Source organism: Xyrauchen texanus, chromosome 5, assembly GCF_025860055.1.
Source record: "Xyrauchen texanus isolate HMW12.3.18 chromosome 5, RBS_HiC_50CHRs, whole genome shotgun sequence".
Lineage (NCBI taxonomy): Eukaryota > Metazoa > Chordata > Actinopteri > Cypriniformes > Catostomidae > Xyrauchen > Xyrauchen texanus.
In genome coordinates, this window is record NC_068280.1 from 31159573 (window position 1) to 31283732 (window position 124160).

Genomic DNA, 124160 nt, shown 5'->3' on the forward strand with positions numbered 1-124160 from the left:
GTGTGTGAAGAGTTGAGCGCGCGTGTGTTTGAAGAGTTGAGCGCGCGTGTCAAGTGTTGAGCGCGCGCGTGTGTGTCAAGAGTGAGATGAGCGCGCACAGAATTAAGAGGTTGAGCGAGAGAGAGAGAGAGAGAGGGACTTGACAGAGCGCAGAGAATAAATTTGTGAGAGCACCCGAGTAAACTGCGTGAGAGGGTTATTATTGCACGTTAATATGGATAATAGCAAATACATTTATTGAGCACGGAATCGTTTTTTCTTTGCTCAAACGATTTTTTTATTTGCGATTGTTAATTTCTGTTCAAAATATAATGCAATGTGCTTGCAAAATATAGTTCTCTGTGCTCAAAACTTACAATTACTCGCTCAGGAATGAGGCACATATATAACGCCATACATTCCCTGATAGAGGGAACGAGACGTTGTGTCGATTGTAGTGACACAAGGGAGCCTCGGATACCACTGAATATGAAAAAGGCCAATGCCAAATTGGCAAACGGATTTGCATGTCCCGCCCCCGGACATACGGGTTTAAAAGGTGGGGATCTGTTCAGTCAGGTTCTGCACTGAGGAGCCGAGAATAAGGTTCGGCCATTACAGTGGCTTGGTACAGTGTTGTGGCAAGGGGGACACAACGTCTCATTCCCTCCATCAGGGAATGGGGGTTACACTAGAAACCTAAACGTTCCCCTTCTGTCACTCACTCGACGTTGTGTCGATTGTAGTGACACAAGGTGTCCCTATTCAATAGCGCCACCTACACTGAACCAAGTTACGTGATCTGCTGATGCTAGTGCAACAAGCTGTAGCGTGTCAAAAAAGCATGGGCATCAGACTGCACGTAACGCCCCACTAAGACATCATATTGTTTTTCTTAGGTTCCTGGCATCCGACCAAGGATTTACCCCGCCAGCCGCAGCCTTTTCCTCTCTATGTTTCTCCTCACAGAGTGTTAGATTCAGCTGGGGCCAACTAGCTATAACACGCATCGGGGAAGGCGTTCTTTTCCAGTCCTATTCTTTCAGGGGGAAAAGACCCCGCGGAGACCACATCCTGCCCTTGCTAGGGGGAGGTGAAAATGTGGCAAATACGTCACATGGGTTTTCAGGCCACATGTGAAAGTGGTGCGAGGGAGGAGTTGCAACAAACACGGCAACCGGGGGGCAGAGGGGACTGCCCAAGGGAGACACGGGTCCACTGGCAGGGGGACCGTACTGCGGAAAATAATACACATTGGGATTAATCCATGATGGCCAAACCCTGTGGAGCACATATTCCATTACAGAGTAGTTCGTACCTGTAGTGGGTCTGTTCAGGAACTCTTCCTCTGAATTCGCGGACCAGAGGGCTAGGGAGGAAAGACATCCAGGGAGCGTGAGTTTATTGGACTCATCTGGGAGAAAAATAGCACGTGTTCACCTCAGTGGAGGGGAATGGTGCTAGCGCAAGTGGTACACTCTGTCAGTCATTCTACATGCTCGCACCTGACAATACACAGGACGAAACCGACTCAACCTGGAGATTGAAGAATCTCGCAAAGTGAAGACTACAGATGTCTGCTAGAGAGGTGCCATTGGCCAGTGCCTACGAGCATGTCACACTTCTTGTAGAGTGTGCTCGAACTCGCAAGGGGGATTGGCCTGGGTCTGATAGGCCAATACCCAGTGGGCAAGCCTCTGTTTGGAGACAGCGTTCCCTTTCCACTGTCCGCCAAAGCAAACAAAGAGCTCTAATCAGAGAGTCTAAAGCTCTGTGTGTGGTCCAAATATGTATGCAAATGCCACAGGATATGAGTGGCATGCAGCAACCTCAGTCGGTGCTGTCTCTAAAGGAGGAGATGGCGGGCGAGTTGTGATATATGACGAGAGCGCACGCCGCCTAGGTGATTTATGTACGCTACCGTCGCGGTGCTGTCTGAACGGATCAAGACGCGCTTGCCTCGGATCAGCAGGAGAAACCTCCGCAGGGCAAGAATTACAGACAGCAACTCTAGGCAGTTGATGTGCCAACACAGCCGCGGGCCCAACCAGGAACCGGCAGCTGCGTGCCCTTTGCACACGGTGCCCCAACCCTGTTTGGAGGCATCTGTGATCATGATTCATCTGGACACCTGCTGCAGGGGGACTCCTGTCCACAGAAAACAGAGGTCTGTCAAGGGGTTGAATAACTGACGGCAGAGGGTACTGAAGATCACACGATACGTGCCGTGGCGCCATGCTCATTTTGCGACTCAAGTCTGAAGCCAGTGCTGGAGCAGTCTCATATGCATCAACCCTAGCGGCACGGCTGAGGATGCCATATGCCCCAGGAGCCTCTGGAACTGTTTTAGAGGAACCGCAGTGCCTCTTTTGAACGACGAAAATTCAGCACTGACTGTGTGCGCTCGTTTGTGAGGCGCGATCATTGAGACGAAGTCTAAATCCATGCTGAGAAAAGAGATGCTCTGAACCGGAGAGAGCTTGCTCTTTTCCCAGTTGACCTGAAGCCCTAGACGGCTGAGATGCCTGAGCATCTGGTCCCTGTGGGTGCGCAGTGCCTCTCAAGAGTGAGCTAGGATCAGCCAGTCGTCAAGGTAGTTGAGTATGCAGATGCTCACTTCCCATAGCGGGGCAAGGACGGCCTCTGCGACCTTCATGAAGACGTGTGGGGACAGGCCGAAGGGGAGGACCTTGTACTGGTATGTTCGGCCCTCGAACTCAAACCATAGAAAGGGTCTTTGTCGGGGCAAAATGAAGACGTGAAAGTACGCGTCATTCAGGAGCCCGGTTGAGAACTCGCAGAGCTCGCAAACTCCTAGATTGCGGTCAACCCACCTCCTTTTTTGGGGGAGTAACCCAAAGAAGTACCCTTCTCCATCTCGGCTGGAGGGACAGGCTCTATAGCATCCTTTTGCAAAAGGGTAGCTATTTCCACGTGCAGGGTGCTGGCTTTTTTGGCGTGCACCGTGGTGGGGTGGATGCCACTGAAACAGGGTTGATGCCTGGTGAACTGAATCACGTAGCAGAAGTGGGTGCGGCAGATGAAAAAACAGAAACCAAGGATTCTCCTCCCGGCCCTCCACCAGGGGAAGGAGTGGTCTGGCTACCTGCTCCTGCGTGAACATCTCGTCCCCTGGGTGGTCTGTCTCAGGAACACTTGGGAGCCTTCCGGGTTCTTTAAGAGGTTTGTGAGATGGGGGGCATCTGCTTCCTGCGGGTAGCTCTATGCTGGGGCTGAGAGCTGGGCCATGTTTGAGGCGGAGCTACCTGCTGGCTTCTTGCTGCCGCAGGTTTGCAGGAGGGCCGTGGCATGCAGAGTGTAAGTGGGCCGTCTGGTGGCGCTGTAGGCTTTGGACGCCAGGGATGCCGTCGTCCTACAGGCCTCGGAGGGGAGTACTGGGCGATCCACCAGGTGGCCGCGTTTTGCGGGCGCAGGCACACCGCAACCACTTTGTCCAGTTGGGGGACCTCCATGTACCCGTGGGCCGCCCCACCTTCGAGGATAGTGAGAGCGGACGAGCGAGGAGGCCGGTTTTGGGCAGTAAAAGTTGCCCTCCAAGACTTCGTCTGCTCGTCATGCACTTCCTGAGAGAAAGAAACTGAGGGGGGGGGGCGTGGCTGTGAGCGGCACCCTGACCTGAGGAACCAGTCATCTAACCATGAGGCAAGCATCTCGGACATCTGAAGAAGACATCGAACTGGCCGAACTGGCCGTTGGGCGAGCAGGTCTCACATCAAGCCTGGATGGAAGCAAATGAGCGTACAGGGGGGCGGGTGGTCCGCAGGGATTTATGTGGCAAAACCGTGCCTGCCAAACTCCCCAAATCGCCTCCGTCACCAGCAGAGTCGGCCTCAATTCTGTGTGAAGGTGCGACATGGGGGGTTGCTGGATTGGCGTTTCCTTTAAGGAAGGAAAGCCTCGACCGCAACGTTGCCATGGTCACGCTCCCGCAATGAGAACATGAACCATTCATAAATGCTGCCTCAGTGTGATCGCAGCCCATACACGTGAGGCAGCATATATGACCGTCAGAAGCTGAGAGATATCTACCGCATCCAGGAACTACACAAATGCGGAAAGGCATCTTGAAAAAGATGCGTCTTTAATAAGATTTTAAAATTCTTTTAGAGGAAATTTACTCTTTTAGGAAACACTGTCGAAGCGCCCAGGGGCATGAACTGCACTGGCGTGTAGAGAAGGGAGAAAGCAGCTGGTAATGTGCCATAGGATCCAACAGCAATGCTCTTAGAGGTGAGTGGAACAGTAGAGAGTGTCTCAGCTCGCTGATCACACAATCGCTCGGTTCCGAAGAAAGAATCTGACTGAACAGATGCACAATCCCCACCTTTTAAACCCTTATGTCTGGGGCGGGACATGCTAAAACTGTTTGCCAATTTAGCATTGGCCTTTTTCATATTCAGTGATATCCAAGGCTCCCGAAAGAAGCCCCTTGTGTCAATACAATCGACACAACATCAAGTGAGACTAACTTCTAAAAATAATTAGCAACATATTAATTATTTAATAAAAATGTCACTTCAAATATCGGTTGGTACTGTGAGAAAAATATATTGCAATACTTTGTAAGATAGAAAAAAATCATTAAAACCAGGGATATAATCACATCTTTTGCTTAGAATGTGTGGCTGTGTATCCATTTCAGGTGGAGGAGCGTGGACAGAGAGCTGAAATAGAGTACACTGAGCGCATAGCTATGTTAACCCAAGAGACAGCAGATCTGCGAAGAGACTACAATAATCTGCAAACAGAGAGAGACAACCAACACAAATTACTGCAACAAACACAGGATGAAAACAAACGACTAGAGAATGAGTTCCAAGAGCAACGCAGAGCCAGAGATGTAGAGAGCCACAGAGAGGAGGAGGAGAAGATGCATAGAGTGGAAGAGGAGAGAAAAAGAGAAGAGGAGGACAGGAAGAGGGAGGCAGAAGAAAGAAACAGGTTAAAGGAGGAGTGTGAAAACAGGTTGAAAACATTGACACAGAAGCTTAAAGATCTGAGTGAGGAGAAAGTGAGATCAGAGAAGGAATGGAAGAGGGAGGTGGAGGACTGGAAGAAGAGAATGAAGGAGATGGAAGAGGAGAGGAGGGAGGAGCAGGAAGCAGCCAAGAAGACACTGCAACAGAGCCTCAATGAACACATCAGTCAGTGGCACCAGAGAGAGCAAGAAAACTGCAATTCCCAGAATGCAACACTTCAGCAGAGGCTGAGAAAAGCAGAGGCAGAGTTGGATGTCCAAGAACAGAGGCTAAATGAGAGCAACAGACATTGCAGCAAACTTCAAGAGAGAGTAGAGGTACACATGTGCACATGCATATTTACACACATCAATGACAGCAGGTGCTTCTCAGAAGAGGAGAAGTGTACACAATGCTGGTTTTATTATTTTCGTATCTCCAATTTTGCTTCTAAAAGCAGCAAAGCTGCTAGCTTTACAGTGAACTTATCTGATGAAATATGTGTGACCAAACTTAGAACTGTTCATTTACAATATTAGCAATTGCCATAAGCAGCGACTACAATGATTCATGGAATGAAAACAAAAAAATTGTTTGCAGAACATAACCAAAACCATGAACAAAGTCCCTTTCAATTGTTCCGGAGTGATTTTTTTTGTGATTAACAAACATTGATTCATATATTAAACAAATAAAAACAAAACATATATGCACAGAATCAATGTTTAACCTCCACTATTGAGAATATATATTTTCCCCGTCTGTCGCTCACTTCGACGTTGTGTCGAAGAAGCGACACTAGGGGTCTCTCTTGAGCGCCGAATATGCCTCTGATCTATGAAAAAGGCCAATGGGAATTAGGCAGACAGTATTTGCATACACCGCCCCGGACATACGGGTATAAAAGCGGGCAAATATGTTGAGTTCATTCAGAAATTTTCTTTGGAGCCGATGGTCATGTTGCAGTCAGCTGCGAGTCACACACCTGTTCCTGTTTTCCTCTGACGCTTGCCTGTTGGATTCGACGGTGCATTACATTGGCTTTCTCCATTTTTTCCATTCTGCAGTTTGCCCCTGGGCGCTTCGACAGCGCAAGAAACTTAAAGAGTTCCATAAAAGAGTGATTTCTCTAAAAGAGTTATTTTCTCTAAAAGAGCAATACGCAGCTGACATTGAACGTCCTTTTCAGGACGCGTCTTTATAAAGATACCCTTCCCCTGCTTAGTTCCTGGATGCGGTAGAGTGCTCTCCGCTTCAGACGGCCACAGGCGTTGTCTTTTGTGTCTGGGTTGCGATCACACTGAGGCAGCGTTTGTGGATGGTTCATGTTCTCACTGCGAGAGCATGACCATGGCAACGTTGCGGTCGCGGCTTGCTGACAACAGAAAGCCTCTCGCATTGCTCCTTCCCACAGGATTGAGGATGGTGCGACTGGCAATGGAGGCCATCTGGGGATGCCCCCTCAGACCACCTGCCCCCCGGCATGCTCGTTGACTCCCATCCGTGCTCGAGGCAACAGCGGCTCGCCTCACAGCCAGCCTGCCTGTCCTCTAGAGCTCGAGGTGGATGAGCTCACCGCTACATCAGAGAGCGCGGCATCTGACACTGAGGACTCCCCTGGGCTGCCGCCTTCGGGCCTATGCCTATATGCTTGCCCAGGCCGTCGCCGGTGTCGGGCTGGACTGGAACCCTCCGTCCTCCCCACAGCCATCGCGGTTGGATGACTGGTTTCTGGGGGCTCCGCGTGTTTTTCCCGGAAGTGCATGATGAGCTGACGTCTGCATTGAGGGCACCCCTCTCCACACGTCACAAAGCCATTCGCTCATCCGCTCTCGCTACCCTCGATGGCGGAGCGGCCCACGGGTACACGGCGATTCCCCAGGTGGATTGGGCTGTTGCGCTCCACCTATGCCCTGAAAACCCTACCACCTGGCGGAGTCGCCCTGTGCTCCCCTCCAAGGCCTGTAGGACAACGTCGTCACTGATGGCCAAAGCCTACAGCGCCACCGGACACGCCGCTTCCGCCCTGCATGCCATGGCCCTCCTGCAAGTCCACCAGGTCAAGGCACTCAAAGATCTGCACAGGGGTAGCCCTGATCCCGACGTGCTGCAGGAACTGCGCTCAGCGACTGATCTCGCCCTCTGAGCCACGAAGGTCACAGCGCAGTCACTCGGGCAGGCGATGGCCACACTCGTGGTCCAGGAACGTCATCTGTGGCTGAACTTGGTCGAGGTGCGTGAGGCAAAATGCGCTTCCTCAATGCCCCTGTCTCCCAGTTCGGCCTCTTCGGTGACACCGTCGAGGACTTCACCCAGCAGTTCTCCGCGGTGAGGAAACAGACGGAGGCTCTCTCACATATTCATGCCCCGTCTGCTCGCTGAGGGCGTCCTCCTGCAGCGAAGAAACGCCCTGCTCCGCCTCAACCTGGGCCCAGCTCTCAGCCCACGCGTCGAGCACCCCACAGGAAGTCGACACCCCCTGCCTCACGGACACTCTCAAGGACCTATAAGGCTCCCAGGCGCTCCTGAGGCGATCGACCCAGGGACCAAGAAGTTAGCTCCGGAGCAGTAAGCAGACTGCTCCGTCCCCCGGTGGAGGGCCGGGAGGAGAATTTTTGTTAAATTTATTTCATTTGCCACATAGCAAATTAAATAAATTTGCTCTTTTCTCAATAAAAGAGCTATTTCCTTTGTCTCTGGGTCACCTGGCCCGCAAATGCCGTTCTCACTGCACTCTGCCGCCACACCTCAACGCTGGACGCGGACCCTCCGGACCCTCCGCCCCCACGACTGTTCCCCGGCCGGCCGGTTCTGACGAGTTCAGAGGACGCCGCTACAGGACCTCCTCCTCAATCATGAACCCGCCCCCTGCCGGGAGTGCGGAGCAAGGTAAGTGCTTTGAGTCTTTTCTCTTCACTACAGCCTTGGGACGCGGCCGTGCCTCCCGACGCCATAATACCTGCTCCGCCCGCCAGGGTACGTTAAAAATAATCGTCCCGTTGGTGCACCTAGCACGGAGCTTGGATGCGTGGCTTTCACTTCCCAACCCGTCACGCTGGCTGGCCCAGACCATCCGACTCGGTTACGCAATTCAGTTTGCCAGGCCCCCGCCCCCGCCCACTTCACGGGCGTCTGCTTCTCCACAGTACACGGAGAACATGCCAAATCCCTGCACGCGGAAATCGCTACTCTTCTACTGAAAGACGCGATAGAGCCTGTCCCTCCAACCGAGTAGAAGAAGGGTTTCTACAGCCCTTCATCGTACCCAAGAAAGGCGGCGGCTTACGACCGATCTTGGACTTGCGAGTTTTCAACCGGGCCTTATACAAACTCCCGTTCAAAATGCTCACGCAAAAACACATCTTAACTTGCGTCCGCCATCTAGACTGGTTCGCAGCGGTATACCTGAAGGACGCGTACTTTCACGTCTCAATTCTGCCTCGACACCGACCCTTCCTACGGTTCACATTTGACGGCCAGGTGTATCAATACAAAGTCCTCCCCTTCTGCATGTCTCTGTCCCCTCGTGTCTTCACGAAAGTCGCAGAGGCATCTCTTGCCCCGCTCCGAGGAGCCTGCATCCGCATACTCAATTACCTCGATGACTGGCTCATACTGGCCCACTCCCGAGAGTTACTATGCACTCACAGAGACCAGGTGCCCAGGCACCTCAGCCGCTTGGGGCTTCAGGTTAACCGAGAAAAGAGCAAACTCACCCCGGTTCAGAGTATCTCTTTTCTCTGCGTGGAGTTAGACTCAGTGCTGGATTGCCTCGCCACCTTCAGGCCAGGCACAACGGTCCCTTTAAAACTGTTCCAGAGGCTCCTGGGGCATATGGCATCCTCCGCGGCGGTCGCGCCGCTGGGGTTGATGCATATGAGACCGCTTCAGCACTGACTTCAGACTCGAGTCCCGAGACGAGCATGGCACCACGGCACGCACCGGGTAACAATCACCCCCGCCTGCCGCCAAACATTCAAACCCTGGACAGACCTCTGCTTTTTACGGGCAGGAGTGCCCCTGCAGCAGGTGTCCCGGCGCGTCTTGGTCACTAACGACGCCTCCAGATCGGGTTGGGACGCCGTGTGCAATGGGCATGCAGCCGCAGGCCGTTGGAATCGGGCCCCACTGTGCTGGCACATCAACTGTCTAGAGTTGCTGACTGTATTCTTTGCCCAGTGGAAGTTTCTCCCGTTAGTTCGAAACAAACATGTCCTAGTCAAGTCAGACAGCACCACCGCGGTAGCGTACATAAATCGCCATGGCAGTGTATGCTCCCACCACATGTCGCAAATTGGTGTTCTTCCCGGGCTGAAGACCCGCAGAGGTGCGCAGTTAGGTCAGTGCTCCTATTCCTGCTGGAGGGGAGGCTGTCCCCGTCCACCTAGAAGGTGTGTGTTGCTGCTATTGTGCCCCACCGCAACGCAGTAGACAGCAAGTCTTTGGGTAAGCATGACTTAATCATCAGATTCATAAGAGGCGCCCGGAGGTTAAATCCTTACCGGCCAAGCTTGTTCTCCTCCTGGGATCTCTCAGTGGTCCTCACGGGCCTTCAGAGACCCCCCTTCGAGCCGCTAGAATCAGTTGGACTCAGGACCCTCTCTCTAATAACTGCCCTGCTGATCGCACTCGCCTCCATCAAGAGGGTCGGGGACCTGCAAGCGTTAGCGACACTTGCCTGTAGTTTGGTCCGGCAGACACCCATGTGATCCTAAGACCACGACCGGGCTATGTGCCCAAGGTTCCTACCATGTCCTTCAGAGACCAGGTAGTGAACCTGCAAGTGCTGCCCCAGGAGGAGGCAGACCCTGCCCCTTCGTTGCTGTGTCCGGTACATGCTTTGCGTACCTACTTGGATCGCACGCAGAGCTTTAGACGTTCTAAGCAGCTCTTTGTCTGCTTTGGTGGACAGCGGAAAGGGAACGCTGTCTCCAAACAGAGGCTCTCCCACTGGGTAGTGGATGCCATTTCATTGGCCTATCATACCCAGGCCGTGCCCCCCCCCCCCTTGCGGGTCCGAGCACACTCAACAAAGAGTGTTGCGTCCTCGTGGGCACTGGCCAGGGGCACCTCCCTGGCAGACATAGGTAGAGCAGCGGGTTAGGCAACACCTAATACCTTTGCGAGATTTTGCAATCTCAGGGTTGAGTCAGTATCGTCTCGTGTCTTCTCAGGTCCAAGCCGGTAGAACTCGGTAACACACTGATGAACTGACCGGGTGAGTTGCACCTAGCGCCCTTTCCCTCGGTCGAGGTAAAACTGTGCGCTTTCTCTCCCAGGAGATTCCAATATTCGGATCCCTGGATGACTCCTCCCTAGCCCTATGTGTCCACAATTCGGCACAGGAATTCGCTGACCCAATCCACTACAGGTACTCAATCTACCTGTACTGGAATAGGTGCTCCACAGGTGCGGACTCATGCTTGGACTCCTCCTATGCGTAATTTCCACGGTACGGTCCCCTTGCGAGTCGACCCGCATCTCCCTTAGGCAGTTCCATCTGCCCACCAGTCATTGTGCTGTAGCAACTCCCCCCTCCTTGAGGCTGGATCTACCACCTCGCCATTTTTTCCACATGTGACCTGAGGGGCCCATGTGATGTATCTTGCACTTTACCTCCCCATTCCTGGGCAGGGTTCCCTCCATCAGGGAACGGAGGTTACATCCGTAACCTAGACGATATATAGAATATTCACACACATTAACAACTACACCTCTCTCCCCACTGCCCCTCCCTGAGAGCCCTCCAAAAACGCCAGATATTTTCCCCATTTCCCCACAAACGAGTCCAAATTCCCCAGTCTTCTAGATGACCCTTCTTCAAAAACTGCCACCCTCCCCATCTCCGAGCATCACTCCTGAAATAGGGGAACTCCAGCCGAATTCCATCCCCTTAAAACTATTTGTCTGGCGATCATGACACTGGTTAGGACCAAATTTTTTATGTGCTTATTCTCTATATTATCTTCTGATTGGCATCACTAGCAGGTGGGTGTGTCTTTAAGACCAAGCCTATACAATCTAGAGGGGGTTCAATAGAATCGATGTAAAATCTTGAACTGCATAAGGCAATTCAAGATGCATCTTGGATCTCTAGATGCAGACTTGACGTTTTTTAGAATCCTAGCCCACACACCTCCTCCAATACCAAGTTGAAATCTTTCTCCCATACAAAGGCGTTTCCAGCATTGAAGGACATCCGGGGCTTAGCCCAGACCATTTTATGCAAATACAGGGATCACTCAAAGATCTTTTTCTCTCTCCTTCCACCAGAAAGCTACCAGAGAGACAAAAGTTGTTTAATCTTAACATTAGTTTAACATTATGTACACACACATACACACACACTCTCTCTCAACACACACACACACACACACACACATTGGTCTACCTATCATTATGAGGACTTTCCATAGACATAATGACTTTTATACTGTACAAACTATAGATTCTATCCTCTAAACCTAACACAACCCCTAAACCTAACCCTCACAGAAAACCTTCTGCATTTTTACATTTTCAATAAAACATTGTTTAGTATGATTTTTAAGCGATTTGAATTATGGGGACACTAGAAATGTCCTCATAAATCACATTTATAGCATAATACCCTTGTAATTACTAATTTGTAACTTACAAAATTGTCCTCAGTAAATCACAAAACACGTACACACACACACACACACACACACACACACACACACACACACACACACACACACACACACACACACACACACACACACACACACACACACAACATGCACTATTCACCTTGTGCTGTCTATCTGGTGTCCTTCTCATTACTTGTTGTTATATTTCACTCTCTCATCACTTGCTGTTGTTTCTCTCTCTCCCTCATCACTTGCTGTTGTCTCTCATCACTTGCTGTTGTGTCTCTCATCACCTAATGTTGTCTCTCTCATCACTTAATGTTGTCTCTCTCATCACTTGCTGTTGTGTCTCTCATCACTTAATGTTGTCTCTCTCATCACTTGCTGTTGTCCATGGTGTGTCTAAGTTAATTGACACACCATGGCATCGCACTGTATATAATGCTCAATGTTCATCTGTCAAAATCCTTTCATTAGGATCATTAGGAGCATAGGGATAAACAATGTTTCACTTTTAACTTTCTTTAAAGTAAAGTGACTGATTAATTGTCACCAGTTTCCATGCCTGATTATTGTACAGCTGCTGCTGCTGCTGCTGGCTCCTCAGTCTGTAGCTCATCTTTGCTACCCTCTTACAAAACCATTTAATCAAATCAAAGTGTATATTTACTACAAACTAATATCACAAAACAAGTCACACATACATTTTATGTTAATGCTTATTGGTTATCCTTAGAGAAAACAACACCTGATAAACAAGGAAAGTATTCAGTGCAGTGGGATAAAACTAGTGTTTCTGGCTACCTGCAGCATGAACAATAGCAAGGTTATGTAGCCTACACCTTTCTAGAAATGGGCACACTTATCTTGAAATGTGTAGCCATTGTTTATCTTAAAATGCGATGATAAGCATGCTGGTCCAAGTGCTAACGTAGCCTATGGTAATAACTAGCCTACTGTGGGTGAAAGCCAGCCAGATGATGATCTTCAGACTTTAAGGACCACAAAAAAACTTGAATTCTTACCCACTGACTTCTTTCGGAAAAATCCCCAAAGCCTCATTTGCTTCATTTTTGCTGTCTTTCCTGCTAACTGCTGTTAACTCATCACTAAGTAACGTTAGTTGATGTCAACGACTGTGCTAGCTCCTCCCCTACCTGCTGCATATTCAACAGAGAGGAAGAAACGGAGTAGCCCATAGGCTACCGACTGCAAAGAAACTTATTCTATAGGCTAGATTATTTTTAAGACCTATGTCTATATTTACAGGCTGCATGCAGTATGAGCAAAGCCAGAGCACAATGAAATAAGGCAACTTATGATTTCGGGGGTTTACATAGGCTATTGTCCGGTTTCATATTTGTCAGTCAACTTTTCAAAATACATTCGGGGCTACACTCAAAACAACGCTGTGTCTGCTCCCATAATCTCTTAATAGAAGATAAAGCTCGGTCCCCCAGACTCTGAATTAGCAGGGAGTAATACACTGATGCCTCATGACCTTTTATCAAAGACAACTCTCAGAGTGTCTGCTGTTTAGGGGGGTGTATGCTACTCCCCAAAACAATACAGAGCAGGTGTTTCAGCTGTAAATACCTAAAAATTGAGATCTGGGAATCCCAAAATGTTGAACCAAATTTTCAAAGGACTCCACTCTCATATAGGTCACCATTTGTAGTAACTCCCTCACAATCCACTCTGACCAGCAGAAAGGGGACTTATGAACACATCATTTTGGGTTCAGCCATATGCTCGAGGCAACATTTAAATAAATGTCTGAATTAAACACTCTGGACACTTTTGTCCATACCGAGTGCAAATGCGAGATAAAGGGGTGCAATTTAACTTCTCTAGTTATTTTGATAGAAATGCTTTGCAATGGCAAAATAGGGGCAAGAATTTCCTGTTCAGTACAAAACCAGGGAGGGGGCTCTCTCAGGTGGAGACCGAATGCATAATAATAAAACAAAATCTTGGGTAGGCCTAGCCCACCTTTGTCAATCGGCCTATGCAGCTTACTGAAATGTAATCTGGGACGTTTACCATTCCAAATGAAGGACTTCGCTATGCTATCAAATTGCTTGAAATAAGCGATGGGGACATCTATAGGGAGAGATTGTAGCAGGTAGTTCAATTTTGGAATACAATTCATTTTAATAACATTAATCTTCCCAGTCATAGATAAATGTAATGAAGCCCACATCGCTCGAAAAACTTTTTATTAAAGGGTTCAAATTAACTCCTTCCTGGGAATAAAATGCCCAAATACTTAATGCCCTGTTTGGGCCACTGGAAGGCACCCAGCTGAAAAGCCGTTACCGGGCAGAACGGTGTCAGAGCCAAAGCTTTGGATTTAGACCAATTAACTCTGTATCCAGAGAACTTGAGGAATTAATAATTCTGTGGAGGCAAGGCATAGATCTAGTAGGGGTTCACTCTTTTTAGTAGAACATGTTAAGCATGTGCTTTGATTCTGAAAGAAACTGCTGCACCACACATTTCTGGTTTACATGACTATGAAGTTCTAGTTCTTGACTGCATAATGGATCCATATTACTTTGGTAAGTTATTTCAGTTATTTAAATGAGTCGTACAGGCTACCACAGCAAAATACCCAATTAAAACCAAGATCTTAGTTAAGTAAATCAGATAAGAATGACAAACAATGTCTATAATATCCTACATTTATTAAAATTTTTGTCAAAAAGCAGTCTCTCTCTCTTTCGCTCTCACCTACACTCATAAACACTGACACACTTTCTTATGCACACACATACACATAGCGACTACAGTCGCGACCAACAAATAGAGCCTCTGTGTCAACAGTTTCTATATTATCTGAAATAACTTTTAATATATGCATGCGTTTCAATGTATTTCCCTCTAATCAGCCTCCCATAGTGGAAAGCACACTCGCACTTCCCTCCCACTCTCTTTCACTCTCACACATGGACACACACACATACTCGGGAGCAAAGTCAGCGCACCCCTGCTAATTATTGTGGTTGTAGACAGTTGTACATAAAGCTGTATAGACTGATCAGAGTATATATATACACTCTATATACTATATAATCCGCTGTAAGTTGTTGCCACATTACCACCTTGTGGTGTGCATTATTTTTCAATAATTCAATGGTCCTTTGTCAATTCTTCCTTACATATACATGCACGATTAATCCAGATGCAAGGAAAATTTGTAGGTAAAAAGTACATTTCACCGTTGTTAACAATTCTTGTAAGATATGTGGCATTAACACAGATTTGATGCTGCAGGGGTTTGACTAAGGAGCAGATCTGTAATAAAAAATATTTTAAATAAAATAATGAAACAATTATTAAATAATTTAAAAAAATTAATTTGGCCTGCATAAGATGACCTTTAGTCCAAACACAGTGTGTGCATGTATGCAGGAGAAAGAGATTTAGCCTATTAATTGATTTTAGATGGCCAAAGGTTGAAATGTTTTGGAACATATTTATTGAAAATATTTTATTTTATATAGGCTACTGTAACGCATGAGCAACGAGGCAGACGAGGAGATGCGGATCCAAACGCAGTTTAAACTTTATTTAATTAATAAACAGGTAAACACAAAGGAACGACCCACAATGGGGAAATCAAACATAAAAACTGTTAACTAAACACGATGTAAACAAACATAGGACTAGGGAAGGAAACACACACCAGGCTGACATCAAACAACGATAGACAAGGACTGAACAAAGAAACAGGGTATAAATACATAAACATGGGAAAAAGGGGCCAATGAACGAACAGAACTCAAACAAGATAACAAGGTGATTAACAGAAGCAAAAGGCAAACTAATGAGGGCAGGTGAAAACAATGACAGAAAACACGAACGCTAACAAGGGGACTATGGAGTTACATAAGGGACTAAAGTGAAAACTAAGAAATGCAAAAGTGACAAATGGCAAACAAAAGGGCAACAGTGAAACAAGACAGGGTATACATAACAGAGCCCCCCCTCAAAGGATCGGATTCCAGACGATCCTAGAAGACAAAGACAAAAGACCCACAAAAACAACATGAGGGCATCAGGGGCAAACAGACAGTCCAAGTGGGCACATGGGCAGACAGACAGACCAGGGGGGCACAGAGGGCAAGACAGGCAGGTCATGGAGGTGCAAGGGGCAGACAGGAAGTCCAAAGGGGAAATGAGACAGTCCACGAGGGCACAAGTGGAGATGAGACAGTCCACGGGGCCCATTAGGCAGTCCCTGGGGGCACAAAGGGACAGGGTTAGGGGGCCAGGGAGGTATCGACCGGGCAGGGACAGGTTTCGATGGTCTGGGAGCTGGCCACCGGGCAAGGGTAGGTGCAGGAGGCCTGGTAGGCTCGAGAGGCGGAGCCCTGGAAGGCTCGGGAGGCGCTGGCTCTAGGACGGGCATGACCACTGGCGCTGGCTCTGGGACGGTCCTGGCTACAGGCGCTGGCTCAGGGACGGTCGAGGCTACAGGCGCTGGCTCAGGGACGGTCGAGGCTACAGGCGCTGGCTCAGGGACGGTCGAGGCTACAGGCGCTGGCTCAGGGACGGTCGAGGCTACAGGCGCTGGCACACTGACGTCTGAGGCTACAGGCTCTGGCTGGGTTACCGTGGTATGTGCCGGCTTGGGTTCGCCGGGCGCTGAGGGCAGAGCCAAGGGGGGTTTAGGGCATGGGGCTGTGGCAGGCGGAGGCTGGAGTGCAGAGACCTCTCCCTTTCTCCTCTTCCTCCGGGCTGATGCAACTGGCGAAGTTGGGATGCTGTTCCTGGTCAGCGTGGCTTCAGGCTCGCTGGCCGTGGCTGGCGAGGGCTCAGGCTCGCTGACCGTGGTTGACGAGGACTCAGGCTCGCTGACGGTAGAGGCCGTAGGCGCTGGCTCGCTCACTGTGACAAGCGTGGCCGCTGGCTCGCTCACTGTGACACGCGTGGCCGTGGGCTCTGGCTCGCAGACCGGGGAAGGCGTGGGCTCTGGCTCGCAGACCGGGGCAGGCGTGGGCTCTGGCTCGCAGACCGGGGCAGGCGTGGGCCGGGAGGCGGAAGCCTGTCTTCTCCTCCTCCTACGGGTTGACGAATTTGGCTGTGCAGGTTCAAGGGAAGCCATTGGTGTGGGGGGGTTGTTCGCTGACAGAAGGGGCTGGTTTGATTGGGAGCGCTAGGGACGACTGGCGAGTCACCACCGTGGGTGGAGAGGTAGGGTCCTCCTCAACGACGCCCATGGTGAGCTGTGAGCCGCAAACTAGTAGGGTCGCCTCCAGGAAGTCGCAGAGCGTCCCGCCGTGCGTTGCCTGTGGCAACCGCTCCCTCAGCTCCGTGTTCAAATTGCCCCTAAAGAAGACCACCAAGGCTGAGTCCGGGAAGTCTGAGATACTCGCCAGGTTCAGGAAGTCGTAGATGTGGTCCTCTATAGGGCGGTCCTCTTGCCTTAAGCAGAGCAGATTGTAGTTAGCTCGCTGAACTGCTGGATCCATTGTTTGTGGTCTATCGTTCTGTAACGCATGAGCAACGAGGCAGACGAGGAGATGCGGATCCAAACGCAGTTTAAACTTTATTTAATTAATAAACAGGTAAACACAAAGGAACGACCCACAATGGGGAAATCAAACATAAAAACTGTTAACTAAACACGATGTAAACAAACAGAGGACTAGGGAAGGAAACACACACCAGGCTGACATCAAACAACAATAGACAAGGACTGAACAAAGAAACAGGGTATAAATACATAAACATGGGAAAAAGGGGCCAATGAACGAACAGAACTCAAACAAGATAACAATGTGATTAACAGAAGCAAAAGGCAAACTAATGAGGGCAGGTGAAAACAATCACAGAAAACACGAACGCTAACAAGGGGACTATGGAGTTACTTAAGGGACTAAAGTGAAAACTAAGAAATGCAAAAGTGACAAAAATGGCAAACAAAAGGGCAACAGTGAAACAAGACAGGGTATACATAACAGCTACTTTATATATTGCTTGTTACGATTTCTATGCTGATGATTCCCCCACATGAGAAGAAAAATAATTGCATATTTTCGCTTATTTTGGGTGAGGCTATTCCCTTATTTTGAGCTTGTTTTCCCAGACCAGGTCTCTTGCAAGATCTGCAACACTCAACTGGTATATCACCCATTAGTACAGCGTACTGCTATTTTAAAAAGAAAGTTGTTAAACAGTTCTTTTATTTTGTTCTAACCTGTTTTATATTGGAAAACTGGCTTCGGAACACCGAAACCGGAATAAAAAAATACAGTTTCCGCTCAGAACGAACCAAAATGAAAAACATTTAGATTTTTTCCCTGGCTGAAAGCAAAAGAAGATTATAAACTGTAAACTAAATGTGTCACGACAGACTACAGAATAAATTAACTGTGTTAGCATCATGGTCTGTAACATCACACATTGACAGAATGACATGATGTTTTTACATTTCAAATGCTGTCATTCATGTACATCACAGTTTAAGTGACTAGCCGTTTGTCGCCAAGTCCTGCCCATTTGAGAGCACTCCTAAATATCATATAGCCAGAATCCCATGGTCATAGAAATATCAGGGAAAGATTATTTCTAGGCCTGGAAAAGTAATGTGAATATATAAAATATAAAAAAATAATAGAAAATTCTAACACTTTACAAAAAGGTTCTATTTGTTAACGTTATTAAACGCATCATTATATCTAATAATATTTTTAACAGCATTTATTAATACAGGTTAACTTATAAAATATACTATTGTTCATTGTTTGTTCATGTTAGTTTACATTGCATTAACTAATGTTAAGGTGTACAACTTTTAATTGTAAAAATCAGATGTGTATACAGAAATGAACATTAAAGTGCAGTAAAATTATTTTTCTTTTTAGTTCATGTTAATTAATGTAGTTAACTAATGAAATTCAACCTTATTGTGAAGTGTTTCTTTTTGTATTTTACTATAGGTAATATAATTTTTTGTAGTTATGGTTAGTTCTAGAATATTATCTAAATATTTAATTGGCTAGAAGCTGCTCTTTCTGAGTGCAGTCTCTATCAAATGAGTTTTATTCAACAAATTGAAACAGGACAAAAATGAATGGTCAGTGTTCAATAAACAATCAGATATTTTCCCCATGAAATAGCACTTATGCTACTCTCATAGACTCCCAAATAAAAAAAATGTAATCCTGTTGTTTTATAAACATAAATTTTTGCTATAATATAATCATAGTGTATGTGCCACGTACACTTTTCATGAGAGAAATGTCGTGAACATATACACACACACAAACTCACACAGTGAAACAAACATTGCTGCAAATTACAGGAGAAAATCAGTGCATATACCTTGACTGGCAATGTGTAACTGGCCTTTCAGCGGGGTGTGCATCACAGTGTAAGAAGGCAGTAACAACTGCTGTGACTGACACCTCCGAATCTAAATGAAACAGAGATTAGAGGGATCAGACAAACACCCACAATTACCGTCACTCACACACACAGCTGTACAGTAACAGATGGCAGACCCGAATCAAACAGACTGTGACAATACCTCACACAAACATATTTATAAATCTGTCAGATCTAATGCTGTCTTTTGCACAGAACCAGCAAAAATAAAAAATATTAATTTGATTACATAGACTTGGAGCTAAAAGCATGAAGTAAAAGTGAGGGGGAAAAGCAGTGTCACAGTACATATAACAGGGTACAGTCAAGTGGCAACCTCAGCAATGGTTGCTTGGCATGCAACATTGACTGTGAGGACATTGATGGAACAAGAGCTCTGCAGTCTCTGATGCTGCTCTTGTGTACACCACAGCTAATGCGCATTAGACCCGCCTAGAAATGTTATACATTGAGTGCAGATGAGTAACATTCTCTCTGTTTTGGCTCAACATCCTTCACGGAAAATTAATCAGAGCCACCTCAGATCTGCAATCTCATAGCAGTTGCTGGTTTGTAATCAAAGTGTCGTTGCCTCAAAGTTGGCTTGAGGCAGTCTAAAGCTAGTTGTGTTCAAAACTGAACCTTGCTGCCCAGTTAGTCAATATGACTTGGCTTCTAAGACAATACAACATCACATCTAATGATCTAGAATGAATTAAAGTGAGCTTTAAAGATAACCAAGCAAATATTAATTATTAAAATGCTTCTTTCTTGGTAGAAATGGAATCATAATTTGTAAAAAATGCATAATTATGAATTAATTTACTTCTTTCCATCAGCCAGTGATTATTAATTATCAGTTTCTTTCTTGAATCATTATGTGATCAAATGTTTTTGCATTTTTACACAGAATTGGATTAAGAATGCCAAATAATCATAATAATTTGATGACTAGATGCCTCTCACTGAATTTAACATGCAACAAAATTAACATAACTGTTTGAAATGTTTATCATTGGATATGACTGTTCCCTTTACAAAAAGCTTCACTATAATGCTGCGCTTTTGCTAAGCGCTATGGGGAACAATACTAGTTGTGACCGAGCTGTGAATAATGTGTGTAACACATCAATGAACATTGACCGGAATTTATAGCCTGGGCTGATGTAATCATTAGATGCACCTGAGACCAGGCTATAAATGGATACGTCACCAGGTGTCGTCAGAAACTCTTTTTCAGAGCGATTCTGTGTCTGTGTGTTTTACAAACCCTGTCAAAACTTTCTTTCCTCTGTTAGGTGTTAGAATTTGTTAGGCAGTGTGCAGTTAACCTTTTCTCTTCTGTTTAGAAAATATTATACATACATATATATATATATATATTTCTAAAAAAAGCAAAGAAAAAAAAGAGAGAATGACTGAAAGCCGCAAACGATGCGTGTTCCCCTGTTCTCGCTCTATAGCCAAGAGGCCACACATCAGTTTTTGGTCTATTTGTTTGGGGGAAGAGCACGCTGCTCTCGCGTTGTAGCAGGGCAGGTGCAAGCACTGCGATTTGCTTTACAGGCAAAGTGCTTCACGCTGGCCTCAATTGCTTCGGGGAGTCAGGACTCACGAAAAAAAAAAAAAAAGAGATCGTTCGTGGGGCTCTTGCATGGATTTGGCTGAGGAGCAAGAGACGGGTTTATCCCTTTCTCTCGCTCTCTCCCCAAACCCAGCTGGTCCTTCACATGATCTCGAAGCGCGTTCCGACGCTTCTTCGGATCATGAGGAGGATCGCGATTCTCTTCCCACCTCCGAGCTTTCCGTCCGCGATAATAAATTCTACGGTGGAATTGCTCGATGTTGTTACTCGTGCGGTTGCCAGATTGGACTGGCCACGCGAAAAAGAGACCTCCAAACCCTCCAAATTAGGGGATAGATTTTATCTTCCAGTCTAAGAAAGGGAACGCCTCATGAATCCCTTCCCTTCTTTAATAACCTCCATGAAGAGCTTTTTCGCTCATGGAGGAACCCCTAAATAAAAATATGTATATATATTTCTTTCCGTGTTCACATACCCTCGACGTCATTATATTCGACTATCGTGGGTGCTGAGGCACGTGGGTATTCAGTGATGCCGCCGGTCGGAGAGACACTTGCGGGCTATCTCTCACTGGGCTCAGCATCATCACTAAAGAAGCCCTCTCACCCCTCAAAGCCTTGTAGGACAACCTCCACTTTAGTGGGACGGGCTTATCAAGCAGCAGGTCAGGCTGGTGCTGCTCTGCACACTATGCTGTTTTACAGGCGTACCAGGCTGACCTCCTGGACAACCTGAGTGTGGGTTCTGCACTTAACGAGCAAGCCTCAGACCCGCCTCGGCCCTGTCTGAAGGGAGGCTTAAAGGCAAAGCGTAGCGAGTCGTGCTCCTCCTCCCAGGGATTGGGGACAGTCTCGCCGCCCTCGCCAGCCCCCGAAGCAAGACCTCAGGATTATAATTTCTAGTAAGAGAAAACCCTGATGGTCTTGCCCCTAGATTAGGGGGTAGCTCCCCTCGTGACAGGGCGCGTGCTTCACTTCACCCCTCCCTGTACCCCCTCGAAACCCTCCATTCCCGCCACCTCTTGGTGTTTCGGGTTGCAGAGGCTTCCATCAAAATTGGGCGTTTTCGCTGTTCCTGCATTTTATTCAGGACGCGAAACACTCAACAACCCCTCAACAGGAAGTGTTAAAATCTAGTCGAGATCCTGGCAGCGTGGAAACTTCTGCCAGATATATTCTTTTCTGTGGGTCTTATAAGGGCATCCGTGTTTCAACGGCGTGTTCTCACTACTGTAAACCGGATTTATTTTTTATGTAAAAAAAAAAACAAACTCAAATCTCCTGGTTAAAGGGGCCATGGTATGTGTTCAGAGAGAGAGTTCAGAGAGAGAGTTAGGTTATTACACTATATACTTCCCGTTTCCCATGGAGGGTGAGGGGTGGCGTCTGGCTTAGATCTTAAAGCTTGAACTGCCCATGGGTGTTCAAGTCCAAGATGATGACGAGATCAAGACGGTCGTGTCTCAAGCCCTACAATTTGTTTGGCTGGTCACCATCGATCACCATCGATCTTCTATACTTCATTTAGAAGTTCTGCCACAACATGGAAAGTTCCTGAGGTTCGCTTCCGGGGGCGAAGTCTTCCAGTGTCAGGTTCTTTCACTCGGCCTAGCCCTTTTTACCCGCACATTCACAATGCATGATGTAGCGCTGGCTCCTTGCGACTCCGGGGCATCTGCATTCTGAAATATGTAGACGACTGTCTGATCCTAGCGCAGTTCCAGGAACTGGCAGTTCAGCACAAGGACATCGTCTTAGCTCATCTGCTTCTCTGGGGTTGAGGCTCAATGCCAAGAAAAGCATCCTCTCTCCCACTCAGAACACTGTCTATCGGGGCATCGTATGGAGTTCAATCACAATGCGGGCACAACTGTCTCCCGCTAGGATTGAGTCCATTCAGATCACCCTGAGCAAAGTCAGGCTAGGTCACGGTTGCACTGTTATCAGTATCAATGATTTCCAAGTCTCAGGGCGACCGTGTCCTCGGTGATCCCTCTGGACCTTTTGCTCATGAGACTGTTTTTGTTGTGGCCCAAAGCCAGGGGATTTCTTCCAAGGGCCAAAACCCCTAGGCTAAAAAGGGTTATGCTTCTCAGGCTTCGTTCCCTTTCTATGTGGTTCAGACCCCGGTTTTCTGCCTTGGGTCCCACTCTAGGGGCGTCTTGTTGTCGCAGGCTGCTAATGACAGACGCCTCCCTGACGGGCGGGGTAGCGGCCTTAAGTGGGTCATCCAGCTTAAGGGGATAGGAGGGTCGTCAGCTCGGTTGTAACAGTCACTGTCTCGGGTTGATGGCTGTATTTCTGGCCCTGAAATACCTCCTCCTGAGGCTGCCATATCTTGGTGCGGGTGGACAATACAGCGGTAGCCTCTTACATAAATCATCAAGGAGACCCACGATCCTGTCAGCTGTATTTCTGACGCGTCGGATTCTTCTTAGGGCCCAGGGCAAGCTCCTGTCACTCAGGTCAGTTATATCCCTGGATGCCCGTATGTGGGAGCAGATTTACTGTCCAGAGAGAAAATACCAATGGGGGAGTTAAGAACTAAGTTGCCGAAGGGTTTTTGCCTCTTACTGATAACGCCGCGCTGGCCGAACAGGGCTTGGTTCTCGGAGCTAATCTCTTCCCTCGACGGCTCGCCTTGGGCGATTCCAAACAGGAAGGATCTTCTATCTCAGGCACAGGGCAATATTTCATACCTGCCCTGAATTGTGGAATCTTTCATGTTTGGCCCCTAAGGGTACCAACTGAGGGACACAGGGCTTTCTCCTGAGGTTATCGAGACCTTATGCCGGGCTTTTTCCACTTGGAACAAGTTTGGGTGAGATCTTAGGGCAGAAGAGGACCTCTTCGCCTCTATGAATAGCGCAATGTCTCGTCTACTTCTCCCTGAAATCACCCAGCCCCCTTGGGTCTGGACGTTAAGACACATACATGACAGAATGCGTCTGTATGCGTTTCTTTCCCCGGTTTCTCTGCTCCTGGGAGTCTTGGCAATGTTCACCAGCAAGGGTCTTGCCTCCTTTTAATGGCCGAACAGGATATGTTTCTTGGAGTTAATACCTCTCCTCGACGGCTCGCCTTGGGCGATTCCGAACAGGGAGGACCTTCTCATCCTTGGCCCGAATTGTGAAACCTTTCATGTCTGGCCCCTAAGGGTACCAAATGAGGTTCACAGGGTTTTATCTTGAGGTTATCGAGACCATTTCAAGTGCTAGGGCTCCCTCCACTTGGAACTGATCTGGGTAGATTTTTCAGGGCAGAAGAGGACCTCTTCGCCTCCGTTGATAGCGCAATGTCTCCTCTACTTCTCCCCGAGTCGCCCAGTCCCCCCCCAATTGTGGTGACGCATACATAGCACAAATGCACCTGCATGCATTTCCTTCTACTAAAGTTCATATTACAGAACCGGTTAATTATCAGTTTGCTTCAGTTCTGGATTTTCTGTAGAAAGAACTGTCAGCAGGCACTTGCCTCGCCACTGCCAGGTTCTATGTGGCCACTGCGGTTTGCCACGGCTTGGTGGGTGGGGTGCCCTCTAAGAGGCATCCTCATTATTGCCCGGGCCTACAAGGTGCGTGGTCAAGCTTCGCCAGTAGGTTTTAGGGCGCACTCTAACAGAGGGCTCTCCACCTCTAAAACCTTGGCTAGAGGTCTCCCTCTGCAGCAAGTTTGTGATGCGGCAGGTTGTCCTCTCTGCACACATTCATTAGATTTTTATAGTTTGGATGTTCTGCCACTCCGGGCTCTTATGCCCTTGAGTCGACATCTCAGCCCATGCCTAAACAAGTTTGTGATGCGGCAGGTTGTCCTCTCCGCACACATTCATTGAACTTTTATAGTTTGGATGTTCTGCCACTCCGGGCTCTTATGCCCTTGAGTTGACATCTCAAGCTCATGTCTGGACAAGTTTGTGATGCGGCAGGCTGGTCCTCTCCGCTCACATTCATCAGTTTTTATGACAAGTTTGTGTTGCGATAGGGTTCTCTTCGCACACATTCATCGAACTTTATGGGTTAGATGCTTTGCTACTCCGGGCTCTTATGTCCTTGAGTCGACATCTCAGCTCATGCCTGAACAAGTTTGTGATGCGGCAGGCTGGTCCTCTCTGCACACATTCATCAAAATTTAATGGTTTAGATGTTTATGCTACTCCGGGCTCTTATGCCCTTGAGTCGATATCTCAAGCTCATGTCTGAGACCTCTCGCGTTTTTGTGAGTACACTGCACAACCGTAGGGGTCCGGACAGCCCCCAGTGCGGCAGCGTGGGTATTGCGTTCCCCATAGCGCTTAGCAAAAGCGCAGTATCATAGTAAAGCTTTTTGTAAAGGGAACGTCTCAGGTTACATGTGTAACCCTTGTTCCCTGAAAAAAGCGGAACGAGATGCTGTGCTTCTTTGCCGCACTGGGACGTCCCAGGACTGCTCTTCAAAAAGAAGTATCTGACGACACCTGGTGACGTATCCATTTATAGCCTGGTCTCATGTGCATCTAATGATTACATCAGCCGAGGCTATAAATTCCGGTCAATGTTCATTGACGTGTTACACACATTATTCACAGCTCGGTCACAACTAGGATTGTTCCCCATAGTGCTTAGCAGAGGCGCAGCATCTCGTTCTGCTTTTTTCAGGGAACAAGGGTTACACATGTAACCCGAGACGTTTCACATACTACTTAATTTAAACAGTGGGCAGTATACAGTACATACTATACAGTATGTAGTAAGTACTGTGGTAGTATTCCATACCAAACATAGCCTGAATTGATTGATTAATGTCATTGTGGACCTTAAAGGTATAGCTGACCCAAAAATGAAAATGCTCTCATCATTTACTCACCTTCACGCCATCCCAGATATATATGACTTTCTTCTGCTGAACACAAACGAAGATTTCTAGAAAAGTATCTCCGCTCTGTAGGTCCATTCAATGCAAGTGAATGGTGGCCAGATCTTTGAAGGTCCAAAAACCATATAAAGGCAGCACTAAAGTAATCTATATGATTCCAGTGGTTAAATCCATATCTTCAGAAGTGATATGATAGGTGTGTATGAGAAACAAGTCCTTTTTTACTAACAAATCTATACTTTAACATTCTTTTTTCTTTTTCTTTTGTGCATATCACTGGGAGGAGAATTTATAGGAGAAAAGGACTTAAATATTGATCTGTTTCTCACCCACACATATCATATCACTTCTGAAGAAATGGATTTAATCACTGGAGAAGTGTGGATTATTTTATGCTGCCTATATATGCTTTTTGGACCTTGAAAGTTCTGGGCACCATTCGCATTATGAGAACCAACAGATTCTTTGTTTATGTTCAGCAGAAGAAAGAAAATCATACACATTTGGGATGGCACGAGGGTGAGTAAATGATGAGGGAATTTAAATAAAAAGGAAGGAAGTCTTTATTTGTTGTACAATGCTGCAACATTAGTTATGCAATTTTAGGCTATTCAGAAGTCTTTCTTTCTCAATGTCTGCTTTCTTGAAGGACATGGAGGAGCAGTTGGAGGAAGGGCGTCACAGGGTGAGCGAGGCAGAGGATGTTGCAAAGAAAGCAGAGGAGGAGTTATCTGTAGCTAAAGAACGATTACTACTGCAAGAAAATGAGCTTCAGAGCAAGTCAGGTACACAGACAGTACAAATCCTTGTGTTAACATTTGTGTTTTTCTATAGTAAATAATGTGTGACTATTCCATTGTTGATTTATAGCTCTAGGGAAACAACTGCTTTTGTCATATGGCAGATGAAATCACAAGCTTTTATTCATTGATTGCTCTGGCTCCTTTGATCTAATCTTCATTTGGCATGTGTTTCACTGGCTTATTTGCTTCCCTGTATTGCAGAGGAGTTAATGAGTCAGAGTTCTTCTCAGGTGAGAGTCTCTGCAGAGGTGGAGGAGCTGAGGTCTCAACTCAGTCGTCTCAACATTAGAAAAAAGGAGTTGGAGCTTCAGAACAATGGTCGCTCCAATGACCATGCCCGCATGCTCAAGCAGGCAAGCAACACTCACACATTCTAATGCATCAAGACCTTTGAACACCCCCTAAAGACTGATCTTTCGGATAAAAAAACGAAAAATATTTATTACTCATTAGGTCTGTCAATTTACCCTTCTCTAAGCCCTGCTTTAAAAGTATTTCTGAACATAATATCTGTTCACTTACACTAATGTTATCAGGTGTGTGATAGCTATCAAATGATGCTTTTCTCTTTTCTGTGATAATTGTTTACCTAAATGCAGATTCTCAGTCTCCACAGTTTTCAATCAAATGACTTTGTAATTTAACAATTTCTATTACAAAAAACATAATAAATATGCTTTGAAGTGTCACTCTACATTCCAGGCCAAGTAAGAAAATGATCAATTCCATTTATGAGAATAATTTGACAAAAACTATACCTTTCACTGCATTCTTCCATTCATTACTATGGGAAGTTCTGCAAACCTTGTCAGAGCAAGCAGCGGGAACCAAGTGGGGCGGAGCTTAGCAAAGGGTCAATTGATTACATTTTTTTATTTAATTAATTAAACTGCATGACAATTAATTAATTGAATTAATCTCATATATATTTTTTTAAATTGATAATGATTAAATATATAATAATCAAAATATATCATTCAGGTGTGAATGTGTATGTCTATGTGTGTTTGCCCTGTGATGGACTGGCCACCTGTCCAATTAATTTACTTGCCTTCGACCCGAGATAGCTGGGATAGGCTTTAGCACTACCTGTAACCTTATATAGGACAAGCAGCTTTAAAAGATGGATTGATGGACATCTTTGTTCATTCAAAAATTACATTATTGTGGCAGATGAGTAAAGAATTTAATAGAAATGAAAAAACACTTTAGCTTTAGAGGTCAATATATTGCTTGTTTTATTTCCATATGATCGAACATTAGCCTGTCCCTGGCCTACAATTCACAGCAATTAATTTTGCAATGTAGTCTGTCAGTCTGCCTGAGGCAGACTTGGGCAGTTCTTACAGGACATTATCTTGCATTCTGTCTGCTCTATTGTCATTGGTCTATAATTACATGAGTTTTCAACATATCTAGCTAGAAACGCTGCATTTTTAGGAAGCTGTGTTAAGTTAAAAGTAGTTTGAAACTTTAAAATAAACGAGTCTCAAGACCCCTGCACCCTTCTCAATCCATCTGTCTTTGAACAGATGTTGGTAGGTGTTGGATGCACCGATATGGAATTTCTGGGCCGATACCAATAACTGATAATTCACTGCTCATTGTGGTCGATACCAACAGATAACCAATATTTAAAAAAAAGTTTTCATTCCTGGAAAGGATTAGCTTGGAAGCTAGCTAATTCATTAAAAGCTTATCATTTGAAAAAAATAGGTGTCATGCAGTCCCGGCGCCATGGGCGAGCATTGGGGGGCCTGGCCCGCCCTGTGAGTCACTAGTGCCCGCCCTGGACGATCCTGTCTCCCTTCATCAACTCTAGTCACGTCTCACATCTCATTTAATCGTGATCTCACAAAGCTCTTTTATTATGCAGCATGCAGAATTCAGCACTGAACAAAAACTCCAACGTTTTGAGCGGTGAGTGGATTTTATCTGAAATGAATCTGATTGGCCATTGCGTTTTAGAAATCAACTTATATGTCTGTGATTGGCTACATTGCACAACGCTGCAAAAACACGTTATAATGAGAACATCTACTTATGCTTGCGACTGTAAATCGTTATTTTGTTTAGATGTTCTTATTGCTTTTGTGCAATAGATGAATAACAATGTATTTGTTTTTGGATGTTTTATTTAGATGGGGAGTCCCACGAATCGTTTTAGTCTCCCGCAACCCATTACCGCCCGCGCCCGACCATCAAATCTAGTCGTAAATGTTAGTAGTCCCGCGGTAGACGGTGGGCCGGCCGAGGGGAGATTTCGTGTTTTCAGACGATCTGTGGGGAGATTTTGTGTTTTCAGACGATCTGTGGGGATGGATAACCCAGTTTTTTATGGCGCTTACTCCGTGCCAAAATCAAACATTCGACCGACCGACCGATCGAACGTCTATCCGAACGTCTATCCGAACGTCTTGTACTTTTGAGCGTCTTACCGAGCGGGTTGACCCACGTGACGACCTGACGTGACGTCAACGTCTTGAAAATAGCAGTTTTTTTAACCATGCAAGTATCCAAGCTAATGTGTAAAGACTATAAATGGACATTAAAGGCAATACATATAAATATTGTACCCCTAAAACAACACTAAAACATTTCTCCTGAATCCTGTGCATGTGAGGCTATGTGTTTTACTTTCAAAGAGCAGAAATACTGTAGGCTAGCCTATATACAGTCATTCAATAGTCTTAATTTGACCAATATAATCATTTTAACTAGTTTTTATTGTTCATTTTATTGCCCAATGTACAATGTTCTCACAGTCCATAAAAGAAAGCACTCCCAAATTAATAAATGTAGCCTTTCATTTAAAAAGAAGGTTTTCATAAATATATATTATATTTATATATTTGGAAATACAGATAGACCTAGCCTATATAGAATATCCATTTACACACACACACACACACACACACACACATTTATATTTTAAACTGTTGTAACCTGTGAATCTACAGTTTAAAATATTTGCAGAACTTAAAAAAAAAAGCTAAGTACAATTTATTGTAATAATATTGTTACTGAAAGTTTTATATAGCATAATTAAAATAATTTACTTTTCCAACAAATGTTACAAGTCCAGTACTGTCATAGTGCTCTTTGGTCACTTTTGACCAAACAATTTTCTGTTTTGAATTTTAAAATTCACAATTATACACAAATGAACTGGTAGGGCTATTACCACACAGCATAATTGAGTCAGAAGACTGAAATAAGAGGTGGAAATGAGATCAGATCCAGATGGATTAAGCTGTGATAAAATATTTGCTGTTTATTTTTTATTTATTGATTTTTTCTGTTATGTGTAACAAAATGCTTTCTCTGTATTCAGGTTTGACTGTAATAATAGCCTAATGCAAATATATATATTTTTTATTGACTCTTGTGTGCATGATCTGAAAGCACTGTTTGATTTTGAGCACAGATAAAATGGTTTTGAGTCTTTTTTTTTTTTGAAAGAAGAGTCAGATGTTCTCTGAATGTAGTTTGAAAATTTGGTTTTGTGTTTAAGGTTTTAAAAAATTAATGATGTTTCCAAGAAATGTGTTTTAGTTTATATTAAAAACATTCATACTATTTTTATACATAGGCTATCACACAGATAACAAACTAATAAAAAGTTAATCTAATCAAGCATAATCTCAGTCTTAATAAAATTACTAAATTATCATAATATTTCACAAATAGACATCATAAATTTTAAAGTGGAAAGGTTTATTTAAAAAAATTGTATAACAGTTCTAATATTACATATAGACATAGTCAGCTGAATATACTTTACTTTGTAATTAAGGTTCGTTGATTTTCATGTCTGCCACATATAAACAATGAGCCAAAACGAAATGATTGATCATTTTCATAAAATCATATGTAACACGTTCCTACGTGTGCTGACTTGTTGTTAACGCGTTCCTATGGCGACCGGTCGGAAGTGCGAGTAACCGATCGTCATCCCAACGTGTTGTTTACGTGTGAAGACACGTTGTAACACGTTTGTGTTTTTCTTACCTTAGTTTAACTTCTTATGCTTCTATTGTGTCCTCTAACTAGTCCACATTTGATTAGTGCAGTGGCTGATGGCTTAGAAAGTTATGTGCGGTGTAGGCTATTATTAAAGTTAAATGTAGCAGAGGCTAAATATTATTGACAAATCTGGCATGCTTTAACGGCTATTTCGGAAAAGCACGATATTATACATAATTTGTATATATCTCCCATTAAATCGGAAGGTTTAGGAATAGATCTAATTTCGGAATGTGTCTTATTTAATAGAAATACGCTCTACCATATTCAAATGCAGCGAAAACTGCAATCAGTATCCCATCTGCTTTGCCTAAATATAAAAATCATAGACAATGAATCATATAAAGTAGGCTACATAAAATATCCTGACCATTTATATCAGACAAATTGACATATCAAATGCAAAGCCGGCCTACATGTCTACTTTATGATACCCTTAAGAGTGTAATGTAGGCCTAACCCTGACTTAATTTCAGGAGTAATAATAAGAATTGTATATAGTTTAAATCAATTACAACTTATGGTTATATGATTGTTAACTGAAATATAATAAATAACAATAAATAAATGTGGAAGAGGAATAATTCGAATAAGATGTATAATAGAATTGACCAATGAGACTGAGAAATAGAAAAGACTGAGAAACTCCGCCCTGCTGAGTCTTTAGAAGCAGCGCGATCTAACCATATGCGATCTAACAAGCAACCGAGAGAGAAATAAGCTAGAGCGAGTATTCTCTAAAAAAGAATGAAATATAAGTTTAAACTGTTGACTGTTTTGTCTAAAAACGTTTTGGATTTCATGAAGAGACAGTGATGTTAAGAATCCAGTTAATTTTATGTTCGTGTGCTGGTGCATATCAATCTTGAAGTAAAACACTGGATGTGGTGATCGAGTTATTGTTCGTGCTGTTTATTTTGAAATAAGCACAAGACAATTGTGAATACAAATGTTTATTGAAACTGTAAGATATATGTGTTAGGCCTATTTGTTGGATTTGGATTTAAATGACAGATTGTTGCCAGAAACACTGAAGCAAAGAAAACTCACAACAAAGTTCTCAAAGGTGACATATTGAACTTGTAAATAATGTGAAATAATCATTAAGTAAATGTAACCTATACAAAATGCCCCAAAGGTATATGAAAAAAAAAAAAAAAGAGAAAGTGATTGTATGAATTAAGCAATGCCAAATGTCTTGGCACAAGCTATGGCTAATGCCATGCCTTCTGAAAAGTCATTAAATGTTGAGCACATTGGTAATCGATGTATAATAAATAAATAATATATTATGAAAACCTTCAACGTAGACAAGTGTACTGTGTATTGATAATCTTATCAGACCATTTCTCTTCGTTAACTGTAAAATTGGCGAGAATAATATAAAAAAAATTTTTTGAAAGTAGCCTAGGCCTATTCTTTCTGCATGGCATTTTTTTTCTTCTTATAGTTCAATAATCAAAATTGTTACGTTAGGATGGCTATTTGTGTCATGGTGCTAAAACAAGCCTGCTGAGACGCTCGTGTTGACATGCAAGTTAAATTTATTCTCTTAACTTCTCACTATTTACCATATCACCACAAATAGCGTAATCAAATAACCAATTTACAAATAAGCTATTATTTGAAGGATACAGATTTCTCTTAATATAACAGTTATTCAAAAATATTTTTTTGTCTGCTTGCACATGATTGCATAGCAAAATATGTTAGAGCGGAGATATGTTTTACTTGTAATACAACTGATTTACAATGGCATGTTTTTCTTTTTAGTAAAAGTGCATGTAAAAAATAACATCAATATTTTGCCTGATAAGGACAAATAGATATGGTTGATAATAAAACATTTACCAGAGAATTATAAAAATCGCAGATTAGTAACAACAGTTTGAACATGCGCTGCATGTCTGTCAACAAAAATAAAATAGATTATATTTCATCTATAAAAAAGTCGTTTCATTTCAATTGTTTCCAATAAAGAGCTGCAATCTCTATGGATGTGATATAAATGCATTTTTAAGTTAAGTTTAAGGGTAAGGGCAGGGATTAGTATTAAAATCATGCTTTTGTATTTATGACATCAAGGCTACTTTATTTGTTCATAGACTGAAGTAATTTAAAATGTTATTTGTGTATTGTAGGCTAGCTAGCCTACTTTTCAGTAGCTATAATAGGCCTACAGAGAATGTCCGTAGACGGGCTTTGGCCTACAGCAAAACTACAGCTCATCCAAGGATATTTTACGGAGCTGTCAACACTGGAAACTCCGACGGCATGCAGTCAGTTGATCGAACACCCAATTTATAAATAAAATGTATGTTATTAATAAATTGTATACTATTATCAATGTACAAGACTACAAGTTTCGTGCTTGTGTTTCCGCCCCGTTTTATTCGTTGCACCCGCTTCGGAAAATTGCATTATCTAATTTAGATTAATCAATATTCAGGAATTGGCCGGGTTTTTTCCCTCCAACGTGAATAAGAACCGTGAAAAAAATTGCTTATACAGAAACATAAATTAGGATTAAGATAATTATTATATATTATAATGATTATATAGCCTATTATATATATATATATATATATATATATATATATATATATATATATATATATATATATATTAGTCTCTAACATACTATTATTAGCACTCTTTCTAATGTCAAAATATGCAATCTTTCAGAAGTCTTTATAGGCCTACATTAACAAGGATTTGGGACGATTATAATGCCATGCTGCAAACCACTTTAATAATATGTTTACAAGATGAGAACAGGAGAGACAGTGAAAATTCATGTTAGAAACAGTGACCTCTCTCTCTCTGACAGAAGAAATGTATATATCAGAGTTCATCTATCAGAGTAGCCTATCCAAAACCATCAACAGCTTGTTATGTTACAGTAACTCAGCCCACGAGTCAGCGGAGGCAGCAAAGGCAATTTCAGAAGGAAGAAAACGAAATCATGAACAAAGTCTATTGAATAATCTTAACTGCGTCTTTCTCAACTTACCATGAAAAGTGAATGGGCAATTAATGACAACATGGTCCCATATGGCATTGAAAACTTTTAAATTAAAATCATTTTTCTTATATCTTTTAACTCTTACTTGTAAAACAATATATCAGACAATATATAATTAATCAGTTTGACAGAAAAAAAGCTTACCACTGTATGTATGTATAGTTACAATAGGTGAGTTTGGTGTTTGAAACATTAGAGTCATGAAATACAGAGAAAGTCATGATATACAGGTGGTATCTTTTTCAGTTCATCCCTCAGAAAGACTTAGAATAGGCCTAGCCTACAACACCTTTTTTTTCAAAGGCTTATTCAGGGAAGTGCAGCAGAATGCAGGAAATGGTTGAGTATTTTAGGTAAAACATCTGTATTTAATGCCTTTCATGTCCATTTATAGTCTTTACACATTAGCTTGGATACTTGCATGGTTAAAAACTGCTATTTTCAAGACGTTGACGTCACGTCAGGTCGTCACGTGGGTCAACCCGCTCGGTAAGATGCTCAAAAGTACAAGACGTTCGGATAGACGTTCGGATAGACGTTCGATCGGTCGGTCGGTCGGTCGAATGTTTGATTTTGGCACGGAGTAAGCGCCATATTTTTTATATATAACCACTACACTTCTCAACAAAGCAAATACAAATTGTTGCCACTCACATACTTTGCACATTACTATAATATCGGTAACTTTCTCCAGGTTATTTTCCCGGCGAATAGAGCAGGCGGCTACGTGTGGGGTCCGACATGCATGACGTATTTGTTGCCTTCATCCAATAGCGTGCGTGGGAAAGTGTCAGTGTTGGTGACGCGTTTGTCAACACACTGGCGCGCTGATATGAAGTTGCTGTCTGTGCACATCTTTTCGAGATGTGATTTTAGCCCAGGAAAGATTGAACTTGTTAACTCATTGTGCCCACTTATGCTACATATTCAGTTTGACACAAAATGTGAATGTAGAGGTAACGTTATGCATTTTCACTGTTTTTATTTTATGTAACCATCTTTTGTCATACGATGTCCTGTCATTTCGTTGTAATCTTTAATAAATATACCGTTCTGATTTCACACATTTGATCCATGGTATTGCTTGGAAACACAACATCATAAAAACCATAGACATCTACTGCAGGATACAACGTTAAAATAGCCTAAATATAAAGTTATGAAACTTCACTTTGCCCTCAGCCAAAACGATTTGCCAAGGAACAAATTATAGATTAATGAGACCAAAGATCGCCCGTTAGATATACACAAAGACGAATTATATCTCATGTTTAACCACTAGACATCAGAGCCAGCGGCAAACGTCAGAAGCACTAGCCGAGGTAAGCAGGGATGTAGTGGAGGCTAAACGCACGTAAACGCCGTTTACGCACCTCCCAAAAGTCGGAAATAGCGTTTACCCACCTCCAAAGTGCGTTTATCCACCTCTAAATAGATAGTTCCTAAGCCATTTTAAATTAAGCTTATGTCGTTTTAATTTCATATTGTTCATTATTAGTTTCATAGGTTGTTAAACCTAAGACGAAGTCTTTCATAATGCGCTGCTGCCAGTGTTTCCCATGCGCGTGCATCGATATTGACTACTACCAGCTATATACAGCGTGCTGACCTCAAAAATCCGGCTGTATTCTAACAATAACTTAGCTCCCCTTATTAGCTAGGCTCCTTGCATGCTGGCTAATAAGTAATAACTGACAGTGCTGTGTTGGACAGATTTATGCAGCGGTGTTCAATGACGGAGAGAGAGAGAGAGAGAGAGAGAGAGAGAGAGAGATATTGTTATATTTGAGCTCTTTTGCTCGAAATATAACAATATAAGAGAAACGTTTCTGCCCAAATTTGAAGCCTTGATCCCATCATTCTATGAACTGAGTGACGCTGAAAAAATGTCCTTCTTACTCGGAGAAGATGATAATACAGCTGCACTAGCGGCTAAATATGTGCTAGCTATTCACAACGCCAGAGACAGCTAATTCTCTAGAATGACCCAATGTATTTATTTATGCAGTGTGTGTATATTTATTTATCCATCTATATACAATGCTACATGTGACATGGTTTATACATATATGTTTTGTTTGTTTGTCTGTTTGTTTTATTATTTATATATAATATGTTGATGCTTTGGCAACATTGTGTTACACAGTCATGCTAATAAAGCAAATTTGAAATTGAAATTGAAAAATTGAGAGAGAGAGAGAGGGACGAGCTAGAGGTAGCCTAGTGCTGCGAATGCGCTACGGCTCTCTGCAATCAAATACGTTGATATTGATATCTGAATATAATCTGTTAAATTTATGTGTTTAGAACCACTGTAGGCCTATATTATTTTGTGTTCAAAATGGAACTTATATTGTCTTTCTTCTGTTAATTACAGAAACTGAGTTTTCTTAAAATTAAAATATGTGGCACCAGATTCATTCTTCTGTCGTTAATCTGCACTATTTTACTATCTAAACTATTTTGATAATCAGTTAGTCGGGTTGAGTCATTTTTTAAGACAAAAGTAAAAAAATCTTTGATTCCAGCTTGTTAAATGTAAATATGTTCTAGTGTCTTCTCTCCTCTGTGACAGTAAACTGAATATCTTTGAGTTGTGGACAAAACGAGACATTTGAGGACGTCATCCTCCTGGGCTTTTGGGAAACACTGATCCACATTGTTCTGACATATTATAGACCAAACAACTAATTGATTAATCGAGAAAATATTCAACAGATTAATCGACTATGAAAATAATCCCCAATCATTATGTCCAATTGTATTGCATTGGATGGATATAAGCCTCCCTCTCTATCTCTCTTAAATATTTTTGTTCTCTCTGTTTTGTCATTTAGTAAACTTTATAGATTTCAACCATATTATTCCTTCTTGGGTCTCTTTAACAAGAACTTAGATTAATGTATGAATTGAATAGTGATTGTGTGACCGATGATGAGGGAACAACCAGTGATACCCTTGGTAGTACCATCAAATGATAGCCTATAGCGATGTCATCAGGATACACATACACCGGTAGGCAGTGGCCCACCTTACCAGGTGACCACATCGTGGTCCACCAGAATTTATAGTTTACCCACCTCTTTTTTTTTACCACTACACCTCTGGAGGTAAGGCTGTTCCAGGTGGGGTACATGAGCGCTGAGCGCCAGGATCTCTCACTCCGAAAACGTCAAATAGGCTCTATCTGTATGAATAAACCATAGATTTGAGCTTTAGACAACTACATTGTCGATTGAAAAACTATTAAAACTACACTTCGTGACACAATAACAGTAGTATTTTTTCATATCGTTGAGAATATAACAACCGTCCCAACTTTACAAATTCAGGTTCTCCCTCCATCCATTTCGAAAAGTAAAGCAGATACGGGCCCTCGGCCCACCGTCTACGGAAGTCGACCAACCACCAGTCCTTGCTTGTTTGCACTTTTATTTATATATTTTTTTTATCAATAGGCTACTGTAACTTTCGTTACAAGTTGGTAAGTTGTCGTTTTGTATATGATGAATAAACTCCTGAATAAAAATAAAAATGTGTTTGGTCTGATTTTAAAAATAATATTTTTAAATGGATTTGATTTTTTTGTCGATAGTGAGCGCGGGAATGTTTGTTTGTGTACTAAGCATAGTAGCGCTTAATAACGATAGCTGTTATTTTTTTTTTTTAAACAACTATGCTGAGCTATTTCGTGTGACAGTTACCATGGATATACGGCGTTTCTTAATCAAAGACCACCAAAGTTGGCAGAAGAGAGCAGCGAGGTAAGGGGAGAAGACCCAGGGTGTAGCAGTTCACAAGAGGTCGATCCAACTCCCAACACTGCAGAGGCTAGCCATTCCAGCGATACTAGTTGGTCTAACGTTACTTGCCAAAGCCATTGCCTCAAGCAAGGGACGTCACGGCCACAGGTGGCAGGCGGTTGACTGTGAGATGCGTTCTGTTTCTGCTGGGATCTTTGTTTTAAAATAGAACAAAAAGTCAATATTGCATCTAAAATGTAAGTGACTTAATATGAATTACTTGTTTATTGAACTGTCGAAATCAGTGTTAATCATGATGGTATTCAGCACTTGGTTGTGTGGTGTTGCTTCATAAATATAAAAACTAACTTACACATTTAGAATTTTTTACCGCAGTATGCTAACTGAGTTTCTTTGTGTGAGCTGCAGTTAGGCCTATTTGTTTCATCGAGAGGCTGCGCGAGCCTAAACAGCACAAATCTTTAGCGTCAGTTATGAATTTGAATAGCGTCAGTACATTATGTAACAGGCTACTATCGATCATTATCATTGTATTATACATATTCAATTCATAATCGGTCATATCATTTAATGTTATTATGCAATTAGGGAATTAGGTTTATCTCAGTTGTGCCCCCCTGAAAAAAATGTAATGCCCGTCCGTGAATTTGTGTCTGGCGCCGGGTCTGGTGTCATGTAAAAGCTTGGAATTTGGACTTGCTGCTATTTAAGGCTTGGCTGATGTAACAAACTAGAAATTTGCCTATAAAACAAATGTATGCTGATTTGAATGAGTAATAAATGACAATACTGTCATAAATTGTATGGTGCCCATTTATATGATGTAAACATATGTAAACATTGCTATGTATATCCCAGCTGTATAGGCTCATACACAAAGTAGTGTGCTAAAGCACATAACTGGTAAGCAGAAGGTACAGGAAATAATGCACACCTTTTAAGTTTTTCATAAATAAACTGTCCAATCATATGTAAACATTGGTATGTGTATCACTACCGTATAGACTCATGCACAAAATATATCACAATCTGAAGCTCAATAGCATTTTAAGAGAATGACTTATAGTCATATAACCAACTCCAAAGTGTTCATCAAGTTGTCAGCAATAATGCACACCAATGTTTTGCAATGACTTGACAGTTTATTTTAATAGATATCAAAATTCTAAGCTGTATAATAGCTGACACCTAGATGAACAGTTTGGAGTTGGTTATATGACTAAGTTATTCTCTTCAAATGCCATTGAGCTTCAAATTATGGTATATTTTGTGTATGAGCCTATACAGCAGGGACATAAATAGCAATGTTTACATATGATTTGACAGTTTATTTTAATAGATATCAAAACTCTAAAAGGTGTGCATTAGGGCTGCATCAACTAATTGATAAAATCAATAATTATCGAAAATGGAAATCATCGACAACGAATTTCATTATCGATTAGTTGGATATTTGCAGTAAGCACAGAGTGACATCACTTTACAGCCAAGTGAAAAATGTGTTGCATGATGACTCGTTTGAATATCAATGGAGACAAGTTGAAGTGGAAAAAATAGGACCCAAGTTGTCCAGTATAAACACCCTAAAGAAGATCATATTAATCATACAGATTAATGTGGAGTGTTTGCTGCATTGGTTGCTTTTACAGTATGCTTGTGCTGTTTGATGAATGTAATCAAGCATATGTAAGCCTATTTAACACAATTATGTATTTTTTGCTGGGCAGAATTATTAATATTTCTATTCTTGTGTCACTATTGCCCTCTGCTAGGCTGATTTTTTTGTCCCACTCCATGCCCTATGGATCATTATACTCTTTAATGATGAGCACTTTTTGTTAAGTTTTACAAGAAAAGGAACTGTTTCTAATAATAATAATGATAAAAAATCCAAACATAACTTTTCATGATTCAGGACTTATTCAAAGTTTTGTGAGAGTATAGAATAGTGAATTAATTAATGTAAATCAAACCAAATCCTTAATCCCTTTATCATATCAGTTTTAAAAAAAAAATCAAACAATTATCAAAAATTTAAATTTAGATTTTTATCTGATTATTTGTATAAATAATCAAAGATTAATCGATTAACAAAATAATCGTTAGTTGCATCCCAAGTGTGCATCATTGCTGACACCTAGATGAACATTTTGGAGTTTCGCTTTAAACGCTATTGAGCTTCAAATTATGAGTCTATACGGTAGTGATACACATAGCAATGTTTACATATGATTTGACAGTTTATTTTAATATATATCAAACACCTATAAGGTGTGCATCGTAGCTGACACCTAGATAAACACTTTACAGTTGGTTGTATGACTGTACGTCATTCTCTTAAAATGTAGCTGAGCTTCAAATGAGCCTATACAGTATAGCAATGTTTACATATTATTGGACTGTTAATTTGAATATGAAAATCTAAAAGGTGTGCATTATTGCTGACACCTAGTTGAACACTTTGGAGTTGGTTTTGTGACTGTAGGTGATATGCTTCAAATGTTATTGAAGTTAGAATTGTGTACACCAATATCGTTTGTAACTTTAGAGACAGTCCCTAAATTTGCGACACAGAAACATCGTAAAACATCCATAGTGACACCTCAGAGGTTAAACTACTGTATGTGTTGTGTCATTCTTATGACCTATCACTGGTGCTATCCTGAAATTACTGCATTACAGGTTTTATATCATTAAATATAATGTGTGTTCAGCATGCAGATGCTCTATCCTCTATGCGTCTGGAGCTGCAGCATGCTCACACTGAGGAGATTGGACGCCTTCAGCAGGAGGTGGAGAAAGAACGAAATAATGACAGACAGGAGCTGGAAGAAGAGAAGAAACAGGTCCAGCAAAAGATGGAAGAAGAGAAAATGCGGCTGAAAGAGCAGCTTCGAAAAGCGCTGGAAGAGGTGATTCGCAAACATGCCAGTGAGCTACGGCATGCACATGCTATGCTGGATGGAGAAAAGAAGAACATGCATCAGGTACAATGGCAGGCTCCAGCTACTGTTGTCATGGAAACATGCAAAATTTTGATCCACTAACTTGTAACACTCCCCAAAATCTTTAAGTGGAGTTTCACACTATAATGGGAACAAACGTTCCGTTTCTATAGGCTACAGAGTGGAGAAAAAATATACTCAACACTGACGAATAAACAATCAACCCAAGTGTATTTACAAACCAAAATAATATTTACAACAATACAAGACAAGGTGTGTGCGTGTGTGTAAAAGTGGAATCCAGCGTGCACAGAGTTAATGACAGTGTTCAGATCAGCCTCACCGGGAATTTGTATAGTCCGTGAGCACGATCAAGTGAAGATGACTGGCGTATGTCCTCTGATAAAAAGTAATCCAGGCTGCGAGCCAAACGAATATACTCCAAGAGGAACGGCGACGCCAGCGCTCCCAGGTCAGTCAGCATAAATAATCCAATGAAATGAATGAAAGGTTTTGTGAATGAGCTTTCTCGTAAATGAGCGTTCCCCCCGAAAACCGGCATACCGGTTCCTTAAATAGAAAAGTCACAGATTCGTCCTGTTTACGTGGCGATTAAACACGTGATGCAAGTTCTCGCGTGAACTGAAATCAGGGACAATACACACCAGATGAGGGAATAACAGGTATACGGGGGAAAGCAATATAACTATAGGCAACAATGACTCAACATAATTAGTTTGATGTCATAAACCATATATATAACATCCTCTTATGTGGCCACGCTACATAGATCCCAACCCCCCTTCGGCATAGGAGAAGATCGTCAGTACCAGCGTTTCAGGTTAACCACATTTAAAATATCTGTTTTACATGGGTCTCCCCAACGAACAGTGTAATTTATTGGCCCCATTTTTTTTATTATTTCAGCTGGTCCCTCCCACTTGGGCGCTAGCTTAGCAGAGTATTTATTCGAGGAAGACGAGAGAGGGTGAGTTTTAACCCAGACTAGATCACCCGGCTGAAACTGCGCATCTTTCCGACGGGCATTATAGTATCTAGCTTGTCTAGATTGTTGCACCCCTACTCGGTGCTTTACCTCCTCTGCCATTATGTTCTGTCTTTCAATTATGTTATATGATGTTTGGTCAGGAGTGGGGTTTTTGAGGATCAACCTCTCTAGTGGACCGTGAAGCTGTCTGCCCAGCATTAATTCCGCCGGAGTTCTCCCTGTTGTTTCTTGGTGTGCCGTGTTGATAGCATACCTCAGCTCAGGTAACCACTGGTCCCATGTTTGATGGTATTGTCCCACATATGACGCAATCATAGTTTTTACTGTCCTGTTTATTCTTTCTGTGAGGTTTGTTTGAGGATGGTAACTGGTAGTGAGTTTTTGGATGCTTCCCCAGGACCTGCATAGCTCTGACAGTACGTTAGAAGTGAATTGTGCTCCCCGGTCAGAAATGATGTATTTTGGGACCCCCCATCGGGTGAAGATTTCTTCCCTGAGAATTTTGACGATCTTCTGTGTTTTACTATCTCTAAGGGGGAACATCTCTACCCATTTGGTGTAATAGTGAACTATGACCAGAAGGTAAGTGTTCTGTTTTTTACTGATAGGAAAAGGTCCCATAAAATCCATCCCCAAGGTGTGACCTGGTTCTGTCATTTGCGTCTGTTGTAAGAATCCGCTTGGTTTTGTATTTTCGTGTTTATATTTTTGACATGTTTCACATCCTTTGACGTACTGCCAGACATCCTTACGGACAGTTGGCCACCACGCCACCTCCAAGAGCCTCAGTAAGGTTTTCAGCCGTCCCAGATGTCCTCCCAGTGGGTTATCGTGTACGTAATGCAAGAAACCAGGAATTAATGCCAAAGGAACAACCAGTTGGAATTTATTTCCATTGTTCTTGACAGGAACCCGGCGATATAACACCCCCTGGTGGACCTCAAAGGTAATTTGGTTATCCTGAACCTTTCTGTTTTTTTGGGCCAGTTGGAGGAGAGACACCGTATTGACATGACTTTGTGCTTGTGAGATTTCCTCTAACGTGTGGGGTATGTCAGAGGCACATTTTGATTTTACTATGGCTAGACAGGGCACACTTTCACTTTCAGGAGCTTCACAGACTCGTGACAAGGCATCTTGTCCCAGGTTCAGACATCCTCTTCTGTGATGTACTTGGAAGATGAATTGCTGCAGCCTAAGAGTCCACCGGGTCAGCCGAGAGGAGGTTTTAGGGCTATTGAAGGCCCAAGTTAAGGCAGCATGGTCGCTGTAAATGTCGAACTGTCTTCCTTCAAGGTAATGTCTCCATTTTTCCACTGCCCAGACTACAGCTCGGCACTCTTTTTCAGCCGTCGAATAATTCACTTCAGGTCCACGCAATGTTTGTGATGCGTAAGCTATTACCCGTTCCCCCTCAGGAGTTTGCTGGGTAATAATGGCTCCTAAGCCTACATCACTGGCGTCTGTATGAACCTGGAAAGGTTGATTGAGGTCAGGTTGCATCAATACTGGGGGGTTTTGTAATATTTGTTTGATAGTCTCCAGGCTGGTTTGGCACTCAGGAGTCCAATCCCACTTAACTCCTTTCTTTTTCAGGTTGTTAAATGGAGCTGTGATGTCGGCAAAATGGGGAATGAACTTGTGGTACCTCCCGGCTAATCCCAAGAAGCGTTGGAGGGTTTTAATGTCTTTGGGAGGAGGATATTCAGCTACCGCTCTGGTCTTTTCAGGATCGACCTCCACTCCTTTCTCTGAGACTATATGTCCAAGAAACTTCAGCTGCTTCTTAAAGAAGTGACCCTTCATGTTTAGTGTAAGCGAAGCTTGGTCTAGTCTTTGCAGAATGGTGTTCAGATGTTGTACATGTTCTGGTAAAGACCATGAATAGATTATGATGTCATCAATGTAATCGAAACAAAACTTCCCTCTCAACTCTACTAGGACCTTCTCCATCAGCCTCTGGAAGGTGGCAGCGGCATTCCGTAATCCATATGGCATGGAGCGGAACTGGAATAGACCTTGGGAGGTGATGAAGGCTGTTTTCTCTTTACTACTTTCCTCCATTTCTACCTGCCAGTACCCTGACTGCAAATCCAATGTGCTGAACCAGGAGGCGCCTTCCATGGATTCTAAGATGTCATGAATGATTGGCATTGGATAAGCGTCAGGTACGGTCTTACTATTAAGCCTCCTATAGTCTACACAGAACCTGTAGGAACCATCGGGTTTGGGGACCAGGACTACAGGTGATGACCAAGGAGAGAAAGAAGGCTCGATGATATGGTCTCGTAGCATTTGTTCTACTTGCTCATTGATAATCTTCTTCTTGAATGGTGAGACCCTATAAGCTCTGGATCTCATGGGCATTTCGTCGGACAGTATAATTTTGTGCTGTTCCACAGATGTTTTTCCCAAGACTTGAGAGGTGGTATGAGGCCAATTTTCCATCAGCTTTTTTAATTCCTCCTGATTGTCGGAGTCCCATCTGGGAACAACTGGTGTGTGTAACTCATATATGGGTGAATTCCAGGTTGGAGGTAAGGCATAATATAGACTCACCGCAGCGGTCATGCCTAGGTTTTCACCCATCAGACGTGAAGACCGCACAGGATTTAGAAGTGCAGTTAGAAATGGGTGATAAATATATCCTTTGCCCATTTTCAGTCCATATCTCCATTGTTCCACATCCACTATGGCTTCAGCGGCTCTCAGGAAGTCCAGACCAGCTATAAGGGGAAAGGCCAGGTCAGCATCCTTCATAATATAGGTGTCCAACCTGCATATCCTGTCATGCCACTCATAACAGACTGTTTTCCTGTTGATCGACTGGTGCATTTTTCCATCAGTCATAATGAACTGTTGAAGTGGGCCTGGAGGGTCAGGTTTCGCTTCCCCTCCCAATTGTCTCCACAGGCTTTCCTGAATAAGGGTGTATGTGCTCCCTGTATCCAGCACCGCCTTCACCTCTTGTCCTTTTATCATTATCGGCACTACTAGAAGGGATGTCATAGGGTGGGGTTGTGCTATGGATACTCCTGCTAGATTTTTAGCAGTATGGCGTTCAGGTGGTCTTTTAGTTGTAGTCTCTTTGCTGTTCAATTTGCCCACTTTCTGCCAGTAATCCTTTGCTCCCATCCAGTCCTTCTCCACCATAGATCCCACCTTCACCAGCTTTTCCACTGTTTTCACCGTCCCTCTCAGACAGCCCGCAACCCTTGGGTTGATGTTATTAAGAATTCAGCTCACCATCTCCTCTTCTGTGATAGCTGGCTTCCATTTGAGGCAGAGGGCTCGGTAATCATAGGCGAAATCTCTCAAACGCTGACTGGGTTGCTGCACCAGTGATCTTAACTTGTCCTCCACTTCCGTGAGGTAATCCTCTGGGAGAAATTCAGACATAAAAGCATTTTTGAAAGACTGCCAATCATTGATCTTGTTTTTTTCAGCCTTCCACCAACTCTGAGCGGGTCCTTTGAGCACTGTACTCAGGGTGCCAACGAGCTCCACACTAGGCAGGGGTCTAATGGCCAGATAATTTTCTACCTGTTCGACGAAATGTAGTACGTCTGATGTCTCACCGGATTCACCGAAGGAAGGAAATTCCAGATGGATAGGGGGTTTCCCACAGAAAGATGACATACTGGGCATACATGAAGGGTGAGCCATGTTCGATATTTGTGCTCCAGCAGTGACATCATAGGTAGTGTTGCCTCTGTTAACAGGGGGGACTTTAAGTCTTGTAGCTGGTACGAGAGTATTTAAGACATTAGCTGTAGATAGGGAAGAGGCAGTGTAAAAAGGCTGTATTTGAGAACGAGATGGGGTACTGGTGAATCTTAACTTTTTCATTTGATTTTCCCATCTTGCATCTCTCCGTAGGAACAGTCAACCACCGCTCTTTCCAACTTTTCTACAGACCTCTGGAAATCATCTTCTAACTCTGCTAAGCCAGCGTCCACTGACTCCCGGAAACTAGTTTCCCTATTAACTCTTTCCCCGCCAAACACGGAATTTTCCGTGTTTTATGAAAAAACGCTTCCCCGCCAAACACAGAATTTTCCGGGTTTCCGTGTTTTAGGTGTTATACGGTAAGGAAGACCCCTGCGCATGTTTTGAAAGAGTACGCAACTCTTTGATCAAAGAAACAGACTGCGATCGTCTCAAACATGAAGAAGTGGAGTATGAGAAGCTCAAAATATCAGACATAAACATGCCTTTTTCTCAGCTTTTTGTCTGAAATGTTGTTTTTTGACAAAACCTACCTCTGTTCAAGTCGCAATAAAAAAAGAACAAATGAAGATAAAATAAAATCGTTTTTTATAGCATCTTCATATATTCATGGAAGAAAATATTCTGCGGGCCATTAAAGTTTAGCGAAAATCGTCAAAAACCCTGGCGGTGGCTGGCAACTTTTTTTTAAAAATGCTGGCGGGGAAAGAGTTAAGGGAACTATCCACAGACTGTTTTAATTCCTGTTCATTATGTTGTATTTTTGCGTTAAGAGCCAATAAATCCACCTTAAGTTTATCAATCTCCATTTGCATTGTTTGTATAACATTTATATTCACAATCTCTCTTTCAACATCATCATCATCAGAAATATACATTGAACTCAGCATAGATGTTATTTCACCTGCCGGATTACGTCTGGTAACAAATGGGCCTGTGAAATCAGCCGCCTGAGTTTCATCAGAGTCTCATTTACATCATTCTCAATTTCATCAGTATTTAGATTAATTACTCCTCCATTTACATGTGTCTCTTCCTCCATATTTATGGACACACAAAAAAACACTATAACCAAAAAGAAACAGCACGTAGTCCCCGTACGGGCCACCACTATGTAACACTCCCCAAAATCTTTAAGTGGAGTTTCACACTATAATGGGAACAAACGTTCCGTTTCTATAGGCTACAGAGTGGAGAAAAAATATACTCAACACTGACGAATAAACAATCAACCCAAGTGTATTTACAAACCAAAATAATATTTACAACAAGACAAGGTGTGTGCATGTGTGTAAAAGTGGAATCCAGCGTGCACAGAGTTAATGACAGTGTTCAGATCAGCCTCACCGGGAATTTACTGCGGTCAAGCCAGCCGCCACTTCGAAATGAGCGGTCAAACTAGCTGCACCTATATGTCACGGTGCGCGTATACACTGGTTATTGCGGTATGACCATCAGAACTAAAACAAGTTAATTCCTGCTAAGGCAATTTCACATGCATTCATTTATTCTGTCTGTCTGTCTGTCAGAAAGAAAGGAAGACAGAACGAAAGAAAGAAAGATTTTAGCACACCTCACAACCTGTCATTGCATGATATATTGAAGTCCAAAATAAGAACCCCCCCCCCAAATACTCATATATTACCTTTTTTGTCCATACATTCAGAAAATCATAAAAATAAAAGTCCTAGCTTCCACAGACCAATTTCACCTCAGATGGGGAGGACACCTTCTCAAGGTGTGAACTACAATGTTTCAGGACATTCTGATGTTGAATTCCAAAATAAGAGCCCCCAAACTCGAATATTAGATGTTTTGTTTACACATTCAGAAAATCATAAAAATAAAAGTCCTAGTTTCCACAGACCAATTTCACCTCAGATGGGGAGGACACCTTCTCAAGGTGTGAACTACAATGTTTCAGGACATTCTGATGTTGAATTCCAAAATAAGAGCCCCCCAAACTCGAATATTAGATGTTTTGTTTACACATTCAGAAAATCATAAAAATAAAAGTCCTAGTTTCCACAGACCAATTTCACCTCAGGTGGGGAGGACACCTTCTCAAGGTGTGAACTACAATGTTTCAGGACATTCTGATGTTGTCTTCCAAAATAAGAGCCCCCAAAACTCATATATTACCTTTTTGTCCATACATTCAGAAAATCATAAAAATAAAAGTCCTAGTTTCCACAGACCAATTTCACCTCAGATGGGGAGGACACCTTCTCAAGGTGTGAACTACAATGTTTCAGGACATTCTGATGTTGAATTCCAAAATAAGAGCACCCCAAACTCGAATATTAGATGTTTTGTTTACACATTCAGAAAATCATAAAAATAAAAGTCCTTGTTTCCACAGACCAATTTCACCTCAGGTGGGGAGGACACCTTCTCAAGGTGTGAACTACAATTTTTCAGGACATTCTGATGTTGTCTTCCAAAATAAGAGCCCCCCAAAACTCGAATATTAGATGTTTTGTCCATACATTCAGAAAATCATAAAAATAAAAGTCCTAGCTTCCACAGACCAATTTCACCTCAGGTGGGGAGGACACCTTCTCAAGGTGTGAACTACAATGTTTCAGGACATTCTGATGTTTTCTTCCAAAATAAGAGCCCCCCAAAACTCGAATATTAGATGTTCCCCTTCTGTCGCTCTCTCCACGTTGTGTCAGAGAAGCAACACTAGGGGTCTCTCTTGAGTGCCGATATCCACCTCTGATCAATGAAAAAAGGCCAATGAGTGTTGGCAGCCAGTATTTGCATGTCCTGCCCCCGGACATACGGGTATTTAAGCGGCGCAAATATGGGAGTTCATTCAGGATTTTTCTGAGGAGCCGGAAATGGTCCGGCCACAACAATGGCTCGGCTCAGCGACGTGGCGGGGGAGACACAACGTCTCGTTCCCTCCATCAGGGAACGGAGGTTACATACGTAACCTAGACGTTCCCCTTCTGTCGCTCTCTCCACGTTGTGTCAGAGAAGCAACACTAGGGGTCCACTTATAAAGTGCCATGCGCTGAGCCGTGTACGTGAACTGCTAATACAGGAGCGAGCAGGTATTCTTACGTGCAGGACGACCAACTGTATCAGGCTGCAAGTACCCTTCCCCAATGCCCCATTTAAGCCATCAGACTCCAGCCTGGCTGGGCCTCTTTTCTCTCTATGTTTCTCACATAGAGCAACTACGGCCGGGGCCCTTACACGCATTGAGGGAAGGGGGTCTTAGCCCTTCTTTCAGGGCAGAGAAGACCCTGCGGAGGCCACAACTACCCGGCAGGGGAGGCAAAACTTGGCAAATACATCAGATGGCCTAACTTAGGACCTATGTGGAAAAGTTGGTGCGGTGGTAGACCCAACCTCGTGGGGGGGTTAGCGAACAGCACGGCGACCGAGGCAGCTGTAACTGCCTAAGGGAGACACGGTGGTCCGCTCGTGAGGGACAGTACCGTGGCATTACACACAGGGGGAGTCCGAACAGGAGGCCTTACCTGTGGAGCACCTCTACATTTACACTTACATTTACATTTATTCATTTGGCAGATGCTTTTATCCAAAGCGACTTACAAAAGAGGAAGAACATCAGCGAATCATCTTAGGGAGACAGTGATACAAAAAGTGCCATATTACAAAGTTTCACTATCATCATAATAGTATACAAAACACATTTAAGTGCAACAAGACATTTTTTTTTTTTAGTGACCGGTTAAGTGCTTTTGGAAAAGATGTGTTTTTAGCCGTTTTTTGAAGATAGAGAGTGAGTTAGCTTCCCAGATTGAGTTGGGAAGGTCATTCCACCAGTACAGGGTAGCTTGAGGTACCCGCAGTGGCTTGGGTCGGCGAGTTCCTACGCTGAACTGCGGACCCACGAGGGCTAGGGAGGAGTCAACCAGCGACCCGAAGATGGGATCTCCTGGGAACGGAGGCGCACTGTTTTTCCTCGGTTGAGAGAAAGGGCGCTAGGCGCAAGCGATTCACCCGGTCAGATCGTCAGCGTGCTACCGAGTTCTACGGGCTCTGACCTGAGAAAACACGGGACGATACTGACTCAACTCAGAGATTGTAGAATCTCGAAAAAGTGTCAGGTGTTGCCCATCCCGCTGCTCTACAGATGTCTGCTAGGGAGATGCCCCTGACCAGTGCCCACGAGGACGCAACACCCCTGGTGGAGTGAGCTTGAACCCGCAAGGGGGGGGGCATAGCCTGGGTGTGACAAGCTAATGAAATGGCGTCGACAACCCAGTGGGCAAACCTCTGTTTGGAGACAGCGTTCCCTTTCCGCTGTCCCCCGAAGCAGACAAAGAGCTGTTCAGAGCGTCTAGTGCTCTGTGTGCGGTCCAGATAGATACGCAAAGCACATACTGGACATAGCAACGAAAGGGCTGGGTCTGCCTCCTCCCGGGGCAGCACTTGCAGGTTCACTACCTGATCCCTGAAGGGTGTGGTAGGAACCTTGGGCACATAGCCCGGTCGCGGTCTTAGGATCAAGTAAGTGTCTGCCGGACCGAACTCCAGGCAAGTGTCGCTAACAGAGAACGCTTGCAGGTCCCCGACCCTCTTGATGGAGGCGAGCGCGATCAGCAGGGCGGTCTTGAGAGACAGCGCCCTGAGTCCAGCTGAATCTAGTGGCTCAAAGGGGGGTCTCTGGAGGCCTGTGAGGACGACCGAGAGATCCCAGGAGGGGAACAGGTTAGGCCGGGAGGGAGTCAGCCTCCGGGCACCTTTTAGGAACCTGACAATGAAGTTGTGCTTACCAAGAGACTTGCCATCTACCGTTATCGTGGTGAGCCGCGATGGCGGCGACATACACCTTGAGGGTGGAGGGGACAGCCTCCTCTCCAGCCTCTCCTGTAGAAACACGAGCACTGACCTAACCGCAGCACTTCTGTGGGTCTTCGGCTCGGGAAGAACACTAGTATCTTGAACAGACGGCACTTTAGGGCGTAAAGATGCCTGGTCGAGGGGGCTCTGGCTTGGTTGATAGTATCTATGACGGTCGGTGGTAGGCCGGCTAGATCTTCCGCGTCCCGTCCAGGGGCCAGACGTGGAGGTTCCAGAGGTCTGGGTGCGGGTGCCAGAGCGTGCCCCATCCCTGAGAAAGAAGATCCTTCCTCAGGGGAATTCGCCAGGGAGGGGCTGTCGTGAGGAGCGTGAGGTCCGAGAACCAAGTCCGGGTGGGCCAGTAGAGGGCCACCAGAGTGACTTGCTCTTCGTCCTCCCTGACCTTGCATAGCACCTGTGCAAGAAGGCTCACTGGGGGAAATGCGTACTTGCCCAGCCCTGCGGGCCAGCTGTGCACCAGAGCATCTGCCCCGAGGGGAGACTCTGTCAGGGCATACCAGAGCGGGCAGTGGGAGGTTTCCTGGGAGGAAAACAGGTCTACCTGGGCCTTGCCGAACCTGTCCCAAATCAGCTGAACCGACTGGGGGTGGAGCCTCCACTCTCCGCCGGGCAAGCTCTGTCTTGACAGCGCGTCCGCATTGAGGTTGCCGGGGATGTGAGTGGCGCGCAGTGACTTGAGTCGCTACTGGCTCCAAAGGAGGAGACGACGGGCGAGCTGTGACATGCAGAGGGAGCGTACTCCGCCTTGGCGGTTTATGTAGGCTACCACCATGGTGTTGTCTGTCCTGACTAGGACGTGATTGCCCCGAATTAACGGGAGAAACCTCTTCAGGGCAAGAAAAACAGCCAGCAGCTCTAGGCAGTTGATGTGCCAGCGCAGCGGGCCTCGGTTCCACCGACCTGCGGCTGCGTGCCCGTTGCACACGGCGCCCCAACCCAGTTTGGAGGCATCGGTTGTAACCAGAAAGCGTCAGGACACCTGCTGCAAGGGAACTCCTGACCGTAGAAAGCAGAGATCTGTCTAGGGTTTGAAGGCTTGGCCGCAGGCAGTGGTAACTTTCACGTTGTGCATGCTGCAGCGCCATGCTCGTCTCGGGACTCGAGTCTGGAGCCAGTGCTTAAGTGGTCTCATATGCATCAACCCCAGCGGCACGGCCGCCGTGGAGGATGCCATATGCCCCAGGAGTTGTTGGAAACGTTTTAGAGGGACCACGGCACCTGGCTTGAAGGAAGCGAGGTATTTCAGCACTGACTGAGCACGCTTGTTGGAGAGACGTGCTGTCATTGAGACTGAGTCTAACTCCAAACCGAGAAAAGAGTTGCTCTGGACCGGGGTGAGCTTGCTCTTCTCCCAGTTGACCTGAAACCCCAAACTGCTGAGGTGCTTGAGCACCTGGTCTCTGTGCGCGCATAGTAACTCTCGCGAGGGGGCCAGAATGAGCCAGTCGTCGAGGTAATTGAGTATGCGTATGCCAGCTCCTCGGAGCGGGGCAAGAGCCGCCTCTGCAACTTTCGTGAAGACGCGAGGGGACAGAGACAGGCCGAAGGGGAGGACTTTGTACTGATATGCCTGGCCGTCGAACGCAAACCGTAGGAAGGGACGATGTCGAGGGAGAATCGAGACGTGGAAGTACGCGTCCTTCAGGTCTACTGCTGCGAACCAATCTAGATGCCGGACGCCAGATAGAAGTTGTTTCTGGGTGAGCATTGTGAACGGGAGTTTGGACAAGGTCCGATTGAAAACTCGCAGGTCCAAGATCGGTCATAAGCCGCCGCCTTTCTTGGGTACAACAAAGAGCTGTAGAAACCCTTCTTCATTTCGGTTGGAGGGACGGCTCTATCACGTCCTTGATTAAAAGGGAGGCGATTTCTTCACGCAGGGACTGAGCATGTTTGTCGTGCGTTGCGGAAAAATGAACGCCCACGAAGGGGGGGCGGAGACCTGGCAAACTGAATTGCGTAACCGAGTCGAATGGTCCGGTGCAGCCAGCGCGACGGGTTGGGCAGTGAAAGCCACGCCTCTAAGCTCCGTGCTAGGGGTGCGGAACAGGTAACACGGCGTCGGGAAGCAACGTAGCGTCCCGAGGCTCTGGTGCTGAGAATAAACTCAAAGCACTTACCTTGCTCCGCGCACCCGGCAGGGGGCGGGTTCGTGACTGAGTAGGAGGTCTGATGCTGGCGCCCTCAGGACTCGCCTGAACCGCCAGCCGGGGAACAGTCGTGGAGCTGAGGGCGGGGGCACCGCATCCAGGGAGCCGGGACTGTTGAGGCCTGAAAGTAGAGTGCCGTGAGAACGGCATTTGCGGGCCACATGACCCAGAGACAAAGGAAATAGCTCTTTTATTGAGAATTTGGGTACCGCAGCCCCTGTTGAGGGGTGCGGCAAATGAAAAAAACACAAGATTCTCTTCCGGCCCTCCACCGGGGACGGAGCGGTCTTACCACCTCCGAGCTAACTTCTTGAACTCTGGGTACGCTTGTCTCAGGAGCTCTGGGAGCCTTCCGGGTCCTCGAGGGGGTCCTTGAGACAGGGGGCGTACACTTCCCGCGGTTTGCTCGATGCCGGGGCTGAGAGCTGGGCCCGGGTTGAGGTGGAGCAGAAGGTCTTCTGGCCGCGGGAGGACGCCCTCGGCGAGCATATGGGGCATGGGCCGTGGCGGCAGGCTTGCGGCGAGGCATGATGTGGGAAATGGCCTCCGTCTGCTTCTTCACGATGGAGAACGGTGTCGCCGAAGAGGCCAAACTGGGAGACAGGGGCGTTGAGAAAGCGAGTGTTGTCAGCTTCACGCATCTCGACCAAGTTCAGCCATTGCTGGCGTTCCTGGACCACCAGCGTTGCCATCGCCTGCCCGAGCGCTTGTGCTGTGACCTTCGTCGCTCTCAGGGCGAGGTCGGTCGCTGAGCGCAGTTCCTGCAGCGTGTCGGGATCAGGGCCACCCCCGTGCATGTTTTGCAGTGCCTTGGCTTGGTGGACCTGCAGGAGAGCCATGGAATGCAGGGCGGAAGCGGCGCGTCCGGTGGCGCTGTAGGCCTTTGCGGTCAGCGAGGATGTTGCTCTACAGGTCCAGGAAGGGAGTACAGGGCAGCCCCGCCAGGTGGTAGGGCTTCTGGGGCATAGATGGAGCGCAACAGCCCTATCCACCTGGGGAATCGCCGTGACCAGGGGGGGGGTGCAAGGCTGTGAGCGGCGCCCAGCACCCAGGAACCAGTCGTCCAGCCATGATGGCTGTGGGGAGGATGGAGGGTTCCAATCCAAGCCCAAGCTGTTGGCTGCCCGGGAAAGCATATCGGACATCTGTGTGTCAGCCTTTTCCTGGGCATGCAGGCCCGAAGGCGGCAGCCCAGAGGAGTCCTCAGCATCAGATACCATGCCCTCCGATTCCGCGGCGAACTCGTCTGCTTCCATCGCAAGAGGGTAGGCAGACTGGCTGTGAGGCGAGTCGCCGCCGCCTCGAGCGGGGACGGGAGTCAATGAGCGTGCCGTGGCGCGGTGGTCCGAGGGGGCATACCCGGCGGAGATGCACCCGCTACCATCCCCGAATCGCCTCCATCGCCAGCCGCATCGTCCTCAATCCCATAGGAAGAAGGAGCGACGCGGGGGGCGGCTGGAGTGGCTTGTAAGCAAGCCGGCAAATACGGTCGTAAGCAAGCCGCGACCACAACGTTGTCATGGTCATGTTCTCGCAGTGAGAACATGAACCATCCACAAAGGCAGCCTCGGTGTGATCGCTACCCAGACACACGAGACAACGCCTGTGGCCGTTTTTTTCATAGGTCAGAGGTGGATATCGGCGCTCAAGAGAGATCCCTAGTGTTGCTTCTCTGACACAACGTGGAGAGAGCGACAGAAGGGGAACATCTAATATTCGAGTTTGGGGGGCTCTTATTTTGGAAGACAACATCAGAATGTCCTGAAACATTGTAGTTCACACCTTGAGAAGGTGTCCTCTCCATATGAGGTGAAATTGGTCTGTGGAAGCTAGGACTTTTATTTTTATGATTTTCTGAATGTATGGACAAAACATCTAATATTCGAGATTTGGGGGGCTCTTATTTTGGAATTCAACATCAGAATGTCCTGAAACATTTTAGTTCACACCTTGAGAAGGTGTCCTCCCCATCTGAGGTGAAATTGGTCTGTGGAAACTAGGACTTTCATTTTTATGATTTTCTGAATGTATGGACAAAATTTGTAATATATGAGTTTTGGGGGGGCTCTTATTTTAGAAGACAACATCAGAATGTCCTGAAACATTGTAGTTCACACCTTGAGAAGGTGTCCTCCCCACCTGAGGTAAAATTGGTCTGTGGAAGCTAGGACTTTTATTTTTAAGATTTTCTGAATGTGTACACAAAACATCTAATATGTACGTTTTGGGGGGCTCTTATTTTGGAATTCAACATCAGAATGTCCTGAAACATTGTAGTTCACACCTTGAGAAGGTGTCCTCCCCACCTGAGGTGAAATTGGTCTGTGGAAACTAGGACTTTTATTTTTATGATTTTCTGAATGTGTAAACAAAACATCTAATATTCGAGTTTGGGGGGCTCTTATTTTGGAATTCAACATCAGAATGTCCTGAAACATTGTAGTTCACACCTTGAGAAGGTGTCCTCCCCATCTGAGGTGAAATTGGTCTGTGGAAGCTAGGACTTTTATTTTTATGATTTTCTGAATGTATGGACAAAAAAGGTAATATATGAGATTTGGGGGGCTCTTATTTTGGAAGACAAAATCAGAATGTCCTGAAACATTGTAGTTCACACCTTGAGAAGGTGTCCTCCCCACCTGAGGTAAAATTGGTCTGTGGAAACTAGGACTTTTATTTTTATGATTTTCTGAATGTGTACACAAAACATCTAATATGTATGTTTTGGGGGGCTCTTATTTTGGAATTCAACATCAGAATGTCCTGAAACATTGTAGTTCACACCTTGAGAAGGTGTCCTCCCCATCTGAGGTGAAATTGGTATGTGGAAACTAGGACTTTTATTTTTACGATTTTCTGAATGTGTAAACAAAACATCTAATATTCGAGTTTGGGGGGCTCTTATTATGGAATTCAACATCAGAATGTCCTGAAACATTGTAGTTCACACCTTGAGAAGCTGTCCTCCCCATCTGAGGTGAAAATGGTCTGTGGAAACTAGGACTTTTATTTTTATGATTTTCTGAATGTATGGACAAAAAAGGTAATATATGAGTTTTGGGGGGGCTCTTATTTTGGAATACAACATCAGAATGTCCTGAAACATTGTAATTCACACCTTGAGAAGGTGTCCTCCCCATCTGAGGTGAAATTGGTCTGTGGAAGCTAGGACTTTTATTTTTATGATTTTCTGAATGTATGGACAAAAAGGGTAATATATGAGTTTTGGGGGGGCTCTTATTTTGGAATTCAACATCAGAATGTCCTGAAACATTGTAGTTCACACCTTGAGAAGGTGTCCTCCCCATCTGAGGTGAAATTGGTCTGTGGAAACTAGGACTTTTATTTTTATGATTTTCTGAATGTATGGACAAAAAAGGTAATATATGAGTTTTGGGGGGCTCTTATTTTGGAATACAACATCAGAATGTCCTGAAACATTGTAGTTCACACCTTGAGAAGGTGTCCTCCCCATCTGAGGTAAAATTGGTCTGTGGAAGCTAGGACTTTTATTTTTAAGATTTTCTGAATGTGTAAACAAAACATCTAATATGTAAGTTTTGGGGGGCTCTTATTTTGGAATACAACATCAGAATGTCCTGAAACATTGTAGTTCACACCTTGAGAAGGTGTCCTCCCCACCTGAGGTGAAATTGGTCTGTGGAAGCTAGGACTTTTATTTTTATGATTTTCTGAATGTGTACACAAAACATCTAATATGTAAGTTTTGGGGGGGCTCTTATTTTGGAATTCAACATCAGAATGTCCTGAAACATTGTAGTTCACACCTTGAGAAGGTGTCCTCCCCATCTGAGGTGAAATTGGTCTGTGGAAGCTAGGACTTTTATTTTTATGATTTTCTGAATGTATGGACAAAAAAGGTAATATATGAGTATTTGGGGGGGGTTCTTATTTTGGACTTCAATATATCATGCAGTGACAGGTTGTGAGGTGTGCTAAAATCTTTCTTTCTTTCGTTCTGTCTTCCTTTCTTTCTGACAGACAGACAGACAGACAGAATAAATGAATGCATGTGAAATTGCCTTAGCAGGAATTAACTTGTTTTAGTTCTGACGGTCATACCGCAATAACCAGTGTATACGCGCACCACGAAATATAGGTGCGGCTAGTTTGACCGCTCATTTCGAAGTGGCGGCTGGCTTGACCGCAGTGGGAAACTGTATAGTCCGTGAGCACGATCAAGTGAAGATGACTGGCGTATGTCCTCTGATAAAAAGTAATCCAGGCTGCGAGCCAAACGAATATACTCCAAGAGGAACGGCGACCCAGCGATCCCAGGTCAGTCAGCATAAATAATCCAATGAAATGAATGAAAGGTTTTGTGAATGAGCGTTCTCGTAAATGAGCGTTCCCCCCGAAAACCGGCATATCGGTTCCATTCGTCCTGTTTACGTGGCGATTAAACACGTGATGCAAATCCACGCGAAGTTCTCGCGTGAACAGAAATCAGGGACAATACACACCAGATGAGGGAATAACAGGTATACGGGGGAAAGCAATATAACTAATAGGCAACAATGACTCAACATAATTAGTTTGATGTCATAAACCATATATATAACATCCCCTTATGTGGCCACGCTACAAACTCACACTATATAATATGAGACACATATTTTGCAGCTTGGGGGCCACTTTTAGAAAATGCGTGGTGACCATTGAATAAAAATCCCTAATAATAAAAACTTATTAACTTACATAAGATAAAATTCTTTAAAATAGCCTTTTAATTTCCCAGAACAATAAAGTCAAAGTGAATTTAACCGTTTAATGCATGGTTGTTTCCCCAAACACTTACATACTCAGGTCTTTAGAGATATCTATTAAAAATGTATCTAAAAAATGCCAAGATAGTGTTTTCAAAACATTTTCAAGACAATTAATAATAGAATAAAATATATTCAGATAAATGTAGATGTTTTATTTGTCATTTATCAAAGAGATGATGCAACAAATATAGAACAGGATTCATTACTTCCATACTAAAATCTCATGAGACACAACTGGCTGTCAAATACATATTGAGGTACACAGAACAATTGAGCTACACTTAAACTACACATAAAATACACATATGTATTTTCTCATGCACTTATTGTGTCTAAATAGATGCACAACTTACATCATTTCAGTAGTACACCCAAATGACAATAGCCAAATCATAATTTTCATGTGTTACACTTCTTTGTCAAATAGCAATGTCAACTGTAAATCAAGTCAACCACTGATACATCAGCGCCACCTTGAGTGACAAATAGCATGTATAATATGTATGTATACACGCATATGGAATGCTGATAATTCAACACTGACACACAGAAAATGAACGTGATATAGTAGTCATTTGTATGAATATAGTACTTGTTTGACTTTTAATAAACAAAGAAATATATAACCTGTGATAGTGAACTTTTATAGATATGAAATATTCATAAAAATATAATTTATGGAAACGGCGAAGAAAAAAATACACTGCTTACATATCTAGTGTCTTTAAAGAGCCTATATACTTCAGGTAATAAAGCAGTTATAGAAAAAAAATTATAATAATTTAGCAATTCTTTCGTTTAAATATTCATAAGAAAACGTTTTAGGAGTAATAAAGAGGTTATGTGCATAACTCCAAAAAATGGATGAGGTACAGGGGGTGGAATGAGGTTTTGGGTCAATAAAGACCCGATGTATGCATTAAAGGGTTATAAAACATGTACTTATTCTTATCTTATTTATATACAAATTAATTATTAACATTCATTAGTGCTTACTGTATGTTTACATCTCAATTATTTTTACTTCACATGTAAAATATATGTACTTAATATTCAAGGGCAAAGAAAATCCATATTGCGGTGGCCGGACTTTATGTATCACTGCATTAAACTCTATTGTTTAATCCTAGTTAATAATTTCTGATGTCACAACCACTCTTTTGCCAGTGTTACACATTGTCAGTGTGGTTTTACTATTAAAGGGGACATGGAAAAAAGGATTTTCTCTGCGCTTTGTATGTAGACAGTAAGCTCCCACCCCAGTCCATTCAGACCAATTATGGCAACTAAGATGCAAAAATGGGTCATTCAGAAACCAGAACCATTAGCAAAGTAAAAATGACCACTCATGCTTACATATCAATGTCTAATCAGTATTTAGCACCTTGGCCCATACTTATTAACAACACTGCGCCTTTATGCAGAGCTTTTCCACTGATAAATGTTAATTTACCTTTAAGAAGTCTTAAAGGGACAGGAGCAAAAACAAGTCTGTTTAATTCTGTTTTTGGAACCAGAAACCTTCACTAACATTATAAGTGAAACACAGGTGAGAAAAATGTCAAGAAAAATGAAGTATGTGGTCCCATTTAAAAGAACTCGTTAAAACAGCGACAGCCCTGACTGATGTATTATCTGCAATTTTTGGTTTATCTACTATAGATAAAAAAACGATATCTTACACCAACCATACTAGTATTATGAACTTGGCTTGACTACAGGTTGAGGAGCAGATGAAAGCCAGTGAAGAGGAGAAAAATGGTTTACAGACAGAGAGGGAAGAGCTATGCAACCAACTAGAGCTGTCCAAAACAGAGGTAAGAAATGACACACAAAAACACAGAGAATAAGCAGATGCCATGTAAAAAATGTATATTAGGGCAGCACAATTATTCGAAAAACTAATTACAATTACGGCTGCCACGATTATGTAATCGTGAAAACTGACGATTACTGCGTTCAATTTAAGTTTGCTCCTGTTGCATCAGTGGTTTCTATTTACAACATATTTTTGCATCAGTGGTTTCTATTTACAACATATTTTTGCATCAGTGGTTTCTATTTACAATGTGTTTTTGCAGCGGATGAGTATTCTAGCCAATCACTAACATGTCCGTTGAGCAATGAACCGGCAATGGCCAATCATAGCCGCTTAAATTAGTTCTCTGTCCTATCAGTAATGACAACTGATCCTAATGCGCAAGTCCCCTATAATGCCCTATAGATGTTTGCTTTGTATTCCATCTCTGTTTGCGGTGGCACAAAAAAATTTATACTGAAGAAACATCACTTGACACTCTAAACAAGAGCTAAAGCACTTTGGAATTATTTTGGATTTATTGCAGATTGCACCGCTTGCTTTGAACGTAGATGTTAAATACACTGCAAATGAGCAACACGACAAAACTAAAATGCTCCAGTTCTAATCAAGACACAGACTTGGTGTAAATAACTGATTTATTATGCTGATTAGACAGCTCAGTTTTTAATGAGAGCATTCGTGAAAGTGCAGAAGTTTGTGCGGAGCATCATTGAGCTTGTGTCAAAATGCAGGTCTTAAAGAGTGTACAGTACACCTGCAGTGAGTGACACCAGTCATTGTAATGGGAGCGTTGCTCGATTTCTGTGTACAATTTATTAAAAATTGTATAAAAGTTTTGTTTTGTCATGTTAATAAGTAGGCCAATGTGAATTTGATTTGTACAAAATAGCAAAAAAGTAATTCAGCTTAACTGTTCTAAATTTGTTTTGGAGGTGTAGCCAACAAAGAATATGGCATGAATAGCATATTTCAGGAATCACCTTCATTGTTATCTAATAAGACCCATTTGCCAAGCAGCTGGTATTAGTAGATTTAACATTTTCCCGAATCGCACAAACTCCTATCACAAATGACTGTTTTTAATTTCCGAAGTGCAACCACTGAGGCCAAAAATGATCTAACGATGATCTTACATGATAAAGATCACAATTGAAGATCTAATGGGATGAATGGTCCCCTGTCTCGCCACCAAAGTGCTTACTGAACGCAGTAAGTTTAAATTGGCTGTTAATAAGTTTGAATATTGAATATGTCATATTATTTACTGTACATGGACTAATACTTTAAGCTGTAATATAGCAATAATGAAATTTATTCTATACCATAGATATCCATTTAAAATCATTTTTATTTGGCAAATCGTTAACAAACATTATTGCAATATATAATGCTTAAAATATGCTTAAAATAAACTGGAGCGCAACTCATATCCACCATTGAAATCAGCGACTCTGAAGAACGGTTGCTTGCTTTGTGACGTCATGGTAATTTAATATTTTATTCAACATTAATAATCGCAATTACAATATCAAGGGCAATAATTGACAATTATGATTTTTGCTATACTTGTGCAGCCCTAATGTATATAAAAAAAGTTCCCCTTCTGTCACTCACTCGAAGTTGTGTCGATTGTAGTGAAACAAGGGGTCTCTTCTGAGAGCCTCGCGTACCTCTGAACTTGAGAAAAGACCAATGTCAAGTTGGCAGACAGAATTTGCTTGCCCCGAACATACGGATATAAAGGGAGAGGGCAAGCAAATGCCAGATGGTTGTGTGATCAGCGAGCCGATGAAGGCAATTCAGGGATGACGACGGGCTCAGTGTCGCCGGGTAAAACCCCACGAACAACCCGCCCCCCCGGTACGCTTGCTTGCTTCCATCCGAGCTCGGGATAAGTGCGCCTCGCTTCGCAGCCAGCCGGCATTCTCCTTCGAGCCCCCGGAATTGGATGACGATTTCGGCGCTTCATCAGAGAGCATCACAGCAGCGTCTGATGCTGATGACTCGCCTGGGATGCCACCTTAGGGTCCACTCGTCCAGTCTGAGCCTGATGCACGGATGTCCGCTATGCTTTTCCGGGCCGCCGTGAGTGTGAGGTGTTCTGGAGTCCTCCGCACCCCTCACGGCTACTTGATCGGTTCCACAGGCCAGGGCGCCACGCATAGCCACATGTCACAACTTGCCTGCCATCTCTTCATTTGGAGTCAGCCGCGACTCAGGTCGCTGTTCGCCACTCATATCCCTGGCAACATAACGGCGGACGCTCTGTCACGACAGGTCTCACTCAGCGGAGAGTGGAGGATCCACCCCCAGGTGGTCAGCTGATTTGGGGCCGCTTCAGACAACTCCCACTGCCCACTCTGGTACTCCCTAACGGAGGCCCCTCTCGGCACAGACGCGCTGGCACAGACACGCTGGCACACACTTTCTGCATGAGCACGCATTTCCCTAGTGAAAGGTCAGGGAGTACGAGGAACATGTCACCTTGGTGGCTCCTTATTGGCCCACCAGGACCTGGTTCTCAGATCTCATGCTCCTTGTGACAGCACCTCCCTGGCAAATTCCCCTGAGGAAGGACCTCCTTTCTCAGGGATGGGGCACCCTCTGGCACCCGCACCCAGACATCTGGAATCTCCATGTCTGGCCCCTGGATGGGACGCAGAAGACTTAAGTGGTCTACCCTGCAGTGGTAGACACAATCAACCAGATCTGAAGACCCACAGAGATGCGCAGATTGGTCAGTCCTTCATTCCTGCAGTAGAGGCTTGAGGGGAGGCTGTCCCCCTCCACCTTGAAGGTGTGTGTCACTGCTATCGCAGCACACCACGACGCAGTAGACGGCAAGTCCCTTGGTAAGCACGACTTGATTATCAGGTTCCTTAAGAGGCGCCCGGAGGTTGAACTCTTCCCAGCCAAGCCTGTTCCCCTCCTGGGATCTCTCAGTGGTCCACTCGGGCCTTCAGAGACCCTCCTTCGAGCTGCTTGATTCAGTCGAGCTCAAAGCCCTCTCCTTGAAGACGGCCCTCCTGATCGCATTCGCTTCCATCAAGAGGGTTGGGGACCTGCAAGCGTTCTCTGTCAGCGACACTTGCCTGGAGTTCGGTCCGGCAGATGCTCACCTCATCCTAAGACCACGACCGGGCTACGTGCCCAAGGTTCCGACGACCCCCCTTCAGGGTTTAGGTCGTGAACCTGCAAGTGAAGCTGCCCGAGGAGGCAGACACAGCCTCTTCATTGCTGTGTCCGGTACGTGATTTGCATACCCATGTGGACCGCACGCAGGGCTCTAGATGCTCTGAGCAGCTCTTTGTCTGCTTTGGCAGACGGTGGAAAGGAAACGCCGTCTCCAAACAGAGGTTAGCTAATTGGGTTGTTGATGCTATCCCCTAGCCTATCACACCCAGGCTGTGCCCCCCCCTTGCGGGTTCGAGCACACTCTACAAGAAGTGTGGCATCCTCGTGGGCACTGGCCCATGGCACCTCCCTAGCAGACATCTGCAGAGCAGCGGGCTGGGCAACACCCAACACCTTTGCTAGGTTCTACAACCTCAGGGTCGGTCTTGCCCTGTGTTTTGACATGTCCGAGCCGGTAAAACTCGGTAATACTCACTTGCACCTTGCGCCCTTCACCAAGCTGATCCAGTGCGCCTTCTTTCCCAGGTGAGCCAGCAAGCTCTCGCTTCCTGGATGCTCTTCCTCCCCAGCCCTCTGGCCGCAGATTCAGTGGAGGAATTCGCCGCCAGACCCACCACGAGTCGAGTGCTCCGTGTTAGGCTTGGGCTCCACAGGCATTGTTCCCGCTTCAGGCAACTCCCTGTGATGTATTTTCCGTGGTACGATCCCACCGCTTGCAGTACTCGCTGCCCCCCGGTCGCCGTGTCTGTAGTAACTTCTCCCTTGCCAGGCAGGATCTACCACCGCACCATGTCCACGGGTGGCTTGAAAACCCCTGTGTGTTTTCGCAAAAAGTTACCTCCCCCCAGTCTGGGCAGGTTGTGATCTCCACAGGGCCTTTTCCCCCTGAAAGAATAGGAACGGAAAAGGACGCCTTCCCTGACGCATCTATAGCGTTAAGATAGCTCCAGCCACTTTTTAACAGTATTTTTAAGTGGGACACCTTGTGTCACTACAATCGACACAACGTCACAATCGACACAAAATAGGGCGAATATTTTCTCAATATTCAAATTGTGGTAAAATGTACCTCCGGGGCTGTTCTAAGTGCATATTATGAACCGAAGTGAACCGAACTATTGAGCATCTACATCAGAGATGTTGTTCGTGAGCAGCGCTCAAATATTGCGCACCGCGTGAAGGCTAAAAATAGCCGTGAGTGTGTGTGCGTGTTTGTGTGTGTGTCAACAGAGCAGAGCCATTCACTTACATGTGTGCATTTTATATATTTACTTATTAAATATATACACAGCTTTTTGTGATTCACAGAGCTATCCCCTTCAAGTGGCTTTGAATAAAATGCACGAGTCATGTGAACTTCTTTAATGGAGTTTTTATGATTCTTTTGTTATTTTTGGAGCTTGACAGTAACGAACATGACTAACACACAGTATCGGATATGGATCGGGCTCGTCGAATCAATACCCGATCCATCTAAAAACGTCAGTTTCGGAGCCGATACCCATCCAGATATCGGATTGTGCATCCCTAAAAACTTTAACCTAAACCTAACTAAATAGTATTCTAAAAGCAACTGAGAGGTAAACAAAACAGACATTGTACCCTAATCCAACACCCAAACCTAACTGATAGTGTTCTTAAAGCAAATGAGAGGTAAACAAAGCAAACATCCTTACCCTAAACCAGTACTTAAACCTAACCGGTAGTGTTCTAAAAGCAAATGAGTGGTAAACAAACCAAACATCCTTAACCTAAACCAGTACATAAACCTAACCGATAGTGTTCTAAAAGCAAATGAGAGGTAAATAAAACAGACATTCTTACCTTAAACCAACACCTAAACCTAACCGATAGTGTTCTAAAAGCAAATGAGAGGTAAACAAAACAAACATCCTTACCCTAAACCAGTACTTAAACCTAACCGATAGTGTTAAAAAATAAATAAAACAGACATCCTTACGTTAACCCTTTAAAGCCTGAGCTTTATGTGATATTCTGTGCCAGAATATGATATTCATATTCAAATTAATATTCATATTATATTCATATTCATATAGCATCATACACCTGAACTGTATATATCATATTGAAGAGAAGAACTAGGGCTTTCAAATTATATAAATATATGTATGATTATTTAAGGTTAATCATCCTTTATCAATAAGATTTCACACAGCAATTTTTTTTAAATCTTCTCCAGCCACCATACTTCATCAGACAACTGCATTTTCAACCATTTTAATTAGAAGCTAGAAGGAAACACAGTGTATGAAAAATACATAATTTAGACAGATTAGAAATCTAATCTATTGATTAAAATTATTGTTTACAGCATAGCCCCTGTGAAACATTACAAGTAAACACACTACTAAGACAGACAGAAAACATGGACAAGTTCTTTAAAATGAAAAGGTTAGCCTATGTGGTGTATAGTGGTGTACCATAAAATTTTTCCTTCGTGCATGGCTGTGCATTCTTGCCCCTGGGTGCTTTGACAGCGCAGGCAACTCAAAAGAGTTATTCTAAAAGAGTAATTTCGCTCTAAAGAGCAAAACACAGCAGCGTTGAACGTCCTTCTCAGGACGCGTCTTTTTAAAAACGATATTTCCGCCCCTGTGTAGTTTCTGGATGTGGTTGATTTCTTCCCAACTCTGACGGTCATAAAAACTGCCTTGCATTCCTGGGTTGCGATCACACGCAGGCAGCTTTTTATGAATGGTCTATGTTTTCAGTACGAGAACATAGCCATGACAGCATTGCGGTCGTAGGCTTTTTCTTGTAGCGAGAGAAAGCCACGTCAGCTGCCCCCCGCGCCTCGCCTCCTTCCTATGGGATTGAGGTAGGCGTCGCGGCCGATGAAAACGATCTGGGGACAATGACGAGCTCCGTTTCACCAGGTGAACCCCCTCGAAACCCCCCGCCTCCCCGGCACGCTTGCTTGTTTCCGTCCGAGCTCGGGATGAGCATTCTCTCCAATGGGTTATGTTTTCAGTGTGAGAATATAACCGCGGCAGCGTTGCGATCTCTGCTTTCTCTTGTAGTAAGAGAGAGCCATTTCAGCTGCCCCCGCGCCTCGCCTCCTTCCTACGGGATTGAGGCAGGCGCCACGGGCGATGAAAGACAATCTGGGGAGAATAACGGGACGCTTTCGCCGTGTAAATCCCCTCGAAACCTCCTGCTTCCCCCGAGCTCGGGATTAGTGCGGTCTACTTAACGGCCTACCGTCCGGTCCCTCGAGCTCCCCGGCATTGGATGATGACATCACCGCTGCATCGGAGAGCGTAACAGCGGCGTCGGATGCGGATAACTCGCCTGGGCCGCCACCTTCGGGTCTCCGCCCAGTCTGAGCCTGACGCACGGAGGTCCGCTATGCTTCCCCGGGCTTAATTGGTTCCGCGGGCATGTGCGCCGCTCACAGCCGTTCACAGACTGGTGTTCTTCCCGAGCTGAAGACCCACAGAAGTGCGCGGTTAGGTCAGTGCTGGTGTTTCTATAGGAGAGGCTGGAGATGAGGCTGTCCCCCTCCACCCTCAAGGTGTATGTCGCCGCCATCGCGGCTCACCACCACTGCAGTCTGATACAGTTGGTCGTCCTGCACGTAAGAATACCTGCTCGCTCCTGTATCAGCAGTTCACGTACACGGCTCAGCGCATGGCACGTTTATAAGTGGACCCCTAGTGTCGCTTCTCTGACACAACGTGTAGAGAGCGACAGAAAGGGAACGTCTAGGTTACGTATGTAACCTCCGTTCCCTGATGGAGGGAACGAGACGTTGTGTCTTCCCCCACCACGTCACTGAGCCGAGCCACTGTTGTGGCCGGACCATTTCCGGCTCCTCAGAAAAATCCTGAATGAACTCCCGTATTTGCCCCGCTTAAATACCCGTATGTCCGGGGGCGGGATATGCAAATACCGGCTGCCAACTTCTCATTGGCCTTTTTTCATAGGTTTTCTGATTCTTATGCTAACAAAACATTGAAGGAAAAAAATTACATCTTTCCAAAAACTTTCAGTTGACAACAAACTCCTGAAAGTTGTGGAAAATTAGATGTGATCTAGTGGTCTATTGCTTACGAAATCGCCTGCTATCAGCAGTGTTCCTGTTATTATGCATAATTTGTATATCTCAGTTTTTGGTTGTGTGGGCTATGGTAGTTTTTTGCAATAAAACGTTTAGCAGGTATACATTTTGGATGTACAGTATATTGCAGTGCACATTCATAGATTCGGTCGTGCTCTTTTTTTAAAAGTTAGTCAATGTACACATGCAGACTTTTTTGTGTCTTACACCACAAGCGTTGTGTTTTTAATACGCTATGTAAAGTTATAAACATTTTCAACTTGAAAACATCAAAAAGTCAGCATCATAATAGTCAAATACGTGTTTTGAGATCCCTATATTTTGTTCAATTTTGTTGTGCTCCTTCCAGATGTTTGTTAACATCCTATGTGAAAATGGTTATTGTGTGATGGACATGGCGCTATTTACAGGGCTTTCTTGAGCCCAGCTAGTCAATCAGACAACCCAATGTCATCCCCAATCTGAAAGAGTTAAAGAAACAAATTCCCATGGATCTGGTGTGACAATGAATACAAATTCTATTCTCTTCTTGTAAAATATAAACAGATTTTTTTTTGTTGTATTTGCGTGGGCCCAATGAATTCACCTATTAAACCAAACCTGAGCAGTTTTCACATGCTCTCATGGTCCTTATTGGTCTGTGCTGATCGGAGTTTGCTTGGCTTGCAGATAGCGAAATTGGAGGGGGTGATTCAGACATTGGAGAGAAAAAGAGAAGAGGAGAAGCAAAGGGCAAAAGAGAGAGAGAAGGAGAGTGCAGAGGTGGAGAGGCAGTCGGCATGTGGCCCGGAGTGTGTAAGAGTGAGAAAAGAACTGGAAAACACACACAGCATCATGCAGCGAATAAAGGTACTAGCTTTGCTTATTCAACGTACGCTTTCATCTGACTTTGACATGTGAACAGAGGGTCACCGATGTCCCTTTGCATTACTGCAGAGGTCTGTCACACACACACTTAGGTCTGCAAGTTCCTGATCTCAGCAGATCTGTGCCGCCCAAAGGAGATGGAATGAAATGGATGACATTCAGTAAAGACATCAACATATAGCTTGCAACCTAATCCATGGATCTATCCTTTTATCTGTTCATCCCCGTCCTTCTTTCTTTTTATGTCTCCTACAGGACGAGTTTGCTGCGCTCAAAGAAGGGTTGCAGGCAGAGATATCTGCTCTACAGCAAGAGAGAGACATCCTACAACAGTCCAATCACGGTACAGAGGAGAGGACCAGGTGTGTAAGAAAGACAAAGAGAGAGTGGCTCAGATTACTGTTGTGTTTCTAGGGCTGTCAATCAAAATATTCCAATAATTTTGTAGCTAATGCAAAATTATTTGTGTAAATCTATATTTTTTCTTGTGATGACTAAACTTGAAGTGGTATACATAGGCATACTGTATATGCAGTATATACTGCACACACGCACTCACACACACACACACACACACACACACACACACACACACACATATATATATATATACATATATATATATATATATATATATATATATATATATATATATATATTAGGGGTGTTTCATCATGATACAATCTTATATCGATTCTCTTGTCCTGCAATGCGATATTTGCCGATACGTCAAAGTCTGCCGCGATGCGATTTCGATTTGATTTGATTCGATTCAGAGTCCTGCAATTGATATTCCGATATGATGTGCCTATTTTACACAATCAATACAAAATGTTTACCCTCATATGCAACCAAAATATAATATGAATATTTTATTGAGCTCACTAAAAAGTGCAAATTTAGTATCCACATTGGGACATAGACAAAAAATAAGGTTCTTCAGATGTTGAAAAAATATTACACCGATAATAATATAAAAAATAATGTCACACACGTGATCATCCGTTGTTTGATTACAGATTATTTTTCAGTTTAATCCAATTCAATGACTTGTTTCCAACTATCTATGCTATCCACAGTTTTCTTGGCTACAACTTCCACAGTTGTAATAAAAAATTCTGTTACAGTTGACTGGGATACATGTTAGTAAAGGTCTATGTGTAATGTGTAAAGATTTATAAAAGCTGAGCAGGTGTTTCACATTCATTCATTAGTGCTGTTCAGAATGTCGACGTTGTCAAGATGTTTGTACTTTAAAATAGCAAATTCTCAAGTAAAATTAAAATGGGTCGCATGCGCAACGATATAGATGGAAGCCCAAATTAATCACGCATGTTAGATGCTCTGCATTTGCCAGGAGAGCTCACATCTTAAAGAGCTGACGCGCTTTCTCTGATCCTGTCACTGGAGCTCGCGTTTTGCGGGAAGCCTGGTTGACGAATGCGCACGAAGGGGAAAAAAAATTATTGACTTACTGTTTATGTGCTGAAACTTCACTTGGTGCAGAACAATCTGGAATAAAATTAAACACTGCAACAGTCCCCTCTATGCAGCCTTAACTTATTTAGAATGCTGAATCTTTGTGACAACTGCTAAAAACAATCTAGACACAGCACAAAGAATAAAACAAAGCGCAGGTGTCTCAACGTGCATTTTTGACAATTTGAAGTTCTTTATAACTTGACATGTTATTTAAAATTGCCGTTCCTGCGTGAGACGCTGAAGAAAAATTATTCCAGTTTGTGTTTACATAGGAAAACAATGGGAAAATAGAACTGGCGCACAAAAACACATTTGTGAGAGCACGTGCGTGAAATAAGTTCGGTAATCTTGCTTATTTTTTCGTTAATTATAAACCCTACTGAACCCAAAGCCCTACTTGAAAAACTGACCCGAACCCGGCCCAAAACCCATCGTGTTCTCGGGTCCTGTCAGCTCGGGTCAGGTGGCAGACCTCTAACTCTAACCTTTTCTTTTCTTTTTCTGTTTCAAAAGTGGCTTTTTCTTTGCATTTCTTCCTATTAGGCCTGCACCCCTGAGTATTTTCTTTACTGTTGTAAATTAAACTGGTGTTGAACAGGTAGAATTCAATGAAGCTGTCAACTGAGGACACGTGAGGTGTCTATTTCTCAAACTAGAAATTCTGATGTACTTATCCTCTTGTTTAGTTGAACATCTGGCCTTCCACATCTCTTTCTGTCCTTGTTAAAGCCAGTTGTCATTTGTCTTTGAAAAGATTGTACTTTAGTATGACATCTTAGTTTTTTGGCAATTTGTATTGTATAAGCATTGTATAACCTTCACTCCTCAAAACAATGATTGTCTGACGCGGTTCTAGAGAAATCTGTTTCCTTTTTGCCATTTTTGAACTAATATTGACCTTAAGACGTGATAATCTATTGCATACTGTAGCAACTCAAAAACAAAGACAATGTTAAGCTTCATTTAACAAACCAAATAGCTTTCAACTGTGTTTGATATAATGGCAAGTTATTTTCTAGTACCAAATTAGCAATTTAGCATGATTACTCAAGGATAGTGTTGGCGTGATGGCTGCTGGAAATTGGGGCTGTCTAGATTTGATAAAAAATTACTTTCATGGGGGCCTGGTCTCAGACGATCTCAGACGTGGAGGCAACTGAGATTTTCCACCGCCACCCAGATTGAGGTGAGTCACTACGCCACCACGAGGATTTAGAGCGCATTGGGAATTGGCCATTCCAAATTGGGGAGAAAAGGGGATAAAAAAAAAATAAAGATATAAAAAATAAAAGTTTTTTTCCAATGGCGATCGTGCTGTTTTTTTTACATCAGTGATGTCCTGACTATACTTTGTGATCAGTTGAATGTCACATTGGTGAATTAAAGTGCCAATTTCCTTAGAAAACCGCTAAATCTGCATCCTCATAACATCCCATATTACCATTTCTATTATTCCATAGTTGTGATGACTTTACTATTATAATAAAATTCGAATTTTTTTTAAATAAATAAAGAATGAGTAAGTGACCCTAAACATTTGAACAGTAGTGTGTGTGTGTTTGTATGTATATATATATATATATAGAGAGAGAGAGAGAGAGAGAGAGAGAGTGAGAGAGTGAGTGAGTGCAGTTTTCACACTTTTTTATGTCAGATTCCAAATTTACAACATATTAAAGTATGACATTTTTCTCCAGCTGGTACACTGTACCAGCTGACAAACAGAATTTTTTTTCCTCTTAAAATTAACAACAGCTACAACAAAAAATAAAACCTAAAACTAACATTTTGAGTATAAAAAATTATTCATCCCCCATACTTTGATACTTTGTTAAATCATCTTTTACAGCTAAGCCATCAGTCTTTTTGGATAAGTCTCTTTCAACTATCACGCACAACATGATGGAGCAGTATTAGCCCATTCCTCCTTGCAAAAGTGCTCAAGCTGTACCAAGTTATTTGGGAATCGGTGTTGACATCTATTTTCATGTCTGTCCACAGATGTTCAATAGAGTTAACATCAGGTCTCTGACTGGGTCACATGATTTTTAAGCTTTGAGTAAACTGTAACTTTAACAGTAAAAAGTAACTGTTTACATTGACAGCTCTATTTTCTAATATTTTGTAAAAAGGGTAAGGGTGACATTTTATTATTTAAATGTGTGTGTAGGCTACAGTTTGAGAAGCAGTTCTCTGATCAGGTAGCGGAGCTGAAGAGAGAGAGAGAGGAAGAGGTCAAAAAGATCAACCAACAGTGGCAACAAAGAGTAGAAGAACTGCAGACTCGGGTAACAAACACTCTCCATCACTGTCAATCGTAGACTTCAGATCGATCTGTATAATTTTTTCTGTTTGTCTGTTAAGTTGGAGGAGAGGAGAGTACTCTCAGAGAAGATGGAGGGAGAGAGGGAAAGGCATTATAGTAATGGAGAGATGGAACGGATGAAGCAGGAGATCCAAAAGACAAGAGATATGAACAGCTCGCTCAGAGCTCAGCTTCATTCCACTGTTCAGGAGAAGGAGAGGCTTATGAGGCAACAGTTACAGGTGCATATTCAATGGAGCTGTCCAGAGATTCAAATGATGTTGTGTCTCCATAGGAATTTTAGACAGTTGATACTTAAAACCAATAACTGAGGGCCTGGGTAGCTCAGCGAGTGAAGACTACCACCTCTGGAGTCGCAAATCCAGCCAGGAGTCCTAAGCAACCAAATTGTCCCGGTTGTTAGGGAGGGTAGAGTCACATGGGGTAACCTCCTCGTGGTCGCTATAATGTGGTTCTCGCTCTCGGTGGGGGACGTTGTGAGTTGTGCATGGATGCCGCGGAAAATAGCTGGTCACTAGTCACTATGCCACCACGAGGACTTAAAGAGCACTGGGAACTGGGCGTTACAAATTGGGGAGAAAAAGGGGAGAAATTAAAACAAGAACTGAGAACTCCTGTGAGAGCAGTTACATTTTCCTCTGGGTTAGGAACCCCAAGTATCCACACACATACACCTGCCCTTGTGCAGAATATAATGAATACCTAATGTTGTGTTGTCTGTGATTTTGCATTCTCCATGTCTCTGAGTTCTGTAGGTGGTACGAGAAGAAGATGAGGATGAGGAGGACAGAGAGGCTACAGGAGAGAGGGGCGGGGAGAGGGAGAAGCGGGGCTGGCGTGAGCAAGAGGAGGAGCTGTTACGTGCAGAGAGACTCAATCACCAGCGTGCTCTTCAGGCCCTGGAAACACAAGCCAATGAAGAACTTCAGTCAGAGAGGCAACGCTTGCTCACTCAGCACAAACTGCAGCTCGGTAACTACACACACACAAATATATGCTCTGTTCCAAAACCCATTGAGCTGCCTACGCAGACATCATAGGCACGCTCCCGACAATTAAGGCTGTCTACACTGTCGGCGTCTTAAAGGGGTCATTTTTTATATATATATATATATATATCATTGTATTATCTTCCCTGAGGTCCACTTATAGTTTTAGTATAGTTTTTTTTTACCAAAACAGTTCTAATTTAGTCACATATAATAATTTTCCACCCTGTCTCTGGCCCTCTGTCTGAAATGCTCGGTTTTAAGCTATCTGGCCCTTTAAGACTTCAATGTAAATGGACACAAGCACTATGGGTCCATTTCCACCTGGTGGCTTTTGGACAACAATGCATGAGGGAAACATGCATTTGTTCAGGTAAACAAGACACCATGTCTTACCTTCTGCTGAGACATAATAGTTATATGAAATAAATGTGTAATTATGGCAAGTTTTTGAATACCCTTGAACATCTATTGTTGTCAGCTAGAGGCCCTATGGCCATGAAACTTCATAGTCACTCATGTCATAAGCATTATTAAACATATGGCTGAGTTTGTCAAATGCACCTTAATACAATACAACATCATGTAATTTCATCCGTTGCCATGACAACACTTTTCAAGATATCATGTATCAGTGGTGTCGACATTATTCTAAACAACTTTGAATCGATTTGGGTTAATGTAAGAGGACTATTTCAGAGTCTGTTTTAAGTGCCACACTTCCTGCTGTCAGTTGATGGTGCTATGACCATAACCCATAATAAATATGATCAGCCCCCATTACCAAACATACAGCTGACTTTTCATCAAAACCATACAATGCACACAGAAGCTATAAGGAATTTCCTGTTTCACATCTTTTCCCTTAATTTATTGCATTGCCATGGCAACACTGTTTTCAGTGTCTTTGAAAACAGCATTTTCAATGTCTTGGCATAATGTTGCCTAAATTTGATGAGTCACATAAATCCCCAAGGAGGAGTATTCAAAAGTTCAGTGCTTGCAACTTTCAGAAAATGCACATTCAATCCAAATTGGCCAACTTCCTGTTGGGTGAAGCTAATGACAGTATTTTTGAAAGTTGTCCGGCATGATGAGAACAATATATGTAGCAAGATTGGTGACCACGGAAGAAACTGACCCCACCACTTTTGTCAAAAGGTGGCACTACCGAGCTCCCCAGCCACGCCCGTGAGTGAACATTTGCCCAGGCCTAATGGCCGACAACTTTGATGTGTGTGAAAAATATCATGAAAATTCAAACATGCCAAGTACCTCAAAAACTTGTGAATATACATAAAGGAATAATGACGTTTAATGCATTGCCATGGCAACACTATTTAAGGTATCAAGAATCAATAGTTTGCTGCTTCAGTATGTTTCTATGGTATACTGGAAAACAATGATACACGTTTCATGAGTTTTAAAAGCTTTTATTGGCAAAAACATTTAATTTATGCAAAGAGTCAATATTTACAGTGTTGACCCTTGTTCTTCATAACCTCTGCAATTCGCTCTGGCATGCTGGATATCAGCTTCTGGGCCAAATCCTGACTGATGGCAATCCATTCTTGCCTTATTAGTGCTCGGATTTGATCACACTTTGTGGGCTTCTGTTTGTCCACTCGCCTTCTGAGGATTGACCACAGGTTCTCTATGGGATTAAGATCTGGGGAGTTGCCTGGCCACGGATCCAAAATTTCAATGTAATGATCTCCGAGCCACTTCATTATCACTCTTGCCTTGTGACATGGTGCTACATCACGCTGGAAAATGCACGGATCTTCACCAAATTGCTCCTGGAACGTTGGGAGAAACGTCTTGCAGGATGTTTTGATACCATTCTTTATTCATTGCAGTGTTTTGGGCAAAATTGTGAGAGAGCACACTCCCTTGGATGAAAAGCAACCCCACACATGGATGGTCTCAGGATGCTTCACTGTTGGCATGACAGGAATCATAGTAGAGTTCACCTTTTCTTCTCCGGACTATCGATTTTCCAGATGTCTCAAACAGTGGGAAAGGGGCTTCATCAGAGAAAATATCTTTGCACTAGTCTTCTGCTGTCCAATCCTTGTAATTTCTGCAGAATTTCAGTCTGTCCTTGATGTTTTTCTTGGAGAGAGGTGGCTTCATTGCTGCCCTTCTTGACACCAGGCCATTGTCCAAAGTCTTTGCCTCACTGTGTGTGCAGATGCACTCACACCAACCTGCTGCCAATATTGAGCAAGCTCTGTATTGGTGGTGACACGATTCCATAGCTGACTCCTCAGGAGGAGACGGTCTTGGCGCTTGCTGGACACTCTGGGACATCCTGAAGCCTTCTTCACTGCAGTTGAACCTCTCTCCTTGAAGTTCTTGATGATCCGGTAAATGGTTCTTTCATGTGCAATATGCTTTGTAGCAATTTCTTTGCATGTGAGGCCATTTTGATGCAAAGCGTTTATGGCTGCACATCTTTCTTTAAAGGTAACCATTGCTAACATGAACATAATGATTGGAAGCACTTCTTTTTATAGCAATCAGTCTTCTCTTATAATTTAATTAGAATGATAGAGTGATTTCACCTGACTAGTACTCGTTCACACTTTCCCAGGTGCTGCTGACGTGATTAGTGAAAGGATAATCTGGAATGTTAGCTGGTCATTTTGTGCCAGGTCCAAAAAACTGTGAAATTTGGGTTTATGTGATAAATAAAAATTTTTGGCTTTAAGCTTTTTGCAATTATTTAAAATGCATCTGATCACTCTGCACAATAATCTAGAAACAATCTGAATCAAAACCACAACAACTGAAGCAGAAACATTTGTGAAACACAAAATTTATGTCACTGCCAATACTTTTGGCCACGGCTGTAGAACTTTTAAGGTGTGGTATATTTAACCCTTGTGCGACCTTCGGTACATTTTTGTCTTTTTAATTTTTTTTTTACCATTTTGACTGTTAATGTCAACAGAATAAATGTGTGTATTTTTGGGGGAATTTTAATATTTCAACCTCAGTTCCTAAAAAGATCTGTAATACACAGTGTACACAAAATAGTTACACTCAGGACCTTCAGGACAAAATGTCCCCATTGAAACCCATTAAAACTGCAATATTTGATCCCAGTGTCATTAAAGCATAAAATCATGTGTTCTGACTATATGTGTGTTTATAGACAAGCAGAAGGCAGAGCTGACCCAGCAGCACACTGAGTGGGTGAGACAGGTCACCCAGAGACACATGCAACAGATTGAGGACCTTCAGAACGAAATACATACTCATACACAAATGATGGCCCTACAGCAGGTACACACAAATATCCCCAAACAGAGCTACACCCTACTGGATATCTAGATTAAGCTGGTAGCTGTGTTTTGGAACATGGTAACTGGTTTCTGAGCGGGTCCAAGCTTGTCATTAGCTGATCCAATCTGGGAGACCAGCTTAGACCAGCTACCAGCTTGTCATACCAACTCAAGGTGGACAAGCTGGTTTTTGGAACATGGTGGCTGGTCGACCAGTTTGGACCTGCTCTTAACCAGCTTTTAGCTACCAGCTTAAGCTGGATTTTACAGCAGGGAGATGACTATGGGCACAGACACGTACAGTGTCTTAATGAGTGCATCACCACATGACTCTCCTCTCTCTCTCTCTCTATTTCTCAGGATCTGAAGCAGCAGAACCGCTTACAGTCATTAGAGAGACAGTTAGATGAGAAGAGCAGTGAGGTACAGGAGCTAAAGAGAGAAAATGAAGATCTGAAAGAACGAATTAACACAATGAATGCACAAAGAGAAGAACGAGATAGCCACAAAAACAAACACAGGAGGTTAGTAACAAGATGACCACAAACACTCATTCACAGGGGTTAGTGATGAGATGACCACACTCACATGAATATAGAGATAAAACGATAATCATTTTGACCAATATTTCCATGTTTTCACTTCTTATTATTGGTTCTTTAATATCAGATTTACCAATAAAGTGCAAATAAAAACAAACCTCTCCGGGAACAAGCACCTTATCGTGGTGGAGAGGTTTGTGTGCCCTTATGATCCTGAGGGTTGTGTTGTCTGGAGCCATGTGCTCCTGGTAGGATCTCCCAAGGCAAAGTGGTCTCAGGTGAGGGGCCAGACTAAGAATGGTTCAAAATGACTCATGGATAAAACGGCAAGAGGAGGAGTTACCCTGCCCGGAGGAAGCCCGGGGCCCCTGTCTGGAGCCAGGCCCAGATGGAGGGCTCGTCGGCGAGCGCCTGGTGGCCGGGCTTGTCACGGAGCCCGGCCGGGCACAGCCCGAAGAAGCAACGTGGAACCCCCCTCTACATCCCTTGGGCCCACCACCCATTGGAGGAACCGCAGGAGTCGGGTGCGCTGCCATATGGGCGGCAGTGAAGGCCGTGGGCCTCGACGGACCAGACCCGGGCAGCAAAGGCTTGCTCTGGGGACGTGGAATGTCACCTCACTGGGGGGAAGGAGCCGGAACTAGTGAGGGAGGTGGAGCGCTACCAGTTGGATCTGGTGGGGCTTACATCGACGCACAGTTTTGGCTCTGGATCCGTACTCCTGGATAGGGATGGTCTCTATTCTTCTCTGGAGTTTCCCAGGGTGTGAGGCGACGGGCGGGTGTGGGGATACTCACGAGTCCCCGGCTGACGCCACTACGTTGGAGTTTACCCCGTGGATCGAGAGGGTCGCCTCCCTACGCCTACGGGTTGTGGGGGGGAAAACTCTGACTGTTGTATGTGCATATGCACCGAACAGCAGTTCAGAGTATTCGGCCTTCTTGGAGACCCTGAATGGAGTCCTGAATAGGGCCCCAGTAGGGGACTCCATAGTGATGCTGGGTGACTTCAACGCACACGTGGGAAATGACAGGGACACCTGGAAAGGCGTGATTGGGAGGAACGGCCTCCCTGATCTGAACTCAAGTGGATGTTTGTTATTGGATTTCTGTGCTAGTCATGGATTATCTATAACAAACACCATGTTCGAACATAAGGATGCTCATAAGTGTACGTGGTACCAGAGCACCCTAGGCCGAAGGTCGATGATCGATTTTGTAATCGTGTCGTCGGATCTGAGGCCATATGTTTTGGACACTCGGGTAAAGAGAGGGGCAGAGCTGTCAACCGATCACCATCTGGTGGTGAGTTGGGTCAGGGGGTGGGGAAAGACTCTGGACAGACCTGGGAAGCCCAAGCGAGTAGTGCGTGTGAACTGGAAACGTTTGGAGGAGGTCCCTGTCCGCGAGATCTTCAACTCACACCTCCGGCGGAGCTTTTCAGGCATCCCTGCGGAGGTTGGGGACATTGAACCGGAGTGGGCAATGTTCAAAGCTTCCATTGCCGAAGCCACGGTGGAGAGCTGCGGCCTCAAGGTTTTAGGTGCCGCAAGGGGTGGTAACCCTCGAACACCGTGGTGGACACTGGTGGTCAGGGAAGCCGTACGACTGAAGAAAGAGGCCTTCCGGGATTTGTTGTCCCGGAGGTCTCCGGAGGCAGTTGCAAGGTACCGACAGGCCCGAAGGGCTGCGGCCTCGGCCGTGAGGGAGGCAAAGCAGTGGGTGTGGGAAAAGTTCGGAGAAGCCATGGAGAAGGACTTTCGGTCCGCACCAAAGTGCTTCTGGAAAACCGTCCGCCACCTTAGGAGGGGAAACGGGAACCATTCAAGCTGTATACAGCAAAGATGGGACGCTGTTGACCTCAACCGAGGAGGTTATTGGGCGGTGGAAGGAACACTTTGAAGAACTCCTAAATCCCAACACGCCCTCTATGGTAGAGGCAGAGCCGGAGGATGATGGGGATCAGATTCTATTTCCCTGGGGAGGTCACTGAGGTAGTCAAACAACTCCGCAGTGGCAAAGCCCCGGGATTGATGAGATCCGACCAGAAATGCTGAAAGCTCTGTATGTGGAGGGGGTGTCATGGATGACACGCCTCTTCAACATTAGCGTGGAAATCTGGGACAGTGCCTAAGGAGTGGCAGAACGGGGTGGTGGTTCCCTCTTCAAAAGGGGGATCAGAGAGTGTGTGCCAACTACAGGGGTATCACACTTCTCAGCCTCCCTGGTAAAGTTTACTCCAAGGTGCTGGAGAGGAGGGTTCGGCCGATTGTCGAACCTCAGATTGAAGAGGAACAATGCGGGTTTCGGTCCTGGCCGTGGAACGCACGGACCAGATCTTTACTCTGCAAGGATCCTGGAGGGGCCTGGGAGTATGCCCATCCGGTCTACATGTGTTTTGTGGATCTGGAGAAGGCGTATGACCGGGTCCCCGGAGAGACTGTGGGAGGTGCTGCGGGAGTACGGGGTGGGGGGTCCCTTCTTAGGGCTGATTCAATCCCTGTACGTCCAAAGCGAGGGCTGTGTCTGGGTCCTCGGCACAAAGTCGAAGTTCATTCCATGTGGGGTTGGTCTCCGCCAAGGCTGCGCTTTGTCACCAATCCTGTTTGTGATATTCATGGACAGGATATCGAGGCGTAGTCGGGGTGGGGAAGGTGTGCGGTTCGGTGGGCTGGGGATCTCATCGCTGCTTTTTGCAGATGATGTTGTCTTCATGTCATCATCGGTCCGTGACCTTCAGCTCTCACTGGATCGCTTGGCAGTCGAGTGTGAAGCAGCTGGGATGAGGATTAGCACCTCTAAATCTGAGGCCATGGTTCTCAGCAGGAAACCGATGGAGTGCGTACTCCAGGTAGGGAATGAGGTTTTGCCTCATTGGAGCGGGAGGTTGGCCGGAGAGTCGGGGCAGCAGGGGCGGTATTGCACTCGCTCTATCGCACCGTTGTCACGAAAAGAGAGCTGAGCCGAAAGGCAAAGCTCTCGATCTACCGGTCAATTTTTGTTCCTACCCTCACCTATGGTCATGAAGGTTGGGTCATGACCGAAAGAACTAGGTCGCGAGGACAAGCGGCCGAAATGGGCTTCCTCAGAAGGGTGGCGGGCTTCTCCCTTAGAGATAGGGTGAGGAGCTCAGTCATCCGTGAGGAGCTCGGAGTAGAGCCGCTGCTCCTTTGCGTTGAAAGGAGTCAGTTGAGGTGGTTTGGGCATCTGGTAAGGATGCCCCTGGCCGCCTCCCTAGGGAGGTGTTTCAGGCACGCCCAGCTGGGAGGAGGCCTCGGGAAGACCCAGGACTAGGTGGAGAGATTACATCTCCACACTGGCCTGGGAACGCCTGGGTCGCCCAGTCAGAGCTGGTTAATGTGGCTCGGGATAGGGAAGTTTGGGGCCCCCTGCTGGAGCAGCTGCCCCCGCGACCCGACTTCGGATAAGCGGTTGAAGATGGATGGATGGATGGATAAAAACAAACTCACAAAGCGGAAGACAAATTGTGCAAAGTCTTAGATTTCAAAATACTTTTTGAAGAGCCTTGCACAAGTGTAAAACTGGTTAAATTATGTGCAATTTTAGTCTTGTAGAACAAGCTATTGACCTTTGTCAGTGATGAAAGATTTAGTTATTATTTTGTCTAAAATCATATAATAATAAATAAAACAATAATTAAGTGTTGGTAATGCATACCGGTTATCGGACACTTAAATGCAATATAATATTTCAGTGTCAAACAGTATCAGTACAGTAATTGGCCACACACATTATAGTCACATTCAAGTACCACACACAAAACTTTTTGGAAACACTTGTATGCAAGCTCATCTTTTTTTGATGTTGATGTTTGTGTATCTGATGTACAGTTTCTTAGAGGATAGAGCTGAGGGTGGTGATGTGGATGGAAATGACATGGAGTGTGTGAAAAGAGAGCACAGAATGGAGATCCAGACCATAATATCAGACTTCAGCTCCGCCCAAACACGACTACAGGCTCGCATAGTTGCCTTGGAAACAGAGTGCTTACCCTACCCACATCAATAATGCAAAACACACACATACATTTATACATACAGAATTAATCAAAATAAGAACATTCTAGGCTATAATATTGGCTTAGACCTAGGCTAATATCATTTCATATTATACATTTCACGTATTTAATGTTTGTATGCCTTCATATTTGAATTTTGTGTGTGTAGGTTGAGAGAAAGGGAAGAAAGGGGAAAGAGGAGGGTAGAAGACCTTCACACCATTGCTAAACTACAGGACAAGCTAAGCGAGAGAGACCAACTCATCAAAAGTCTGGTGGTTAGACACACTGTCACGATCCCATTGTCTGCCCTGTGTCTCACTTGTCAATTGTCATGCACTACACTTCCCATGATTCCCAGCCCTCATCACTGCCAGCCCTGTGTCATTGTGCTCACCTGATTGTTGTTTGTCATCATCATGTCTCCTGTGTATTTAAACCCTGCTGTTTCTCCATTCCGCTGTCGATCGTTGATGTTTGTGGATGCTTGTTTTGCCTGTGAACCCATTGAATGTCTTCCGTGTTTTTATTTTATTTTCCCATTGTGGGTATTTCCTTTGTTCCTGTTTTGTCTGTTTTATCCTTTAATTAATAAACCACTGCCAAGTAGATCCTCGCCCCTCGTCTGCCTTCACCTACACTCATAACACACACACACAGACACAACGGGAAGCAGGATGCTCCTACTTTTCTCTTTCTTCATCTCAGTTTTCTTTTCCTACTTCAGGAGGACCTCCACCAGCTATCCCAGCATCCTCCGCTCTGCAGTGATGAAACATTAAAGCCTTATGATTCTAGGACACAAGCAGGAACTCTCACACCTACTATGAAGGTAGTGCACATGTAAACAACCAAAAATGTTGCGGTTTGTTTGGGGTCAACAATGTTGTGAGTTTGAGCCAAGACCATAGGTGTTGCTAGATCCTATTTAGGAGGGCTTCTGTCCTTTTCAATGGGATGATTCGTGACCAAGTGAGGATCAGCATCTGTTGACCGACTGAAGGAATGTCATTCATTTAATTCGGTAATCTCGTTTAACAAGGAGAGAAAGAAGCTGGATGAATTTAGAGTGACTGATGATGAAATTACAATGCCATCCGTACGTGATTTAAACATGTGATTATTTTTATGCTAATAGTGTTGTCTTTTTTTGTATACAGTGCATCTGGAAAGTATTCACAGCGCTTCACTTTTTCCACATTTTGTTATGTTACAGCCTTATTCCAAAATTGATTAAATTCATTATTTTCCTCAATTCTACAAACAATACCCCATAATGACAACGTGAAAGATGTTTGTTTGAAATCTTTGCAAATGTATAAAAAATACATAAGTACATAAGTATTCACAGCCTTTGCTCAATACTTTGTTGAAGCACCTTTGGCACCAATTACAGCCACAAGTCTTTTTGTGTATGATGCTATAGGCTTGGCACACCTATTTTTGGGCAGTTTCTCCCATTCTTCTTTGCATGACCTCTCAAGCTCCATCAGGTTGGATCGGGTTCAAGTCTGGGCTCTGACTGGGCCACTCAAGGACATTCACAGTGTTGTCCCATAGCCACTCCTTTGTTATCTTGGCTGTGTGCTTACGGTCATTGTCCTGTTGGAAGATTAACCGTCGCCCCAGTCTGAGGTCCAGAGCACTCTGGAGCAGGTTTTCATCAAGGATGTCTCTGTACATTGCTGCATTCATCTTTTCCTCGATCCTGACTAGTCTCCCAGTTCCTGCCACTGAAAAACATCCCCACAGCATGATGCTGCCACCACCATGCTTCACTGTAGGAATGGTATTGGCCAGGTGATGAGCAGTGCCTGGTTTCCTCCAGACATGACGCTTGCCATTCAGGCCAAAGAGTTAAATCTTTGTTTCATCAGACCAGAGAATTTTGTTTCTCATAGTCTGGGAGTCCTTCAGGTGGCTTTAGGCAAACTCCAGGCAGGCGGTCATGTGACTTTTACTCAGGAGTGGCTTCCGTCTGGCCACTCTACCATACAGGGCTGATTGGTGGAGTGCTGCAGAGATGGTTGTTCTTCTGGAAGGTTCTCCTCTCGCCACAGAGAAACGATGGAGCTCTGTCAGAGTGACCATCGGGTTCTTGGTCACCTCCCTGACTACACAGGGAGGTGTACCCTTCTGCCCCCGATCGCTCAGTTTGGCCGGGCGGCCAGCTCTAGGAAGAGTCCTGGTGGTTCCAAACTTCTTCCATTTACAGATGATGGAGGACACTGTGCTCATTGGGAACTTCAGTGCTGCAGACATTTTTCTGTACCCTTCCCCAGATCTGTGCCTCGATACAATCCTGTCATGGAGGTCTATGGATTTCATGGCTTGGTTTGTGGTCTGACATGCACTGTTAACTGTGGGACCTTATATAGACAGTTGTGTGCCTTTCCAAATCATGTCCAATCAACTGAATTTATCACAGGTGGACTCCAATCAAGTTGTAGAAACATCAAGGATGATCAGTGGAAACAGGATGCACCTGAGCTCAATTTGGTGTGTCATGGCAAAGGCTGTGAATACTTATGTACATGGTGTAAGATTATATATGCAGAAGAATTCCAGCAACATGATGTGAAACGAGAGAAAAAAACAGCCTTTCAGTTTGGAATGTTTCCACGTCATAAATTACCGACTTTCAGCTGGAACCCCCCAACGTCATACCAGGCTGTTCTGTATAAGTAAAATGAACGATTATAGACTGATGGAACTCTTTAAAATGTGTGTAGCGATGTGCAATCACCTATAATTGATACATATAATCTTTAATTTTGTATGATTCATCTAACTCTACTAAGAATAGTAACTATAAGGTTTAACTTGATAAAATACAGTGATGTGTAAAACCAAAATTATTTTTTAGCCAGGGATTTTAATGTTTTATTACCTACACGTATAACATCCATAAGAAATGTCATGTTTAGTATGTAAGCATTTGTTTGGGTATGAAGAGAAAGCTGATGACAACGAATATCATGTATCTGGTACCATTCTCAAGATTTAAAAGCTCATGATTAAATATGCACTATTTCTGAAAGGGAAATTTTTAAGAGTCTGAAACAAAGGACCATAACTCAACTGTCGGAAAAGACAGCCCAGTTGAACATGTGACTCTGAAAAGTCACTTCTAATTGGCGCAGGACACCTTTGGGGGATGTAGCCAATTTCAGTACATATAGTTCCAAACAGGAAGAACTTCTCTCTCTCTCTTCACTCTTCTGCGGTCTCTTCTCTTCGGCTTCATCTTCTGCTCCGCTGACTGCTCAGACTTCACGCTGACAGGTCGATGCCATGTGAGATCCACGGAAGCTCGGGACTTGACGTCCCGAGAAGGAGTGAGAAGGCCTTGCTTCACAGCTAACCTCACCATTCATACAGACAATAAATTTGATCACACAGAAGTTAAAACATTGACGGAACGAACTTCCAACCAAGAACCAAGCCACACAAAGAACGCAATGAAACACCACAAAAACAAGCAAGTATATCTCCAATATTGTGCTCAAGTGCTGGTGTATTAATTAAATAATTTGGGTAATCCGATAGCAAATCAACATAGACACAAAGAAGGGTAATTGGTTCTTAAGGTATTGTCAACAGAGTCCGTAAAGTTCATCTTCACTCTGTCACTTTTCACCAACCTGTCTTATGTTTATATGTGTTAGATTAGATTTATGTTAGAATAGTTATAAAGTTTGTCTGTGTTCAAAGATGATTGACTGTTATATATTTTGATAAATAATCTCATCCGTTTCTACAAGATTTCACTTATAAACTGTACCTAAATACATTTGATATTATTTTCAATAAGCCATGAGAATAATATCACTCCAATAAGTGATTTAATCATAATTCACTTATTAAAACTAATTCCTTACAATATAAATTGTAAGGAATATAAAATATAAGAGCTGATACAACTAGACGTTGTATTACAATTTCAATGGTGGAGAATAGGTTTAGACAAATAATCGAGTTATTTGTTATTTATCTAATTTATAATGGTTGTCGAACGTGACTATTTCCGTTATACCTTTCATTACCTAATAAGGACAGTTTAATTTAGCTCATAGCTCACATATTTCAAGACCCTAAATTCCCTCCTAAATGTAGTATGCTTACAAAATACCCATTTTAACTGACCCCATCCACATCTCAAAAATTATATATGTAAAATGATATATGTAATACCCTACAATGTGATTTTTTGTTTTTTATTTGTAATAAATTTGCAAAAATTTCAAACAAACTTCTTTCACATTGTCATTATGGGGTATTGTTTGTAGAATTTTGAGGAAAACAATTAATTGAATCCATTTTGGAATAAGGCTGTAACACAACAAAGTGTGGAAAAAGTGATGCGCTGTGAATACTTTCCGGATGCACAGTAGCCTGATAGGCATGCACAGTAGTTCACAAAAAAAACTATGCTTTGTTGTCATTTGTGGGGGAAACACTTATGATGCTTAAACACTGTGCTAAAGTCTTATATCTACTAAGTATAATTAGACTTTTTCCATCATGGATGACATGATGTGCTTCATCATTGGTTAAATGATTCACTCAAAACACGTAAAAGAAGTTAATTTGTTGCCACCTACAGGAGTGAAAGTGTAATTTACTAAAATATCCACTGAACGAATTATGCCATAATTCTGAACTAATCTTTCAAACGGATTCAAAAGACTCGAGTCATGAGCTAATGACTGGGAAACATCATATGGAGTTAATCCACTCCATTTAATATCGACAAAGCTAAATGTGATGTTTATTATAATAATATTTTTTTGTGGTGTTTTATATACCTTTAATCTATATAAGTAATAAAATTATTGATTTATGTTCTATAATTTTTGTAAATAAATGGTTAATAATAAAAAAAGAATGATTAGGACAGATCAAACGTGTTGCCAGTAAATAGACAATTACAACATAATGGTTTGGTTCTTCAAGCCTTTTTTATAAGGGAAAATTATAATATTATGAATGAGTATTAGCTGTCTAGCTTGAAAGATGTAAACACAGTTTAAAATAAATACATCAATGCAACAGAGTGGAATACATAACATTTTCAAAATGTATATATTGGAGGCTGAGCCCCCCACCCCACCCCACCCCACCCCACCCCCACCCCCACCCCCAAGATTGAAATTCTAGAACCGCCCTAGCTGGAACTATGAAAATATTGTTTTAGTAACTCTGTACCCTTGACTAAAGATCTGATTTGTCATTCCCAATAAAACAAGTCATGCAGTGTTATATAGTTACTGAGAGAGGAATGTTCTAAATTAAGCTAATTATTAGTCTGGTGTTCTATGCTGAGTTTTATGAAAAAGCTCAATTCTGCCTTATCATGTTTATAGAAAAAGGGGGAGGAAACTAGCATGCCAAACCTCTGTTCATATGATGGGGGGTCATCCAAGCCCAAATGCTCATCAGTCATAGAGTGTGGGTTACCAAGTTTGGAACAGAGCAGTCGGGGGACCCCCCTAACAAGGACACACACACCCACCACCCCTCATGCTGAACGCAGAAGCTCTGTCAGACACAGCCGCCCACCCTCACAAGAGGTGCGACATCAGACCCAGCTTAAAATCAACTACAACCAGCACATCAGGTAATCACCAGTAGTTCTGAATCTAACCATATTATTCTGAACAGTCTTTTCTTTTCTGAAAACATTTGTATTTTTGAGGTTGATACAGACAAATCTGGACTTATGATATTTAAATTAAGAATTGTATTGCATGTCATATGTTGCATAATCTTGTTAAGAATTTTTAAGGAACTTTTAAAATTCCCCATTTGTATTTGTTAAAGGGGTCATGACATTCCTTTAATATGTTCCCTGAGGTTTTTGCACAAAAAACAGTATGCATATGTTTGGTATTGAGATTTTTTTGGTGCTGCCTCTCCTTTATGACTTGACAGTAAATGCCCACTGTTTTGATTGGCTCTCTGCTCTTGACTTACCTGCACTCTCTTCTTGGCATCGCACTGCTCACCAATTCTGGGCGGGCTGTGCGATGGTTGAGCATGTGATGGAAGTGATTAAAGATAAAGTAGGCATAGATGTGTTGTGGACGCAGTCAGATGCAAATTTCTACCACAGTGTGACATTACATGGAACAAGTTGTTTTGGCAGATACGTTTCAACAAATGCTCTTTTTGCAACAAGGAAGTTTTGAGTTCTGAAACTTACAGTATGTTTTTATAGTACAATGACATCTTATATGTCAAAAGGTAAAGGAAAAATGCATTCTTCCTGTCATGACCCCTTTAAAGGAATGTTCAACAGGATTTGTAGCATAATGTTGATTACTACAGAAAATAATTTAAACAAAAATCGCTGTTACAGTTAGCCAATTTCAATGGTAGTGAATGGGGCCAGTCCATAACACTTTCTGGTGTTGTATCGTCATGATAATGAAGTTGTAATATTGGCTATAACTTTATAGTAATATGGTTTGTTAGCAATTTTATCATGTTAACATTTTTATGTCTTGTAACTATCTTTTTGAAACTATGTAATGAACTAGCCACATTCACTTCCATTGAAAGTGCCTTACTGTAACAGCTATTTTTTCTCTCTCTCCAAATAATCAAGAGACAAGACATAATCATTTTTTGTGGCAATTAACTTTATGCCACAAATGTTGTCAATTAAGCTTAACTTCTACAAAACACAGAACAGTTTTTTCCTGCTCATCATTTTAGTGAAGATTTATCTTGCACATGTGTTTGGTCTGTAGGACTCCCTCTGAGCAGAGAGTTATTGAAACAGGACCTGATAGACAAGACCCTCAAAAACAGGAGTGGTTCACCAAATACTTCTCTTTTTGAACTCCCACAGAGGTCTCTGTCATCTCCTTTACAACAAGATAAGCTTACCAAAGGCTCCTTTTTGTGCATACAAGCACTCAACTGCAAGCTAACACCAAATAAGCTTTTCTACAAGATGCATCTCACGTTTATGCTGTTCAACGAGCTGCAACACACAGACCCAGTGTCTTAAAGTGTTACAAAAAGAAATTATGCATTGACCATACAGAACTCATCAGACCCATGATGGACAACAGGACACTGAGGTTATAGAGTATGTGGTGGAAGAGAATGCTCCCTGTGCAGAGGTTTCCTCCATTGGCACTTAAGTGTGGACTCCCTGCACATTATGCCTCCAGCACAAGATCATACAAGGTATAAGAAACTGAACGATTCTGCTCCAATTTCTCCTTTATCTAGTGGACTGCCAATTTTGGAGAGGTGGAAATGTGGTGTTGAATGCTAAGACTTCTTAATGAATAAACAAGAAACTGCAAGAATAGTTGGCTTTGCCATACTATGCCAAAACTGTGTAACTGTCTCTAGATAATTCATGTATTTCAATAAATTATTTTTGTTTTTTAAAAAGCATGATAGAACATTTTCTTTATTTTTTTACTGTCTTTTCACAAAAGAATTAGAACATTTTACTCTTCCTAGACTTGGAATCATAAAAATGCTAATCTACCTATGGTGTTAATTAAAACATGCTCACAAACACGTTTTATTGAAAGAATCTGCTGTGCAGAAGAGCTTCTGTAGCTGACTCATAATTTAGTATCTCCGATTGGAAGGATTTGAGGAGCACCTGATGCTGGCTGGACTGGGCTTTGTTCCTATAGTTCATGCTCAACAGTTTTTCAGCCAGATAATGTAGCCACAACACGTTGGAATGAGGATTATATGTCGACCAGCAGTTACTGAGACAGAAAAAATTTGAGAAAGAACAATGAGATTCATCAACAGTTGATTTGAATTAAATGTAAATACCTTTCTAATGAGAGGTAAATACTTGTTTTCTTTCTTCATTAAACGGTAGATTTCAAACTGATGATCTCCCTGGCCCATAAACAACTCGTCATCAGCAGAGATGTCGCATGACACCGTCAGTCCATCTAAGAGAGAAAGAAAGTGCTTTCACTGTGAAACCTGCCCCTATATCCTTGTGTGCTATATCCTGTCTTCTGAAGCCATATGACAGCTTTGTGTGAGCAACAGACTGAAATGTAATCGTTATTAAATGACAATCTTTACCTTTACCAAAGCTTGCATCTAGCCCAGGCGGTTCCCAAAATGTGTATGTTAGCTGAAACCCTATGACAAATCATTTACTGAAAGTACCCCATGATATATTAAGTAATGATAACCTTTCAAACTATAATTAATTTCACAAATGTATTGAACCTTTATTGCATTTATTGTTCTTTTCTCAGAATAATTATACATTTTATTTAATTCACCATTGGCATTTCTAACCGAATGTGCTACAAATAGTAATTGTCTGTCACTCTTTTGTACTGAGTTGTAAAGTTCTTTTTTTTAATTTTTTATTTCTCTGATAATTTTATTAATTTGTGTCATTCCATTTGAAATCTTATGATATTGCCAAAAAAAACATTTTATATTACTTGACGAGAACGTACACTACATGCAAGACTCAGAGTTGAGTGAGATTCTCAGTAACTTAAATTTTATTCTGTACCTCAGACATAGCTTTTGTATGACTTCAAAAGACTTGGAATATAGTGCATGAGCAGGCCCAGATGGAATTGGTGTGCGCAGAGAACTCTACATGTCCGCAGAATCGCAACAACAGTCATTCAGAAAGGTTTTACACATTGCCCACCCCTTGCATGTTTGTTTGTTTATTAAATATTTTGGTTAATTTCATGGTGCTTTCAGATATCAATCTAAAATCCCTTCTGCAGATTTTCCCTCAAAATATGCAAAGAAATTGTGAAAAAAGTCTCCAAATTCTGTTTGGGCCTATGCATAAATGGTGTAGACTACTTTTATGGAGATTTTTTTTTTTTTAAGCAAGGCCACTATGAACAGTCATGTGGAAAGAGCTCTGCAACAAGAAAAAACAAATTCTACTTTTGTGTTTTACAGAAAAAACCATAGAATACAGGTTTGCAACAAAACCAGGATGAGTAATCATTTTAATTGTAATTTTGAGGTGAAATATTCCTTTAATTTAAGAAAAGATAAACAAAGTAAGACAAAGAGTTTTGAACTAGTACTTACCGATCTCTAGGCGTGAAAGCGAGTAGTCGATTATGTTGACATGAACTCCTCGTGTCTCTAAGGAATGCACTGCTCCGTTCAGGATGAACTCATTCTGCTTTTGCTTAGTGTTATTCACCAGAATGTTCCCCCAATGAAGGTCTCTGAGAAATTAACACACACCGGCACTTACATCAGCAAACACTGACATTCTGTACAAGTTGACTGAAAATAAGAATGAATATATTTCTTTGCCATTTACAAATAAAAGAGTTCAATATACAGCAATGTAGACATAGTCTAAAATAAACAATGCCAAGCTACCTCCTCAATCCACCCTGACCATTTACATAAAACTAAGTTAGAGTTGCAAAAACGTTTAGAGTTCTGTTTATAATCAGAACTATCAGCACATTACCATATGACTACGACTATCCATATTTAGACTGTTTTCATGAAACCTTGACTTACATGAAGTGGACTTCAGAGTGTAACAATAGTGACAAAATTTCAAACCTAAATTTAAGTCCTAAAAAAGTTCAAATTTTTGTCAAAATGTGTTACCTGTGTTCAAAGCACAATGCCTGCTCAGCTACAGCCAAAGCTGCAGTGACTTGATGTAAAACACTCTTGGCCTGAGCCATGGAAGACAGCTGAGATGGCACAAACACAAACTTATGAGTTGCTAGTATAATAATAACTCACAAATCCAATAATAATAGAAGTATAAACAAAGCAAAGCAGTCTCCAAAGGGAAACTTGCAAGAGTAACTTTCCATTCATGTTCTCCAGATCACTCCCTCCAAACTCAAACTCCAGGATTAAAAACAGCTGCTCATCATCAAAGAAATCTGCGCCTTCAGAAAAAAAAACAACAACGCATTAATGGACATTCAATATACCAGTAGTACAATGTAAGGAAGAAATTGTTTATACTAAACATTATTCTAGTAGGGATGGGACAGTATGTTTATTTCACAATTCGGTTCAATATATAATATGAAGATCACGATTCGATATAATCTCGATATTATATGACAAAGTATGACAGAACATGTTTTATTTTTATGAAAAATGTTTGAACAAAACTAAAGTTCTTTTTACTGTGGGCATTTCCAAGAAGGACTCAACTTCACCACCCGCAGCGGAGACTCTCCAGCCGCCCCTGGCGCACCCTACCTTACCAGCCCCACCTGTCAGCGAGCCAGAGCCCACACCTGCCCCGGTCTGCGAGCCAGAGCCCACACCTGCCCCGGTCTACGAGCCCTCGTCAACCACGTCAGCCACGGTCAGCGGGCCTGAGCCCTTGTCAACCACGGCCAGCGAGCCTGAAGCCACAGCAACCAGGAACAGCGTTCCAGCGTCGCCAGTCGCATCAGCCCGGAGGAAGAGGAGAAGGGGAAAGACCTCTGCTCTCCAGCCTCCGCCTGCCGCAGCCCCGTGCCCTAAACCCCCCGTGGCTCTGCCCTCAGCGCCCAGCGAACCCAAGCCAGCACATACCACGGTCAACCAGCCAGAGCCTGTCGCCTCAGAGGTCAGTGAGCCAGTGCCCGTTGCCTCAGAGGTCAGTGAGCCAGCGCCTGTAGCCTCGACCGTCCCTGAGCCAGTGCCTGTAGCCTCGACCGTCCCTGAGCCAGCGCCTGTGGCCCTGACTGTCCCTGAGCCAGCGCCTGTGGCCTCGACCGTCCCTGTCCCAGTGCCAGTAGCCATGACCGTCCCTGTCCCAGTGCCAGTAGCCATGTCCGTCCAAGAGCCAGCGCCAGTAGCCATGAACGTCCAAAAGCCAGCGCCATTAGCCCGGACCGTCCAAGAGCCAGCGCCAGTGGCCCGGACCGTCCAAGAGCCAGCGCCAGTAGCCAGAACCGTCCAGGAGCCAGTGCCAGTGGTCGTGCCCGTCCTAGAGCCAGCGTCTCTCAAGTCATCCAGGGCTCCTCCTCCCGAGCCTCCTAGGGCTCCGCCTCTCCAGTCTCTCGAGTCTTCCAGGGCTCCTCCTCCCGAGCCTCCCAGGGCTCTGCCTCTCAAGTCTCTCGAGCCTCCTAGGGCTCCGCCTCTCCAGTCTCTCGAGTCTTGCAGGGCTCCTCCTCCTGAGCCTCCTAGGGCTCCGCCTCTCCAGTCTCTCGAGTCTTCCAGGGCTCATCCTCCCGAGCCTCCCAGGGCTCCGCCTCTCAAGCCTCCCAGGGCTCTGCCTCTCAAGCCTCTCGAGCCTTCCAGGGCTCCGCCTCTCGAGCCTTCCAGGGCTCCGCCTCTCGAGCCTTCCAGGGCTCCGCCTCTCAAGTCTCTCGAGCCTTCCAGGGCTCCGCCTCCCGAGCCTCCTACGGCTCTGCTCCCAGAGACTCCCGAGCCTCCTACGGCTCTGCTCCCAGAGACTCCAGAGCCTTCTAGGGCTCCGCCTCTGAAACCTCCTACGGCGTCACCTCCCTCGGCTCTGCCTCCAGAGCCTTCCAGGTCTCCACCTCTTAAGCCGCCTACGGCGCCAACTTCCTCGGCCCCGCCTCCTGAGCCTTCCTCGGCTCAGCCTCCAGAGCCTCCCACGGCTCTGCCTCCTGGGCCTCCTGAGCCATCCTCGGCTCCGCCTTCCTCAACCCCGTCTTCTAGGCCTTCCTCGGCTCCGCCCCCAGAGGTACTCTTTGCTGCGCCTCCTGAACTTCCCTTGGCTCCGCCTTCAGAGCCTTCTTCGCCCTCGCCTCCTTCGGCTCCGCCCCTGAACCTCCTTCAATTCCACCTCCTGAGCCTCCCTCGGCTCCGCCTCCGAAGCCTCCATTGGCTCCGTCTTCAGAGCCTTCTTTGCCCTCGCCACCTTCGGCTCCGCCTCCAATGGCTCCCCCAGCTCCGCCTTCTGAGCCTTCTACGCCATCGCCTCCCTTGGCTCCGCCCAACACTGTTCCGCCTCCTGACCTGCCCAAGGCCTTACCGCCTGAGTCTACCACGGCTCTGCCTGTCTCTGCTCCGCCCCCAGGGTCTCCGGCGTCCTTGCCTACGCCTCCTTCGGCACCGCCACCCAAGGCCACGACTGCTCCGCCTCAGAAGTCCTCCCTGGCTCCGCCAGCTTCCCCAGTGGCCACTCCTCCTCCCAGGCCCCCTGAACCGGCCCTTGCCTTGTGGCCAGCTCCCGGGCCACCCAAACCTGTCCCCATAGCGTGGTCATCTCCCAGGCCACCTAAACCGGCCTCTGTCCTGTGGCCACCTCCCAGGCCTCCAGAACCGGCCCTTGCCTTGTGGCCACCTCCCAGGCCTCTAGAACTGGCCCTTGCCTTGTGGCCAGCTCCCAGACCACCTAAACCTGTCCTTGCCCGGTCGATACCCCCCTGGCCTCCTAAACCTGTCCCTACCCGGTGGACGCCCCCCAGGACACCTGACCCGGTTCCCTTCACACACCCCCAGAGACTGCTTGCCTGCCCTCTCGGCCTCCCTGGTCTGCCAGTCTGCCCTCTCGGGCCCCCTGGTCTGCCTGTCTGCCCTTTGTGCCCCCGTGGACTGCCTAATTGTCCCCGTGAACTGTCTCATTTCCCTGTTTGCCCCGTGGACTGCCTAATTGTCCCTTGTGCCTCCTTGGTCTGTCTCTGTGTCCCTTGTGCCTCCTTGATCTGTCTCTGTGTCCCTTGTGCCCCTTTTGGTCTGTCTTTTCTCCCCCTCTTCTAGCCCCCCTTGCCTGGAACATTTTGTGTTTGTTGTTTTTAGGTTTCTTTAGACCGGAATCCGGTCCTTTTGAGGGGGGCCTATGTTATGATCCCGTGTTGTCCGTCCCGTGTTCTCTGTTTTCACTTATCATGTTCCGTGTCACGATCCCTCGTTGTCTGTACCGTGTTTTCTGTTTCACCCGTCACTAGTCACGTCCATGTCACGCTCCCTTGTTGTCCGCTCCGCGTTTTCTGTCTCACCGCTCACGCTTCCTGTCATGTCTTCCTTGTTGTCCGCCCGTGTTTCACTGTCTCTGTGAAAAAAACTACACTTCCCTTCTTCCTGTCTTTTCCGGCCCCGTCACTGTGTTATTGTCCGCACCTGTCCGTAGTTTTGTCATTACAGTGTCTCGTTATTTAAACCCCGCTGTTTTCCCTTCCCTTTGTCGTGCGTTGACGTTTCCTGTTTGTTCTCATGTTCGCTCATGTTTATGTGGCTGTTCGTTCGTTGTTGCCTTGCCCTCCGTGGATGTTTTCTCAACCCTCGCACCCCTTTGGATTAGAGGTCGACCGATATTGTTTTTTTCAGGCCGATGCCGATGCTGATCTTTTGAAATCCGGGTCGGCCGATGGCCAATTAATGCTGCCGATTTATTTTGGCCGATATGTGCTTGTTTTTAACCTCTTATTTGAACCTTTTATTTGAAAGATAAAATGTAACACAAATAATTACTTAAGATAGACAAAATTTCTCAACAAATACATTTATTGAACACTTGACCAATCTGCACTTGTACACTTAAATTAAAAATGTATAATGTAAAAACATATTGTATAAATAATGTATAACAAATATATTAAATAAACAAAGCAGGTGTTACGTACTGCTCTGAGACACGAAGGTTGAGATCCAAATGCAGCTTTAATTAAGGGGCAATCCAGACACGTAATCCAATATTCAGAGCATCCAAAAGAAGCACAGGCATAACTAGGGATGGGTATCGTTAAGGTTTTAATGGTATTACTACTCTTACCAATACTGCTTATCGATCCGGTACTTCAACGGTATTCTTAACGGTTCTTTTTGTTTTATATATATATATATATATATATATATATATATATATATATATATATATATATATATACACATATATATTAAACAAAGATAAACGTTATATAGGCACAGTGATTTAATTTCAGTAAGGTCTACTAACATTACTGTTCAGTAGAAAAAATTAATTTTCTCTGTATTGAGTGACAAAAGAAATCTAATAAAGAAATGTCTAAAAAGAAATCTAATAAAGTAATCAATTATAAAATAACACTGCATAGTTTATCATAGATAAATTAATGCTTGTGTCATTCCTGGTATGCGGTGACATTTTGGCTTCATAAGTGTTGGGAAAAAAAGGACATGATTTTCATGTTTTTAGCATTCTACCAAAATATTGACATGTTTAACTATAAGGAATACATATTGGTCAAGCTCAGGGACTCTGAAAATAATAATTATGGGTAGATTGTTCAGACACGTCCATGAAAATATTCCACCCTAGTTATCACAACATGTTAATAATGTAAATGTTAAACAATAATGAGCTTTTCTTGGATAGTATATGTCCCTTATGCCATCTTAGATTTTTTTTTTTGTTCTTGAAACAAGCAAAACAATTTTTGATGAAGAGAATATGTCTTGATTATTAAAAACTGGTACTTTTTGTGCCCATCTTTGCAAATAGGATGGTAAATAACAATAAAAATTGGCTCAAAAACACATATATGCTGTTAGTGCTCCTCACCTCACAAAATAAGACAAAAGTATGCCAAACATTTAATGTTGCTGTCAAATTATTATTTAAAATGACTTGTCTAACAGGGTGGAAAGGAGCATAACAGGGTGGAACACCAGTATTAACAGGTTCAGTGGATGAGCCTTTTGTCATTGTCCTGCATGGTTTGCCATTGCTAATGTGTGGAACTGCACCTATAACATATTGTTTCAAAACAATAAAATAAAAAATCCAAATTTCCTTTGGGGGAGGGACACAAAAAATATCTATGTGGTTCCTCATCATAATCAATAATGGGGGCAAAACAAAACAATTCTCTCTTCAGATGGCTAGAGAAATATTTGCATCTCAGCTGGAGTAAGTGGTGCTGCCATTTCCTAACAAATATTGTTATATTGTAATAATTTCACAGTTACTAATCACTGATACTAATACTGGTACTGATGTTTCTATGAAAATAATGAAATAGATTTTTTTTTTACATTATAGACATTCACATTACAGTATAACTGCGATCAATTTCAACATTGTAACAATAGCAGAATCCTTTTTGGTGCTGAATAGAAAGTTATATGTAGGACCTAGTGATGTTTAATAACCTTTTTAATAACAGTTTATTTTCATTAATCACTATCTTTATATTATTACATTTTGAAAGTAAAATTTTAACACATTTTAAGAAATAAATCATTTACCTATTGAGAGTACGTTGACAGTCTGTCATGAACTCCAGAAAATCAGTTATGATGTGGCTTTGACAGTTACAGATTTGAAAAGCAAAAAGGCGGGGAAAATAACTTTAAACTCTAATGGAAAGAACCATCTCAGCATAGGATGGTATACTACATATAAATAACCTTTATATAACAATCTTTGATACTAAGTGTAGTAAATATATATATATATATATAGATATATAGATATGTATATGTATACATACATAGAATAATTAGTATTTAATGTATATAGCAAGTTCTATTAGAATGTCCACCCTGTTAGTTTCACATTCCACCCTGTTAGGTTTATAGACCTAACAGGGTGGAATCTAACAGGGTGGAAAATTCTGAGCAAAGTTAGCCATAGTTCTTTGAGTGATCAACATTTAGCTAGCTAACCTTCTACAAATTAACAGAACTTTTATAACTATGTCAGATTTGTTTTACATTTTTTTTTGATAGGACAAACATTCTTCATAACAAAGCCTAACAGGGTGGAACTTTAAGGGTGGGACAAGCAGGATAACATCTCAAAAACTAAAAGAAAAGTTAGGAGTGAGAGTTAAAGCTTACCTCAGTTTGTACAGTTGAATTCCAGCAGGTAAAAGAAATTAAATCACTTCTTGAAAATGGTCTCAATGAAATTGCAGTTGGATTTGGAAGGCAAAAAGTACATACTAACAGGGTGGAAGATGACTTCAGGGACGCTAGTAATTGAAGAAAATTTTAAGAAAAATACCTATATTTTCACATGATTTATATGTATGATTAGATGCAATTTAGCCTAGTCTATAACATAATTAAAAAATATTTTGAGGTTTTTGTCATTTCATGGTTTTTATTTCTTGCAGAAGTTGATTACTGTGCACTGAGGACATGATATAATTGAATGCATACATCAATTAAAAGGGTGTAAAATACAAAATAGTATTTTTAATGTCTATTATCTCTGTTTAAATTCTAAAGAATACTTAAATCTACAATTTAAGCCATTTATTATAAATATGTGACTCATTTTAGAGAAAATATGAGTATATAAATCATTGGGACAGGAAAAGTCACCGCATACCAGGAATGACCCGCTTATTAATGCAGAAGTTATTCATTCAAGAGCTGTAGGCCTAAGTGATTTTCTCTTTGCCTTTTGTTATAGTAATGGCTCAATCGTCAGCATGTTCATTAGACCACTTCCCCTTTAAGACCGAGTCTAATAGGCTCCTGATGCGTCATATTTTCTTCCAACTATTTCCATAACTATGTCCATTTAAGACATAAAATGTGTTTAAGTGAATCTCCAAGTTTTGACATGTTTTTGTGTATAGTTGATCGTTTAGACGCGCACATGAAACCCAAAGTAGCCTATACTTTGCTTGTCTCGTTGCAGTCTGTATCGGAGCACGCGCCGCCTTGGGAACGGTATCTCTTGCGCTCTTTTTATTATTAAACGCGTCCCGCAATTTAGCAACAGTAGATAGACTGCATTTTAGTGTGAAGGGAAGGAAGTTGTGCTAGACAGAATGCGGCTTATGTATAAATATTCTTTTTATAATCTTTGGAAGGCGAAATCTAAAATAAAATCAGACTAATATCACCGATCTAAACCAGGCTACGTTTGAATGTTTTGTTCTGTCACTCATTAAGATGGGCTCGTGTTGGGCTCGCTGTAGCACCGCGAGAGATCTCTCTCTCTCTCTCTCTGACTGCGAATAGCTAAATTGCATCACAGACAAATGGTTTCATATTATTATACATAGAAATGCCTGGCGAGATAAAATAACTTTCTCTTTATAGCAATAATAAATGTATTTTCTTAATTTCTCCAGTAACGACAGCAGAACTGATAACGTCCGAGCTTACCAAAGCCAGTCCTTCACTAGCCTATAGCACGTTGGTATATTTTTTATTACTTAATTCTCTGTATTGAGTGACAACCCTCTCAAATATAAGAACACACAAACAGAACAAATAAAAGTCTCTGATTCACTGTCTGTAATTGCAAAATTCTTGCTTACTTATTGTGACATGATAGCAACCCTTCTGCTGTGATAATGCAGCTTCAAATACGCTATCAATATCCAAAGTAGCCGAACGTCATGTCGCGATTTTTATCGAAGTTGGCAGTAACATATCAAAAGTTTTTAATTAAATATAAAAAGAAGTTATACAAATTTAAGCCTTACCGTTTTCTCCAAGGAACTTAGCTCCTTCCTTAGGCACTGCTCACTCCGCTGGAAAATGACTCTAGGGGCAGTGTGCGTCGAACACGTGTTCCACAACAACACTAGGCTGCCCACAGATGCGCCTGCCTAATAATCGGCTTGATATACTTGGATATTGGCCGATGCCGATTATGTTAAAAAATGCCAAAAAATCGGCCGATTAATCGGCCGGCCGAATAATCGGTCGACCTCTACTTTGGATGTCTTTCATGTTTTAGTTTAATTTTCCCATTGTGGACTTTCATTTGTTCCTGTGTTTGTTTTAGTTGTCTTTATAAATAAAAACTGCATTTGGATCTGACCCACCTGTCTGCCTGCTCCTGCTTCCCACACTAACGTTACAGATATGAGCTGTCACTGTTTGAAATAAGGTGTACAATTGACATAAATGTCTATAACAATTGCCAAAATGGTACTATCACTTTAATATGATCAACAAGCATGTCACAGACTCGCGCACACACAGTCACACAGGTTTATTAATGAGAAAGAAGTCTCTTTGTTTGTTTATCGCATCTGTGCTATGTGAGATTAAAATGTATTTTCTTTTTACCTTTTCAACTGACTGTAAAGAACAGAAAGAATGTTAAAGACACATTATTCAATAAAAGTCGAGCATGTGGATTTTAACTTTGATGGACACACAATACATGAAAGAATTGGTCCGTTTTCATTTCAAACACTTTTCAGCAAAAGGCTCGATTTTCCAGGTATTCCAGAACTTAAATTTCTAAAAGCTAAATTCAAGCACTTTAATCACTTCAAGGATCTTGCACAAACCCTGTAAACAGTGAAGAAGAAAAGCACAGTAGGGGTAAAATCAAGTAATAGAGATTATGTTTGATGGGTCATTTCATTTGATTTATGATCACATGGAGAGAAAATATTTAATGTCTTAAATTTCGAAATATCGAGTTTGACTCGATAAGGTTCGTCATTTTTATCGAAATTCTATATATCGTCCCATCCCTAAATTCTGGGCACTCAAAGTGTGAGAAAGCATTAATGCTTACCAGGCCGGTCATTCTCAGATCCCTTCTGGAAGTCAAACTTATCCCAGGCTTTGACCAGAGCTTGTTGATTTCCTTTGAATTCAGGCAGCTCAGCTCTCTGTAGAAACACTGAAAATAATTTTTGCAACAAAAACAGGTAAAATATCAATTTTAATAAACTAAAATAAACATGTTGCATCAGATTACAAATAAGTGCTAATATATCTCCATGCTGTCAAACACACTGTGCTCAACAGCAATGCTTTTGCATTTCATGTGCTGTCAATCATGTTTGTCATCGTTTGAATTCTTGGCTATTTGCTGATAAGTCACACCCATTTGAGAGCTCAACCAAACATCATAAAGAGGAGCTTGGCTTCCAGGTGGGACAAAAATACATTGATTGAAAGCCCAGTGCCCAATAAGCAATCAGATGCAGATCTACAGCAAATTAGTGTACATGAAGCTCCCATAGGCTTTGTTCACACTGCAGGGAAAATCTGATTTTTTTAGACTGACTATTCAAACTGCATGATATATGCGTCCAGGTTTGATTGAGTTAGCATATGTAATGTTTGTTGCTGCTATGGGTTGAAAACTGTCCCAAATTAACTGGAACATCCCATACTGTCCTTTATTTTAAGTGGGCAGCAAAACCTCCAATGTTAAAGGCTTTGAGTCCTGTATTGAAGCGGAACAATGCTTAAAGGGAACACCGTATTTGTGTGAGACATTCACTACCTAACCACGTTGTGATGGCTTGCAAACGGTGCGGGTTACCAAAGCTTAGCGCATCTCTGGGTGGATAAAGCCAATGTCTGCATTACTGTAAAAGAGGTTTGCACTGCTTTTGCTGCCCTGTGACATATACATGACATTTAGAATTGATCATCCTTATGCCCTGTTCCCTTCAAAGAGTTAACCTTTCACTGTGACATTTTAGGAGGGCTGAATGGTGTAATAAAGCATAATTTTGAAATCACTTGTGACGAGAAGGAGGGAGGGGCCAGGCCATGAGAACACATGGCCGGCCCTGGATCGGGCTAATCAGCTGGGAGGGGGATAACGCTGAGCCAGTTTCGCCAGTTTCGCCAGTTTGAGAGAGACGCACTCGGCCGTCTCTACATTTATTTTTATTTGTTTTGATGTTAAGTTTTAACATTAAACTTTATGTTAACTGTTTAGCTGGTTCCTGCCTCCTCCTCACCCATCCTTTACCCTGTTACATTGGTGACTAAACCCAGGAGGGAGGAGGAACCGCTGCTGTCCACAGAAGAAGGGGAGGAGCGGTTACATCTGCCAGGGGAGGAGCGAGCTTGCGCCCGCCAGAGGGCGGAGGAACGGTAGAGGACCGGGCGACAGCGCATCCGGGAGCCGGTGAGCTCTCTTCTCTCTCTGTCGCACCTCCTCGCTCTTTCCCTCTCCCCTTTCCCTCCCCTTGTCTTTCCCAGGGCTCCAAAAGGCGGGGAATACCTGCCGGCAGGCGTGGCCGAAATGGAACCCAAATTGATGTGTTTAGAGCCTCATGTCCAATGAACATCAATCTTTACTTCAGTGAAATGTAATGGTACAGGTATCTGCCATAGACCTCCACTGAAGCACATCTTCAACAGTGCTCAATGGGCTGTGTCCCCATTGGTTGCTATGTTCATACTCATGAAGGGAAAAAGTGCTCTGCATTACTTGAAGAGAACAATAGTGATGTGTGATGTTTTACCCTTTCATTTGCTAAACTATTGACTTGCACAAATGAAAATGTAATAATATTCATTGTACATATATTCAAATCTTTGCCCCATTTAGCCGTGCTTCCTGTGTAGTCTTAAGGCTATCGCCACTGTTTGCAGGGTCTCTACACTGTATGACCAATGAATTTCCATTACTTTTCCCATGTCATTTCCAGTTGTTTTTAAAAATAATTTAGATTCAGACTGATTTACTGATAAATCGGTGATTTACATCATTCAGACCAATTAATTGAAAAGATTTTACAATTCCCTGATATTTCCACATTTTCCATGACAGTAGGAAACCTGACCTTTTGGTGGTTTGGTGTGTAAATCAACACAGACTTTTGTGTTTATTTCTATGTGGTTTATCTGGCCTGTTGTAAACACACCAGTTTTCTTCTTATGCACGGACAGTTATGCCTTGAGTCGCCCCCAGGAGTGTGTGGTGAGTGTGTCAGGAGTGAAGTTGGCCAAGATGGAGAAGAAACTCATCTGCTCATTTCTAAGTGGGGTCAAAGCCAGACTAATCCCACTGGTGCCCTGCAGCCATCCATACACTGATTCCTGCATTTATGCACTGAAACAAAGGCAAAATCAGCCAAAATTCTCTTGGTAATTGTACATTTTTTTGTTCTTTGTTCTACAACATATATTACAGTCATAACTCAAACATGGATTTTTAAAACCACCGTGTTTCCACTTTCGGGATAAATTAGGCTGTGCCTGCCAATTACACTTGGGCCAAAGAAGGCCAACTGGGGATTGAGGCAGGGTCAATGTCAAAGATGAAGTTTCACTCAATCAGGTCTTGCTTTCCAACAAGTTAAGACCAAAATAAGCAAACAATCGACAGCTTCATTCTCCATTCTCCACTCTCCACTCTCCATCATGTTAATTTCGAGGTCTAGCAAGTCTCCAGAGTATGATACCTCAGCTTGAGAATCCCTTTAGCTTGTGAAATGGGTGGGGTATGTGACTTTGGCACCTTTGCACAGTATTAAGTGTGGGTTTTAGGTCAACGCTGTGGAGCTATTGGCCTGATAGTGGGAATGCATATCTGTTTTGGTCTTGCGGCTCGAGAGTCCGAGGCTATTGGCCCCAGCTGACCAGTTGATAGCCCTGGCTGACTGGCTGCTGCCATGGAGAACACCGAACAGTATGAGGAAATCTTGCTGCATCTCTGCACTGACAGATGGTCTGAGATGTCTATTCTGTTGAGCATTATGGCTACATCCACTTTGTGACACATATCCACATAAACAGACAAAAACTGAACTGAAACATTTCAGAATATGTATTTAACTGAAAATGTTTCAGACACTTTGGACTGTTTTTGCCAGTCAAACATTTAGAAAAACCTACTCATTTTTTATTATTACTATTTTTCATATTTTAGAATAATAGTCACCAAAACTATGGCTAATACCAATCATTTAAGCATAAGGCTTTGGGAATAAGAATAAAAAACCTGTTCTTACTTACCATCCCAGGATTTGTACAGATGCTTCAAAGTTAAATTCAAGGACTTTTCAAGCACTATGCTCGAGATGTCAATAAAACAAATTATTTTTGTTAAATTTAAATAAAAACATTTGAACCATTCAGTTAATTTTATTTTTATAAAACACCACTTATTACAAGTACAACAATGAGCATCTTCAATTACAAATTCTCACAGTAACAATTCTTGGTTCATTCATGACGAAATTGATGTACAATTGTATTGTGCTCCCTTAAAACGCACTTCGCTTTCCAACAAAAGTGAATAACTGGGTCCGTAAACAGTAGTCCATATGACTTGTGCTGTGTTCCATGTTTTTTAAAGTCACACAACAGATTTATTTGAGGAACTGACCGAAATTTCAAATGGGTCATTTTCAAAAAAAACTGACTTTCCAACTTACAAAATATTGACATTTTCAATGTAGTTTTTGACTATAAACGCTGAGGGTAAACATTTTGTAACATGTTGAAATTAATTTTATTCATAAAGGACAACTTGGCTGTTGTTCTTTCTTTTATTATTTAATTTTGTTGTACGAACGAAGTAAGTTAACACTATGTTAACACTAACGAGATTTAAATGGGATACAATACCACATTTTGAGGGTTAAATGTTAAACTTTTTAACATGCTGGGAAAAATCACTATATGCATATTTAAGCAGCCTCTGAACTTAAAACTGAATTATTTTCTACAACGTTTTGTATTTAAAAAAAATTTAAAACATGAAAAAGTTTTAACATTGATAAAACCAATAACATGAAATCAAGGGACAAAATTGATTTTTAAATTATTACAATTATTAATTATAATTTTGTTTTTCTTTTTCATCCTTGCACTAATGCTTTTATTAAAAATAAGTACAAAATAAATAACTTCATAATAACTATTATAACTTTATATAAATAAATATATAATAATAAATAACAAATGTCATAGAAGTGGTGTACCAGATGAAGGGAACCAGGATTTTTTTCAGCCAATTAACAATTAACAAAAGAAATATATTTTCTAAACAAATTGCAAAACAGAGTCAAGCCATTTCATATCATTAAAAGTTAGGTTATACAATTAAAGAAAAAAAGAAAGAAATACAAATAGCAATTTGAAAGCTTTTTTGTATAATTTTTTCACTCTGGAGAGTAAATTGTAATTAAAACTGATAGTTGCAAGGATTCATAGTTGTTAAATCCACAACAGCAGTATCTATATAATATTTTTTTTTTAAATCCTCCAGTAACACTTGATTGTGATTGGCCCATTCTGAACAGCGCTGTCAAAATAACAGGTGCCATGTGACAGTATGCGCTGCCTGCTTCAGCAGTGGTCTAGTGGTTTGTCGTCATGTTTTTCCAAAAATAAATAAATACCTTTAATTTATTAAATGAGTTAAGCAACGTATTTTAAGATTTTCTATAATTCAAGAACTTTTTAAGAACCTCTTGGTAAAAATAGCTATTTGCAAGGGTTTTCCAGGACTTCAATTTGAAAAAGCCAAAATGAAGTACTTCAAGCACCTTGTACAAACCCTGCCACCATAATGTCGCTCCAAACATATGATTTTCTTTCTTTAGTGGAACACAAAAGGCACATTTTTAGGAAGGTTTATTTGCCATTTGGGGTATTGCCAAATAAGTTTGTCCAAGGTGACCTGGGGCACCTGAGACTCGTAGTGACGGATTAATTGACAGCTGCTGTCAGACTCTATGTTATTATTATTCCTCACACGGTCGCAAGACGACATGTACATGAATCTGGCGTGGTGAGCTGGAACCTGCTTACGTCAGCTGTCACCGCTTACGTCACGAAGTACCGCAACAGCCAATAGGAAAATTCAACTGCAGTAGCCACCGTTCAACCTGAAGAGGGCAGCACTCAGACGTTTTTACACCATATATTGTAGAATTAAAACACTTTATACACAAATGTCAAAAAAATTACTTGTATCAATGACCAGTACTAATAAAGCCCCATGCTTACAGATCATTAACTAAAAAAAGTTGGTTTAGGGTTTAGTTACCCTTTAAGCATTAGAAACAAATTCAGTAAAGTGAGTCCAATCTTTTGACTGGTTAAATGTACACCGATTACATTAAAACAATCTGCCTAATATTGTGTAGGCCCCCCTCGTCCCGCCAAACCAGCACCAACCCACATCTCAGAACAGCATTCTGAGATGCTATTCTTCTCACCACAATTGTACAGAGCAGTTTTCCGAGTTACCATAGACTTTGTCAGTTCGAACCAGTCTGGCCATTCTCTGTTGAACACATTCATCAACAAGGCATTGACATTCTGGGAGCGGTTGGTTAGAAAGTCCAAAGTCCAGGTGCAAATGGCTGCGCTTATTCCCAAGTTGTGCAGTTTAGACACAAATGCTTTGGGAATTGTCGTGTTAAAGGCCGAGCTAAAATCAACAAACATCATTCTGACATATGTGTTCGACTTATCAAGGCAGTGTGCAAAACAAGCTTGATTGCATCCTCTGTTGATCTATTCTCCTGGTAAGCAAACTGATGCTGATCTAGTGTCTGGAATTATACTTTTAATGTGCACCAGAATCAACTTCTCAAAGCACTTTGATATTAAAAGGCGTAAGTGCAATTGGTCGATAATCATTCAAGCAGCTCACCTTTTGATGTTTGGGGATGGGCACAATTGTTGTTGTTTTAAGACACTTAGAAAAAACAGCACAGGTCAAGGAGAGGTTAAGCTGGTCGGGAATACATGCCCAGGAATACCATCAGGACCAGCCGCTTTCCTCAAACCAGCCCATCTGCCACCAACAACCATGCCACGGTCTAATCAGTAAAACATTTTCCCCATTCTGATGTGAACATTAACCGAAGCTCCTGACCCGTATATGCATGATTTTATGCACTGCTGCAACACAATTGGTGCAAGGTGGGCTGGTTTGAGTATTTTTGTAACTGCTGATCTCCTGGGATTTTCACACACAACAGTCTCTAGAATTTTCTCAGAATGGAGCCAAAAACAAAAAACATCCAGTGAGCAGCAGTTCTGTGGACAGAAATGCCTTTTTGATGAGAGAGGACAACAGAGAATGGCCAGACTGGTTCGAACGGACAAAGTCTACAGTAACATAGATAACCGCTCTGTACAATCGTGGTGAGAAGAATAGCATCTCAGAATGCTATTCTGAGATGGGGTTGGCGTTGTTTTGGCACAATATTAAGCAGGTGGTTTTAATGTTGTGGCAGATCAGTGTATGTTGTGTTGCTGTATGTTGTGTTGTGTTAAAGTTGTGCAATACAACAGCTGAAATCTTTGTAAATGAGGCATTACTCACCTCTCCTTTAGCTTTTCTGCTAAAGATTCCAGGTTTGACAGAGGTGCCACATATGCAATGCCTGTGCATGCCTGTGCTTGCCTGTGAAGATTTTTTTCTTTTCTTTGGTCCCTCTCTCCATACCCAGCTGTCTCCTCCACAACTGATTCCTCTCCTCCCTCCCTCTTCTGCATCACTCTCTCTCCTGTGTAGTTTAGGAGCTGTTAGATTCCCTCCTTCTGCGCAGTGCGATCACACGCATGGGCATTCATTAAACAGTGAGTGCTTTTGTTGTTTTTTTTTAGGCTGGTAAAGTTCATCAAAGCTGAGGGAAGAGATCTCACTAATGGAGGGCTCTGGCAAATGCAGGAGCTGTCTGCAGACCAGGGAAGGGGTGCTGGACAATAGAGGATGTTTACCTGGAAGGTGCTGGTCATTGTTATCATTAAAAGAGCCTCACCCAGAGCCTCACATTTCTTGGAGTGTCTGCGGTTCTCGTTAGTGGTGGGTCGTGAAAACAAAGGGAGGAAATCATCTGAGGAATTTATTGTGCGGTGAAGAGCAACAGACTAGGGACAAGGGTGAGAAACATTAACAAAACATTGATGTTTCAATGACAAACAGTGGCCATTTTCTCTCTCACACACACACACACACACACACAAACAGGACACTGTCACTTACAATCTGCTTGTTGGTGTGTTTCTGAGCTTGGATGGATGGCAGTGGTCTTCTGCGATGTGTGACATTCCTACCCAAAACGGTAGGGTCTGACACTTTCACAGCACTAACAGGACACAAAAAATAATATCAGTCAAACTGATGGACAGAAATGGAGTGTTTTCTGATTTTTTTACAGAATTTACAATACAAGACTTACTCAGCACATTCTTCTTCAGATGTTCTTGTAAAGATTTTCTTCATCATTAAGGAATCATCCTCATTCTCACTGCTGCTGAGAACTGATTGTATATTTCTTTTCACCTGTTTTGTTGTTCGAGTCTTTCTCACAGCTGTAGTCCTCGCTGATGGTTTAGAATTTGTCTTCTTTCTGCAGATACAAATCATAGACTGTAAAAAAAAGATGGACGAAGCACCTTCGCTCTTTTCCATTGGTGAGAACTGAAGCCGCCAGTGTCCCGATATGGCGCTAACATCTTGGGACTTGAGTCTGTGCAGTTGTGATTTCGGGACCAGACCTGCGCAGTAGTGAGCACGAAGTAAAGCCGTGAAATCAAGGCCCCGCCCTCACTCTCGCTGAATCAATCGCAAGCACACGCCCCTGCACTTTTGACGGTGTGAAATAATTAATTATAGGAATGTAGATATTAAATTTAAAGCTCCAATCTCCTCAGTCCTCCGAAGATCCCGAAAAAAAGTCTGTTGTTGCTTCAGTGACTACTTCGCTCAGAGAACCTGTCAGTCACAGCTGTCAATCATGATGTCACAGCACCGTTTTTATAGCATCAAATAACTAACTAAAAACAAACTTATTTTGAAAACAAACACTTGAAATTACATCAACGTGATAGAAACTACAGTAAATGACAGAAACTATCTTTGGAAAAAAGATACGTTAAGTGTAATTTAATTGTTTAGTTGGTCTCACGTCCCGTTGAATAACATGGGCACACTTGATACAAATACATGAGGAACCATGAAGGAAAGACAAAGGGTAAAAAGAAAACAAGTAAATGATGCCGTTCACTTCAATGAAAATACAGACATGCCACTTGAAGCTTAAATTGCTCTTGAACATTGGTATTTAAAATATATACAGTACATAATGTATGTATGTATATATATATATATATACACACACTCACCTAAAGGATTATTAGGAACACCATACTAATACTGTGTTTGACCCCCTTTCGCCTTCAGAACTGCCTTAATTCTACGTGGCATTGATTCAACAAGGTGCTGAAAGCATTCTTTAGAAATGTTGGCCCATATTGATAGGATAGCATCTTGCAGTTGAGGGAGATTTGTGGGATGCACATCCAGGGCACGAAGCTCCCGTTCCACCACATCCCAAAGATGCTCTATTGGGTTGAGATCTGGTGACTGTGGGGGCCATTTTAGTAGAGTGAACTCATTGTCATGTTCAAGAAACCAATTTGAAATGATTCGAGCTTTGTGACAAGGTGCATTATCCTGCTGGAAGTAGCCATCAGAGGATGGGTACATGGTGGCCATAAAGGGATGGACATGGTCAGAAACAATGCTCAGGTAGGCCGTGGCATTTAAATGATGCCCAATTGGCACTAAGGAGCCTAAAGTGTGCCAAGAAAACATCCCCCACACCATTACACCACCACCACCAGCCTGCACAGTGGTAACAAGGCATGATGGATCCATGTTCTCATTCTGTTTACGCCAAATTCTGACTCTACCATCTGAATGTCTCAACAGAAATCGAGACTCATCAGACCAGGCAACATTTTTCCAGTCTTCAACTGTCCAATTTTGTTGAGCTCTTGCAAATTGTAGCCTCTTTTTCCTATTTGTAGTGGAGATCCACCTCAAGGTTGTGCGTGTTGTGGCTTCACAAATGCTTTGCTGCATACCTCGGTTGTAACGAGTGGTTATTTCAGGCAAAGTTGCTCTTCTATCAGCTTTAATCAGTCGGCCCATTCTCCTCTGACCTCTAGCATCAACAAGGCATTTTTGCCCACAGGACTGCCGCATACTGGATGTTTTTCCCTTTTCACACCATTCTTTGTAAACCCTAGAAATGGTTGTGCGTGAAAATCCCAGTAACTGAGCAGATTGTGAAATACTCAGACCGGCCCGTCTGGCACCAACAACCATGCCACGCTCAAAATTGCTTAAATCACCTTTCTTTCCCATTCTGACATTCAGTTTGGAGTTCAGGAGTTTGTCTTGACCAGGACCATACCCCTAAATGCATTGAAGCAACTGCTATGTGATTGGTTGATTAGATAATTGCATTAATGAGAAATTGAACAGGTGTTCCTAATAATCCTTTAGGTGAGTGTATATATATATATATATGTATACACACACACATATATATATATATATATATATATATATATATATATATATATATATATATATATAGACACACACACACACACACACACACACACACACACACACAGGCAGCCAAAAGTTTGGAATAATGTACAGATTTTGCTCTTATGAAAACAAATTGGTACTATTATTCACAATTTATTGTCAAGACATTAATAACATGAAAAATTACTATTACAGTTTGAAAAGAAATTGTAGAGCTTCTTTAACTACTTCAGAGTTTTCTCATCAAAAAATGCTCCATGTGCAGCAATGACAGCTTTGCAGATCCTTGGCATTCTAGCTGTCAGTTTGTCCAGATACACTCTGCACTTCCTGTAGCACTTGCCATAGATGTAGCTGTCTTGTCGGGCACTTCTCACGCACCTTACAGTCTAGCTAATCCCACAAAAGCTCAATAGGGTTAAGATCCATAACACACTTTTCCAATTATCTGTTGTCCTTTAAGCATTGTATAGCATGCATTCCTCAAAACAATGATTGACTGACGAGTTTCTAGAGATAGCAGTTTATTTCTTTACCTAATAGTGACCTTCAGACATGCCAGTCTTTTGCATACTGTGGCAACTCAAAAACAAACACAAAGACATTTCTAAGCTTTGTTTAACAAACCAAATAGCTTTCAGCAGTGTTTGATATAATTGCAAGTGATTTTATAAAAAATTTGCATGATTACTCAAGGATAAGGTGTTGGAGTGAAGGCTGCTGGAAATGGGGCCTGTCTAGATTTGATCAGAAATTACTTTTTTTCAAATAGTGATGGTGCTGCTTTTTACATCAGTAATGTCCTGACTATATTTTGTGATCAGTTGAATGCCACTTTGGTGAATTAAAGTACCAATTTCCTTCCGAAACAGCAAAACCCGTACATTACTCCAAACTTTTGGCCTCCAGTATATATATATAAATATAATTTTTTTTTTTTTTATATTAAGAACTTAATCTTTTCTTCCCTTAATGTTGGATAAATATTTATTCTAGGGTGGCTTGTTTTCACAGTCCCAACCTGTATGGCAAGGATGGTGCATAGTTTTCATCATCACTCTCCTTCTCTTTTATGTCAGTCATTCTTTTGTTCTTAGCGTTCCGCGATGCTGTTTCTCTCATTCTCCTTAAAACAGACAAAAAAAACCTCTGTCTTGTAATACAATATGTAATGAGTAAGTGGGTGAGTGTGTGTGTGTGTGTGTGTGTGTGTGTGTGTGTGTGTGTGTGTTTTTTACTGTTTCTTGGGTTGTGTGGCCTCTTGTGTGGACTGATCAGATGAAGCAATGCTAGAAAAAGAGAAAGCTGCCTTCTTCAGGTCAGGTGAGAAACAAGGCTCCGCCTTTCGCATTCATTTACTGTATGTCCTCATAAACACCTGTCCATTTCTTCCTCTGGCATTCATTTTGGGTCTGTACTACAGAGTGGAATGAAACTTAAAAAAAAAAGGTAAAACAACTCCGTGATGGATATCAGTACCAGAACTGTATTATAGACTGCTACAGGACAATGATCTTGACACAGGCAGATCTGCAAAGATCATAGTGTTTAATCATATAGAGGGAACCCAAGAATAGTTATTAGGATAGCTCAAACCCATTTTACTTTATCATTTAATTTTACTAAAAATAAGTGCTTTTTTTTTTACTAACTATAAGAGATGTTTTGGACACACCCATGTTTGCTTTTTGTAATGATGATTTCATAGGTTATTATATAACATTGTTCATTGCTATTTGTTTCCCATACGTTGTTTGAATATTCTTCAGAAATTAAATAAAACAAACTAAACGCACTCAAGAGACCAATACATTTTCTTTGACATTTTTGAATACGGGCCTTTGAATTTTCAAGGCAAATGTCTTGGATCTTAAACGCTTTGCCATTACCTGACAATCATTAAAGGGGTCATGACATGTTTTTTTTTATTGTATTATTATGTTCCCTTAGGTGCAATTATAGTATTAATATATTTTTTTTTTAAGAAAAACTTTTAAAATCTAGTGATTTATGACCTTTTCCCACCCTGTTTCTCATCCTCTGATTCAAACAGTCTGTTTTGGGGGCGTTTTCCATTTAAGACCTCAGTGTTAACGCCCACTGTTATGATTGGCTAACGTCAGTGCCTATGTATCAATTATTGACGCCCCCAGCCAGAACAATATGCAAGTAAACTAAGTAAAAACACTGTGATTATTCATAATGAATGAAATTGCGCTTTAAAAAGTAGTTTAAAGTTTAAAATAGATTACTTACAGTTTGCGTCGTCGTTGTTCCCAGAATAGTCGGCACGGACTTATCTTTGAGCAACAGTTTTCTGGCAAAGCCAGCATCATATTGAGATTTGTTCTCAAAACAGTCATCCTTAAAATGTACAGAACAAACGCTTAAGTTAACACTGCCGTGACTGGGACGTCCTCAAAAAATAAACTGCATCCATTTTTCCCTGACGTCTGGATCTTTCGGCAGCTTATTCAGAGGTTTTGTTTGACCACAGCCAGGAACAGCACATCTGTGTGGCATCGTAATTTTCCTGTGCACAAGTAGTCTCTGTCAGAGCTCGCTGTCCATCGACTGAACACTTGTGAGGCGCACGGCGATACGAAATCAGCGTAGTTGTCTTGCGCTTAAAGCGTAGTTATCTTGTGCTGGAGGCGGTCATATGCAAACGCTGTTACGTCACTTCTAACCATGAATCCAGAACGAGCTGTATTTTGAGCTTGATTAAATAAATGATTCGTTTAGAATGGGGAGGACGTCTTAAAATATTAAACTTGCAGGACGTTTTAATGATACAAAGACCTCTTATATACCAAAAGATCAAGGCAAATTTGGTTTCTCATGTCATGACCCCTTTAATGGTTAAACTATAATAAAATAAACATGCAAATACACCAAAAATACAACCAATACTTTTCAGATATGCGTTAAAGAAAGTGTCCATGGAAACTTGAGCAAACCGCTAAAAGGAAACAACTGCACTGCCTTGCGCATATTTTAAAAACGAATGCGCTGTTATGTTGACAATTCAATTTACCTCGATGTCATGACACGCATTTCACTTCTATGGTCTCAGAACATGAGATTAATTAATAAACTGATTATGTCAAATCTATTATTACCAACGCAAACAATAGCCAGCCAGACAGTACAACAACCCGCTCTACATTCAAACTGAGAGGAGCTACTGATTGTCATTGACCATTACGTCACCAAAGAGGCCGTGATAATTTTGACAAGCGCCCCAGAGTGAAGCCAAAGATCTTCTATTTCTGGAAACCTACCCATAAAACAACCTCCGCGCTTTTGCCATAGGATAGAGAGCGTAACGGTATGGGAAAAAGTGAACGGGGATTGAATATTTTAGATTTTAAGACTCCCAACATGATATTAAAATGGATGCAAAAGTAGGCTATCTTAAAAATAAAGTAGGTATATGGTGTATAATACCAAATCTTATATTTCAAAAAGTAGGTGGTATAGAGTTTTTATTGAAATGTGATTTTGATATTAATAATATTCCCATAAAACTTGCAAGTTTCCATAAACAGGTTTTACTTTTTTGGACGCTAATGTACAATCATAATTTCTCGCCCCATAAATGCACAATTTGAAATAATAGATATATAATGGGTTGAAAAAAAAAAAAATATATATATATATATATATATATATATATATATATATATATATATATATATATATATATATATATATATATATATATATATAATTAGTTTGAAAGGGAATTTGGATTAAGCAATTAATTAAAAATGAGGGTATCTTATATAGTTATACCGAATTATCAATATGTACTTTCTAATTTAACCAAGCCAGTACTTAAGGGTATTGTATGCAATTCCCAGGGAAATTTTGAGACTTTAAGGGAATGATAATAGTCGTTTATTAGAATCAGTTGACGAGTTAACTTTCTGCATTAGGTTGCACGGCAAGGATTTTTTATGTTATGGGTGTGTAATACTATATTTTTTTTCTTACACGCATAACACGTTCCCCTTTTCAAACAAAAGATATCCTTGCTGTTACAGCTAAATGGAACTTTCTATTTAAAAAAAGTTTGATTGGAGTACGTTATGGTTGACTCCACACAAGTATCGTATAATAAATAAAGTGAAGGAGGTTTCATATAATGTACATCGAGTAGGCTATACCCAGTCAAGACACTTGTGGTACAACCACTGATCTATATATATATATATATATATATATATATATATATATATATATATATATATATAGATATATATATATATATCTATATATATATATATAGATAGATAGATAGATACAGTGGGTACAACGCTTTTAAGTTAGAGCGGAAGATTATTGTACATTTTGTAAAAGTTTCCCGAGATTTTTAACCATTTATATTGCGAGTGTCCTAAGGTAGCCTAGATGCCTTTTGGAGAGAGGTAGAAAATTATTTCCAAAAAGAAGCTAATATTGTTGTTAATTTTGAAGAAAGTGATGTGATGTTAGTGTTTCTCAAATGATAAAGATAAAAATCTAGTATTTGATTCAATCATTATTATGTCTCGTTATTATGCACATAAATATATCTCTAAAAGTAGATATTTGAAAGCAATACGAACTATACAATTGTTTAATATGCTTACATTTTTTCATTTAATGTATTTTTGTCTCCTTTTTCTTTATTTTCTTTTTCATGTAATTTTCACTGTAAGCCTCTGACATATTTTTTGCTATATGTACTCTTGTTTGTACTTTCTGCATTGTTCTAAATATAAATAAATAAACAAACAAACATATATATATATAAAGGGCTCCAAGGGCGAGTCTAGCCCTTTTTTAGGGGTGCTTCAGTTTGTCCGTCCAAGTTCGTCTTTGACAAGGTTAAATAATGTCCAAAACATACTCCGTAGTTTGTGGTTTAAAATGTATGTGTTAAGGATGAAAATGAAAACATCCCCGCTTAGCAAATGGTGTCATCCTCTTCTCTTCTTCTACTTCTCCTCTGTACCTGCACCGCTCAGCACAACCATCATCCAGCGCGAAACACACGCAGAGTGAGAACCTGTTATGTAGTGTTGTGAATCAACTAAGTTGCTCCAAAGCTGTGTCTCACACTTCTTTCCTTTTACCTAGAGTTGTTCCGATTCCGAAACCATATCAGTGAGTACTGGAGTCAGTATCCTGAATCACCATGGTACACCTATAATAAGTGTTTATTTTCGGACTATTTTAGTCCAGCGGGTCGCCGCCACTGAGGAGTAGCACAGGACCTGGGTGACTCGTCCATAGTCATAAACGGAGAGAAGTAGCGCCGGTTACAATGTTCTTCCGCAAGACGCATGCAGTTCTGTTTATTAACTGCTAGAGCATGAAACAAAAACAGCAGCGTGACAAATAAACTGTGTACCTGTGTAGTGCGTACGTGTGTCTGTTGTTAAAGTTTATCGTTAATTTGATACTCATTTTAACAATCGGGAGTCATGTAAACATGACATCACGTGCGTATTTTCTGAGACGGATGTGTGTGTGTGTGTGGCCTGCCAGTGAGCAATGGACATAGGACAGTTCTTTAAAAGAAAAAAGACAGATTCAGGTGAGAGACTAGGGACAGTCCATAATGACTAATGTCTTGTTTTTTTTTTTTGTTTTTTTGTTCTTCTGAAAAGTGTTAAGCTAAAGTAACAGATAATGCAAACCAGCTACCTGTTGTTGTATCAAATTACTTTTCTAGGCAATGGTCCCCTGCTTTTATTTTTATTTTTTATTTCAAACCCACAATGGAGAATACAGCTTCTCCTGTGAAAGGAATTTGTGATTTAAAAAGTTTCTAAGCCCAATAATAATAATAATAAAGACATTTAAAATGGCACGCCTCTGTGTGCCTTTTGATCATATCCTTAGAATCTGTAAATGGTCTCCATAACATTTTTGTGACATGACAAACTGACCTCAACTCTCCTGCCTACAATATATTTGTGTATGGTTGTCAGTGCCAAGGGAAAGAAATGGAGAAGGAGAAAGGGAAAGGGAGAGCATGCAGGAAGAACCAGGTGAGGAAACAACAACAATAAATTGACATATAGTGAATAGTGGCAAGCAAAACGTCTAGGTTACGTATGTAACCTCCATTCCCCGATGGAGGGAACGAGACGTTGTGTCAGAGAAGCGACACTAGGGGTCTCTCTTGAGCGCCGATATTCACCTCTGAACTATGAAAAAAGGCCAATGAGAGTTGGCAACCAGTATTTGCATGTCCCGCCCCCGGACATACGGGTATTTAAGCGGCGCAAATACGGGAGTTCATTCAGGATTTTTCTGAGGAGCCGGAAATGGTCCAGCCACAACAGTGGCTCGGCTCAGCGATGTGGCATGGGAGACACAACGTCTCGTTCCCTCCATCGGGGAACGGAGGTTACATACGTAACCTAGACGTCCCCCTTCTGTCGCTCTCTCCACATTGTGTCAGAGAAGCGACACTAGGGGTCCACTTATAAACGTGCAATGCGCTGAGCCGTGTACATGAACTGCTGATACAGGAGCGAGCAGGTATTCTTACGTGCAGGATGACCAACTGAATCAGGCTGCACGTACCCTTCCCCAATGCCCCATTTAAGCCATCAGGATTCCTTATCGTTACCCTGGAGGGGGGAAAAAGGTGCTGGCTGCCAACCTGGGAACGGGCCAAGCCTGGCCGGGCCTCTTTTCTCTCTATGTTTCTCGCATAGAGCAACTAAGGCCGGGGGCCTTACACGCATTGAGGGAAGGGGGTCTTAGCCCTTATTCAGGGCGGAGAAGACCCTGCGGAGGCCACGCCTACCCAAGAGGGGAGGCAAGTTTAAGTGGCAAAACCATCAGAGGCCTGACTTAGGGCCTATGTGGAAAAGTTGGTGCGGTGGTGGATCCAGCCTCATAGAGGGGGGAACATACAGCACGGCAACCAAGGCAGCCGTGACTGCCTAAGGGAAACACGGGAGTCTGCTCGCCAGAGGGGACAGAACCGTGGTGTTACACACAGGAGTCTGAAGGAGGCCTTACCTGTGGAGCACCTATACCAGTACAGGGTAGCTTGCGGTACCCGCAGTGGCTTGGGTCGGCGAGTTCCTCCGCTGAACTGCGACCCACGAGGGCTAGGGAGGAATCAACCAGTGTCCCAAACCTGGGATCTCCTGGGAATGAAGGCGCACTGTTTCCCTGGTTAGGGGAAGGGCTAGGTGCAAGCGATTCACCCGGTCAGATCGTGGGCGTGCTACCGGAGTTCTCACGGGCTCGTACCTGAGAAAACACGGGACGATACTGACTCAACTCGGAGATTGTAGAATCTCGCAAAAGTGTTAGGTGTTGCCCAGCCCGCTGCTCTACAAATGTCTGCTAGGGCAGTGCCCCTAGCCAGTGCCCATGAGGACGCAACACTCCTGGTGGAGTGGGCTCGGACCCGCAAGGGGGGGGCACGGCCTGGGTGTGATAAGCCAGGGAAATGGCATCGACAACCCAGTGGGCGAGTCTCTGCTTGGAGACAGCGTTCCCTTTCTGCTGTCCCCCAAAGCAGACGAAGAGCTGCTCAGAGCATCTGGTGCTCTGTGTGCGGTCCAGATAAATACGCAAAGCGCGTACTGGACACAGCAGTGAAAGGGCTGGGTCTGCCTCCTCCCGGGGCAGCGCTTGCAGTTTCACCACCTGATCCCTGAAGGGTGTGGTAGGAACCTTGGGCACGTAGCCCAGTCGCGGTCTTAGGATCACGAAAGTGTCTGCCGGACCGAACTCCAGGCAAGCGTCGCTAACAGAGAACGCATGCAGGTCCCCGACCCTCTTGATGGAAGCAAACACGATCAGCAGGGCGGTCTTGAGAGAGAGGGCCCTGAGTCCAACTGAGTCAAGCGGCTCGAAGGGGGGTCTCTGGAGTCCCGTAAGGACGACCGAGAGATCCCAGGAGGGAAACAGGTTAGGCCGGGAGGGAGTTATCCTCCGGGGCACCTTTTAGGAACCTGACGATTAAGTCGTGCTTACCAAGAGACTTGCCGTCTACCGTGTCGTGGTGGGCCGCGATAGCGGCGACATACACCTTGAGGGTGGAGGGGGACAGCCTCCTCTCCAGCCTCTCCTGAAGAAACACGAGCACTGACCTAACTGCGCACTCCTGCGGGTCTTTGGCTCGGGAAGAACACCAGTCAGCGAACAGACGCCACTTTAGAGCGTAAAGATGCCTGGTAGAGGGGGCTCTGGCTTGATTGATTGTATCTATGACGGTCAATGGTAGGCCGGCTAGAACTTCCGCATCCCGTCCAAGGGCCAGACGTGGAGGTTCCAGAGGTCTGGGTGTGGGTGCCATAGCGTGCCCCATCCTTGAGGAAGAAGGTCCTTCCTCAGGGGAATTCGCCAGGGAGGGGCTGTTGTGAGGAGCGTGAGGTCCGAAAACCAAGTCCGGGTGGGCCAGTAAGGGGCTACCAGAATGACTTGCTCCTCGTCCTCCCTGACCTTGCATAGCACCTGTGCAAGAAGGCTCACTGGGGGAAATGCGTACTTGAGCAGCCCCGCAGGCCAGCTGTGTGCCAACGCATCTGCCCCGAGGGGAGCCTCTGTCCGGGCATACCAGAGCGGGCAGTGCGAGGTTTCTTGGGAGGCAAACAGGTCTACCTGAGCCTTGCCGAACTGGTCCCAAATCAGCTGGACCGACTGGGGGTGGAGCCTCCACTCTCCGCCAGGCAAGCTTTGTCTTGACAGCTCGTCCGCTATCACATTGAGGTTGCCGGGGATGTGAGTGGCGCGCAGTGACTTGAGTCGCTGCGGACTCCAAAGGAGGAGACGACGGGCGAGCTGTGACATGTGGAGGGAGCGTACTCCGCCTTGGCGGTTTATGTAGGCTACGACCGTGGTGCTGTCTGTCCTGACTAGGACGTGTTTGTTCCGAATTAACGGGAGAAACTTCTGCAGGGCCAGAAAAACAGCCAGCAGCTCTAGGCAGTTGATGTGCCAGCGCAGCGGGCCTTGGTTCCACCGGCCTGCGGCTGCGCACCCGTTGCACACGGCGCCCCAAGCCAATTTGGAGGCGTCGGTTGTGACCAGAACGTGTCGGGACACCTGCTGCAAGGGTACTCCTGCCCTTAGAATGCAGAGGTCTGTCCAGGGTTTGAAGGTTTGGCGGCAGGCAGAGGTAACTTTTACGCTGTGCGTGCCGTGGCGCCATGCTCGTCTCGGGACACGAGTCCGGAGCCAGTGCTGATGTGGTCTCATATGCATCAACCCCAGCGGCGCGGCCGCCGCGGAGGATGCCATATGCCCCAGGAGCTGTTGGAAACGTTTTAGCGGGACCACGGCGCCTGGCTTGAAGGAAGCGAGGCATTTCAGCACTGACTGAGCACGCTCGTTGGAGAGACGTGCTGTCATTGAGACTGAGTCTAACTCCAGACCGAGAAAAGAGATGCTCTGGACCGGGAGAGCTTGCTCTTTTCCCAGTTGACCTGAAGCCCCAAACGGCTGAGGTGGCTGAGCACCTGGTCTCTGTGTGCGCATAGTAACTCTCGGGAGTGGGCCAGTATGAGCCAGTCGTCGAGGTAATTGAGTATGCGTATGCCGGCTTCTCGGAGCGGGGCAAGAGCTGCCTCTGCGACTTTCGTGAAGACGCGAGGGGACAGAGACAGGCCGAAGGGGAGGACTTTGTACTGATACGCCTGGCCATCGAATGCGAACCGTAGGAAGGGTCGATGTCGAGGGCGAATTGAGACGTGGAAGTACGCGTCCTTCAGGTCTACCGCTGCGAACCAATCTAGATGCCGGACGCCAGATAGAATTTGTTTCTGGGTGAGCATTTTGAACAGGAGTTTGGACAAGGTCCGATTGAAAACTTGCAGGTCCAAGATCGGTCGTAAGCCGCTGCCTTTCTTGGGTACAATGAAGTAAGGGCTGTAGAAACCCTTCTTCATTTTGGTTGGAGGGACAGGCTCTATCGCGTCCTTTAATAGAAGGGAGGCGATTTCTTCACGCAGGGAATGGGCATGTTGGCCGTGTACTGCGGAAAAATGTATGCCCACGAAAGGGGGCGGAGACCTGGCAAACTGAATTGCGTAACCGAGTGGAATGGTCCGGTGCAGTCAGCGTGATGGGTTGGGCAGTGAAAGACACGCCTCTAAACTCCGTGCTGGGGCACCAAGGGGATGAGTTTTTTGGACATACCCAGCGGGGCTTCGCAGCGGTGCGGAACAGGTAACGCGGCGTCGGGAGGCAACGTGGCGTCCCGAGGCTCTGGTGCTGAGAATAATCTCAAAGCACTTACCTTGCTCCGCGCATCCGGCAGGGGGCGGGTTCGTGACTGAGGAGGAGGTCTGATGCTGGCGTCCTCTGGACTCGTCTGAACCGGCCGGCCGGGGAATAGTCGTGGGGCTGAAGGCGGGGACACCGCGTCCATGGAGTCGGGACTGTTGAGGCCTGAAAGCAGAGTGCCGTGAGAACGGCATTTGCGGGCCATGTGCCCCAGAGACAAAGGAAATAGCTCTTTTATTGAGAATTTGGGTACCGCAGCCCTTGTTAGGGGGTGCGGCAAATTAAAAAACAAATGATTCTCCTCCCGGTCCTCCACCGGGGGACGGAGCGGTCTTACCACCTCCGGAGCTAACGTCTTGGGCTCTGGGTGCATTGTCTCAGGAGCGCCTCGGAGCCTTCCGGGTCCTCGAGGGGGTCCGTGAGACAGGGGGCGTGCGCTTCCCGCAGTTTCCCGCTGGGCCCGGGTTGAGGCGGAGCAGGAGCTTGTCTTCTGGCCGTGGGAGGATGCCCTCGGCGAGCAGACGGGGCATGGGCCGTGGCGGCAGGCTTGCGGCGAGGCATGATGTGAGAGATGGCCTCCGTCTGCTTCTTTACCGTGGAGAACTGCTGGGCAATGTCCTCGACGGTGTCGCCGAAGAGGCCGAACTGGGAGACAGGGGCGTTGAGGAAGCGAGTCTTGTCGGCTTCACACATCTCGACCATGTTCAGCCACAGTTGACGTTCCTGGACCACTAGCGTGGCCATCGCCTGCCCGAGCACTTGCGCTGTGACCTTCGTCGCTCTCAGGGCGAGGTCGGTCGCTGAGCGCAGTTCCTGCATGTCCGGATCAGGGCCACCCCCGTGCATGTCGCGTAGTGCCTTGGCTTGGTGGACCTGCAGGAGAGCCATGGAATGCAGGGCGGAAGCGGCGCGTCTGGTGGCGCTGTAGGCCTTTGCTGTCAGTGAGGAGGTTGCTCTACAGGTCCGGGAAGGGAGTACGGGGCGACCTCGCCAGGTGGTAGGGGTTCCGGGGCATAGATGGATCGCAACCGCCCTATCCACCTGGGGAATCGCCTCTTACCCGTGGCGTGCTCCGCCGCCGAGGGTGGCGAGGGCGGACGAGCCTGTGGCAGTGTGACGAGTGGAGAGGGGTGCTCTCCACGAAGACGTCAGCTCGTCATGCACTTCCGGGAAAAACGGAACCGGGGGGGTGGGGGGGTGAGGCTGTGAGCGGCGCCCAGACCCCAGGAACCAGTCGTCCAGCCGTGATGGTTGTGGGGAGGATGGAGGGTTCCAATCCAAACCCACGCTGTTGGCTGCCCGGGAAAGCATGTCGGTCATCTGTGCGTCGGCCTCAGCCTGGGCGTGCAGGCCCGAAAGCGGCATCCCAGGGTAGTCCTCAGCATCAGATACCACGCCCTCCGATGCCACGGCGAGCTCATCTGCTTCCATCGCAAGAGGGTCTGCAGACCGGCGGAGCTGCACCCGCTGCCATCCCCAAATCGCGGGAGGGGGAAGAAGGAGCAACACGGGGGGTGGCTGGAGTGGCTTGCTCACGGTTGTAAGCAAGCCGCGACCGCAACGTTGTCATGGTCATGTTCTCGCAGTGAGAACATGAACCATCCACAAACGCAGCCTCGGTGTGATCGCTACCCAGACACATGAGACAACGCCTTTCAAGAACCATTTTTTGTAAATAATTTACAGAAGATGAATTACATTTCGTTGTCCAAGTACCTGTTACTTTGTTCAATGACAATAAAGTTGAATTTAATCTAACCAATCTGATGACTGTTGATACAAAAGGAGGCACATGGAGTTAACGGTCAGGAAAACCAGCTGAGTGAAGAAGGTTTTGTGTTTGTTACAGGGGGCTGTCTGTGTGAACTCTCACAATTAAGCTGGTGCTCTGAAAAGGTCTATAAAAAAAAAGAGAAAAAAAATCTGGATTTTGGAGTTAGTTGAACCAATGTTAAAATGATAAAGTTATTTTTCAATAGACATATTTTTTGTTTTTGTGTGAAAAGAGGGTGGGTGGTGGCAGTGGGGCTCTTTGGGTGCTCAGCAACCCTAAAGCTCTGACCCTAGAATCGCCCCTGGAGGGCTCCTTGTTGCGCTCCTTGGTTACAACAGTATGTCACCGTTTGTGGATACCATACAAATTAATGAGGAGAGCCGTAGTCTGGCACCTACCTGTCGCAAAATTGTCCGCGTCTTCTCTTATAAAACAGCGATTGTATCGTTGTAAACTCCACACATAGTTTATTCCAAAAGGATTTGAAGATTAGCCGACAAGCAGTAATGAAATGATGAGCTGTTTCCTCACAAAAGCAGTTTGTTCCTCACACTGAAGTATCTTCCCCTTAGACATCCATTCAAAATCCATATGTTTCTCAGTGGAATTTTCAGGTGTAAATTAAAATCCAGACCGATTCTGAAGCAGTATTTAGGAGCACTTTCATCTGTCCCAGCGATTTATGATTAAGTGCAACGGTCTTAAATGTTATTTTAAAAAAAATTATACTCTAACCACATACCAATTTAAAAAGTGCCAAATTACTCCATTAATTTTCATATAAAATATTTTGAATATAAAATAAACATTTTATGTTATCTCATTTCAATAAAAACCTTTACTTCGATTAAATATTGCCAAAATATTCAAATATGTCATGCATTTGGGGTATCTGCTGGTGTCTACTGGAACAAAAACAATTACATGAAATGACAGTTCATTGCTCAACGAATTAGTTGATCTCTATAACCCAATGTTTAACTAACTTAATTTCTAAATATTATCACATTTTATGCACTAGATATATATTAAGACATTATATAAAAACTATTATTTGTCGAATTGTCGCTTTTTAAAAATAAATAAATACATAAATAAAACGCTTGGGTTGATTTAAATGTTGCCAAAATACAGTATGCTTACAGTCAAATCTGACCATGCTATCATAAAGAAAAGAAATAGAGGAAGCTTTTTGTAACCTACCATTTATTTCAAACATCAAAAACTTTGATCTGTCTGCATGTACAGATTTGTCTATACATATGAGGGCCAAATTAATTCACTACTCAAGTAATTATTTGTGATTAATATAGTAAAATAGTAAAAAGAAAAAGGACAAAAAACTGGTCAGATATTGTTGGTCTATGCATCTAGTGATGCACACAGGTTTGTGTGATGGTGAGGTTTAGGGCTAGGGTTGGGAGAAAGAAATTATCATTAGCCTGATATGAAAACAATGGTCTATGAGATGACACTACCAAGTATAGTAAAAACAAAGCTGTGTGTGTGTGTGTGTGTGTGTGTGTGTGTGTGTGTGTGAGCATGTATTTATCACTTTGTGGGGACCAAATGTCCCCATAAGGATAGTAAAACCTGAAATGTTTGACCTTGTGGGGACATTTTGTCGGTCCCCACAAGGAAAACAGCTTATAAATCATACTAAATTATGTTTTTTGAAAATGTAAAAATGCAGAAAGTTTTCTGTGAGGGTTAGGTTTAGGGGTAGGGTTAGGTTTAGGGGATAGAATATAAAGTTTGTACAGTATAAAAACCATTATGTCTATGGAAAGTCCCCATAAAACATGGAAACACAACATGTGTGTGTGTGTGTGTGTGTGTGTGTGTGTGTGTGTGTGTGTGTGTGTGTGTGTGTGTGTGAGCGTGTATTTATCACTTTGTGGGGACCAAATGTCCCCATAAGGATAGTAAAACCCGAAATATTTGACCTTGTGGGGACATTTTGTCGGTCCCCATGAGGAAAACAGCTTATAAATCATACTAAATTATGTTTTTTGAAAATGTAAAAATGCAGAAAGTTTCCTGTGAGGGTTAGGTTTAGGGGTAGGGTTAGGTTTAGGGGATAGAATATAAAGTTTGTACAGTATAAAAACCATTATGTCTATGGAAAGTCCCCATAAAACATGGAAACACAACATGTGTGTGTGTGTGTGTGTGTGTGTGTGTGTGTGTGTGTGTGTGTGTGTGTGTGTGTGTGTGTGTGTGTGTGTGTTCTACATTATGGATGTGTTTTAGTCTCACTCTTTCAATTCTGTGTGTGTATGTTCTTTGAATGTTCTTTGTTTAAAGAACAAAATTAATAAATAAATAAAGAATAAATAAAAAATGCTCTGTGTTTTAGCCTCACCCATTAATTTCCTATGGTGGGTCAAATATGACCCGGACATGATGAGTGTCACACTGTTTGATAAAACCACTTAGAATCATCAAATAGAGTCCAGATTTTTTCCAGATAGCAAGTGTAGGAAAGTTACCAAGCCTTCTGCCTCTCAAATGAAGGAATCCATTTTTATTAATGAAACAAAAATGAAATGTGTCAAAAAAGGCCCAAAAAGCGCAAATGGATTAAAGTTCACAAAGTAAAAAATAGTGTGCACAGTCAGTGATTAATTCAGTTGATAGAAGTTTATATGTGTTTTCCCACTCCTGAAAAACTTGTTGTGATGCACTTTGTTGTCAAATGCTGAGTGTTGGTGTGCGCTGCTCAGGCTGCAGTCTAGACCCAATTGAAGATGTTTGCGATTAAATAATAAGCGTTTAATTAAAACATTTTGATGAAGATGCCTGGAGCAGATTTCCATTAATCAGATGCCAATCCATATATTCCTTTGTAAGAAGTTAATGTTTACAAACAAACACTCTGGCGTTATTTCTGGGTTTTTTAGCATCTCAGAGAAAAACGTCTTCAATGGCTGCTATGTTCAAATTGAGCTGAAAATGCTCAAAAAATGCTGTTTGTGGAGTTGAAATACATTATTTGATGACAGATATAACAACAAATATGATCTAACAATGATCTTATACCACTATGTCAGTTGTAACAGGACAAATTTACATTTATGCATTTAGCAGACACTTTTATCCAAATGGACCAACAAATGAGGAATACAGCAAAAGTGATTCGTCTTAAGAAGTGCTGCAATACAAAGTTTCAAATTGCTCAGAGGTACAAGAACTGGACCCCGTCTCCACCACTTCAGAGCATTGTAAAGGAATACAGCTATACCCATTATAGAGAACAGTATGAACAATGCAGACCAGCAGTCAAAGTTGAGTTTCAATCAGTTTAGAGAGAGTTTACTGAAGACAAAGTTCTCCACATTTACAAAGGTAGAATCAGAAATCTAACCTCAAAACAACAGTTATTATAGGCATATGCATATGAATTTACATCATCTTTACAGGTTTAGAGGCTTCTGATAGGTTAACCATACAGATATTTATGGAAACTATCCAAACATGGTGAACTGTTGCTCTGTATGCAAAAGCTGTTACTTAGAGACATAACACTGATTATTCTGAAACACTAAGTTCTCTTTCATCATCTTGTGTTTGAGATCCACTTATGGGAAGGGCATAGGCACCTGACAGCATGCAATTGCACCAAGTCTGGTTTGACAGACAGGAGCGTGCATCCAATGCCACTGTAATTTGGTGGATTATTACTCAAGAGTTTTTCTGTAACATGGCTTACCCCAATGCTGGGCTGGAGTGCTCGGAGGATGAGGAGGCCATCCCGTCGGCTCAGGCTCAACCAGTCAGCAGTTCGGCAATGTTACCACATGTCATCCTCCTCAAGGTGTGTGAGCCGTCCCTTCAAAATACAGCCGATTAGGAAAGGGATGTTTATGATGGAAAACTGTTGGGGCTGCCGCCCGTCCTGAGAAAACAGCTCCAGTTTCCACTGTTATGCAGACGATACCCAACTTTATATTTCTTCTAAACCCAATGAAAATTCACAATTCTCCAAATTTCATTCTACTCAATTACGACAAAACAGAGGTCCTAATGACTGGACCAAAAACCTCTAAAAATAAGCAGCTAAAATATAATTTGACTCTCGACTGATGTACTGTTACATCATCTTGTACAGCAAATAACTTAGATGTTATATTTGATACCAATCTGTCCTTTGAAAATCAAATTTCCAATGTTTGTCCAACAGCATTCTTCCACCTGGGAAATATAGATAAATTGCGACACATGTTCTCTGTTGCTGATGCCGAAAAATTAATGAATGCCTTCATGACCTCAAGACTAGATTATTGTAATGCATTAGTGGGAGGATGTCCAGCAAGTTCAATAACTAAACGAGAGAACCGGCTTGGCAATATAAATAATATTTTAATGAATAACTTAAACCAAAAGACAAACACACACATGACGGACATGTCTGTTAACTATCTCTCTCTCGTCGCACCACCGTCTGCCATCGACCTTTATCCATTTCGGAGGCTTAATTAGCCTGATAAGGGACTGGGTGTGTATAACCTGGCCCCACCCTCCACCCTGCCATATTCCTCCCTCGTTCTCTCAGGCTGGGGAGCCCCTTTCCCTGGGGGAGGGCGTGCTTTAAGCCTGGTCTGCCGGCAGGTCATCCCCATCTACCTGGACAAGGGAGGGGACAAGGGGAGGGAAACAGAAATAATTCAAATGGGGGGGGGTACTTCCTGTAACAGTGTAGTACCCCCAAAAAAAAACACTAACATTTAAACGAGAGGGAAAAGGCCAACGCAGAGCGGCAGTGAGAGAGAGAGAGGAGAGAGAGATGAAAAAAAAAAAACCTACTCGCCGATTCTCCGATACACCGTTGCATGATCCTCGATCACTTCTCCACCTTCTCAGGTGGACGACAGCCGCTTCTCCCCGGACGGACCGGAGTCAGACTCACGACCCCCGGCAGTCAGAAAGCCCCTCCGGGTTCTTGGCGACTCGTGGGGACACTCCTCCGACCCTGGCAGCTGACCTCACCGAACCTCACAGAAATGACCTGCAGGTTGAACTGCGATGCACCTCATTAATCTCTGCCTGCATCACCTTTGTCTATTTTCTTTTTTCTGTTTGTTTGGTTTGGGGTTTGATTGTTACACTAATGTTGGAATGTGGTCTTTATAATATTGTTTTTGACACACAATCTATTTTTCTAA

At 43.3% G+C, this 124160-nt stretch overlaps 1 protein-coding gene across 1 annotated transcript; it reads left to right on the forward strand.

The window, feature by feature from the left end:
* The first annotated feature begins 3341 nt into the window (after positions 1–3341).
* LOC127643529 (protein FAM184B-like) lies at positions 3342–86383 on the forward strand. Its single transcript, XM_052126323.1, has 18 exons — positions 3342–3452; positions 4643–5296; positions 26031–26166; positions 26386–26537; positions 39714–39986; positions 58189–58284; positions 66175–66354; positions 66628–66734; positions 70025–70142; positions 70219–70401; positions 70936–71152; positions 74330–74460; positions 74820–74983; positions 78852–79004; positions 79188–79296; positions 79746–79850; positions 84385–84638; positions 85774–86383. Exons 1-18 carry the CDS (start codon positions 3342–3344, stop codon positions 85862–85864), a joined length of 3234 nt encoding a protein of 1077 aa, XP_051982283.1. The 3' UTR covers positions 85865–86383.
* Positions 86384–124160: the final 37777 nt, after the last annotated feature.

Coding starts and splice junctions, on each gene's coding strand:
- LOC127643529 (XM_052126323.1), top strand. CDS start 3,342: ATGCCGTCGTCCTACAGGCCTCGGAGGGGAGTACTGGGCGATCCACCA. Junction 26,538..39,713: donor ATGCCCGCATGCTCAAGCAG/GCAAGCAACACT, acceptor ATGTGTGTTCAG/CATGCAGATGCTCTATCCTC. Junction 71,153..74,329: donor TCAGCACAAACTGCAGCTCG/GTAACTACACAC, acceptor GTGTGTTTATAG/ACAAGCAGAAGGCAGAGCTG.